At 43.0% G+C, this 144179-nt stretch overlaps 1 protein-coding gene across 1 annotated transcript; it reads left to right on the top strand.

Moving 5' to 3' along the window:
- Nucleotides 1-77591: 77591 nt before the first annotated feature.
- EGFL7 (EGF like domain multiple 7) lies at nucleotides 77592-136795 on the top strand. The gene is made up of 10 exons (XM_082264697.1): nucleotides 77592-77787; nucleotides 80712-80769; nucleotides 99218-99389; nucleotides 111680-111802; nucleotides 116127-116239; nucleotides 122035-122130; nucleotides 124617-124799; nucleotides 127212-127279; nucleotides 129545-129704; nucleotides 136402-136795. The coding sequence occupies exons 3-10, from the start codon at nucleotides 99310-99312 to the stop codon at nucleotides 136422-136424; spliced, it is 846 nt and encodes a 281-aa protein (XP_082120823.1). The 5' UTR covers nucleotides 77592-77787; nucleotides 80712-80769; nucleotides 99218-99309; the 3' UTR covers nucleotides 136425-136795.
- Nucleotides 136796-144179: the final 7384 nt, after the last annotated feature.

The raw sequence follows: 144179 nt of genomic DNA, 5'->3' as shown, positions 1-144179 counted from the left end.
TGATGAAGGGGTTAAGCATATCACATGCCTGATGAACGGATTAGGCACATCACACGCCTGACGAAGGGGTCAGGCACATCAGATGCCTGACGAAGGAGTCAGGCACATCACATGCCTAATGAAGGGGTCAGGCACATCACATGCCTAATCATGTGATGGCATGGGTTGTGCCTAACCCCTTCGTCAGGCGTGTGATGTGCCTGAACCCTTCGTCAGGCAAGTGATGTGCCTGACCCCTTCGTCAGGCATGTGATGTGCCTAACCCCTTCGTCGGGCATGTGATGTGCCTAACCCCTTCATCAGGCATGGCATGGGTTGAGCCTAACCCCTTCGTCAGGCGTGTGATGTGCCTGACCCCTTCATCAGGCATGGCATGGGTTGAGCCTAACCCCTTCGTCAGGCGTGTGATGTGCCTGACCCCTTCATCAGGCATGTGATGTGCCTGAAGAAGGAGTCCTGCATGGCTCTGAAACATTGCACTACACTGTTTTGTGATGTGATCGCTTTTAAATAAAAAAACATTTGGAAAAAATGTATGCTCCTTGGTGTGCTGGCGAATATCTACATATCGTTTAGGGTCCAGTATCCAGCTGGTGGTCGCTACCAGTACTCTAAGAGCTAATTCCAGGAACATGTGCGATGGGAAAATCAACTGTGTGTTAAATATTATCAAGGCATTAATATGGTTGTAACCTCAGACATGAAATATAAACAAAGCATATCCCTCTTGTACTTGTCTCAATTAAGAGCACTAAGTGTAATTTCTGTCTGCTGCTTCGTCCCCCTGATATCAGTATGAGTCAATTCTGACAAGTTTTCCTGACACCACAAGAAAACTGGTGACAGGGGAAGGATCTCCAGCTGACTAACAGCCTCATCTCTGTTTCTGTGTGCTATGTGGAGGGGGCGTGTCTCTTCCCTCCAATTAGCTGTCAGAGCTCTCCTAACTGAGCGCTGCAGAGTGTGATTTCAGCTCTCCGCCCCCTTTTTTCTGGACTCTCAGACAAGCTTTAAAAATTCAGCACTTTGAATGGATGTAGAGAAGAGAAGACTGCAGATAGAAAAGTACAACTTATGTAGAAGGATTTGTTTCATCTCTGTGTATCATCTAAGGCCAGTCACTTCACTGGGGACATGTAAGGGTTTACATCCACTTTAAGGTTAAATTATTTGCTTTTTTTCTTTTGCTAAAATATAGAGAGTAAACAGCAGTTGCTTTCATCTAAACTGCACCTCATAAACTGCTTCCTGTCTAGCCTATACAGAAATGATGGCCTGGTGGGAGCTCTGTTATCCTGGGTGGACATCATATGACGTCCTCCCAGGATTGGGCCATGCTGTGACATGATCTGTCACCAGCTGTGTTCAGTGGTCTATAGTCAAATGATGGCCAGGTGGGACATTTATTGGTCTGGGTAGACATAAATGGACATCCACCAAGAACGCGCCTCACGGGCTGCGCTGCACAGGACACAGCAGATGACAAATCAGTGTACATGCTGGTACCATGTGCTGGCTGTGATTAATCACAGCAGATTACATGAAAATTGAACTCAATGGATAGCTTCTATTCATGCCATCCATTGTGTACTATTGTATTGATCTCTGTGGTTGGTCACAGTGATCACTTGGTACAGACAGAGCCAATCACAGCTAATCACAATAGTACACACTCAATTAAAGGATTTAATTAAGAAAAAATAGTTGCTTATAACAGTGATTATCACTGTTATAAACAATCATAGTGTGTATAAAAAAAAATCCCTAATCACTTGATAACACTGTATTGCTCTGGTCACAGCATGTAAAAAATAAATCGTAAAAAATAGATTAAAAAAACAATAAATAACAGAAAATAAACATTTCAAAAATAGAATAAAAATGTAAAAACATTTTTTTTTTACATACTGTTACCAGTCAGTGTCCCTGATCACCGCCACGCCAGTTATATCATAACGTGTTACTACATTGGTGGCAGTATTTAAAAAAAAACTGCAAAAAAAAAACAAAAAACTATTTTTTAAAATTTCTTCATTTTCCAAAAAGTTACAACTTCAAAAAAACTCTCCATGCCTCTTAATAAATACCATGGACTGTCTACTTTCTAGATAGGGATTATATGGGGGTTATTTGTGTCCTGGCATTTTCAGGCCTCAAGAAATGAGATAGGTCATCAATACATCAGTATTGATCAATTTTCAGATATACAGTATATACCACAGTTTGTGGAAACTATAAAGGTTCCTACAGACTGAATAATATACACTGATTTGGGGTATTTTCCCCAAAGAAATGTAGCAGTATACATTTTGGCCTAAATTTCTGAAGAACGGTTATTTATTTGCAAAATTTTATAACAGAAACAACATTTTCAGTCTTTTGTTTTGGTTATTTTGCAAAAAAATAAGAAAACAGAGGTGCTTAAATACCACCAAAAGAAAGCTCTATTTGTGTGAAAAAAATGATAACATTTTAGTTTGGGTACAGTGTAGCATGACCGCGCTATTGTCATTCAAAGTGCAACAGCGCTGAAAGCTGAAAATTGGCCTGGGCAGGAAAGGGGTGAAAGTGTCCGGTATTGAAGTGGTTAAAGGGTAACTCCACTTTCGTGGGGGAAAAAAACAAATGAAGAAAAAACAATATAGCATATACAATTGAGACACAAATCATATTGTAATTGAATGTTGTTAAAATGACTTTTCCTTTTCAATCTGCAGCTGTTGCAATTTTCTGAAAATACAATGCAATATAGCTGCTACTTCTATAGCTAGAATGTGTACTGACCACACCCCAGAAACATCATTTCCTGCTTGTGTGATTGGCTCACCACTTTTCCCAGAAGTCTGCCGAAGACACAATCAGATTTCTGGCATCCCCTGCAACAGAAATGTCATTTTTGGTGAGATATTCCTAATAGGAACACGTCTAAAGGGATGCAGGCCCAGCAGCTTTCCTCATTAATGCTCTGCAGCTGCACAGCTCATAGATAATTATGGAACCACTCCCATTAGACCCACTCAGCACAGAGGCACAGAGGAACAAACAATGATTTCTTCAGAATAAGAAAAGGTAGGAATCTGCAACAAAGTTTGTTATAATCCTTGTAATGTACAGAGATCACCCAGAGGGGAATGTTTTTTCTCAACAAAAGTGGAGTTATGCTTTAGCAGTCAATCTTCTCTGTCATTTTCCTTCTAGGTTGAATAGGAGCCCAATCTTTATAGGACAAGTTCCATGGCATGGTTCTGATCTCTAGAGGACATGGTGCGATCTTTACAGTGCATGATTGATTTCTAATAATACACAGTTTGTTCTCTACCAAACCCAGTCCAATCTAAATAGGACACGGTATGGCTTCTCTAGAACACAGTCCAGTTTCCATAAACCACAATCTAATCTGTATAAGACAATGTACTAGTGGACCACAATCTGATCTCTAGAGGATACGGTCCAATCTTTACAAGACACAGTCCTATCTTTACAGGACATGATCCAATCTCTGATGGATACAGTCCGACCTCCACTGGACACAGTGTAATCTCTATAGGACAAGGTCCAATTGACACAGTTGGCTTTGCATCATAACAAATCGAATCTCTACAGAACAAGGTCCAATCTCTACAAAATATGTGGATCACAGTTTAATCTCCATAGGACACAGTCTGGTTTCTATAGGACACAGGAAGAACCCTGTTGGATATGGTCTGGGCTCTATCTTCGTAAGGCTCCATTCACACCAATGCGTTTTTTCATGCTTTTTGCAGAAACACAGGACATTATTTATAACATGGGTTCCTATGGAACATGTTCACATTAATGCATTTTTGTGCGTTTTTGGAAAGGGTCAGGGACTTTTTTAAATGCAAAACATGTTTTTTTGGTTCAATAGATTTCAATTAAGAAGCTGCTGAAAAGCATGTCCTCTGGATCCACCGTCGGTATGGGATTGTGTATAAAGGATTGGAAAAAACATTTTTTTTCTTTTGTTTTTACCTTTTTGTTGGTTGAACAGGATGGACTTTGTGTCTTTTTTTAATCAGACTAACTATGACTATGTAGTGTTTTTACCGCGTTTTGCGTTTGTTTATCTGCTTAACAGCAAAGTTGCCCAAAAAAAAAAAGTATAAAAAAATGCAAAAAACGTGGCAAAATCGTGGTAAAAAAAAACACAAAAAGCACTGTAGTAACGCTCAAAAGCAAACTGCATAGTGGAGCCTTTTCGAGGACCATTCATACCATAGTGTGTACACAACTTTCGACAACTGATTCCGGGCAAAAATGTCCTTGCCCTAAGGTGGGGTACACAGTATAAGAAAATTGGGTGAATGATCGGCCTGTTTTTCTCGTTGTTTCACAGCAAGTCGGAATCGAGGACAGAAACAATGTATGAAAATTCTCGTATGACAGAGGCTTTTTTTTTTTTTGTTTTCTGATCATGTGCAGTCTTTTGTATCTGTTATTTTTTATACGAAAATGGTTCACATTAAATGAAAATTGTTTGTTCTGTTCACTTATGAGCAACATTTTTGAGTTTGTCCCTTTGAAGATTTTGTTTGCAAAGTTGGAATTGGATGTCAAAAGTTGTGCTCAGCCGTGGCCAAAAGTTCTGAGAATGACACAAATAATAATTTTCCCTAAAGCCCCGTACACACGCACCAATGTCCGATCGGCCGATTATCGGCTTGTTAGTATGATGCTTCCGACAACCGACTGCGACTTTTCGGCCGAACAAAATCTGGTGCGCAGGCTATAAAATTTTTGTTGGCCAACAACAGAACGCCCGATTGTTCGTCAGTCAGTACAGATTTCGGCCGACAAAAATGTGATGATCAAGACTGGGCATGCTCAGAGAAGAAAAAACACACGGAAAGCAAACCAGAACATGACATTACTTCTGAAGTTGGTTGTTGTTGGCCGACAAAATTCGTGTGCAGTCTAGAGAACTTTTCAACCAACACAACAACACTGGACAAAAGACGGCCGATCTTTCGGCCAACAATCGGTGCGTGTGTACGGGGCTAAAGTCTGCTGCCTCGGTTTTTATGATGGCAATTTGCATATACTCCAGAATGTTGTGAAGCTGAAGAGTGATCAGGTGAATTGCAATTAATTGCAAAGTCCTTCTTTGCCATATTAAAGAACTTTATCCCATAAAACACATTTCCACTGCATTTGTGAAGAAGGCTTCAGGGCACCCAAGAAAGTCCAGCAAGCGCCAGGACCATCTCCTACAATTGATTCAGCTGTGGAATCGGGGCACCACCAGTGCAGAGCTTGCTCAGGAATCAGGTAGGTGTGAGTACATCGGCACTCACAGTGAGGAGAAGACTTTTGGAGGATGGCCTGGTGTCAAGAAGGGCAGCAAAAAAGCCACTTCTCTCCAGGAAAAACATCAGAGACAGACTGATATTCTGTAAACGGTACAGGGAGTGGACTGCTGAGGACTGGGGTAGTCATTTTCTCAGATGAATCCCCTTTCTGATTTTTTGGGGCATCCGGAAAAAAGTTGGTCTGGAGAGCGTTACCATCAGTCCTGTGTTATGCCAACAATAAAGCATTCTGAAATCATTCATGTGTGGGGTTGCTTCTCAGCTAAGGGCGTGGGCTCACTCATAATTTTGCCTAAGAACACAACACAGTTATGAATAAATAATAGTACAAAAAACATCACAAGTTCTCCCAACCAGCTTCTCCCAACAGTTTGGTGAGGAACAATGTCTTTTCCAACAAGATGGAGCACCATGCTATAAGACAAAAGTGATAACTAAGTGGCTTGGGGAACAAAACATCGAAATTTTGGGTCCATGGCTAGGAAACCCCCCCAGACCTTAATCCCATTAAAAATTTGTGGTCAATCCTCAAGAAGTGGGTGAACAAAAAAACCCCCCACAAATTCTGAAAAAAATTCCAAGCATTGATTTTGCAAGCATTGACTGCTATCAGCCAGGATGTGGCCCAGAAGTGGATTGACAGCATGCCAGGGGGAATTGCAGAGGTCTTGAAAAAGAAGGGTCAACACGGCAAACATTGACTCTCTGCATAAACCTAATGGAATTGTCAATAAAAGCCTTTGACACTTATGAAATGTTTGTAATTATACTTCAGTATACCATAGTAACATCTGACAAAAAGATCTAAGAACACTGATGGAGCAGACTTTGTAAAAATTAATATTAGTGTCATTCTCAAAACCTTTGGCTACAGCTGTACACACTATACGAAAATTGAACGATCGTGTCTCGTACTGACTGTTTTTTTCCGATCTTCTCATAGTGTGTACAGGGCTTATGGCATGGTCAGAGCTCTTTAGGTGAATTCTATTAAAATGGACGGGTCTGGGTAACCTACTGGACTGACTGGTTCAGTCTGGATTTGCTTGGAATAACGGAAAATTCCTATCATACTTACCGTAATTTTCCTTTCCTGATAGTCTCCATGGCAGCCTACGTGTGGGTTAACCCCGCCTCCACTCCAAGGGTATAGGACCCCCCTCCCATAAATTTCAGCTCTCAGGTACAGCAGGTGTTCCATATCTTAGCCGAATCCAAGACGAGAGGGTGGGTACTCCGGCTGCCATGGAGACTATCAGGAAAGGAAAATTACGGTAAGTATGATAGGAATTTTCCGTTTTCCTGTCTGTCTCCATGGCAGCCTACGTGTGGGAAATAACTAGCTCACTCCACACGGGTGGGAATGCTTTAGCAAAGAAAATTTTAATTCATGCTATTTGCAGACAAAACAGTCAAACCAAAATTAACTGAGGACAGAGAAGCAGGCTCTACACAATAGTGGGTCATAAAAGTATTGACTGATGACCACGAAGCCGCTCTGCAAATCACATCTGGAGCCACGTGCCGCGAAGCCGCCCAGGAAGTAGAGATACTCCTTGTAGAGTGCGCCGTCACCGCCTCCGGAGGAGCCAGCCCCTCAGCTCTATAGGCCTGTTGGATAGCTGCCACTATCCATGAAGCGATAGTCCTAGATGAAGCAGGTTTACCTCTGTTCTTTCCCCAGAACAGGACAAAGAGGTTGTCAGACTGCCTGAATGGTGCAGTTGCTTGAAGATAGGCTTTTAAGGATTCTCCTACATCCAACGGATGAGGATTGGACTCATAAGATGAACGGAAAGTAGGCAGGACAATCTCCTGATTCTGGTGAAACACTGAGGTGACTTTCGGATTTGAATTCAGCCTGGGTATCAGTACTACCCGATCCGGAAAAAAAGTCAAGAATGGTTCTTTACATCCGAGAGAACTTAATTCAGAGACCCTTTTAGCCGAAGTAATGGCTACCAGGAAGACAGTTCGGATGGTCAGGTCCTTGATAGAAGAAGAGGAATCTATGCCCGATTTGGAGAGGGCATTTAGGACAAGAGGTAGATCCCATTTCGGGAACCTAGGTCTTCTCTGAGGATTGAGCCTGATTGCTCCTTTGAAAAATTGTTGGATTAGTGGGTGTTGGGCCCACATGACCCCGGAGAAGGCCGATAAGGCCGAAACTTGAACTCTAAGAGTTGCCACTGAAAGGGGCATATCCAGACCAGCCTGAAGAAAACTTAGTATTTCTTGAATCCCAGGGACTGAGGAAGACATACCTTCAGGATATGCAGACTCCATGAATCTTGCCCAGATTCTACAGTATACTTTATTAGTACTTGGTCGTCTAGCATTCATCAAGGTGGAAATGGCTGTAGATGGGCAGCCGAGCGATTCCAACCTTTCCCTCTCAAGAACCAGACCGTCAACCGGAGAATTGCAGGACAGGGGTGCACTGATGTTCCCTGAAGAAGCAAGTCTGGTCTGAGGGGAAGAGGGACCGGGTCCCGGTAGCTCAGTTGTAGGAGTAGCGGAAACCATGGCCTGTTTCGGCCAGAAAGGCGCCACCATCACTATCTCCACACCTTCCGCTTGAAGTCTTTGCAGGAATTTGAGAATGATGGGTACTGGAGGGAAGGCATAAGCCCTGCTGAACTCCCACCTGTCGGTTAGTGCATCTGTCCCGTAAGCTTGAGGACACTTGCCCCTCGTGACATACTTCTCCAACTTGTGGTAGCAAGGGGAGGCGAACAGATCGACTTCGGGAGATACTCCCAACGACAGAATCCATTTTAACGACTCCACATGGAGCGACCATTCGTTGTGGTTCAACTGGACCCTGGACAGAAAATCCGCTTGAACATTCTGTGAACCTGGGATGTAAACTGCCGAGATGTTTACTAGGTGAGTCTGGGCCCAGGACATGATCGGGTCTAATTCTCGTAGCAGAGAGAGACTCCGTGTCCCACCTTGTCTCTTCACATAAGACACTGCCGTGGTGTTGTCCATCCGAATCATTACAGATTTCCCCTCTAGCAGGTGTTGGAAAGATCGAAGACCCTGGTAGGCTGCTCGGAGTTCCAGTATATTGGAGACTGGAGTGTGTCTCTGAAAAGACCATCTCCCCTGTGTCATCTCTGTCAGACAATGAGCCCCCCAACCTGAGTTGCTGGCGTCTGTTGTGATTATAGTCCATGAGACTGGAACCAGAGAATGACAGTTGAGCAGATTCCTGCGTTGCAGCCACCAAAGAAGACTGTATCTCATGCTGGAGGAGATATGAATGTACTGATCTTTCTCTTCTGTGTTCCATTGTTGTAGGAACCCTTTTTGGAAGGGCCTCATATGCCAGAGAGCCCATTTGACCATTGGAGCCGTGGACACCATGGTGCCAATGATTTTGAGGCACTGAGAGGCTTTCAGCCGAGGAGAGGAAAGAGCCGGAAGGATTCTCTCCCTCACTACCGGTATCTTCTCTAATGGGAGAGAGATTGAATTCTCGACGGTGTCGAATTGCGCCCCAAGATAGACTAGGCGCTGAGTAGGCTCCAGCTGACTCTTTTGTAGGTTTAGCAGCCAGCCAAACTCTTTGAGGGTCGATATGACCTGATCTCTGTGTGCCAATAACTGATCCTTTTCTTGAGACAGAAGCAGAAGATCGTCTAAGTAATGATGTAGACGTATACCTTTCAATCTTATGAAGGCTACCACTGCTAGAAGAACTTTGGTGAATACTCTGGGTGAGGTAGACAGGCCGAAGGGTAGGCAAATGAATTGCAGATGCTGATTCCGAACACAGAAGCGAAGATATTTGTGGAAGTCGGTTGCCACAGGTACATGAAAATACGCATCCTTTAAATCTATTGAGGCGAGCCAATCTCCCGGCAGTACTGCCCTTTGAATAGTTGAGAGTGTTTCCATCTTGAATTTTTCGTTCTTTATGAACTTGTTCAGGTATGTGAGATCTATAACAGGTCTCCAGGCCCCGTTCTTCTTCTGGACTAAGAAGAGGGGTGAGTAAACCCCTTGAAATTTTTCTTGTTCCGGAACCGGAGCTACCGCTCCTTGAGCCACCAAGGCGTCTACATAGGCGAGCAAGACTTCTCTTCTCTCTTCTAGACAGGGTAAATGAGTTGAGATGAATCTTGGAACTGGATCTGCCAGAAATGACCATCTGTGGCCTGTAGAGACCGTCCTGACGGTCCAAAAGTCCGTGATTGAGGCCGCCCAGACATGCTGAAAATGGAGAAGACGTGCCCCCACCTGACATGCCTGGACGGGCCCAATCTCAAAAAGATTTAGTGGAATCTTGTCCAGCAGGCGCTGGATTTTTTGATGACCTCCGAGTAGAGGATTGACCACCTCTCCAGTTTCTTCGGAAATCTCTATTAGGCTTGTAAGAGCGTGCATCTCTTGATCTCTCCATGTATTGCCTCCTAGGTTGAGGCTTCTTCTGACCAAATAGTCGTCTGTCTTGCGGGAGGAAACCTGACTTTCCGCCAGTAGCCTTGGCAATGGCGCTGTCTAGTTTGTTTCCAAAAAGGGAAGTACCCTCAAAAGGGATCTTACACCATGCCTGTTTAGAAGCTGGATCTGCAATCCACGGGCGAAGCCACAAGGCCCTCTTTGCTGTTACTGAGGATAGCATCGATCTGGACAGAAGACGCAGAACATCAATAGATGCTTCTCCTAAAAACACTGAAGCCAGCTTGAGTTCGTGAATAGGGGAACTTTCTACGGCTTCTTCCGAGAGACTTCCAAGTTTGGATTCTATATCGGAAACCCAGACTTCCATGGCTTTAGACATTGTTGCTAATGCCATCACAGGTTTGCAGGCCGCGCCGGCCGTCACAAAGATCCTCTTTAGGTCCAGATCTATCTTCCTATCCAAAGGGTCTTTGAAAGAGACCGCGTCATCTAGTGGCAAAGTGACATGCTTTGCTAATCTTGTAACTGCCGCATCCACAAGAGGAGCAGATTCCAGACGGGCGACATCTTCAGGTTTAAAGGGATATAATTTCCCAAGTTTGGAGGATAAGGAAGACTTACTATCCCCTTTACTCCATTCTTCAGTAATCACCTCTTGTAATTCAGAGAGGGAAGGGAAGTTGATACGCTCCTTACCAAGGTGCTTGAAGAACTTCCGCTGCTTTTTCTGAGGAGACACAGGATCCTCCCATCTGAGAGCTTCTTTAATGGCTCTGATCAGGGGTGAAACTAGGGCGAACTCAAAGCCGCCTACAGCCCCTTCTTCTTCCGAATCACTGTCAGATGACTTTGCAGAAGTAATACTCGGTTGAGAGGGGCCTTGATCTTCCTGCACTTCCCCTGGAGAACTGGATGTGGTGGGACCAAGTGGTGGGACTGTACCCCATTCTTTCAGGGACTGTTGTACTATTCTCTTCACTAGAGATTCCAATCTTTGATCCTTTTGCCCCCTCTCACCGGCTGCATGAGCAAAACATGGCTCACATAGGGACTTGTCCTCCGGGACATGCGCCCCACAACCCCAACAGGCTCTCTGGTGTGTGCGGTGACTCTGGTATCGTGTATGGTGTCTGGGGGAGGAATTGGAGCGTCTCCCTTGTTGCCTACTCCCTGATGGAGATTCACGGCGTTTAGATCTGGAGGATGAACTCCCACGAGGTCTGACAGGGTCTCTTTCTTGTGGTAAATCAGGCCTGGGAGAGCTGATGGAAAAAAGAGAAAATCGGGGAGACACTGGATTTAGCCATGACCTAGGGACCAGCAAGCCCTCCCCGCCCCCCCCTCTGAAAAATGCCAGCACCCACCTGTTGTGAGAGGGCTGGCCACAGGAGGGCGGTGACGCAGGATCCATACTTCAGGCCAAACAACCAGACTGATAAAGAAAGGTAATACATATCAGACACCATGTCAGTGATACATTGTGAGGTGACAACCCTCCGCCCCCCCCCCCCCTCTGCAGTCAAGTCTCCATTGCACATACCTGTAGCAAGGAATCCAGAGACACTGGGAAGCTGCCGCAACGCCCACAGTACATTCCCAAAGTACAGGGGAATCGTCAGCTGTTTAAATCTCCCGCCGGAATGACGTCAGCGGTGATGCGGCCGCGATCGCTAATGCGCATGTGCGAACCAAGCCTCGACTTCGCTCGCGGCGCACTGCGCATGCGCGGGACCACGAAGCGTCTACCGATTGGACGCTAGAAGCAGAGGAGGAAGAGGAAGGGTTTGTTGGAACGCAGGAAGGGTTTGCTGGAACGCAGGAAGCGTTCCAGCGCCATTGGGCCAAACAAACAAATTGTACAGTGATAGAAAAAGAGACAAACAAAGTGTACATAAATAACAAATACTGCTGCCATGAAGGGAAGCAATGCGAATCTTCAGACCCATGTCAGAGAATGCCAATCAAGCTTCAGTCAACCGCAGAGAGCAGGGGATTTTAAATGTCACTCACCCGCCCGTGGCTGGGCTCTGGACATGCAGACACCATCCAAAGTATCCTAAGGTAAGCTGGACGTAGTAAGACATCAGAAGTGTAGGTCCTTTGGAGGAGGACAAAAAATGAACACCTGCTGTACCTGAGAGCTGAAATTTATGGGAGGGGGGTCCTATACCCTTGGAGTGGAGGCGGGGTTAACCCACACGTAGGCTGCCATGGAGACAGACAGGAAAAAGGGTTTTATCAAGGTTAGAAAGGAATAAATACTACAAGGATAATTGTATCATTATTAATTATTTAATAATTAATTCATTGTTATTAATTCAGAGTAGAGATCAGATAAGGGTTGGGTCATGGTCAGTACTGAAAACAGATTAATTTACATGAAACTTTGAAAGAAAATTGCTACAATAACCATTGTATAATACAAGTAATCATGCCTGCTGCAGATAATGTACAATTGTAGAACTGTGAGAAAAACTCAAATGGCAATATAGCAGCCTGGAAATGTTCCATATAATATACCTAGAAGGGAATTGAAGTTATGTTTTAATATTAAACGATGTGATTTGGGAAGTTAGGAAGATTACTTCTATTGAAGTATTACATCTAATTTAGCCAATGTTTCCAGAGTAACAATTAATAGGATTACAGCATAGGGATTTGTAGGTGTTAATCTATAGAGACAGACCCCTCTCGGACAGATTGCTCTTTCCTCTCCAAGCCACATACATGAATCTGTCATCGAGGTGTGTCAGCCGGAAGTCTCTGCTGCTTTAGATTGGCTGGTCAGAGTCTAAACGAGGTTCGGTATCCTGCATGATTCCCGACAAAAACCTGTAACACTTACAGTAAAATATGATGCATTAACATTACCCACAAGTCTTCTCTGCTACTAACATCACTCCAGGCAACTGGTATGAAATCATTTCTGATGCTTTCCAAGAAATATTACAACTGTTCCGGAGTAAGGGCTAGTTCCCCTTCTTATACCTTTAGGCTTCATCCACACCTGAGCGTACCGTAGCATCTTTGAGCTTTTTGCCGATGATTTTTTTTTTGCACATTTTTAGGCACGATTTTGGCACGTTTTTGATCTTTGGTGTTTTTTGGGTTTTTTTAGCCAAAAAGAAAACTATCATCTGTTGCATCGTTTGTTGTTAGGCATTTCAGCTTTTTTAGCTTTTCCATTAGCTTTTGTTTTTATTTTATTATTATTATTTGTTATTCATTTCTTTTTTTTTTTTTTTTTTTTGTCGTTAGGGTAAGGGGTTAGAGTTATGGTTAGGTTAGGGTCAAGATTAGGAGTTGGGGTTAGGGTTATTTATAATTCATATATTTTTTTGTGAGGGTGTTAAGAATGCTACTACTACTACTACAACTACTACTGATAATTATAAATGAATAAATAAATGAAAAAAAAAATATGCACAAGTAAATAAAAATAATCATAAATAAATTCAATAAAAAACCAAATAAACAAAATATCCTAACCCTAACACAAAATAAATAAATAACTTATCATTAATAATAATAATAATAATTATATTAATAATAATAAAATTATTATTATTGTTGATAATAATAATTATTTTTATTTAATATTTTTTTAAGGTTAGGGGTTATTTATTATTTATTTATGTATTATTACAGATTATTCATTTTATTTATTATTTATTTATGCTAATTTTTGTTATTTGTTTATTTATTTCACATGTATTTATTCATATATTAAAATACATGGAGCAGCGCTATTTATACAAAAAGCCAAACATCATGTAGACATATGATGACATAAAGTCCATAGTTATATCACAAAAGCGCAATTGGATGATCAGCATCAATCAAAACACAGGAAGTGTGATAGAATGTTCAGCCTGTAGTCACCACACAGTGAATCAGCACACAGCGAAAGTGAAATCCCAGCCACCACACACTGACTCTTACCAGAGGATGGTGGGGATACAGCAGCAAGCGGTTATGGGGCCGCTAAGACCCGCTCAGATCAAATCTCCATGGGAAAAAGTGCAGCCTTACAAAACTCTCCAATCACCAAAATGCACCGATGGTATAGTGCACAGCGGATAGCCAAATACTCTTCAGAAGGTTATTATACCTCATGAATCAGGGAGAGATTAAAAGAAAACAGACCCATAGTGCATTATCCTTTAAAATCAAACCTCTTTTATTCAAGGCTTATAGGGCATGCACCAGATACATAAAAAGGAGCAGATATTATCATCACAGATGCAGTTCCGCAGCGATATGTGGTAGCAATGTTGTAGACAACCAAAAAGATGGCCGACCTCCAGGGTTTCCGGGTGTGACGCAATGACGTTCGGCTAGCTCCTCCTCCTCCTTCATATATTATTACTATTTAATTTTTTACATTTTTTTCATTTGAGCAGAAAATCACGCAAATTGCGCATTTCCATTTGTTTCAATGGAAATAAAAATGCGCCAAAAATGCTTGAATTTGCCCAATTTGAGCTACAAAAAAAAGCCACTAAGGTGAGTACGCATTGCTGCAGCATCACAGTGCGGCTATTCCAATATGACATACCAAGTTTTAGTTTTCTTTCAGAACAGTTACACAATGCAAAATGTTCATTTGACAGTTTGAGAAACAAAGTTAAGTAAAACAAAGGATCGTCTCCCGAATGCCTGCAAACCTCCTCTCACCATGCTGTGAAAGGTGATCAGCAACAGATCACTTTTCAGGGGTTCTTCAGTCACATCAAATCCTACTTTTTCAAATTGTGTGACTTCACTTAAAATCGCAGGGTTTTAACCACTTCTGGACCGGAAGATAAATGACAAGGCCATATTTTGCGATTCGGCACTGCGTTAATTTAATGGACAATTGCGCGGTCGTGCGACGCTGTACCCAAATAAAATTGATGTCCTTTTTTCCCACAAATAGAGCTTTCTTTTGGTGGTATTTGATCACCTGTGTTATTTTTTCTTTTGCGCTATAAACAAAACAATGAGCGACAATTCTGAAAAAAAAAAAAAAAACAATATTTTCACATTCTGCTATATAACATTCTCAAAAAAAAAAAAAAATTAAAAATCAATTTTTTTTAACATTTTAGGCCAACTTGTTTTCTGCTACAAATTTTTGGTAAATAAAATCGCAATACGCGTATTTTGATTGGTTTGCGCAAACGTTATTGCGTCTACTAATGACGGGAAAGATTTATGTCATTTTTATTGTTTTATGTTTTTTACTAGTAATGGCGGCGATCTGTGATTTTTAGCGGGACTGCGAAATTGCAGCGGACAGATCGGACCCCTAACTGACATTTTTGACACTTTTGGGGGTACCAGTGACATTACTACAGTAATCAGTGCTAAAAATATGCACTGTTACTGTAATAATGAAAGTGGCAGGGAAGGGGTTAACACTGTGGGTGATCAAGGGGTTAAATGTGAGCCTAGGGGAGTGATTCTAACTGTATGGGGGATAGGCTTGTGAAATGATCACAGGGAGATGTGATCCTACATAAAAGGATCACAGGGGCTCTGTGATCATTCCAGGGAAAAGAACGGTCAGCTGTGTTTACAACAACCGTCCGTTCTTCTCTCTCAGAGGGGAACGATAGCGGGTGTCAATCAGAGCTGCCTGACCTGTGCATCGGCTGCCCTGCTGCCGAGTAGGGGCGAGAGCGCGCCGCCGCCAGTGCGCGCTCACCCCTAGCTGCAGGCGCGTGACCGACTTAGGTCTACTTCGGTTTGCGCAGGAGGGCTGCACTGCCGCAGTAAAAAGACGGCGGACGGTTGGGAAGAGGTTAAAGCCGCATGTCAGTGTGACCTCAGGTGAGACCTGGCTGCAATTTCATGCACAGATGTCTATGCAATTTGCACCTGAAATCGGCAAAATTAGTGCAGGAACTTATTTTTAACTGCAAAGTCGGCGTCGCACTGATGTGAACAGTTCCATTGCTGACAATAGGGTGCAACTTGTCCTGTTGGACCTGTCAAATTGCATAACAAGTCGCAGCGGTGTGACCGGGGCTTAAGGAATTGACAATCTTTGCTAAAAAAACTGTTTGAATAATAACAAGAGTGATCCAATCCTGTGAAATACATCTGCACATGATTGGGCATCCAATGGGAACATGATAGGATAATTGAAGGTAATATTCACACCATTTTTACTGCATTTTTACAGATTCAGGTCAATTTAGGATAATGACAACCAGAGGGTTTAAACTAAGTGGAAAGCCAGAATTATTATGTGAATGCCAAGGGGAGAGTTGGAATCTCTAGCTGTGCCTTCTGAGACAGTTTAAATTGGTAGTAAACTGCAAAGTAGCCCTCAGGCTTACATGTAAGTATTATTATAACTATACAGGATTTATATAGCGCCATCAGTTTGCTCAGCGCTTTACAACACGAGGGCAGACAGTACAGTTACAATACAATTCCATACAGGAGGAATCAGAGGGCCCGCTACAGTGAATATCTCCTAACTTGCGCAGTTTAGGAGATATTCACAATTCCAGCAGCTGGTCACGTCACAGGCACATGTGCAATGTACTCTGCCTTGGCAGCACACTGAGTATACCATTAATTCAGAGTGCAGAGCCATACTTGCCAACTGTCCCGTTTTTCCCGGGACAGTCCCGGCAAATAGGAGCCTGTCCCGGGTAATTTACATTGTCCCGGCAATGTACTTATTTGCACTTTATTTATATATACAAATTACATTTTTTGTATGGTCACACCTGAGCACAATTGACACTTTAGAATTGCAGGGAATTGTGATGAGAATTTTAAACTTTAGGCAGAAGTAGTGCAGCTGAATGGGAGAATTATTCCAACTCTGCTACTTTGGCCTCAAGTTTAAAATTTCCTTTTCAATTTCCTGTAAGGGCTCTTTCACACGGGCGATCCGATCAGATCCGCCTGTCAGTTTTTTAGATCTGATCGGATCCTCCATGCAGCTCTATGGGGCAGCGGGTGTCAGCGGAGACACCTCTGCTGACACCCGCTGCCATCCGTATCCGATCCTGTCCGTGAAATCTGGACGGATGGAAACCCTATTTTTCCATCCGTTCAGTAATCGGATCGGATCGGATGAGAGCGGACAGGCGGTCCGCTCTCATCCGATCCCCCATAGAGGGCAGCGGGGGCTGAGACACCTCCCTCTCCGCTCTGCAAGCGGAGATGGAGCTGTCATCCGCCGGCTCAACGGGGATCGCGGATCGATCCCCGCTGAGCAACACGTATCCGCCTACGGAGGCGGACCGTGTGAAAGAGGCCTTATTCTCTCTTTATTGAGTAGACACTATAATCTAATAAGTAGGCGGAGATTAATTATGTGGAGTGGGTGGAGCTTCAGGGAAGTGGGTGTGGCAAGTAGTTGATAGCTGTGCTGCAAAGTGTCCCTGAAATTTTTTTTCAAATGTTGGCAACTATGCAGTGACAATGTGCTGCTGGAGGGCTTTGTTTGACAGTTTAAGTAGAACTATGGGTAAACCTTTTTTTTTCATTTTAGATAGAGCAAGAGAGGGTTATAACCCCTGTGGGATTTTTTTTACCATCTTTGTCCCTTTACTTCCTGTTCCATAGCTAAACAGGAAGTGAGAAGTAATCCCTGCAAATAAAGGGAATCTCTTGGGGGCCACCAGAACTAGTGTCCCCTTTGGAAGATTCCCCCTATTACTTTTCTGGGGACAACCCAAAGTTTGGGGTTTTCTTTTACTTTTACTTTCAATGATAATGGTAAATGGAAGAAATATACAGGATGAATCTCCCTAACAGGAGCACAGACCACAATAAAAACTGACAGGGGTTCTAATCCTTTTCTGTTCTGTCCTAAACTAAAAAATAAAAAGGTTTGCCTTCAGTTATACTTTAACTACTTAAGGATTGTCCCACGCAGATATACTGTGGCAGGGCAGCCCTCCTGTGCGAACCGACATACCTGTGCTTCGGCTCGTACTCTGGGGCGCATGCGCACTCTGCTGGCAACCCGATCCCGCTATAAACGGCCACGGCAGGAGCCAATCAGCGAGTCCAGTGGACCCGATCTCCGCCGAGACCCACCGATCATTTGCAGGAGAGGCAGAACAGCAGTCTACCTATGTAAACAAGACAGACCTCCATTCTGTCAGAGAGGATGATGGAGATCTTGTGTTTCTGCTAAGCAGGAATACAGATCTCTGTCTTCCTCCAGCTAAGCCATGCTCCACTCAGTTAGAAAGCACTCCCTAGGAGCACATTTATCCCTTTGATCGCCCCTGATGTTAACCCCTTCCCTGCCAGTGTCGATAGTACAGTGACAGTGCACTTTTTTAGCACTGATCACTGAATTGGTGTCACTGATCCCCAAAAAGTGTCATTTATTTGTCCACCGCAATGTTGCAGTCCCGCTAAAAATTGCTGATCGCCGCCATTACTAGTAAAAAAAATAAAAATTCTATAAATCTATCCCATAGCTTGTAGACGTGATAACTTTTGTGCAAACCAATCAATATACACAAAAATATGTAGCAGAATACATATTGCCCTAAATTGATGAATAAATTAGACTTTTTACATTTTTTTTATTGGAAATGTTTTATAGTATAAAGTAAAAATATATATTTTTTTTTTTTTAGCGCAAAAAATAAAAAACGCAGAGGTGATCAAATACTACCAAAAGAAAGCCCTATTTGTGGGAAAAAAAGGACATACATTTTATTTGGGTACAGCGTCACATGTCCACACAATTGTCAAAGCAACGCAGTGATGTATCGCAAAAAATGGCCTGTTTATTAAGGGGGTAAAACCTTCCAGGGCTGAAGTGGTTAGGTCAATTCTGTCAAAATGTGCTAGTACGAAGTGGGTGCCTGGTTTTGACAGGTACCCGCGCCAACTTCCTGGTAAGATTGCTGCACGGCAATTTACGCCATGTCCGGTTCCTCCTTCTCTCCCCCCCCCCCTGCCTTCTGGGACCTGTGAAAGCGCAGCCCAACTCGCATATATGCAGTAGAAAACTGGCTGTGAAGCCTGAAGGCTTCACTGCCGGTTTCCCTTACTTGCAATGCCAGTGCCTGCACTCGAAGCCAATGGACAAATCGGCTTGGGGTGCTGACATCGTGAGATTACTGGACAGGTAAGTGTCCTTATATAAAGTTTACAAAGACAGGAAAGCAGGAACTCTGCTTTAACCTGCAGAAGGACCTTTTCAGAAAGGGTTGAATAATGACAGCTCCGGTATTTCTCTTACAACAGCTTTACTTTAAACCTAGATCCCAGGCTCAAACAAATTGTGAACCTGCAGGAATAGCTTGAGAAGCCTGCTGAATCTGAAATGGGGCCATTGTATGATAGCCATGGCACACCAACTATCGCTATTCATATCAGTGTCCATGTGTTGTCCCCTCCTTCAAGAAAGACGTGTCTTCTAGGGGCTTCACCATGGGTGCTCAGAGGGTAGATAGTAGGGCTGCTGAATATAATCGCCGAATCGATGCATCGCGATGTGACCCTTCGCGATTCCGCATCGATTCGGGGTGGTTGAATAATCGATTACCTAATGACGTCACTTCTGGGGGCGGGGACAGAAGTGACATGGCGGCGCTGGCCGGGCTTGTGGGATACGGAGCTCCTCCTCGCGGCGCGAGAGAGGAGAGGAGGAGAGCGGAGCTATCAGTGCTCTCTCTGGCCCCGGGATACACACGGCACGCCCACTTAGCACGCTGCTGCCCGGCCGCCCGAAGTCGCGGCCTTCCCAGCTCGGTACACTTCTGGTAGCGGTGCAGTTCTCGGCAGACAGCCTGAGTTGACCGCAAGGGAGCGAGGAGGCCCTGCTTTCCGCCTGTACCGTGCACTGCACTAGTCCGAGCTCCATATTCCCGACATGAGGCTCATCACCCAGGACCTGTCCGAGCCCTACTCCTTACACCTACCGCTACTTCATCCACAACTGGCTGCAGCTCTGCTTCCTGGTAAGTCGGGGCACTACAGGGCCCAGCATTCCTCCTTACCAGGGCCTGCTATAAAACAACTAGGGGCACTACAGAGCCCAGCATTCCTCCTTACCAGGGCCTGTTATACTACAACTAGGGGGACTACAGAGCCCAGCATTCCTCCTTACCAGAGCCTGCTATACTACAACTAGGGGGACTACAGAGCCCAGCATTCCTCCTTACCAGGGCCTACGGTACTACAACTAGCATCAGGTAACACTTCTAACCTGATGTGGCCTGCTCTAAAGGGGGATCTATGAGGGGACCTGCTCTACTAAAGGGGGATCTATGGGGGGACCTGCTCTACTAAAGGGGGATCTCTGGGGATGCTGGCCTGCTCTAAAGGGGGATCTATGGTGACCCTGCACTAAAGGGGATCTATTCCATAGATCTCCCTTTAGAGCAGGGTCCCCATAGATCCCCCTTTAGAGCTCAGTTCCCCTGGATCCCCTTTAGGACAGGCCCAGGCTCCCCATAGATCTCCTTTAGAGCAGGGTCCCCATAGATCCCTCTTTAGAGAAGGGTCCCCATAGATCCTCCTTTTGAGCAGGGTCACCATAGATCCCCCTTTAGAAAAGGGTCCCCATAGTAATCGTGATGCATCCTGATGCATCGCGGAATCGAATCGTATCGAAACGCGACCCTAATAATCGTAATCGCATCGAATCGTGAGGTAAGTGAAGATGCGCAGCCCTAGTAGATAGGAACTCACCAAAGATGTTTGACCCCTGTTTACAGAAGGTCAAAATGCACTTTGGAAAACCAGATTGGTTCCTTAGCTTACTCCCTTCCACTCCCTCAGGATGATCCCTCAGGAAAAGGCCAAGATTTGCCTTCACCGTGGTAAAGGCACTAGAAGACACGTCTGTCTAGAAGCACTTCCTAATTTTGGTTCCAGAGACACAGAGAAGGACTTATAGTGTAGTAAATTTTATTTGATGTTTAAAAGCAAGTCTATAAAAGTTGCACTCACATGTATCCATGCCTAAGCCTGGCACTAGGTGTCTACAAGAAAACAACAAGAGAAGGGCACACCAACCTTGTGCATTACCACTTAAAAGTTTAGTAAAATCAAAGAAGGGTAGCGTACAATATACTCACAAACATAGCATATGAACAAGCATATAGGAAATGGACACCGCTCGCTTCCAGGACACTTCTCTACTGCTGGATAGCGTGATGGCGTCCTCAAAACCTGATGTGGCTTACGCATTTCGAGGGAGGACCCTCTTCCTCATAGCCAAAATCGTGCGGATGGGGCCTGTCAGTCAGGCACCGGCGTGCGATCCATGCCTTGGTCTCAATAATTGGCCTTAGTGGGTAGTTACATAGGGACCCAGAAGTGATGATTCCCCGCTCCTTTGCATTTCTTAGCTGTTGTCACCAGGTGAGTTGTCACTGGATTAGGGCTCAGCGGAGAGGACCCCCTGATGTCCCCACAAAGCATTAGCAACTGGCCGATAGATATCTGAAACCTGGAATTGCACTGTAAGCAATAGTTGTCTTTTGTTTGCAGCTAAAAATGAAATTACGTAGCAGAAAATAACACAGAGACTGTGACAGCTCAGCACAGAGCTGTAATAAGCCCCGAATAAATACATTCCATTTAATTCCTTGGCTCACGGCCTGACGTGCTATATTTACACACAGACTTTCATTTTGGCTCTTTGCCGTTTGTCATTAATGTTGATATTTATGGACTATATAAAATGTATCAGCAGGAATCAAGCAGAGTTCACAGTTCATAAAGTGGTAATTATAAGTAATGAAGAAACAGAAAAGCAACAAGAAAAAACACAGAGCTGTGTAAACGTGTCCCTGTAAGGCATTCATTATCACTGCTGAGGTTTATGGGTAACAACTTTCCTAAAGAGAGGATAGCGTTTCTGCATAGCTGATGTTTAGGGTCTCCCTGCTTTAGATGTGATTGATGGAGAAACACATTTAAATCCCAGCTACTTAGTTTAACATTAGCATGAGCATTCTTCTGCTGTATCCCCAATCAAAACTGACTATGACACTATAAGATGAATTCAGATAACAGAGGCAGGGCATCAAATTCTTCCTACCCGTGTCCACAACGTGATGGCTACCATGCCAAACTCAGAAAGTCAGCATTCGGTCAGGGTAAGGCGCTTAGATCCCCCCACACACAAACACCCAAATCTATAAATTGCAATGTGTATATCCTGTGTAGTATCTGCTTTGTATGTGCAATAAACCAGTGGTTCTAGATAGACAGGTGGATTTATAGCTCTACTGTATATATAGGCCATATCTGGGCTATGATCCAGGTGCTCTGGAGGGGCAGTTGGATAAATAATTCTATATTTAGGCTGTATCTGAGCTATAAACTAATTGTTCTAGATTGACATTTGACTAAATAGCTCCATATTTAGGCTGCATCTGGTCTATGAACCAACAGTTCTGGTTGGATAGTTGAATAAATGGCTTTATATTTTGGCTATATCTGAGCTATAATTCAGTGGTTTTGGATTGAACTTTGGATGAATGGTTCTGTATCAAGGCTGTATCTGGGGTATAAACCAATAGTTCTGGGTAGATAGTTGGATAATTGGCTCTATATTTAGGATGTATCTGTGCTATAAAGGAAGGAAAACACAGGCGCCACTCTAAGTGCAGTAACTTAAAATTTATTGTATAGAACCAAAGAAGGGGGTACTCACAAAGGTAAAGGTATATAAAGCTTTATATACCTTTACCTTTGTGAGTACCCCCTTCTTTGGTTCTATACAATACATTTCAAGTTACTGCACTTAGAGTGGCGTCTGTGTTTTCCTTCCAGTTGGCTCCAAGCATCTTCTACCTTGTCACTAGAGCTGCCTTAGAAGTGCATCTTGGGATTTTGTATGGATCTTTTATGGACCTATATGGACCTTTTTATATATGGACTTATGTATTGTCCTTTTACTTGACAACAATTTCTCCCTGTTTGTTGCTTTTTCTTAGTGACACTGGGGAAGTCCCTGGTGATACTTATCCTTCCTTGTTGTGTGCCAGCTGTATATATTTTTTAATCTGTGCTATAAACCAGGGGCTCTAGATTGACACTTGGATACATGGCTCCATATTTAGGTTGTATCTGTGCTATAAACCAGTGGTTCTACATTGACACTTAATTAAATGGCTCCATGATTAGGTTGTGTGCTAGAAACCAGGTGTTCCAGATGGACAGATGGATAAATGATTCTTTTTTTAGATTGTATCTCTGCTATAATTCTTGATGGGCAGTTGGATAAATAGCTCCATATTTAGGCTCTATCTGGTCTATGAACCAGCAGTTCTAGTTGGATAGTTGGTTAAATGGCTCTATATTTTGGCTACATCTGAGCTATAATTCCGTGGTTCTGGATTATCCTCTGGATAAATGGTTCTATAGTAAGGCTGTATCATAGATATAAACCAGCAGTTCTGGGTAGATAGTTGGATAAATGGCTCTATATCTAGGTTGAATCTGTGCTATAAACCAGTGGTTCTAGATTGACACATGAATAAATGACCCAATGATTAGGTTGTATCTGTGCTAGAAACCATGTGTTCTAGATGGACAGTTGGATAAATTATTCTATTTTTAGGTTGCATCTCTGCTATAAACCAGCTGTTCCAAATAGATAGTTGGATACATGGTTGTATATTTAGTTTGCATCTCTTCTATAAACCAGTGGTGCTAGATGGACAGTTGGAAAAATGATTCTATGTTTGGGTTGTGGCAGTGGTGCTAGATGGACAGTTGGATAGATGGTTTTATATATAGTCGGCATCTCTGCTATAAACCAGCTGTTCCAAATAGATAGTTGGATACATGGTTGTGTGTTTTGTATGTTTAGGCTGTATCTGTGCTATAATCCAGTGGTTCTAGATGAACAAATGGATAACTGTTTCTATATTTGGGCTGTATCTGTGCTATAATCCCACAGCTCTGAATAGACAGTTGAACAACAAGCTTTAACTTTTATATCCTTCTTGCTTATAAACAGGTGATTTTGGATGAAAAGTAAGCAATCATTTTCTAAAATGTGAGATAAATCTCTTATTTTTTTGTAATGGAAATTATGATATAAAATGACCTTCTGTTTAAAAAAGGAAATACTATATTTCACAGAAAATGACCGATACAATTCTATTTGTTTTTCTGGTCACAGAACAGGCAAAAATCACCTTCTGCCAGGCTAAGAAATGACCTCTTGTGATCCCAGTTTGGATTTAGTTGTGGCGTCTTTATTTCTAAATATTTTAAGCAAGCAGTGGCTAGTATTTTTTGCCTTGTTGGGGTTAATGGTTTTATTTTTGTACAAGCAAACCGACAATTCCTTAATAGTAGCAGTGGGTCCTCTCAGGAAGGACCCCTCGTATTCAGGGACAAAGGCAGGAAGTGATGGTTGTGATATGTGCAGTTATCTTTGCTCTGCACTGGGACTGTGATGACGGCTGCTCATTTCATGCTATGGCGACCAGGAAACAGTTGCCTCCGTTGTCCCTCTTCCTGAGAGCGCCCTATTACTGCTGAGTGCAGCTACAAAGTAACTCAGCAAGAGGCAGAGAATGCAGAGATTATGTGATGTGCAATGCAGCTTGACTCCCCAAATTCCTAATGACTGGTACTTGTTGAGCCTACTAATAATGTGTCAGCAGGTTAGCATACCAAAACCTCCAGCCAATGACAACCAGTTAGGTTCCTTGTTTCTGTGAGAGATGAAACATATTTTTTAGTCTAAAACTTCATTCCTTCCAACATAATGGCTAAAAAAGAGGGATATTTTGGATATTCATTAGAACCATTTTGACCATCTTACCAACTTGGTCACATACACAGATCCTGAAGAGACACATATGATGTCCATGCCTCCTTTATCATCTCACCTCACACCCAACAATTAGTAATTTGCCTCTAATGTTCCTTCTTGCACTCTGGCCATTGCCACAACATCCCTGTGGATGCTTGTCCTTAATTCATATAAAAAGTTATCTGGGTTCGTCAAGTGCTGTATTTCCATTGATGAAGCCTGTAGATGCATAAACTTTATCACCCAAAGCATCCCCCCTCTGCTAGGATCATCTCTAAATAGAACATTTTCTTCTGCTACTGGCCACTGACAGCATTCTTGACCCCTAACAGTATGGCAATTGCCGGCCATACTCCTAACTACCCTGCTAAAGCTCACTAAAGACTTACTAACTGCTGAAACCAATGGATCCTACTCCACTGTCTGGATAAAAGCTTATATGACACAAATACATTTCTGCTTGTACATGGAATTCGGAATGGAGATTGAGCCACTGCTGCAATGACTCATTGTTTAGAGGGCATTGGTGAAGTGCAAGGGGGAAATGATCGCATACATTTATCCCAACATATCTTATTCTTCCTCTTCACTCATTAGTTGTCAGTATGTCTGAAGCCCACACGGGTAACCTAAAGTTAGATATTGACCACATTGACCCCTACCTAGTGCTTAACTGATTCCTGGTGAGGGGTTTAAGAAAAAGCCCTAACCTCATTCAGCATGCATGTTAATGTTAACACTTCAGCTACATCTCAAGTTCTTGACTTAACCTTATCTTTTGCCCTAACACAATGGACACACACTCCACCTCACTCTGAAGGCAACAGCCTTGATGTTTTTTTCTCCCCACTCTGCAACACCCCTTTTCCTCTCTTGGATCAAACCTTATCAGTTCCATTCTGACCCTGTCCTCATCCTCCTCTTCCTCCAACCAGCAAACAGTTACCCATAGAAACCTTTTCACTATAACCCTTCTCTTCTCTATTTCGCTAATGATTCTACAACAGAATCTCATCCCTTTTATGCCTTGACCTGGCCACTTCTGCCTACATCAGCTCAGTCTCATCTTCACTGAATGCACTACACCGATTTAGGCCCTGGCTGCTACCACCCAGGCAAACGAATGACCCTAGACATCTCAAAAGACACAGCTGTGTTCTCGAACAGTTGTGACTTCAAATTTAGTCCCTCCCAGACTTCACCTGGTATAAATTGGCCCTCTAAAACTATAATTCCACCGTTCATACTGCCAAATAGACCTGGTTCAACATTGTCATTAACACCCTCCCATCCAGTTCTCACTAACTCTTTTCAGCCTTTACCTGTCAACTTTATCTCCCACTAACTCCATCAACCAATTTATTCACTGCACAGGACATTGACAGCCATTTCAAAAACAAGATAGACACAATTTACAATGAAATCTGCACTGTCTGGATATTCCCCTACCTAACGTAAAAGGTTACCATCACATGTTGACCCTCAAATGTACAGAGGAAGATACCAAACTCTCCTCAGGTGCCTAGCTAACCACCTGCCCCTTGTACCCCTTTACCTCATGAATACCTTTTTTTACTTTTATACTCTACGTTCTTTAACTCACATCAATAATCTTTCCCTGTCTATTGGTATCTTTAGCCCCCCTGTAAAAGATGCACGGGTCACTCCTGTACCTAAAAAGCACTGGCTAGACCCTGACAGACTCAACAACTTAAGACCCATCTCCTTCCTCCAATTTTCCTCTAAAATTCTAGAACATCTTTTCTACAACTCTCAGAGCCACTACTTCACTGACAACATCCTTTTTGACCCCTTATAGTCTGGCTTTCATCCACAACACTCCACAGAAGGTGCCCTACTAAAACTGACTAATAAGTGAAGTCAGGTACATATGTACTGAAAGTTGGCCGGTTCAGCAGGAAACAGCCGGCTTTTGGCACTTGATAACCTCCCCTGGCTTCCCATACCACCTTTTTGCCGATGATAGCCAAATATTTCTCTCTACTCATCACCCCTTCAGCCTAATCTTGCGTTAATGACTTACTCACTAACATATCAGTATGGATGTCACACCACTTCCTAAAGCAAAATCTTTATAAAATGGGGCTGTAACACCTAAACCCAGAAGAAGGACTGGCCAGATCTTTGCAATTGATAGAAACTGAGCTCTATCTCTGAGTCTTTGGTTATAACCAAATATTTCAATCATAGGCAGAGGGAGAGAGCAAATTATTGGACAATCAACAGTGAATTGGAGCCTTGCAGTTTTCTCTGTTCCAGTTCTCAAAGACTGAGACTTGATCAGGATTGATCACACTTACCTACAACTGACCTTCATGAGCAATCTCATCTTTTTCGATATCAGTCATAGTAGCGGCCTGCTCTATCTAGCACCAGAATAAAAGGGATTTCATTTTAAATATATATATAGAAAATAAGGTATTTTTTCAACATGAAAGCACTCACCCCCCCCCCCTTTTATTTTTTATTTTTTGAAGCCTCTTGCTCAAATCTTCTATTTGGGTTACAGAATTGTTAGGATGTCAGTGGATTGGTAAGCATGATACTGACTCGATTGCCCTGAAGTTGTCTTTTTCTGTAAAAAAAGACATTACAAACTACTATTTACCTTTCATTAATAGATTCCTCATAAGTTTTGCTCCAATCAAGTTATATCATGTTATTAGGTCATTGCCATCCTAGCCCTCAATTTAGAGAGGATTATCTGTTCACTGTGTATTGAAGCCTTTTTGTCACCATTTTGTCTATGTACTGCTTCTAGAATAAAAAGCAAATAAATCAGCGCACACAACCCCTAATATTCCAAGCTGCTGAACACCAAGGGTCAATAAATCAAAATTCCCACAGATCAAACCTAAACAAAAAAAGTGCAGCGCTCAATTGACAATATAAAATAGCTAAAATAAATATAGTCCCAATGTGACAATGATCGTGAACATGCACATATACAAGGTGATCCGCTCAGTGAATCCTCCACCCAGTTACTCTATCTTCTCACCTCAGTATAAGCCCCTGTATTACCAGCCGGGCTAACACAGCAGGAGATAAGTGAAGATGTTTCCGAAGGGTTTGAAGAGAGACACTGCAGATCCACCTCTTAAACACTCCACTAAGCTCCGGACATAAAAACGCTCACTTCCCAAAGATATCCGCACAGCAGAGCATGGAAAGAAATCCGGACATAGCGTTTTATCCTAATAAACTCAATTTATTGCACATATAAGAATTAAAATTACTTGGGAAGGCACTGTAAAAAACAGTGCACCAAATGCGCTTGTGTGTAACATAAGGATCCTTCCTGGTATCGATGAATGATGAATAGCGAAGTTTCGCTGACAAAGTCCCACCCTGGGACGTAACGCGTACGGAGGGGGAGGGGCCAGTGACATCACCCGCCATTCATCGATACCAGGAAGGATCCTTATGTTACACACAAGCGCATTTGGTTTCACAGTGCCTTCCCAGGTAATTTTAATTCATATATATGTGCAATAAATTGAGTTTATTAGGATAAAACGCTATGTCCGGATTTCTTTCCATGCTCTGCTGTGTGGATATCTTTGGGAAGTGAACGTTTTTATGTAAGGAGCTTAGTGGAGTGTTTAAGAGGTGGATCTGCAGTGTCTCTCTTCAAACCCTTCAGAAACATCTTCACTTATCTCCTGCTGTGTTAGCCCAGCTGGTAATACAGGGGCTTATACTGAGGTGAGAAGATAGAGTAACCAGGTGAAGGATTCACAGAGCGGATCACCTTGTATATGTGCATGTTCACGATCATTGTCACATTGGGAGTATATTTATTTTAGCTATTTTATATTGTCAATTGAGCGCTACACTTTTATTGTTTATGTATGTACTGCTTCTTCTTTTCTTATTATTGTAAAATTTAATACATTTCAGTAAAAGAAAATACGTTTTTTTTCCAACATGATAGTAAATCCCAGGTTTGTAAAAGGCTATTGAAACAATGTAAATATATTTTCCTGTTTCCATCAGAGTGACCAGCAGTTGAAAATCTGCAGTTTTTGACAAATTACAAGTGTCATGAAGTTGGTATTTCTAGGCACAGCTCAGTGAAGAGTAACTCTAGTATTAGATGAATGAAATAAGCTAGACATTGACAAACACAGAGTTAGTTGTTGAACTGCTACATGTCAAAGTGCTTTTTAGTTGCGGGACAGATTTCTGCAGAAACAATTGAATTGCACAGATTTGGGGCACTGGGCTCCTGTTCTTTATGTATAGATGTGGTGACTGTATTCCTGGGGCCTCAGTGGTGTTGGTCAACCGTTCTGTTTGCTGTCTCAATGACGGAACTTTGCTGATGACACTTCAAACTGCAATTTTTCAGTGAAAAGCTGTGATTTGGTCAGCTCTTATCTCAGAGAACTTTTTTCCTGTTTCTTTTGGTAAAAGGGGATGAGGAGGAAGGGGGGGGGGGGGGTCACTCATCTGAGACCTGCAGTCTATATTAGTAAGAGAGAGGAAGCTCTCGCTGACAACGCCTTGGTGTTTTCACCACTCAGACCATATAGCCCTCCGTACTAAGACAAGTCTCATCACAGATATCACATTAGACTCGCTGCGTATATTCTCTCCGGGCTTTAGATCATGACTTGAACACTAAAAGTGATGATGTTTAAAGTGAATCTAACAGAAGAAAAATGGGAGCTGCTATTGCTGTCCTGGGTTTTAATGGTGCACACGCTAGTTTGACTATTAGGACTTGAACACACTTTCAGCTGGGGAGAGGGAGTAATAAAAATAAGAAGCTTTACGATGGATTTACCGCCACCCTTAACTTACCACAGTGACTAGAAGGAGTTGTACCCATGCCCCCGCAAAAATGTTACCTCCTGCTACATTGAGCGGAATATACTGCAATGACCGTGGTTGTGGTACGATGATGCAGGCTTTTCAATGTTACCACAGGCAGTGAGGTGGCAACCTATCGCCTCCGAGCTGCCTGTAAACTGCTGCCTGAAAAGCAATCCATCATGGATCAGTTTTAGAAGGGTGGCATGGTCTGCGGCCAATGTAAACTAACCCTTTAGTGCAGGGGTCTTCAAACTATGGCCCTCCAGTTTTTCAGGAACTATAATTCCCATCATGCCTAGTCATGTCTGTGAATGTCAGAGTTTTACAATACCTCATGAGATGTGTGCTGCCAGCCCAAAACTAGCCTGCCCAGCGCCCTGCAGGACACTGTGGCAGGCTAGACAGGAGAGAGGCCGATGCACTAGCCTGCCCAGTGTCTACTGGTCTGTCCTTCTCCTGCTGTCACAGTAAAGTTTAACGTTTAAATAAACATAGTTCTTTAAAAGTTTAAACTTTGAGTTCTATTCTTTTCCTATGATATTGTTATTCAAATTTGTTAGTTGCTTGATAGTTGTTAACGGCACTTGTATTTCCATTTTATAGTGTTATATGGGAACAAAAATTATTAGGTGGGGGTGACACCATGTTTTACTGCACTGGGTAATACCAACTAGGGATAGACCAATTATCGGCAAGGCCGATATATAGGGGGCCGATGTGCATTTTCCCCGATATATCGGTATTGGCCCTGGAACTGGCTGATATTTTTGTGACGTCATTCTGCCTTCTTAGGCCACCTCCCTCGCCTTGGACAGCCTCGACTGGAGTCGGGACTAATCTTGCGGGAGTGTATCACAGCCATACACCCACCCACAGCAGCCCGGTGCCAGCCACCCACATCCACAGGCTCTGTTCCAGCTAGCCACAGGCACTGTAAAAGCGAGCCAGCCAGCCACCCACAGGCCCTGTACCAGCCAGCAACCCACAGGCCCTGTACCAGGCAGCCACAGGCACTGTACCAGCCAGCCATCCACAGCCCCTGTGCCAGCCACCCACCCATCACAGGGTGCCAGCCAGCCACCCACCACAGGGTGCCAGCCAGCCACCCACCACAGGGTGCTAGCCAGCCACCCACCACAGGGTGCCAGCCAGCCAGCTATCCACCACAGGGTGCCAGCCACCCACCACAGGGTGCCAGCAAGCTACCCACCACAGGATGCCAGCAAGCCAGCCAATAAGCATTAAACAAAAATTAACATGTTCAGCACCAGATTTGTGTCAAAAATTGTCTTTATTTTTCAAAACTTTAAATGTACAAAATATCGGTCCATATCGACCAATACTGATATGTTTTGACCAAAATATCAGTATCGGCCCTGAAAAAAACATATCGGTCTATCCCTAATACCATAAAAGGATATATTGCTGCGCTAATAAATAGTAAAAACTAATAATAAATGGAAGCAGCCACACAGAATCTGGAATAGTAACAGATCAATGGAAATATAGTGAACAATGTAGCGCTAATCCTAAAAACAATTAAAAGTGGTTGAACTGGAAAAAGTCTGTATAATGTTCCAGGTTGCCAAATAGGTCACACTGTGATTCCGAGAACCCACCACCAGGCACCTTGTTCACACTGCCTCTTACCGGATAAGGATGATCCCCATAACAGAGATCCAAAAGCACCCGAACCAATAAAGAGCCCAAGGCATTGGCAATCCTCCTCAAATGTAGCGATATCCAGACAGGTAATCATAGGTGAGTATAAAACAGAGAACAGGGCACCATCATAGCGCAGACCGTTTATTTAATTTCAAAGATATATGGATTAAGAACACTTACATGGGTGAGGATAAAACGAGCATCACAACAATCCCAGATATTTCTCCCAGCATGTTCCGCCTATCTCCCGCAGTGAACCGCCCAAAAGATCGCCGCCGCGTCTCCTCCGTATAGGCACACGTGACCGCAAGTACCGCCCGACGTACGTTTCGTCTTACACAGACGTCTTCCAAGGGCGGTACTTGCGGTCACGTGTGCGCTATGATGGTGCCCTGTTCTCTGTTTTATACTCACCTATGATTACCTGTCTGGATATCGCTACATTTGAGGAGGATTGCCTTGGGCTCTTTATTGGTTCGGGTGCTTTTGGATCTCTGTTATGGGGATCATCCTTATCCGGTAAGAGGCAGTGTGAACAAGGTGTCTAGTGGTGGGTTCTCGGAATCACAGTGTGACCTATTTGGCAACCTGGAACATTATCCCTAATACCAACCCTAGTGACGACACTGTTGAGGAGACCTCAACAATTAAACCTGTCCTTGATTGAAACACATCAGAGCAGGGAGGTCCCAGATGGGGCTTCCAGGTACATGTTTTCTTGAACAATAAAATGTTATCAAATACTGAAATCATCGGTGTGTGGCAGATTCTTTGTTGTGGATACCAAAGAAGTCTGAAGCCCCATGATACATACATGTAGATAGAGACTGACACACCGGCTTGAGAGTCAGAGGTTAGAGGTCACCTATAATATAAGAGCTCTGTTAATTGATTGCCTGTCCTCACACACTGTCTCCCAGCTATTGCTTCTGCTTAACAGTGACAAATAACAGAGCTGTTACCCACCCCAGAGCTGGGAGACTGTGATTCGTTTATAGCCAATCTGAGGCAGGTATAAAGATAAATGGCAGGTTATACAAACAAGGACATTAGTCTAAAATATTAAATTGCAGTGTGATTAATACGCAGCAGATTTAGACTAAAGCTGGATATACACTGAATTAATTTTGGCCAGTTCCCAATGAACCAGGCAACATTTGCTTAGTGGGTGGTCCTACTGCCCCCCCTCCTTTCAATAAAAGTCAAAGGCGCCTGCTGGAAATTTTTCTGCAGAACAGCAGCTGGTTGGGTATTCTGACAGCTGCCTCCGGTGGCTGTCAGGACACAAAATCCCAGCAGTCGAATTTGTCCATAAATCTAAAAGTGTATTGCCAATTGTACCTTAAAGCGGAGTTCCGGCCTCAAATACCTTTTTTAACTAAAAATACCCCTATAATACTAATCCATCGCCCTTTACAGAACCGCTATTCTCATACTTACAAGGTGTACGGTATTGGATTTTAGTCAAAATCTTACTTTTAAAAACGCTGTCTGGGCACGGCCATCTTGGATGTGGACATCTGAAGCCACAGTGTAATCTGCTGTGTCCTTCTTCCTGATTCCAGGGAGTGTTCTGGGAGTTCTTCCTGATTCCAGCCTCCTGGGAGTGATGACAAACAGCTCCCAGGATGCAATGCAAAGGCGGAAGTGATGTCGGTGGCCGCGGCCACAGAGGGGGGAGAAGGAGGAAGTACAATCAAAAATGCCCTGAAACTAAGGTAAGGGACTCCCGAAAAAAATTGAAAATGCCCAATTGTTGATCAGCATAGTGAGCACTCCAGGAATCACTAAAGTTGCAAAATAGGCCGGTGTAACGTGAGAAAACCACACCTCGTGAAAATTCCATACCCACGTCACTTCCTGTCAGAACCAGCTGAGCAGCGTAGCAGTGCGCATGCTCACAGCTCCGGTTACGTCATTGAACAGCTGATGAGCTTAGCATTGCGCATGCTCGGAGGGTATGGAATGTTCACGGTAGTGTGCTATAACGTTACACCGCCTCAGCTGTTGCGGCGGTTACATTAAAACAGCTCAGCTGCAACATGAATCATCTCCGCTCCTACCACTGTCACTTCCCTGATCTCGGCTAGTAAATGTAAAAGCGGCGGCGGTGCGTGTATGTAATCTAAATCACGGCGATGTCGGCTCCGTGATCCGCTTTTACATTTAGTAGCCAAGATCAGGGAAGTGACACTGGTAGGAGCGGAGATGACTCATGTTGCAGCGGAGATGTTTTAATGTGGTGATGCGGTGTAACGTTATAACACACTACCGTGAACATTCCATACCCTCCGAGCATGCGCACTAGTAAGCTCCTCAGCTGTTCACTGACGTAGGTGCACCGGAAGTGACGAGGGTATGGAATTTTTATGGGTATGATTTTTTCACGGAACACCGGAACTCCACTTTAAGCACAGCAGGTTTCCATATGTAGTCTATAGCATATTAATGTTATTGTCAATGATTTGCAAGTGTAAAAAGACAAACTTTTGAAAGCGACCTATACCAATGAATGTTACATTTGCTGCACTTAATATGGGACAAATATTATAAAGACCAGAATTTCCCTTTGGAGAATACAAAATCCAGATGGTGGATGGAAAACAGCAAATATAATTTGAATGGGAAAGCTGAGCAGGAATGAGAGTGTAAATGCAGCCACAAATAGTTTTATCATCTCCCTGTCTGTGTGTCTAATTCTGCTGAATCTTCTTCCTCTGATTTATCTCCTATACACAGCTCTCCTATACCTCGCTATCTTTTTCTGCAAAAACAGGATTTTTGGACCCAGTGTCACAGGCCCCTTCCAGGAAAGGCAGAACAACAGGCCGCCATGACCCAGGAAGCCCTCCTGACCTGCAAAGCTCGGGGCTGTAGAAGGGGTTGCACAGATATCCAAAAATACCTGGAAATGTCACTCATATATTACTCTTCAATCTGCTGTGTTATCACAGAACATTGTTCATTAGTGAACATTATGTCACATTGAAAAAATAGACTCTGTCCCTATAATACTATCCAGGAACCTCTGCAACTGCAGCCAAATCAATTGGAACTTATATAATGAACAACAGAGAAATTCAGCAAGCTTTTCACAGTGCCTCTGATTGGGGTTGAAAGAAGTATCAATCTTGTGCCATTGTGTTTAAATTCTAGTGCTGAGGTGACTCATCCAAGAACAGTCTGTCTCTCTCTGTCCACCAGCCTGCAGGTCCTGGAGAGATCTTTGCCCACCTAGTAGCTTTGAACCGTTTCTTCTATCCCATGATGATATTTCTGAGCTCAGTTTCCTGGTTTGTACATTTTCAGTGGTTGTTATGTGGGGCTCCCACCATGCCTGCAAGATTTTTATTTTATATTATTAAAACTGATGGTTAGGTATGGCAAAATTTACATGGTCCAGTTTGGACCAATGTAAGAATATATGTGTCATACCTGTGGGATGCATATACAAGGTGGAAATCACTGTAGCAGGCACCAATACTACAACGATCTCCACTTGCTTCCAGGTTCCATTCCAAAAGGCTGCCCTACTGCTTTCTGAACCCAGGAGGTTGCTCGCTTGGCACAGTCTCCATTCAGAGAACACTTATCTCACTTTTCAATTTCTCAATGAATGCAAAGTGTTCTCTGATTGGTTGAGGTGAAGAGGCAGGGAGGTGATGTTGTGATCTCCACTTGGTCCAATCAGAGAATGCTATGCATTCATTAAGAAAGTGCAAAATGTTCTGTGAATGGCGTCCATGGCCAGCGAGTGACCTCCAATGTTCACTAAGCAGCAGGACAGCCAATCGGCATGGACCCAGAACATAGTTGCAATCACTGTAATAGTGGTGCCTACTTCAGGGATTTCCAGCCTCCGTGAGGATCCCAGAGGTATGGCACATGCATACTGTACTTATACTGGTCTCACCCAGGCCAATGTAACTACTGTATGTATACATTGTCAAAACTAAACTCCAGCTTTAGGAATGTAACCAGAGGTGCTGGAGCAAACAAAGGTGTGGGAGAGGTAGACATGAGAGATAAGCCAGGGAATGACTCAGTCCATCAGTCTCCACCTATACCTAAAATCTTGCTTTTGTCTGGACTGGGGATACTGTATTATTATGCATATTACATATGTATGTATATATATTATAATATGTAGATATTAGTATGCATATTAGTGAGAAAATATGAGGGATGAAATTAATGCACTCTCCCTTGGAAAATGCATTTTTAAAAGTATTCTTAAAAGAAAAGTATGGGGTTTCGTTTTTTTTTGTAGAAGCATATTTACCTAGGTAGAGGCAGAATGGTACGATGCTGCATCTGCCCCCCGCCAGCTCTGACACTGAGAACCGAGCAATTGAAAACAGCTGATCACTCAGTTCTGACTGTCAGTCACTAGCTCTCTGCTCTGCCCGCTCACTGGGGGGGGGGGGGGGGGAGTGGCAGGTTTAGGCTTTCAGCTGGGTGCCGGGCCAGGCTTTTGCCCACTGTCTGCTAAAAAAAGGTTACAGGAGTGCAGAACCCATAGGTGTCAGAACCCATAGTGTCAAGCGGGTTGGAGGTGCCTCAGGGTCAAGGAAGTGAGGAGGATGTCCCAGGAGCATCTCTGGGGCTTGTAGTCCCTCTTAAACACACCAACTATGGACTTTGCCAGAGATCGACTCTTTCCTATGCAGGTGTGCTGGGGCAGTCACAAGCCTAATGGGCCATACACACTATAAGATTTTCTGAAGACTTTTTCCTTTAGATTTACCAAAACCATATAATATGAGGTCAAACCTAAACACTTTCAATTTGTATGCAATCTGGCAGGCCCTTACACTACATAGAAAAGGTAAATCTGAAGGAAAAAGTCTTCAGAAAATCTCATAGTGTGTATGGCCCTTAACCTCCCTGGCGGTATGATTATGTCAGGAATTACATACCAAAAGCGGTACAATTCTTTTCATGGAAATTTGGCGTTATGTATTATAGGCCTACAATTCTTAGTAATTACTGACTTAAACCTGACCAAAATAAGACTCTAGTAGACATCCCAGATGTGATAAATTTGAAACACAAACGCATGAATTATAATCGAATCAATAATATTATTTTATTATTTAATATATAATATATAATAAAATTATATTGATTAGATTATAATTCATGCATTATATATTATATATAGATATATGTGTGTGTGCATATATATATATATATATACACATATATATATATATATGCATATATACATATATATGCATATATACATATATATGCATATATATATATATATATATATATACCGGTATATATATATATATATATATGCATATATATATATATATATATATATATATATTTACAATATAAAATGTGTTTTGTGTTTTGTGCAACGTTTTTTTTTTTTTTTGAATTTCCCTCCCTAGTTCCGCTCCCATGCAGCATTGCTGCTGCAGGGAACGGAACTAGGAAGTGATCAGACCGACGGAGGGACGGAGGAGCGGCGGGACTCTCGGCTGGCGATCTCAGCAATGAGAGATCATCGCTGGATCGCCAGGATAAGGTAAGAGAACACCGCTGCGCTCTCTGCAATCCACCCCGAGCGTGACTCGGGGTTACCGATCCTGATATGAAAAATCAACCCCGAGTCACGCTCGGGATTACCGCTAAGGAGCTTAAGTCAGGGACTAGGGATGTTAGTGAAATGTTTACACTTTGTTCCAGGCTGTTGTCTGTATTTGTCATCATGTTCATTTATTTAAAGTGGTTGTAAAGGCAGAAGGTTTTTTATCTTATGCATTAGGATAAAAAGCCTTCTGTGTGCAATAGCCCTCCTCAGCCCCTCTAATAAAGTAAAATATGTTTGTTATATTAATAGAAAAAAAAATGAGAGTTTACAATCACTTTAAGTAAAACTTTTGAAACTTTGCCCTTGCCTGGTCTAAAGGGGTGCATGGCAAGTTACTGGCATATATGCAGTATCTCACAAAAGTGAGTACACCCCTCACATTTTTGTAAATATTTTATTATATCTTTTCATGTGACAACACTGAAGAAATGACACTTTGCTTTTGTAAAGAACTGAGTGTACAGCTTGTATAACAGTGTAAATTTGCTGTCCCCTCAAAATAACTCAACACACAGCCTGTAATGTCTAAACCGATGGCAAAAAAAGTGCGTACACCCCTAAGTGACAATGTCCAAAATGGGCCCAATTAGCTATTTTCCCTCCCCGGTGTCATGTGACTCGTTAGTGTACAAGGTCTCAGGTGTGAATGGGGAGCAGGTGTGTTAAATTTGGTGTTATCGCTCTCACTCTCTCATAGTGGTCCCTGGAAGTTCAACATGGCACCCCATGGCGAAGAACTCTCTGAGGATCTGAAAAAAAGAATTGTTGCTCTACATAAAAATGGCCTAGGCTATAAGAAGATTGCCGAGACCCTGAAAATGAGCTGCCGCACGGTCGCCAAGACCATAGAGCGGTTAAACAGGTTCCACTCAGAACAGGCCTCGCCATGGTCAACCAAAGAAGTTGAGTGCATGTGTTCAGTGTCATAGCCAGAGGTTGTCTATGGGAAATTGACGTACAGTATGAGTGCCACCAGCATTGCTGCAGAAGTTGAACAGGTGTGGGGGTCAGCCTGTCAGTGCTCAGAGCATACGCTGCACACTGCATCAAATTGGTCTGCATGGCTGTCATCCCAGAAGGAAGCCTCTTCTAAAGATGATGCACAAGAAAGCCCGCAAACAGTTTGCTGAAGACAAGCAGACTAAGGACATGGATTACTGGAATCATGTCCTGTTGTCTGATGAGACCAAGATAAACTTATTTGGTTTAGATGGTGTCAAGCGTGTGTGGCGGCAACCTGGTGGGGAGTACAAAGACAAGTGTGTCTTGCCTACAGTCAAGCATGGTGGTGGGAGTGTCATGGTCTGGGACTGCATGAGTGCTTCCGGCACTGGGCAGCTACAGTTCATTGAGGGAACCATGAATGCCAACATGTACTGTGACTTACTGAAGTAGAACCTGATCACTTCCCTTCAGGGCCGCAGGGCAGTATTCCAACATGATAATGATCCCAAACACACCTCCAAGACGACCACTACCTTGCTTAAGTAGCTTAGGGTAAAGGTGATGGACTGGCCAAGCATGTCTCCAGACCTAAACATTATTGAGCATCTGTGGGGCATCCTCAAACCGAAGGTGAAGGAGCACAAGGTCTCTAACATCCACCAGCTCTGTGATGTCCTCATGGAGGAGTGGAAGAGGACTCCAGTGGCAACCTGTGATGTTCTAGTGAACTCTATGCCCAAAAGGGTTAAGGGAGGGCTGGAAAATAATGGTGGCTACACAAAATGTTGAAACTTTGGGCCCAATTTGCACATTTTCATTTAGGGGTGTACTCACTTTTGTTGCCAGCAGTTTAGACATTATTGGCTGTGTGTTGAGTTATTTTGAGGGAACAGCACATTTACACTGTTATACAAGCTGTACACTCACTACTTTACATTGTAGCAAAGTGTCTTCAGTGTTGTCACATGAAAAGATATAAAATAAAATTTACAAAAATGTGAGGGATGTACTCACTTTTGTGAGATACTGTGTATACAGTATGTACATTGCTTTTATTCTTGACCCCCCTAATTTTGCATGATCAGAACTGCTTTTTAGGGTTCGTCCAGGGCCAGGACAAGGGGTAAGAGGGAGGGAGTTGCCCTGGGCACAATGGTTTACTATAGGAGTTGGGGGCACCTACCTTCAATTACCCAGCTGACAGGAGAAGTGACAGCAGCAGTGATTTTAGTTACAGCTCAGGAAACACATCGGGGTATGAAGATAATGGTAAAAGAGTTCATACAATGGGAACAGAAGATACAAGTGGTTATCATGGGTAACGAAGGTCTCTCTAGCAGCCTGTCGTAAGCTGCTAGTGTACATGTGGCAGGTGAGATAGCCTCTTGCAGCGAGGGAGATGTTGTCTGCACTATTTCAGCAGCGATCCATCTTCCATAGCAACAGGAGCAGATCTGCACCGCCGGGGCCCTCATCCTGTACACACAGGTATGGAAGAGTTTAGTGAAGTGCATGCATGGAGTCCACGCTAGGTGCACAGTGGGGCTCGCTGGATAGGTGGAGAGGGCATTGGCTCTGCATGTCCTTCCTTATAGCACAAGTGACCGTGGTGATGTACAGTAACATTGAGAGAGTTTATTAGGGTTCAGTTGGCTGGTACTCAATGCGTAAGATGGTGACCCCAATGCCTAGGGTAGCCCAGAAGAACCCACCCCGGTGTAGGCCTCTCATGTGTCCCTTGCTTGGCACCCAATGAGGAGGGGAATAGGGAGGATGTGACGACCACCCCATCTCCCTACCTAATTTCTGCAATGGAGGACGTCCTACATAATTTAACCTACTTCTCCCCAGCTTAACTGTCCCAGGCCTGCCCCTTCATTCACTGTATTTCTGTATTGTATTTTTGTCAATCATGGAGGTTTAGTCCCGGTTCACACTACCGCAACTTGTCAGGCGACTTGTCAGCCTGACATGTCGCAGTCCATTCTGTGCTACGGGAACCGTTCTAATAGGAGCGACTCAAGTCGCTCCGACTTAGAAAATAGTTCCTGTACTACTTCGGGGCGATATCGGAGCGACTTGCATTGACTTCAATTATGTGAAGTCCGTGCAAGTCGCGCCAAAGTCGCGGTGCACGCAACTTCACAGGTCGCCCCCGAAGTCGTGCCGCGGTAGTGTGAACGGAGTCTTAGCATCACATGCAGACTTTACCTAGGGTGGTCTGCTGTTGTCAGGAAGCTATGTGCAGCTTCTCCCACCTGCCATGATCTGCCTGCTTTGCATAGAAAGCACAAAGACTCAGTGATGACATCACTTGGTCTAAACTAAGGCATGTAATGAAAACAGAAAGGTTTCATGTAAACATTTAGGTTAAGGCTCCGTTTCCACTGTTGCGACTTGCTGTGTGACTTGACACATGTCAAGTCGCACAGCAAGTCAAAAGTCATTAATTTCCATTTGGCCCGTTCTCACTGCCGCGACTTGAGTTGCGGCGACTTGAAAAGTAGTTTGTGCACTACTTTTGGGCCGACTTCAGTGCGACTTCCTTCTATAATGAGGGACAAGTCTCATCGAAAGCCGCAAACAAGTAACACTACAGAGTCGCGCTAGAAGTAGCACGACTCTGTAGCCGCAGCAGTGGAAACGGAACCTAAATATATATTTTTTTATCTTATTTCTATATATAAATCAAAGCATATGCGGGTATAGAATAAAAGAAAGGGAGGGGAATGAAGTGTAAAATCGTCAAAAGTATACAAAAAGGGCCCTTCAGAGGCCACAAGTTACAATAAACTACATCATGTAAGCTTTTTACAAGTTGTTTCATTTAAAAATGTAATTAGCATGTTGATGAAGAGGAAATGAACCAAGAAAGGCAAATTATAAGCTGATTAAACTTAGCCTTGAAGTCCATACAAAAATTGGAGCTCTAAACTCACTCAAGCTCAATCTCACATGTGCTATAAGACATCTTGTAAACCATTAAAATTGAAATCTGGGCCTCATGAATAATACAAATAACCCTCTGCTCCCTTTTTCCTACAGCATGTTACACGGGTAAATGATAAACCTGACAAAGCTGATTTTTTCTTTTACTTTTCAGATGGAAAAAAACAAAAATTTTGTTTCTGTTGAGTTTATCTTCTGTGATGTCATCAGTGTTGTGACGTAGGACACATAATTAGAAGGTAAGTCACAGTAATTGCAATCCATGTGTGGTGCGTTCGGGAGATGACTACACAGTCACCAAGGCTTGGCCGTTTATGAGAGCCAAAACATTTCAAAAAGGATTTTTCACGGCTAGGGTGAGCTCACAGTTTGCTGTTAGTGTTGTCAGCAGGGGCAGACTGGCAACTTTCAGCCCAGGGGGCAAGTAAAAGCAGAGGCCCATGATGCAGTGACTCGGCCCTGCTTCCACTCTCCCTTTACCTGTCCTCCTCCTGAACCTCATTCCGGTCTGAAGCTCTGCCCCCGGTACTTTCTACTCACTGGCTGAATCCCGGTTCGTGACCTGGCCAGCAGGGGGCAGTTGGGGGAAGCTGGGACATCTTGGTTGGGGCTGGCCGGGGGGAGGAGAGTCTTCAGAGGGGCATTAAACTGGTCTCTGCTCAGACACAGTTTACACCATCCTTGCTGGGGGTGGTGGAGGCCTGCGCTCTGTCCTTGTCTTCAACCTGCACTCAGGTCAGCGGCAGGGAGTGTTTACTTCTCTTCACCAGGAATCCTTTATGCATGTCTGTAGCAGAAGCAGTGCAGCCTTTTTACGGGGCATAAAAGTGGCCCAGGGGGCAATTGCCCCCCTGCCCCCTGGCCCAGTCCTCCCCTGGTTGTCAGTAATCTGGGTTGCTTAAATATGAACTCTTTCACTGCGGATCCACAAATTAATTGCATCACCCTTCCTTTTGTATTTGGAAAGATCCAACATTGTTAGAAAGTCCACTTTTTACCCACAACAGCACGGGAGCACATTATTAACATTTAAAAATGAACTTGACCCCAAACTGGTATTTAGGTTTTTGGAGGTTTCAGTTGAGTTGAATTGAGCCACATAAGGACTTCAGCGATAACATCTTACCAGCATAGCCTTCAATTATGTTCCCTATCTAGAGTAAAATGTTCTGCTTTCTGCCGCTGATTTTGGACAAAACCTCATTATAATTTTCTAAAGACAATTGATTCTGTTCCTTGGCACCCTGGAGTTTTGGGGTGTCTCCTCACCCTGACTTGGGGACGGGGTTTAGCTTACTGACCCTTAATTCTTTTGGTATTTGAAGTAGTGTGAATTTTGAGAAGGTTGGTTCTTCTGTTTTTGAAAATGGTTTTTAGAGATTACCTCTGAAATTCAGCATGACGTCATTGTAAGGATATGTGATGGCCTTTTGAACAGTAGGATTTGCCACCACTAACTGTATAAGGGTAGAATATGCAACATGTGCTGTACATCTTCCATGCTTTCACCAGCTTGTCTCTTGGCACCTACAAAACTCCTTGTTCACTTTTCATGTAACTCCTCTTTGCTATTTCAAAACCTTGTCCTGTATTGTGTTTCAAAGCTCCCCCACCCCAGCCCCAACCTCATCCATTAGGACTTAAAGGAATTCGAGCCCAAAGGTCATTCTCTCATCCCTTCCAAAAATGTGAGTTTCCGTTTGACGCACATCCGTTTTCCTGAAAGAAAGAGATTTGTATTGTTCTATAAAGCAGGGAGAGAAATCTTGCTTGTGCACTCACTTCCTGTTTCCTGATCCAGAGGAAGTCCAGATTTATGGCCCATGTGAACCTGATTCCAGCTAGGAACGCAGTGGTGCTCTGCAGTTTTATTCCTTTACAGAGAGGCAAAGCCATATCTCAGCAGACTAAAATTGCCGCGCAGGTTCCTCGAAGTGCAGTCAATTTTTAGGAAGGGGAATCGCTGATCGAAACATTAAAGTTTATCAGGGGACACTGGACAAGTCACTGCCATAAACTATTTTGGGTTGAGTTCTTATGAACAAAAGGTCTTTAGCTTGTTTCCTTTTCCTGAAAAGAGGGACAAAAAGGAGTCAGCTGTGGAATGCAGAAGTGGATTCCAGAAACCACCACCGTTTTTATTTTGTGAGAATTTTTCCACCGTGAACAATGAAACTAAACTTTGCAGATTGAAGTTAAAGTGTCTGTAAACCCAGTTACTAAACTTTCATCATATACTCCAAAATCCTACTTGGCAAAAATAAAGTACTTCAATAAAGAATGTAGAGGGGCAGTTTTTTCAATTCGTTCCCTTAGAGGCAGACCACGTGCTGTGATGGCTCCTTTCGTTTATGGCCCTGTACATTCTTATTTGTATTCTGCTGCTGACCTCCTTAGGATTTATACTGTATTTTGAATATATGGACAGTGTAGCACTTGCTCCAGGTGTATTTCTCAGTATCTGCTTTTATTCTGTATGTATGGACACTGCACAGTACGTATTCCTTTTTTTTCTTAATGCAAAGCTGACCATAGATGGATTAAAATGTGTCCAGTTCAGCAGTATCGGCTGAATTTCGATCAGCTTGCGGCCATCCTTACTCGACAGTAGATGATCATTTGATTGACTTCTGTTGAAGGGACATGCTGGAAAACTTGTTCAGATCAGCGACTGCAGCCATTCAGCTTCAGCTGCTGATCAGTGTATCAGCCACTGTCAGAATACAATGTCCCGGCGGGGAAGGATTCCTCCATGACTAGCCTAAGGCTGGGTTCACACTTGATTTGCATGCGGCTCACATGCGGTGCGTCCCTGTTCTCCATTTCAGGGACGAATCAGTCCTGAATTTTTGCCTGAATTCTGACCTATATTGGAGCCAAAGACACACAGGACCCTGTGCAATTCACTCCGCAGCCGCCCTGATGCTGTGTGAACCGGCTCCGTTGAGAGTCAGTCTCCTGTCATGCGAATTCGCAGGAGACGGAAGCCGGGGCACAGAGAGCATCGGGAGGAAGATCCGCTGTCGCACACTGCCCGCATACATCGCTGGATCCCGGTGACAAGGTAAGTAACCCCACTACCAGGATCCAGCGATGCTTCTGGTGGTACCCGAGTGTGGCTCGGGGTTACCGCTTTTGGCACTGAAATTTAACCCCGAGCCACACTCGAGAATACCGCTAGGAAAGTTAAAGCGGTATTAAAGCGGAGTTCCACCCAAAAGTGGAACTTCCGCTTTAGGTATTCTAACCCCCTGACATGCCACATTTTGGGGGGGGAGCGGGTACCTAGTTTTGACAAGTACCCGCTCCCACTTCCGCTCGGAGCGCCGCGGCGCCCTGAGCGGAAGTTCTCCTCTCCCCCTCCCTCCCTGCAATCTTCTGGGACATGTCAGAGGTCCCAGAAGATTGCCGGCCAATCAAGACGCGCAGCGCGACTCGCGCATGCACGGTGGGTACCCGGCTGTGAAGCCGCAAACTGTCATAGCCGGGTGTCCACAGCAGTGATGCCGGCGCCGAGGGAGAGGATCGAGGCTTCGGGCGGCCACATCGCTGGACCGTTGGACAGGTGAGTGAAATGGCTGGAACTCCGCTTTAAATTTAAAAAACAAACACTGACAGGCAGGGTTTTTATGACAGAGGAAACCCAGTCGGTTAGGTCAGGCTAGTTTCCTGTACTAGGATTATCTATAGTTTTGTACTTCGGAGGTGTCCATACTTTGTAACCGACTGAGAAGCTAAAACTACGCCTGTAGAAAAAATTTCTGATTTTGTTAACAGCACAAGGCAGGTCCTCTTGCTCACTTGTGTACCATAAATGTCTGAATTCTTCAGATCCAGAACTCTGCTTTGTGGAGCAAACAAGACTTGTCACTCGGCAGAGATTGTCACCAACTCAGCAGGCCTGTAACCCAGTGCTGTATTAGGAAACACTGCTGAACATACAATGTGTGTTAACATGTAGCATATGCTGATGGACGCTTCCTGATAAAACTCTGTGTGCATCCATTATCAGAGCTCACACAAGTAAAACACCTTCTGACCCCGGGCTAAATTAGGCTGGTGTTAAACTGGTGATGGGACCGATCTGGGCATTGCAAGTAACAGTTAGGCAGAGCATAGAACCTATCAAAGTGGAACTGCACTGCATCTGAGCACCACAAACCAAAAGCGCTATTTAATTCATTTTTAATAATCAAGTCAAACTCACCCATCCATGTTTCGTCTCCATGTCCTATTTTGCTGAGACATCACTTTGAAATACATTCCATAGCATTTCTAGACATGGCCATCTTGAGTAACGGCAGATAATTCATGTAGCATTGACTTCCTTGAATCCATTTGCCCTTAGCTCAGGCATGCAGGCAGGAGGGAGTGTTCAGCTGAGAAAACCTCTCCTCTCCCTCCCCTCCTGAAGACTACTGGGATGTATGACATCATTTGCCTAGGCCTGGAAACCAGGAAGTAACTGAAGAAATGTAAAAAAAAAAAATGTTAAAAAAAGCAAATATGATCTGTCTGTCTGTCTGTCTGTCTGTCTGTCTGTCTATAGCAGCATAATTATTAAAAATAGTCAATGTTGGTGAAGAGAGCGAAGTTCCGCTTTAAGTTTCTAGCTATATGAAAAATTGCCAAAGGCATTATAATTATTTTTAATCCCACTGGATCTTTTCAGTGAAATAAAATACATTTTCTGCACTCACCATTTCACAAATGTTCAACTGAGGATTTGAATTCCCTTTTGTAAAGGTATCCTGGTTTAGGAGGCAGGATGGGAATACCCATCAGCAAATTACCAACATCCAGGTGCTACAGCCTTATGATGGCAATACACTATACAAAAAATTGGTCTGAAATTTGCTCATTTGGACAGTTTGCTTGTTTCTCGGCCAGTTAATGGGCACAAATCGTTAATCGGTTGTGTAGTTTTTGAGCCAAAAAGTTTGGAGATTTTCTGCTGAACGAACAATAAATTGAAAGGTTAATGTGTTTCTCATCCAAACTGATTGCATTAGATATATGTGAAAAAACTATCAAAAAACTGACTCCTTGATGTCCATTGAACGATTTATTGGTCATTACATGATGGCACTATCGTTTGCTCTCACGGTCGAGTGTTCCTTTTTCGAAAATGAGTTTGAACGATTTTTCGTCTAGTGTATGGCCAGCATTAGTGCAAAGAAAAATAACCATCATCAACCCCAGCCATTATTGTTTTAGCTTAACCTGAATAGCAATAGATTAGACAGGGTCCTCTGGTGCCTAAAGTAATGATACCCAATGATAGCACATCCACAAGTACGGTGACTGGGCCGACATAGGGTGCAGAAATAAAAGTCACTGTCCAGTCCTAGGGTTACCACCTGTTGGTCAATGGAAAACTGAATGATATAGGGGAGGTGTAGCAGCGTATTTAAACGAGTGTGATTTAAAGCATAATTTAAAAGTTTTTTTACTCAAATGCTAGAAATTTTTATTCTTTTTTACTATTTTTCTTCTTTTTGTGCTGCGTGTGTGCACAGATGAGCCACCAGTCTGTACCAGCTCCCACATGCACACAGGCCTTTTTCTAAAAAATGGTGGCATGGAACGGGGCGGGGGAAAGTAATTTAGGAATTGCCTTTTGCGAGCACTGTGAAACAGCCAGGCTTTCATGATACATCAGTGAGCAAAAGTTGAATTTCCATTTGGAAACTAAAATATCCTACAACTCATGAAAAGTCCTCATTTTATTGTGAGATTATTACCTTTTTCTAAGGCACTAAAGTGTTTTTTTAATGCAGTGCAGAAAAATTAAGCTTATTTTAGAAGTTATTTTTAGAAGTTAAGCTAAAGAAAGAAGAGAATAGAGGAGTTTTTACACAGTTTTTACTGCATCATGTAGCAGATGAATGGAGAGTAAAGCTGGATACACACTATCCAACTTTGTGGTTAGATTTCCTTCATATTTACCTTTTCTATGTAGTGTAAGGGCCTGCCAGATTGCATAAAAATTGAAAGTGTTTAGGTTTGACCTCATATTATATGGTTTTGGTAAGTCTAAAGGAAAAAGTCTTCAGAAAATCTTATAGTGTGTATGGCCCATAAGACTCAAATGTCATTATGCACAGCCCAGCCCTGTAGATAAAACTGGGAGAGCGTCTCTTCAAGTCTTCTGTTAATGCTCCTAAAGCTGGCCAACGATTGTGTGTTAATGCCATCATTGTATCAAATTATTTTCCACATATTATCGATCGTTAACGGCATAAATGGTACATTATTTTTGCCGATCAATGATCAATGCACATGCGCTGTACATTTTTTCAAACTATTTACGATCGATTTCCCTACTAATGTTTAGAAAATAGTTTGATTATGTAACAAAATTCCAACATGATGGATCTTTTTTTTGGCATAAAACTTTGCATTTCAAGAATCAAAATGTTCCAACTAATGTTTCTGGCCTATCGAACGCTTTTCGAGCGATTTTCTATCCATGTATGGTCAGCTTCACACAGAGCTTGGCAAACTGTCACACTGACATCGGGATGTCCCTGATTACTCTAGGACAGCCACGGTCCACAGAGGTAAGTTTGACAGAATTTTTCTGCAAAGCGTGGGACACAGCAGGGGCAAGGCACAGGCAAGAGAGGCTCCTGCCTCCGCTTTGCTCTCCTACCACCAGCACAGCACCCAAATAATGAGCCGCTTGTATCTCTGCCCCAGCCAGATACTGCAGGTATTTGAAATCCATCTTTATGTTCAAATGAAAATTGGAAAAAAGCTTCCAGTGGCTTCCAGTTGCCTCTGAAAATGCATTTGGGAGACAGTATGTGCTGGGCATCACCAAGTTGGTGCTGCCTCGTGTCTAGTAGGGATCCAATGAAGAGATTGAAGGAGAGGTAGGGGCATGGAGTCTGTAGGTAGGAAGGGTTTGCAAAGCAACATGGGAAGGTTTTCTTCAAGTCAGATAATTTTTAAAGGAAATTTCACCTAACTAGCACTGCAAGGTAAAATTAGAGACATATTTTCACCAAAATTTGGCAAATATGTAATTGCTAGATTTACTGAAATATCATTTTAAAAATCACTTTAATCATCCCCACACACAAATGGTGGTATAAAAGGCAATGGAACATATGGAAAATATAACCCATCTGGGTTATATCTGCATGTACAAGGGCCCCAATGTGCCATTTTTATTTTAATTGAGCAGATGAGGTGGATATGGTAATTGATTTTCCAGTTTGCCACAGTTTTTTCCCAATCTACCAGACAAGAACTTCCTAGATGTCCCTGGGCTTTATCCACCAAGAGATCATTGCTAGATATAACCAGATGACCCCAAAAAAGGGCATTTGCTTCAGTGTGAACCAATCTAGTTATAGCTAACGGCAGCCTTTTGGAGGATTGTGGTCCCAGCTCAGCTGCAAATTTGGTGCCCTGCAGATGATGGGAACGTATAACCAGATAGGCTCAGGTAAGGTTAACCAAAAACATCCACTAAACCAGCGTGAAGCCCAGTGCAGCCTTCTTACAACAGAAGGTACCTACATGTCTTACCTCCATAATACATCCAAATAGTAAGAGTTGCATTCTTCATTTTATAGTATTCTGCGGAATTATGCAAATACTTTATTTTCCCTCCTGTAATAACCGTGCACAAATACTGCACAAATACTGGCTAATATTATAAAGCTATTTATTCCAACTTGCAGAAAGCTGGCTTGTTCGCAATTATCAGTGCAGTGTATGGAAACCATGGCATCTGTGGAGGGTGCTTGAGGAGCAATGAGAAAGTATAACCTGATAAGTTATGGTGAAGTAAAACTCAAGCTCTTCTTTTTGGAAGCCATGATTTCAATACACTACACTGTGTGGCCAGCCTTCCAGAATACAGCACGTTCCACTTCCGAGCTGATTCAGCATGCCTGAAGCATTGAGTAGAAACCTGCTAAGTCAATTTGTGAGAGGAGTGTTTTGTGTTGCGGGTCTGGACCTCATCACCGACAAGTCATGATATATGTACATCTGCAAGGCACGAGGGCTAATGGAGCATCTAGGACTGCAATATAATAATAATGGGGGTCATGTCAGCCCAATAAAACAACCATGAATGTTCTCTTTGGATTTTAAGAATGAAGAGGAGTACACAATGAGGACCTGGTTGTCCACCATATTCTTCAGGTTAAAATAAAGGCTAATGGAAATGGAAAGAGATGTCATATATTATATTTTGCCAGGCACAGCATGGCATCCATCACCATAATGCCAGAGGTAATCCAGAAATGAATATCGTTATTAACACTTCTGTTGTCCTTGGTTTTACTCCATTGTTAAATATATAAAATCTGTCTGATATATACAGTCGAGACTGCCCCCCCAAAAAACAGTGCTAAATATTTAATGGTTCACTGATTTAATAAAGTATCATGTATATACCGAGTCTGTCAGTGTCCTGATCTTATTATAATATAATAAAAGTGCCTCTGAAAAATAATCTGCATTTGTTCAAAGCTCCTGACAGCATAGGTGGGGATGTTAAATCAACACCTCTTTAGTTCTTCTTTCTTCTGTGCATTTTACTGGTGATGTGCTACGTAGGCTACCAATGTTTCATAAGGATTAAAACATGAAATAGAAGTCTGCACGCCTGTATTAGCTTCTTCAATAAAATGGTATTGAAATGTAAAGAAGTCCCTTTTTCATTCCTTACTTTCCAGCTTTTCTGCTCCTCTGCTTAATAAGATGCCCCCTGCTGCCTAGTGTCCTTCTGTGCTAGGATGAAGGTGGCCCCTGCTACCGCCTAGCCTCATTGGTTGCTGAAACATAAGCAGCTCCTGCCACGTAACATACTTGGCTGCTAGGACGTAGACATCCCCTAAACACATGGCATACTTGGTTGCTATGACTCATCTGAGCTACAGATGACGCTGTGATTGACAGCGCAACGCGTCTAGCAATTGGCTGAGCGGGCTGCCACATCATATCCGGCCGGTGGAGCGCACGCTGCGGGAGCAGCGAACCACCGAGCCGTGACTTACATGCTTTCATTTCTACTATGTTTGTGAGTATATTTCTTGTCTTTAATAAAATTGTTTAAAACGTTCTTCACCATGGATGGTTTTTCTTTTCCATGAGGGAACTATGGGATATCTTATAATTACCATCAAGGATCTCCCCAACGTTAATACGGATTCCAGGCTAAAGAATATGAGGATCATATTGCAAACCATCATTACATGCTTCCTACCAAGCGCAGTGTGGTGAGTAGAAAACCACAGGGGGATCATCCCCATCCATGCACATAGAAAGCACAGGAGCACCTTATCTGCACTTTGATGGACCTTACATGGACTATATGATTGATATGAACTTTGTTGTATGAATTTAAATTATTTAATACGTGATTTTGCGGAATTTGCACATTTTATACATAAGTTTACATATATATAGCACTATTTTTTACGTATTGTTTAAGCAGTGCTGCAACATTGAGTTTACATTATTTAAAGAGCACTAGCACTTTATTTGCAGCAAGCAGCTTTTTATTGCACAGTCACTTTTTTGAAACGTATTTATTTATTTGCATATTACCATAAGTGCGAGGCTATATCGCTACATATGACTCAGGTGGCCTCTACCACCTAGCATCCTTGGTTGCTAGGAAGCAGGTGGCCTTTGCTGCCTAGTGTCTGCAGTTACGTGGATGCAGGCTGCCGAGCCACACAGTGTTATTTGTTGTGTTGGTGCAGGTGGCCACCTGCATACTAGCATTGAAGGACATTGTGTGGTAGGGGCCGTCTGCATCCTAGGGACCAATAAAAAGACAGAGGGGGTTGAACGGGGGAACTCGTACGCTCATTCCCCCTGTATACCTAGTGACTGCACTTGCCTTGGGGGAGCACTGTCAATCATATTTAATTAAATATTTGTCTCCTTGCTGAATGTGTGGCTGCAAAGTGATGGGGGAAGGTGGAGCGCTGTTGACCATATCTCAGCAATTACTCCTGACATATCCAGCATGCAGACAGCCATAATAGCAGTTTGCTTTATGTGAAATTTGTAGCTGTGGGTAATCTGAAGCTACCTAAAAACAGATGCTGTAAACTGTTCTCCTTACTAATCCCTATACTGTCCTATTTTCACCAATCCGGCAGAACAGCATCGCTCCCTCTCCATGGCCCGGCCACACGCAAGAGTGCATGCCTAATTAAATCCATTGCTGATTGGTTAAAATTCCAGAGATTCTTATGCGTTTAATGCTAGGAATTAGTTACACAATAACTTCACAATGCTCGTCCTACGATGTACCTCTGTACCTGGCATTGGAGCCTCTAGTAAAAATAGCTTAGCAAGGGGTAAATCTAAAAGGGAGGTCAAGAATGGGCGACTGATCCAGGCGGAACTAACAGGGTGATCGGAATGCATTTAATGTATAGAAAAGGATTACTCTGCATTGTAGGGAAAGGGACTCTGTAATCTTGTATGTTTCCATACTTCTGGCTAATCTGCTATTGTTAGAAAGGGCAGCAAAATCATCAACTTTGCAAATGTTTATTATCTGCCTTGTTCCATTTTTTTTGCCCAGGCTCCTGTTTTATCCATGAAGTCATTTGGGAACCTTTTAGTTTTCTTTTTGTTGCAGCGAGGGCGTGCTGTACACCACTTCCTTACAGTAACCAGCAAAAGCTGAACCTTTCCTATTGGGCACAGTGGATACTTCAGTTTATGCCTTCCCGACAAGAAGTGTCCCGTTAAATGGGCAAAGTTACAGTGTTTCAGTGTGTACCTCATTCAGATGTTCTGAACGTACCTTGATTTGGTTCAAGCAGAGTTTGAGAGTGCTAAAGTTTGGGTGCCGAATCTAAAACTTTCATAATAGTCAAGGGGTTATCAAACAAACGGCATGGGGAGGGTTGTGGTGCGGGGAAGGGGCTGGGCACTGCACTAGGGGACATTTACACCACAGAGAAAAAATAAATAAATGAGAAATTCAGTTTGGCAAGGAGCATCGGTTTTTGTAATGCTTAAAGGGAAACATTAACAATGCAAAACTAAACTGACTACTTGTCAGCTGGGCAAATTTGAAATTTCTTCACATATATTGTAAAATTAGCATTATTTTTCTAGAAAATTACTTAGAACCCTCAATGATTATATCATTTTTACTGAAGGCAGGGACCCTGGAGGAAAAAAATGGTGGTTGTAATTTTTTTATGTCACACATTATTTTCACAGCCGTTTGTCAAAGGAAATTTTTAAGTAAAAAATACTTACTACTTAATACCTTATATGTTTTATTTAACACAATATAAAATCAGTTTTTTTGTATAATATAAAAGATGATGTTATGCTGAGTAAATAGATACCAAACATGTCAAGATTTAAACATTTTCATGTCCATGAAATGGCAAACAATGGTGCATGCCCATAAAATGGCAAACTAAGGTACCCAAAAATCTCTGTGGGCAACACTTTAAAAGCATTTAGAGCATGGGTGTCAAACCTTTTGGCTTCTCTGGGCCACATTGAGTGTAGAGAAATTTTCTCGGGCTGCATATAAAATATATACTATTAGTTAAGGTATATAAGTAATAAAACGCTGCCGCACCCTTCCCGTGCTGCCGACCCCCCCCCCCCCCCCCAGCAGTAATTTAACACAACTAGTGGATGATACCCTCAGAGGCTGCCTCTGTGGCCGTTCCCCCCGACTCAACTTCCTTCCTCCACAGCAAAAAAAAAATAAAAAATTGTCAGGGGGCAGTGGGCCGCATTGACTAAGGTTCTGGGCCACCATGCCTGATTTAGAGTTTACCAGTTTAGAGTTAAACAGTTCTGGTGCTAGAGTTATTGCTCTCACTTTCCCATTCGTGGCGATACCTCACCTATGAGGTGCAATTACTGTTCAAATATGCGTGCAGGATCTACATGCATGGTTTGTACATGAGCAAGGGGGGATGGAGGTGCTTTACTTTTTTTTTTTATTATTTTATTTAAAAGTTTTTTTTTTAACATTTGTTTTCATTCAACTTTATTGCTAACACAAGAGTTGATAGAGCCCCTTGAATCCCTTTTACCTGAAAGCTGGTTGCCTGCTCTAAAAAATGACACCAAGATCATGATCCTGGTATAACCACTTCTCATCCAGGATTTATATATACCTAGGATAGATGGGAAAATAGCATGCCAGGGGGATAACCTGACCCTGCCTGTGAAGTGGTACATCTGTGTGATGTATACAACCTACTACAGCAACATTGACTGGACTACAGAGCATGTGGCCCGGTATGGTTCAGGAGGGTGCACACTTGTCCCACCCTTTGACCATTGTAGAACAGATGTCCCCAACCTTACTCATTGGCTGAAAGGCCATACTCAGATCACCCTCTAACCATTTCACCTTATCTCAATAACAGAGACCACACAATGGAGTGAAAAGGACATAGCAGCCTTTTATTAACATAAAGGAGAGAAACATTCCTTAAAAAAGAAACAGATCAGTTGCTAAGCCTGTTGGTCTTTGAAGCACCCCAAAAATATGTTCCATTGAACACTCTGGGACCTTTATTATAATAGGCCTCCAGCCACAACACACTGGCTTGGAGACAATACACTACCTGCAGTGCAATCACATCCATATTCCAGGTAAACTGTAACTAACTAGAATGCACCAGAGGGACACATATCATAAATGGGTCCCAAACCATTCACTTATCCTAAATTTTTCCCCCGCTAGCAAAGACCAACAAAAACGCCCAGCTGCCATGAAATCCAGTAATACAACCATCATAGCTATGAAACATAAACAAGAACAGTGAGAGCGGGTGTTAAGCTGCTTTCTGTGTCCGTCGATCTTCCACTGGATGCCAGGACTGAATCCATCCCTACTAAAGTTGTCCAAACCCCACCCAGCCACCACATACCTCTAATCTGGTAAGCCCCGGTATTCTCCTGCAAAAACTTCTACCTCTTAACCCTTCCCTAACTTGTCTCCCCTCTTCACCTGGTCATGTTTGCCCTGCGCCATTTTTTTTTTATTTTTCTTTCGCTCTGGGCCTTGCTTTTCTTGCCTGCCATGCTGCATGCTTGGATAAGGGTCTGGTATAGATTTTCTGGGAAAGGGAGAGGCTCACATTTTATTTTTTCCTTAATTTTTGTAAAATTTCCTCCTAAAATCTATACCACACCCAAAGGTGGAACACCATGCGAATGTTTAACTATTTCAGCTCATTTACTTACATGGCCAGTGATTATTGGCCATATAAGTGAATAGAGACTGGCACTCGTTGGTGTGTGCACCCGCCAGCATCCTTAACAACCACTGACAGTGAGAAGCTGCCATGTATAATAGCATGTATACATGCTGTTCAACTCCCACTTAGCAGGTAAATGTTGGAGTGTTCATCTGATCTCCCAAAAAGCCAAGGTTCAGTCCAAACTTGTGTTCAGCCCAAACCTAAGGCTCATCCCTTTAAGACCGCATTCACACTGAAGCTGCACGACTTCGGGGGCGACTTCATATTATGAATGTCTATGCAAGTCGCTCCGAGGTCGCCCCGAAGTAGTACAGGACCCTTTTTTTAAGTCGGAGCGACTTGTGTCGCTCCTATTAGAACGTGTCCTGTAGCACTGCATGGACCGCGACGGACCGCGACTTGTCAGGCTGACAAGTCGCCTGACAAGTCGCGGTAGTGTGAATGGAGACCTAATGGCTCTGGGAGAGGCAGTGAGGCAATTACAAAAGTGTGTGTGTGTGTGTGTGTGTGTTATGGGTTAAAATTTTTTTTCAAAATGCTGCCTACATATGAAAAATAAAAAGAAAAATAACATTAGATTCCTAAATGGTTTATAGTCAATCAGTTTTATGGTGTATCAATTCTTACTTTATTCTTTAAATCTAAGTGCTGGGTCTCCAAGGGGACAATTAAAAGGCTGTTTATTATTCTGTCATTACAGGACTATAAGAGTAACCACAAACGGTGTGGATTGTCCAGTTCCCGAAATGGCAGTTATTACTCTGTGTAATCAAAGCTGTATATTAAAGACACATGTCCAACGTTCCACAAGGACATGATAGTCCAATCCTCATCAGTGGCTTATTCTGGTAATCTGACCACCATCTAATCTGCTGTTCTCTTAATTCAATTTTGTTAAATCAAAAAATGCATATTGCAGTTTTTAGATAAAAGCATTACAAACCCTTTCCCATTATCCTAATGCAATTTTAAAGCAAAACCTCTAAGTGTTGCTTGGTAAATGGTCACATGACATAACGTCATTAGGATTACAGAAACCCAAGAATGGATTGGGGATCCTATGCTGTGCCCCTTTTCCCTGCTAATATGGAGCTGTCGGAAGCCATGCACGTACCAGAACATGCAGAGAACTATGCTACTGTAGACCTAACAAAATTGATACAACTGGCTTTGATGAAAGAATTTCAGCATCGATCTAAATCATTCTTATTGTGAATGGTTGATCCCTCCTGTTGGGAAATACAATTAAATCGATCTGGATGTAAAGAATTCTTGCTTTCCAGTGAAAGACCACTTCAAATACCTGACTCTTTGACTGATTATTTGTTACATTTGAAGAAGGTTATGAGAAATGGCCCTCCTCAAGCAGGATATTGCTCTAAACCTGTAGGTAAATAAGGGCATTTGTGAGCAGATGTGCTTTCCATCCTGGAAAATAACCAGTAATCTAATCAAAGTAATTGGAAGCAGAAGAACTACTGCAACCAGCATGTACTATTAACCATAAATATATAGATGCACACCAGTATGGGAATGATGCAAGCTTAATATAATAAAATATTATTAACCTCCTTGGCGGTATGATTCTTTCGGATTTTAGGTGCTGAAAGCGGTACCATTATTTTGCATGTATTTCTTAAGAATGGGCAGCCCAAACCAACTATTTACATATAAAACGGAAAATTCCTATCATACTTACCGTAATTTTCCTTTCCTGGTGGTCTCCATGGCAGCCTACGTGTGGGTTAACCCCGCCTCCTCTCCAATGGTATAGGACCCCCCTCTATAAATTTCAGCTTGCAGGCACAGCCAGTGTTCCATATCTTAGCCGAATCCAAGACCAGAGGGTGGGAACTCCGGCTGCCATGGAGACCACCAGGAAAGGAAAATTACGGTAAGTATGATAGGAATTTTCCGTTTTCCTGGCAGTCTCCATGGCAGCCTACGTGTGGGAAATAACTAGCCCAAACCACACGGGTGGGAATGTTTTAAATCAAATTTTACTTCAAATTATTAGCAGACAAAACAGTCAAGCCAAAATTAACTGAAGATAAGGAGGCTGGCTCCACACAATAATGTGTCATAAACGTATTTACAGAAGACCAGGAAGCTGCTCTGCAGACTACTTCTGGTGCAACATGATGTGAAGCCGCCCAGGACGTTGAGATGCTTCTCGTCGAGTGGGCTGTCACCGCCTCCGGAGGAGCCAAACCCTCTACACAGTAAGCTCGCTGAATGGCAGACACAATCCAGGCCGCAATGGACCTTGACGAGGCCCGTTTCCCTCTATTCTTGCCTGAGAAAAGGACGAAGAGATTATCCGATTGTCTGAAAGAAGACGTTGACTGGAGATATTCCATAAGAGTTTTCCCTACATCCAAGGGATGAGGTTCATTATCCTCTGAAGAACGAAAGGTAGGAAGTACAATCTCCTGGTTCTCATGAAAAACCGATGATACCTTCGGATTGGAATTGAGCATCGGAATTAGGACTACTCGGTCCGGGAAGAACGTGAGAAAAGGTTCTTTATGACCAAGAGAACTGATCTCAGAAACTCTTTTAGCTGAAGTGATTGCTACTAAAAAGGCTGTTTTAATGGTAAGATCTCTAATGGAGTCCGACAAACTAGATCTTGAAAGGACGTTAAGGACAAGGGGAAGGTCCCATTTTGGGAACCTTGGCTTCCTCTGAGGTCTGAGTCTGACCGCACCTTTGAAGAATTGTTGTATGAGTATATGCTTGGCCCAGGAGAACCCTGAGAACACAGATAAGGCTGATATTTGCACCCTGAGACTCCCAACTGATAGGGACTTATCCAGACCTGCTTGAAGGAACTTCAGGACTTCTTGAACTCCGAAATTCAGGGAAGGATTTCCCTCCGGGTACGTGAATTCCAAGAATCTAGACCAGACTCTACAGTAAACTCTGTTCGTGCTAGGTCTCCTAGAGTTCATTAAAGTAGGGATTGCCCCAGGAGGGCATCCGAGTGACTCCAACCTCTCCCTCTCAAGAACCAGACCGTTAACCTGAGCAAGGCGGGGCAGGGGTGTAATGTTGTTCCCTGCGAGAGAAGGTCTGGTTTGATGGGCAGGGGAATCGGGCTCCGATAGCTGAGTTGCAGGAGAAGTGGGAACCAGGGCCTGTTCGGCCAGTGAGGGGCTACCATGACGATCTCCACATCTTCTGCTTGGAGTCTCTGAAGAAATCTGAGGATGATGGGAAATGGGGGAAAAGCATATGCCCTGCTGAATTCCCATCTGTCGGTCAGAGCATCCGTTCCGCATGCTTGGTGACACTTGCTGCGTGTGAAGTACCGGACTAGCTTGTGGTTGCATGGAGATGCAAACAGGTCTACTTCTGGTGAGACCCCTAGAGACAGAATCCACTTGAATGAGTCTATGTGGAGAGACCACTCGTTGTGATTCAACTGAACTCTGGAAAGGAAATCTGCCTGAACATTCTGTGGCCCCGGAATGTAGGCCGCCGAGATGTTGGACAGATGGGCTTGGGCCCATGTCATGATTGGGTCTACTTCCTGAAGAAGGGAGAGACTCCTGGTACCGCCCTGTCTTTTCACATAAGCCACTGCCGTGGTGTTGTCCATTCGAAGAAGTACGGATTTGCCTTCTATTAGATGATGGAAAGCTTGAAGAGCTAGAAAAGCCGCACGAAGCTCCAGGACGTTGGAAACCAGGGAGTGGGCTTGCGGAGGCCATTTCCCTTGAGCCACCTCTGTCATGCAATGGGCTCCCCAGCCAGAGTTGCTGGCGTCGGTTGTAATGATGACCCATGTGATGGGGACTAGAGAATGGCAATTGAGTAGGTTCTTGCGTTGGAGCCACCATAATAAGCTGCTCCTCATGCTGTGGGAAACAAAGATACGCTGATCGTGATCTTCCGGATTCCACTGCCGAAGGAAGCCCCTCTGAAACGGCCGCATTCGCCACAGTGCCCACTTGACCATAGGGGCCGTCGAGACCATTGTGCCGATGATCTTGAGACACTAAGATGCCGTCAGAAAAGAGGATGAGAGGGCCGGAAGGATCCTCTCCCGAACCACCGGGATTTTCTCTAGAGGCAGAGAAAGTGTATTCTGAACGGTGTTGAATTGAGCCCCTAGATAGAACAGATGTTGAGAGGGCTCCAGATGACTTTTTTGAAGATTCAACAACCACCCGAACTCCATGAGAGTTGTAGTGACCAGGTCCCTGTGGAACAAAAGTTGATCCCGGTCTTGTGACAACAGTAGAAGATCGTCCAAGTAGTGATGTAGACGTACACCCTTTGTTCTGATTAGAGCCACCACAGCTAGAAGGACCTTGGAAAACACCCTTGGGGATGTGGACAGGCCAAAAGGAAGGCAGATGAACTGGAAGTGTTGATGTTCTACCGCGAAACGAAGGTACTTGTGGAAGTTTACTGCTATAGGCACATGGAAATACGCGTCTTTGAGATCTATTGACACTAGCCAGTCTCCTGGAAGTACTGCTTTCTGGATAGTAGATAAGGTTTCCATTTTGAACTTTTCGTTCTTGATGAACCTGTTGAGATAGGTGAGATCTATCACAGGGCGCCAGGATCCATTCTTCTTCTGTACTAGAAAGAGGGGCGAATATACGCCTTGGAATCTTTCCTGCACGGGCACCGGAATTATTGCGCCCTGAGCTACCAAAGTGCTTACATAGTCGAGCAAAACATTTCTTTTCTCGTCCTGAGAAGGCAAGCGAGTGGGAATAAATCTGGACACGGGATCTGTTGAGAAAGTCCATGTGTGTCCTGTGGACACTGTCCTGATGGTCCAGAAGTCTGAGATTGAGGCCGCCCAGACACGCTGAAAGCGGAGCAGGCGTGCCCCCACCTGGCATGTCTGAACGGGCCCAATCTCAAAAGGACTTTGAGGTTTCTTGACCGGAAGGTGCTGAGCCTCTGACCGGCTTACGAGAGGATGCTTGGCTGCTCTTCCAATTTCTCCTGTAATCTCGCCCAGGCCTATATGAGCGGGCATCCTTTGATCGCTCTGCAAACTGCTTTCTTGGTTGCTGCTTCTTAGGGCCAAAGAGGCGCCTATCTTGGGGAAGGAGACCTGACTTTCCACCCGTCACTTTAGTAATTGCATTATCCAATTTGTTTCCAAATAAAGAGGAACCTTCAAAAGAGATTTTGCACCAAGCCTGTTTAGAGGCTGGGTCTGCCAGCCAGGGACGCAACCACAGGGCCCGTTTGGCTGTGACAGAAGCCAACATGGATCTGGATAAGAGACGTAACACATCAATGGATGCTTCTCCAAGAAACACAGAAGCTAACTTCAGTTCCTGAACAGGAGAGTTCTCTACTGCATCTTCAGACACACTTCTTAGTTTTAGTTCAACATCAGAAACCCAGGTTTCCATGGCCTTAGACATGGCTGCTAGTGCTAGCACAGGTTTACAAGCCGCACCGGCTGTGACATAAATTCTTTTTAAATCCAAGTCCATCTTCCTATCCAGAGGGTCTTTAAAGGACACCGCATTATCCAGCGGGAGTGTAACGTGTTTAGCCAGTCTGGAAACTGCAGCATCAACCAGAGGAGCTGATTCCAGGTGACTGACTTCTTCCGATTTAAAAGGATACAACTTGGACAGTTTGGAGGATAAGGAGGTCTTGCTGTCCCCTTTACTCCACTCTTCTAGGATGACATCCTTCAACTCTGACAGGAGCGGAAAGTTTAGCCGCTCTTTCCCCAAATGTTTGAAAAACCTTCTCTGTTTTACTTGTGGGGTACTGGGATCTTCCCATTTCAGAGCCTCTTTGACTGCTCTTATGAGAGGTGCAACAAGGGCAAAATCAAAACCCCCAACTACACCTTCCTCTTCTTCCGAATCGCTCTCTGAGGATTTCCCGGAAGTGAAGCTTGGCTGAGAGGGACCTTGCTCTTCAGGAGCATCAGCAGGAGAGCTGGGAGTAGCAGATCCAGGTGTGGGACTAGCATTCCACTCTTTCATGGATTGTTGGACAATCCGTTTCACCAGGGATTCCAATCTCTGATCTTCAGACTCTCTTTCACCAGCTGCACGAGCGAAACAGGGCTCGCAAAGGGACTTGTCCTCCGGGACATGCGCCCCACAACCCCAACAGGCTCTCTGGGCCGTATGGCTACTGTGGCGGTGTGTGCGGTGTCTGGAGGAGGAATGTGAGCGTCTCCTCTCATGTCTGCTCCCTGATGGAGACTCACGGCGTCTTGACCTTGAAGATGATTCTCTTCGTGGCCTGACAGGGTCTCTTTCTTGACCAGACCTGGAGGAGCTGGGAGAAAGAGAAATCCAGGGAGACACAGGATTTAGCCATGAATCATGAGCCAGCATCCCTCCCTTCATATCCCTCTAAATGTACCAGCACTCACCTGTTGTGAGAGGGCTGGCCACAAGAGGGCGGTGAAGCAGGATCCATGTTTCAGGCAAAACCACAAATTCACTAGGAAGTAGAGCATACAAGGATCACTACAAAGCAATAAGGAACATTCAGGTGTTGTCCTAATATGCATCCAACCACTCTCCCCCCCCCCCCCTGCATACCACAAAAAGGTATGCAGCATCCGGTCCCCACATACCTGGTAAACAAACGGACAAGGTACCGGGAAGACGTCGCTATGCCCACAGTGCATTCCCAAATGCTCTGGAGCTGACAGGCGTTTAAATTTTCGCGCCAGGATGACGTCAGCGATGGCCGGCCGTGATTGCAAGTGCGCGTGCGCGGACCAGGCCTCGCTTCCGATCTCGGCGAAGTGCGCATGTGCAGGCAGCGAGCGGAGCTCCATTACCATACAGCGCATGCGTCCGCCGGACTGAGCGGAGGGGAAGCAGGAAGGAGATGGCTGGAACGCATGGAGCGTTCCAGCCGCCATTGGGCCACCAGGGATAGCAAAGAAAGATAGTTTGGAGACAAACAAACATAACAAAAACACTGCCATGGAGGAGACAAATCTTCAGACCCTGTCAGGATATCCGTCGGCCATCCGAAGCACCGCACAGTTATCAGCCAAAGGGGATTTTGAAATGTCACTCACCCGCCCGTGGCTGGGCCCTGGACATAGACACCGACTTTTCATTCTGAGGTAAGCCGACCAAATTCCAACAGGAAATAATCCAAATAGTTGGTCCTTGGAGGAGGACAAAAAAGGAACACTGGCTGTGCCTGCAAGCTGAAATTTATAGAGGGGGGTCCTATACCATTGGAGAGGAGGCGGGGTTAACCCACACGTAGGCTGCCATGGAGACTGCCAGGAAAGAAGAACGCACAGAAAAAAAAAATCATAACATCTCAGGTATGATAAAGTTTGAAACAAAAAATCATAAATTATAATATAATAAAAAATTATAAATAAGTTAAAGTATGTATGTATACATATATATATATATACACTGTATACATATATATATATATATACTGTATACACATATACATATATATATATATATATATATATATACTGTATATATATATATATATATATATATATATATATATATACGTATATATATATATATACATATATATATATATATATACATATACACATATATACGTATATATGTATACATATATACGTGTGTGTATATATTTATATATAAAGTACAGTAAAACTGCAGGAAAGGGCACTGGGGGGCAAACTAATGTGACTATATTTTATTTTGAATGGTATCAGTGTGTTTGGTGTGTTTACATTTGAATTTGCCGCCGGTTCCATTCCCCTGCGAACCTCACGTCGCAGGAGACGGAAGCCGGGGCTCACAGAGGATCGGGAGAAAGATCCGCCGCCACACACCGCCGGGATACATCGCTGGATCCCGGTGACAAGGTAAGTAACCCCTCTACCAGGATCCAGTGATCTTCCTAGCGGTACGCCGAGTGTGGCTCGGGGTTACCGCTTTTGGCACTGAAATGGCGCTGCTCTAACTGAACAGGAGAAGGTGCTAAGGGGGGGGGGGGATTTGTACTGGGAGGGGGGAGAAGGAGGCACGGGTTTGAGATGGGGGAGGATTTTTGCTGAGAGCCAGGATTTATGTTGGGAGGGGGGAGATGGGAGAGGATTTGTGCTGAGAGGGGTTTTTTGCTGGGAGAGGGAGGATTTGTGTTGAGAGGGGGAATTTATGCTGAGAGGGGGAGATGGAGGAGGGTTTTTGCTGAGAGGGAGGATTTTTGCTGGGACAGGGGGATGGGGAGCATTTGTGCTGAGAGGGGGGATTTATGCTGGGAGGGGGTAATGGGGGAGGATATGTGCTAAGAGGGGGAGATAGGAGAGAATTTGTGCTGAGAGGGGGATTTGTACTGGAAACGATTATATAAGGGTCAGGATTTGTGCTGGAAGGCGGAATTTTTGCTGGTAAGGGGGAGATGGAGGGGGGGGGGGTCTGTGCTAAGATGGGGGATTGGGGGTAAGAGAATTTGTGAATGGAGAGGTTTTGGGGGAATAATGTTGTAAGGGTGATATGAGGAGTGAGGATTTATGCTGAGAGAGGGGATCTGTGCTAGAGGGGTGTATATAGGGGTTAGGAATCTCGAAAGCACTGGATGACCTTGTCCCGGCGCATTGCCGCACTCTATAAACTGCCAGGGCGGAGCTGTGAAGAGAGAAAGCTGGATGCCGAGTCCGACGTGAGGACTGGATTGGAAGCTGCTCCAGCCTGGTCTGATGCGGCGACTGTGGTGGCCGGGAACGGCAGACTCGTGGGTACTTGGTGACCCTGTTGAGTGGAGTAGCACACACACATGTTTCTTTGATAAGAGAGCCCCCATGAGCTAGCCCAGATGTATAGAGTGGCAGTGGGAGTACCTGGGTCTTGGCCCACCTATACACCTGGGCTGGGAGGGGTCTCTCTTACCAAAGAAACATGTGTGCCACTCCACTCTGCAGGGCCAGGACCCAGGTACTCCCTCAGCTTCTTTAGCAAGGCAGTGGTCGTCTTGGAGGTGTGTTTGGGGTCGTTATCATGTTGGAATACTGTCTTGCGTCCCAGTCTCTGAAGGGAGGGGATCATGCTCTGCTTCAGTATGTCACAATACATGTTTGCATTCATGGTTCCCTCAATGAACTGTAGCTCCCCAGTGCCGGCAGCACTCATGCAGCTCCAAACCACGACACTCCCACCACCATGCCTGACTGTAGGCAAGACACACTTGTCTTTGTACTCCTCACCTGGTTGCCGCCACACACGCTTGACACCATCTGAACCAAATAACTTTATCTTGGTCTTATCAGAGCACAGGACAAGGTTCCAGTAATCCATGTCCTTAGTCTGCTTGTCTTCAGCAAACTGTTTGTGGGCTTTCTTGTGCATCATCTTTAGAAGAGTCTTTCTTCTGGGACGACAGCCATGCAGACCAATTTGATGCAGTGTGAGGCGTATGGTCTGAGCACTGACAGGCTGACCCCTCCACTTCTTCAACCTCTGCAGCAATGCTGGCAGTACTCATATGTCTATTTCCCAAAGACAACCTCCGGATATGACACTGAGCAGGTGCACTCAACTTCCTTGGTCGACCATGGGGAGGCCTGTTCTGAGAGGAACCTGTACTGTGCCACTCAGACCAAACCGCTGTATAGTCTTAGCCACTGTGCTGCAGCTCAGTTTCAGGGTCTTGGCAATCTTCCTATAGCCTAGGCCATCTTAAGGTAGAGCAACAATTCTTTTTTTCAGATCCTCAGAGAGTTCTTTGTCATGAGGTATGAACTTCCAGTGACCGGTATGAGAGTGAGAGTGATAACACCAAATTTAACACACCTGTTCCCCATTCACACCTGAGACCTTGTAACACTAACGAGTCACATGACCCCGGGGAGGGAAAATGGCTAATTGGGCCCAATTTGGACATTTTCACTTAGAGGTGTACTCACTTTTGTTGCCACCGACTAAGACATTAATGGCTTTATGTAGAATTATTTTGAGGGGACAGCAAATTTACACTGTTATACAAGCTGTACACTCACTACTTTATAATGTAGTAGCAAAGTGCAATTTCTTCAGTTTTGTCACATGAAAAGATATAATAAAATATTTACAAAAATGTGAGGGATGTACTCACTTTTGTGAGATACTGTATGTCATCTTTGAAACAGCATCCCAGTCTAGGAAGTAGAAGCTGACCACGGATGATACCTGATGGTGCCATCATTCTACAGAAAAAAGCAGATAAGGGTATTGTCAGGGGGTATTGGGATCTTTGTGAAAGGATATACATACCTGGTAGTATTACATCTACACATAAAGGCCTGGCTAGCATGCATGTTCTTAGCTAAATATATCTAATGCTGAGTCCACTTTGCCCAAAGTTACATTTTTTTGTCCAACTAGAGCAGGGTTTCTCAACCAGGTTTCCGTGGAACTCTAGGGTTCCTCCTGAGGTTGCTAGGGGTTCCTTGAGCAATGGGCAATTTCTGCCTCTCAGGTAAGTTCCCAATGACACCATTGTTCCTTTTAGCTATCTGTAAGGGGGTAATTCTTCCCAATGATGACAAGAGTAAGGAGCATTCTCCCCACTAATGTGTCATGAGTTGTAGATTTTACATTTTTAGCAGGGGTTCCCCGAGACCAAAAATTTATTTCAAGGGTTCCTCTGTGTTGAAAAGGTTGAGAAAGGCTAAACTAGAGAATAACTTTAAAAAATATTCCCTCCATTTAGAAAAAAAACCCTACAAATGTAGAAAATGGTGGTTATTTATCATGGAGAACAGCGATTCTCAGCAACTTCCCCGGTCGTCCAGGACAATATTAGTCTTAGGCTTCCGTGAAAAAAAAAATAATTGCTTTCAAGAATCTTATTTGAGAAGAATGTAAACTGTTTAGCACTTGGCAGGCCCAACAAAAACAATCTCTAGTTTTCATATTTAGCTTTTCATCCGAACTAAAGCGGAGCTCTCCGAGGAATAAGAATCAGCGCAATTCTTGTGGAAAGGATTGCTGAGAAATTTAATAGCGTTTCCCCGAAATCCCACTCAATTAACATTGCAGAGAACGCAGTGTATAATGCTGCATGACCAATCAAATTACAGCACTGCTCAGTTTGGAGTTGGCATGGCAGTAAAATATGATGCAGGCTTTTGAAGTGTCCATTTTGCTTGTCTATGAAGATGTGGGTTACTAGCAGAGGTATGGCCATTTATTGAAAGATAAAAATAAAGAAGAAAAACAAATAAATCGGATTTACTAAAGGAAATAAATAAGATCAGGGATAAAGGACTTTGGCACGCTTGCACTGTGGGCTAGCTTGTACATGCAGATGTCTGCGGACATAGTAACTGCAATTCCTGAAATTATTAATGTTCAATTCATACAGTCCAGACATAGTTTTTCCATAGCTCCCAACTCTCCCAACTCTCCCTGATTTTGAGGGACTGTCCCTCATTTGGAACAAAGCCCCTCTGTCCCTCGTTCCTTCTCATTTGTCCCTCATTTTGGTCTGATATGTACAGTTGTATAAAAAATGCACTATTTATCTATCAAAAAGTGTTTCCCACTGCTAAACCTTTCGTCCAATTTCTAAATTGCTGCATTTATAAATTTCAAAAGCCCAAAGTAATAGTAGTGGGTAAAAAGCACTTCACGGTCCTTTTTTTTTGTATAATTCTCTTTTAAGGTAAGCGTGACAGGGGTGTGCCCTATGCCTACATAAACTATATTGTCAAAAGTATTGGGAAGTCTGCCTTTATACGCACATGAACTTTAATAGCATCCCAGTCTTAGTCCGTGGGGTTCAATATTGAGTTGGCCCACCCTTTGCAGCTAAAACAGCTTCAACTCCTCTGGGAAAGCTGTCTACGCGGTTTAGGAGTGTGTCTATGGGAATGTTTGTCCATTCTTCTAGAAGTATATTTGTGAGGTCAGGCACTGATTTTGGACGAGAAGGCCTGGGTCGCAGTCTCTGGTCTAATTCATCCCAAAGGTATTCTATCAGGTTGAGGTCAGGACTCTGTGCAGGCCAGTCAAGTCCTTTTCCTCAAACTTGCTCATACATGTCTTTATGGACCTTGCTTTGTCCATTGGTGTGCAGTCATGTTGGAACAGGAAGGGGCCAACCCCAAAATGTTTCCACGAAGTTGGGAGCATGAAATTGTCCAAAATATCTTGGTTTGCTGACGCCTTAAGTCTCCATTCACACTAGTACGACTTGTCAGGCGACTTGGTCAGCCTGACAAGTCACGCACCGTTGCGGTCCATTGACTGCTACAGGATCCGTTCTAATAGGAGCGACACAAGTCACTCCGTCTTAGAAAAAAGGTCCTGTACTACTTCGGGGCGACCTGGAGCGACTTGCATAGACATTCATTTTATGAAGTCCGTGCAAGTCGTGCCGAAGTCGTGCTGCACGCGACTTCACAGGTCGCCCCCGAAGTCGTGCCGCTTCAGTGTGAACCGGCACTAAGAGTTCCCTTCATTGGAATGAAGGGGCCAAGCCCAACCCGATTCAAAGTGGAGTTCCACCCTAAATTTATACTTACCTCCATCTTCTCGCTCCGGGTCACCTGAAAAACAAATGGATAATTGCAATTTTTTTTTTTTTTTTTTTTTTTACTTACCTCGTATAGAAGAAAATATACTTACCTTACTTCCTTCTTCCTCCCCTCGGCGGCCACGGCGATTCGTCACTTCCTGGCTTTGCAATGATTCCTGGGAGCTGAACGTCATCGCTCCCAGGAATCAATGTGCCTGCGCCGGCCTCGACGTCAGTTCCGGTGTGCGCGCGTCATTCCCTTCTAAACAGCTTCTGGGCATGCCCAGAAGCTGTGGAGGGATGACGCGCGCGCATCGGAAGTGACGGCGGGGCCGGTGCAGTGCATCGTGGGACCGAAGAAGACGGAAGAGGATGCAGAAGAGGATCGCGCTGGCTTCAAGCTGCCACCTGAGATGGCAGTGCTGGACAATACTTTTTCAAGGTAAGTATTTCTCCTAAAAGGTAAGTGCAACCCGGGACAGATCAGAGGCTAGCCATTGTGGAATGTACTAGCCCTGACTGTCCCGGGGGTATTTTTATTAAAAAAAGTATTCCCAGGGTGGAACTCCGCTTTAACTTTTTAAAGCAATGATTACAAAAAAAAAAAAAAAGAAACAATGTTTCCTATATATAGACAGTCAGGCAATTAGCATTTTTAGTAGCAGAGGTCAGCAATGCCAACCTAAGTGTTTCAATCACAGTGCATTTTTAATCTAATGCTCGTTTTTTTTTTTTTTTTCTTTGAACTTGGTCTTTGCTTCAATCCAAGCAATTCCCGCCATGCTATATGGCTGCTTTTTAAGAAATCCCAAGACTCCCATTTTCTGAGGCTACAGCCATTAATCCAATTTAGCCTTTTTCAACCTTTTTAACATGGAGCAGCCCTTGAAATAACTTTCAGATCTCAATGAGCCCCTGCTACTATTATATCCTAAACTCACAAGACAGTAGTGCGAACAGAAAGCTATAGATATAAGAATAGGTAAAAAAAACTTAGGAATGTGTTAAATTGAAAGTATTTTACACCCAAAGGATGTTTTTATGTAAAAACATTATTTTCAGTAATAATATTGAACTGAAATTAATAAAAATAATATCAATAATAATGACCACAAAAAAACACACAGACTGTGAAAACTGCAGTGCTTTCTTCCTGGTGGTCAGTAATAAAGTCCCCCCTTACATTGGTGGTCAGTGATAAAGCATCCCCTTACAATGGTGGTCAGTGATAAAGTATCCCCTTACATTGGTTGTCAGTGATAAAGTATCCCCTTACATTGGTGGTCAGTGATAAAGTGTCCCCTTACAATGGTGGTCAGTGATAAAGTGTCCCCTTACATTGGTGGTCAGTGATAAAGTGTCCCCTTACAATGGTGGTCAGTGATAAAGTGTCCCCTTACAATGGTGGTCAGTGATAAAGTGTCCCCTTACATTGGTGATCAGTGATAAAGTGTCCCCTTACAATGGTGGTCAGTGATAAAGTGTCCCCTTACAATGGTGGTCAGTGATAAACTCCTGCCTAACAATGGTGGTCAGTGATAAAGCATCCCCTTACGTTGGTGGTCAGTGATAAAGTGTCCCCTTACATTGGTGGTCAGTGATAAACTCCCGCCTTACCATGGTGGTCAGTGATAAAGCATCCCCTTACGTTGGTGGTCAGTGATAAAGTGTCCTCTTACATTGGTGGTCAGTGATAAAGTGTTCCCTTACATTGATGATCAGTGATAAAGTGTCCCCTTACAATGGAGGTCAGTGATAAAGTTCCCCCCATACAATGGTGGTCACTGATAAAGTGTCCCCTTACATTGGTGGTCAGTGATAAAGTGTCCCCTTACATTGGAGGTTAGTGATAAAGTGTCTCCTTACATTGTTGGTCAGTGATAAAGTGTCCCCTTACATTGAGGGTCAGTGATAAAGTGTCCCCTTACAATGGAGGTCAGCGATAAAGTTCCCCCCTTACAATGGTGGTCACTGATAAAGTGTCTCCTTACATTGGTGGTCAGTGATAAAGTGTCCCCTTACAATGGTGGTCACTGATAAAGTGTCCCCTTACAATGGAGGGCAGTGATAAAGTCCCCCTTACAATGGTGGTCACTCATAAAGTGTCCCCTTACAATGGTGATCAGTGATAACATTCCCCCTTACAATGGTGGTCAGTGATAAAGTCCACCCGTACAATAGTGGTCAGTGATAACATTCCCCCTTACAATGGTGGTCTGTGGTAAAGTCCCCCCTCACAATGGTGGTCAGTGATAAAGTCCTCCCTTATAATGGTGGTCACTGATAAAGTGTCCCTTTACAATAGTGATCAGTGGTAAAGTGCCCCCCCCCCTTAAAATAGTGGTCTGTGATAAAGTGTCAACTTACAATGGGGGTCAGTGATAGAGTACCTCCTTGACAATGGTGGTCAGTGATAAATTTCCCCCCTAAAATGGTGGTCACTGATAAAGTGTCCCCTTACAATGGCGATCAGTGATAACATTCCCCCTTACAATGGTGGTCAGTGATAAAGTCCACCCGTACAATAGTGGTCAGTGATAACATTCCCCCTTACAATGGTGGTCTGTGGTAAAGTCCCCCCTCACAATGGTGGTCAGTGAAAAAAAGTCCCCCCTTACAATGGTGGTCAGTAATAAAGTGACCCCTTACAATGGTGGTCAGTGAAGTGCCCATTTACACTACTAGTCAATGCAGTGCTTCTAACATTGATATAGACTTTGGTACCCCCCTTACATGTGTTTAGTGGAGAAGGACCCCATTAGATTGGTGGTCAGTGCGAGAAGGCTCCCCTTACCGTAACAATTATTTCAGGTAGTAAGCATTCTGCCCCTGAAAAGCAATTTATGGGAATTCTTTTGATGCCTTTTTTTTTTTTTTTTTTTTTAATTGGGGGTGGAGGTTTTTACATTGCGGGACCACAACATAGCTGTTTTGCAGTTGTGGTGTGGCTCCATTGATCCCAGTCGGTGAGTTTGTCAGGTGGTGTCACCTGTCAAACTCTGCAACCCAAGTTTAAAATGCCACAGCCCCAAAGCAAAGCATAATGGCCAGGGCATATATACAGCCTTATTGGACTGTAATGCTAGGATTTAGGTGGGCAGCCATGAGGTTGCAGTATAACCACAGCTCAGTAAACTGTTTTTAGCTCCCCCTGAATGAAAAGCTCTAATGGTCATAGAGAAGATTTTCCCTTATATTTGTGGTCAATGACAATAACACCCCCTTACAGAGAGCTGAAAAGGTTGTTGGTGTCAATGGGAAATGATCTGAAAGAAAAGATTTGCTCACTGCTAAAGGCATTCCTAGCATTCATTGGAAGAACCCTGGTTGAGAAAAGGTGATGTTGGAGTGCAGAGGCATAACTAGAACCTTCAGGGCCCTGGTACAAGAAACCATGAAGGGCCCCCCTGACCTCTGGCCTCGGCCCTTCCCTCTAAGCCCAGAGCCCTTCCCACTGGTCCCAGGATCCTTTACGGTCCTGCAGCGGATCACTTTCACATGTTGCACAGCGAACCCACTTCCTGCAGTCTTGGGCCCCACCATGGTGGTGGAAGGCTAGGGCCCATTCGCAAGTGTGACCTTTGCAAACCTGGCAGTTCCACCAATGGTGTCAGTGTGGACTGTGAATAGTGTCAGTCAGTAGAGCAGTTGACGTGGTCAGTAGAGCAGTGGACATGGTCAGTAGAGCAGTGAACATGGTCAGTATGGCAGTGGACATGGTCAGTAAGGCAGTGGACATGGCCAGTATGGATGTAGACGTAGTCAGTAGAGCAGAGAACATGGTCAGTATGACAGTGGACGTGGTTAGTATGGCAGGAAGCCTGGTCAGAAGAGCAGTGGACATGGTCAGTAAGGCAGTAGACGGGGTCAGTATGGCAGTAAACATAGTCAGTAGAGCAGAGAACATGGTCAGTATGGCAGTGGACGTGGTCAGTATGGCAGTAGAGGTGGTCAGAAGAGCAGTGGACATGGTCAGTAAGGCAGTTGACATGGTCAGTAAGGCAGTGGACGTGGTCAGTAAGGCAGTAGATGTGGTCAGTAAGGCAGTGGACGTGGTCAGTATGACAGGAGACATGGTCAGTAGGGTAGTGGACATGCTCAGTAGGGCTGTGGACATGGTTAGTATGGTAGTTGTCAGGGCCGGCATTTTTACATTTTTGGTATTTTGGTTTTTTTTTTAATATTTTTTACCATTTTATTTTATTTTACAATTTATTTCTACAATTTTATTTTTTAATGTGTTTACAGTGTTTTAGGAGCCCTGTTGGGGGGGCTTTGCTGAGATATCAGTGGGAGAGGGGAGGGTAGATGCTGCTAGCGCTGCAGGGGAGGTGGGGACAAGGGAACACACAGGAAACAAGTAACCAGGATATAGAACCAATACGCACTGGGCAGTGTATTCCTTTACACTCTGCTGTGGCAGAGATTATGGTTGTGTCTTACCAGGCAGGAGCGGCCTTGGGGCAGGGAACATTTCTCCTACAGTGCCCAGTGGCAGGAACAGCTTTGAAGCAAGAAGTGGGACCCAAACCGGCAGTCAGGGTGTGGAGCTGGGAGGCGGTCCTAGGTACAGATGACTGCTTGTCACGACTTGTCAACATCGTGGATACAGCTAGCACTGGGGTATATAGGAGGTCCGGTGGGACGACATATAGTAGAACCAATTCCACTCCTGCAGCTACTGAAAGCCCTGCAGGATCCAGGAGGAGAATATAGAGGATCGGTTCTCCTATATGCTGCCCCACCTACACACCCTGGTGCTTGCTATATCCATGAAGTGACAAGCAGTCATCCGTACCTAGGACCGCCCCCTGACTCCGACACAGGTGTAGACAAACATGACAGGGGAGCTACACGGCCCCCTAGAGCATGGGGCCGGGTCACAGTAGCGACCCTTGCAACCCCTATAATTACGCCCCTGTTGGAGTGTAAATTCTGTGTGACCTTTTCAAACTTCTCCGACTCCCATCTTCACTTCTGCTCTCTTATGGTATCTTTTATCTTACTGTGAAGTTTTCCATACAGGCTCTGAGGGCTCTCTGGAGTTTGCTGTTTCTGGTGAGCCAGGGCAAAAGATGACACTGGAACTGGTGTGACGATAGCTCTCTTAACCATACACTTTACTGGTCGATCTTAGTAACGTGTACACAGAAGGGAGAATAGTTTATGAAAGTTAATGTGGCACACCACCATGCTGCATCTACAGGGGGCTTCTCTGTGCCATGCTGTTGTTCCTGGAAATATCCATGAAATTCAATTGTTACATTAAAGTGTTACTAAACCCACAACAGTAAAAGCAGTGTGTATATGCAGTAAAGCATGCTTGTTATACTTACTGTGGAACCTAAGGGGTTAATCCTCCACATTGTGTAAAAAAACCTGTTTGATCCTGTCTTCTCTGATCCTCCCTTTGTCCCCAAAACATCAAAGATAGAGTTAGTGGAGCCAGTCTGCACATGCTCAGTTTGGTGTGTAATGCTAGAGAGCTTTTTTTCTTGGGAGAGTGCATGTGATCAGAACTGGGCCAATCATGGGTCCTGCATCCTTATAGGACAATCAGGGGAGAAGGAAAACTCCTCCTACAAGCTTTATCTGGGCACTGATAGAAGTCACAAGACTGCTATATACTGCTGATGAGAAAATATATTTATTAGTTTATATGTACTAAAATAATAGCATTTCCATGTTCGGTGTACTGTGGGGACACCAGATATAGTGAATGCAGGGTCCTGGGTTTAGTAACACTTTGAGCAGCTCTTTCCTCGTGGGAATAGCAGTATATACCATAGTTGTGTTCCATTTGGTTTCATTTGCCCTATATACACCCTATAGAAGTGATAAATAAATAAAATGGCAGTCAATGTTTCTAGAAAAGTTTGCCAGCACAATGCAATTCATGGTGGAGAATGAAGCCTTGGTCTGTACACTATACACTAAGTCTCAGATATAAAGTTATACAGGGCCAGCATATAAACAACCAGGGAGAGGCTGCCCATACTTCAAGCCACTGCAGATCAGATGGCAGCTTAGTAGGAGTCAGCGGAAGTGATGGAGCCACACCTAGTACATCACTGTGTAGTGATTTTGTTTTTTCTGCATGCGGGAGGAGGGGGTGGCAGGCGGTGTTGGCAAATCACTGTTCCTTCTAAACTGAAAAACTTACAGTACAGACATTTCATTGATGCTGAATCTGTAAAGCCAGATATAGTGTTTCTAAAGCAATCAAAAATGCTCCCATTGGATCCTAGGAGACCAGTGAAAAAGCATAGGCCTATATTTATCAGAAGCAGTACAAGAAAAGAGGCTGTTTGTGATAAGGAGGCTCACACCTTGAAATACATAGAGAGGGAATGGCTGGCCTGCTCAGAGCTTCCATTCTTCATCCAGAAATTGCTGTAGTGCACCCATCCAGCCCAGTTCTATGGTCAGTAATCTGGAGGTCTGGGAACACCAGCTTGTGATACAAAAGAAGAATTCACACAAACACCAATGCAGCCTCCTTGCTGTCTCTTATGTTTTGAGTCCATGTATAAAAGTTTCAGTACTAAGAACTTTCTCACAGTCATACCTGCTTGAAAATCTGAATTAGCAATACAGAAAAAAATGAGAGAGAAGATTAATAACCCACCACCTTACGTAAGAAGCTCTCTGAAATGTGGCTCCCCCTTCACGGTAAAACATGGTGTCTCCATCCATTGGTATTAGTGGAAGCAATAATGCCCCATCATTGGTATAAGTGGAAGAAAAAGTGCTCCATCATTGGTATCAGTGGGAGGAATAGTGCCCCATCATTGGTATCAGTGGGAGGAATAGTGCCCCATCATTGGTATCAGTGGGAGGAATAGTGCCCCATCATTGGTATCAGTGGGAGGAATAGTGCCCCATCATTGGTATAAGTTGAAGGAAAAGTACTCCATCATTGGTATCAGTGGGAGGAATAGTGCTCCATCATTGGCATTAGTGGGAGGAAAAGTGCTCCATCATTGGTATCAGTGGGAGGAATAGTGCCCCATCATTGGTATAAGTGGAAGGAAAAGTGCTCCATCATTGGTATTAGTGGGAGGAAGAGTGCCCCATCATTGGTATAAGTGGAAGGAATAGTGCTCCATCATTGGTATCAGTGGGAGGAATAGTGCCCCATCATTGGTATAAGTGGAAGGAATAGTGCTCCATCATTGGTATCAGTGGGAGGAATAGTGCTCCATCATTGGTATTAGTGGAAGGAAAAGTGCTCCATCATTGGTATCAGTGGGAGGAATAGTGCCCTATCATTGGTATCAGTGGGAGGAATAGTGCTCCATCATTGGTATCAGTGGGAGGAATAGTGCTCCATCATTGGTATTAGTGGAAGGAAAAGTGCTCCATCATTGGTGTCAGTGAAAGGAATAGTGCCCTATCATTGGTATAAGTTGAAGGAATAGTGCCCCATCATTGGTATCAGTGGGAGGAATGGTGCTCCATCATTGGTATCAGTGGGAGGAATAGTGCTCCATCATTGGTATCAGTGGGAGGAATGGTGCTCCATCATTGGTATCAGTGGGAGGAATAGTGCTCCGCCATTGGTATCAGTAGGAGGAATAATGCCACATCATTGGTATCAGTGGGAGGAATGGTGCTCCATCATTGGTATCAGTGGGAGGAATAGTGCTCCATCATTGGTATCAGTGGGAGGAATAATGCCACATCATTGGTATCAGTGAGAGGAATGGTGCTCCATTATTGGTATCAGTGGGAGGAATAGTGCTCCATCATTGGTATCAGTGGGAGGAATAGTGCTCCGCCATTGGTATTAGTGGAAGTAAAAGTGCTCCATCATTGGTATCAAGTGAAGGAATAGTGCTCCATCATTGGTATTAGTGGGAGGAATAGTGCTCCATCATTGGTATTAGTGGGAGGAATAGTGCTCCATCATTGGTATTAGTGGGAAGAAAAGTGCTCCATCATTGGTGTCAGTGAAAGGAATAGTACCCTATCATTGGTATCAAGTGAAGGAATAGTGCTCCATCATTGGTATCAGTGGGAGGAATAGTGTCCAAAGGCCTGGATAAAGTCAACTAAAGGAGACCCCTGCTCTAGAGTATTACACAGAATTTGTGAGCTGGTTAATTTTGGCACAGCTGTGGTGTTCCCTGGATAGCATTCATTGATTGGTTTCACATGTCGCCTATACTTTAAATGTTAAGAGGTTGAATAAAATTAATGGATGGAGTAGAAAACTGTTTTCCATCTCGGTACTTTGCAGAAAAGTCAAACATTGAACAGAGTGATCCTTATTACTGCAGCGATGGTGAAGGTTCCTACATAAGGTCATCCCTCTGTAAAAATATATGAGATTCCATTCAGGGAGACTGTTAGCAGATGATGAATATAGGAGGTAAAGAGGTAATACATACTCACAATGATGGGTTTATAGGCCCCAACCTCGGATTGCCTGTGTACAAAGATATAGTCACCAAAGGGCCCCTATGCAAGACCACTTTTTGGGCCATCCATTCTACTACTGTAAAATGATGTATTCAGTTTGTATTAGTTTACCACAAGATAAAAGTGATCCATGTCAAAGAGTACTTGACAGTGGGAAGGGTCCAATCTAATGCTCATCTAGTATAAATTGACCCCTAAATTCTAAAGGGCCACTGTGCATTAGCTAATCTGAAGAAATGGTATGTCAGGCCCTGAGTGGGTACCATGTATTCTCCACAAAAGCCATCACATCACTGCCAATACCTACCAGCTTTTACTGCACCTTTCATTTCAGGCCAGGTCCCCCCACCCCATCTAGTATGTAGAAAGACATCTCTCAGAAAAGAAGGGGAGAGATTGTGGAATGCATGTATGTGCAACTGCATTGCTGATGATGGTCAGTGAATAGAGATAAAAAGGCTAAGGAGGAATTCCAAAAAGTAGAAAATAAGACAAGTCCAGAAATCAAGAAAAAATCTGACCTTGCAGTACCTCCCTACACTGCAAGGGTTAAATGTTCATTGTTTTTAGGGGGTTTAAAAAAGGAGTAATATTTACCTTATTCTACACTCCAACAGGGTCCCTCCAGTGTGACAGTCAGTCATTGGGGGCACTCAGGGGCAGACTGGCAACTTATGGCCCAGGGGGCAAGTAAAAACCAGAGGTGCAGTTACTCAGCCCCCCTCCCGTTTTCCCTCACACCCCTCCCACTCTCCCAATCCTCCTCCTGACCCCCATTCCAAGCTGAAGCCCTGCTCCAGATAATCTCTACTTAACGGCTGAATCCAGGTTCCCGACCTGGCCAGCAGGGGGAGGTTGGGGGGAGCTGGGACAGCTCAGTTGGGACTGGCCAGGGCAGAAGAGTCTCAAGTGGGGCATGTCCATGCCCAGACACAGTTTACACCATCCATGCTAAGGGGGGGGGGGGGGCTGCGCTTTGTCCTTGTCTTCAATCCGCACTCAGTAGGTCAGTGGAATGGACTTATTACTTCTCTTCGCCAGGAAACCTTTAGGCATGTCTGTGGCAGAAGTGGTGCAGACTTTTTGCGGGGTATCATAGTGGCCTAGGGGGCAATTGCCCCCCTGCCCCCTGGCCCAGCCCTCCCCTGGGGGCACTGCAAAGTTAAATTTTTTATTTTTGAAGTTGGACTTTTATGAAAGCTCCCCTATCTTGTGTGGTAATTACATGTGTTGCCTAAATCTTTCATAACTATCTAACCACATATGGAATTCCATTATTAAATTTCAGATTCCCAGTTCACAAAAGTGTACATGGGAAAAACTAATTTCCATGAGCGGACCCACACTCCTCCCCAGTGGTATTGGCTCACAGAATAAGATGATCGGAATTTTAGGAGAGATACTGAAGATTATTCTGGCGGAAGACCATAGTTTATTAAAGTGGCTGTAAACCCTTACATATACCCAGTGAAGTGGCTGGCTTGAGTGATACACAAAGATGAAACAAATCCTCCTACATATGTTGTACCTGTCTATCCGCAGTCCTCCACATCCGTTCAAAGTGCTGAATTATAAAGCTTATCTGAGAGTTCAGATAAAAGAGGTTGGAGAGCGGAAGTTACACTCTGCAGAGCTCAGTGAGGAGAGCTCTGAGAGCTGATTGGAGGGAAGGGACACACCCCCTTGCACATAGCTCACAGGAACAGAGCTAAAGGTGTCAATAAGCTTTCTCTCCTGTCACCATTTTTCTCTTGGTGTCTGGAAAACTTGTCAGAAGTGATTTATGCTGATAGCAGAGGAATGAATAAGCAGAACAAAGTGACACTTACCACTCTTCATTGAGACAAGTACACACTATAGAGCAGGGATCCTCAAACTACGGCCCTCTAGCTGTTGCAGAAATACACATCCCATGAGGCATTGTAAAACTCTGATATTCACAGACATGACTAGGCATGATGGGAATTGTAGTTCCTGAACAACTGGAGGGCCATGGTTTGAAGACCCCTGCTATAGAGGGATATGATTTGTTCATATTTTTCTGAGGTTTAGCATGGAGGAGAGCATATTTAAAAGAAGAAAAACTACCACAAGAGGACACAGTTTTAAATTAGAGGGGCAAAGGTTTAAAAGTAATATGAGGAAGTATTACTTTACTGAGAGAGTAGTGGATGCATGGAATAGCCTTCCTGCAGAAGTGGTAGCTGCAAATACAGTGAAGGAGTTTAAGCATGCATGGGATAGGCATAAGGCTATCCTTCATACAAGATAGGGCCAGGGACTATTCATAGGATTCAGATATATTGGGCAGACTGGATGGGCCAAATGGTTCTTATCTGCCGACACATTCTATGTTTCTATGTTTCCAACCATTTTAAATGATAAACTACTGATGCATTTTGAATGCTATCACCAGACTTCAGTACCTATCAGCATGTTAAACCTCAATAAAGAATGAATATTGTTAAATAGGCCTGGTCATCTTGTATGGTATAACAGCTCTCTTATAGATAGGCCTGCCAACATCTGTCCTAGGAGGTCAGTTTAGGTAGTCATTATAGAAAGTAGCTGGACATAATACCCGTCTACAGCTAAACCTGATACTCAGGAAGTTCCCCTACTTCTAGGAAGGTGAGTGACACATCATAGCCAAGTGACATGCCAGCCTTGCCTGGCCCAGCTGCCATTTCCTTCTCCTTGACATCCAAGGCCTTAAACAAACATGGAAGTGGTGTGGAGGAAAAATGATCTATCTCTTCCCCTTCTCAGCTTTCTACAGCCTTCCAGTGCTGAGTGTCTTCTCATCAGGCTCCCCAGACCTATGTTTTAAGGCTTAAGTGTTTGTTCTGCTCGAAAATTTTATCAGCCTCAAACACACACAGGATTTCCTCTCCTGGATTGTCCAACCCAGTCCTGATTTACACAGGAAGAGCTGCATAAAAAGATCCCTTTCGGACATTTAGAGTAACACTGCAGAGGCTTAAAAGCAGATATGGGTTGGGGCAGGAGAACAACACTATCTACCATCCATGGGCACCATGAGGAGTCAGCGGCGGGCACAGCCATGGGTCCTACAAGCCAAGGCAGGCAACCTCCAGGCATCATGGAAACTGAATGGTCAAAAGAGCACCGGTCCCTCTCCTCTCTCAGCAGGTAATATCCTATTTCTCAATTTTTTTTTTCCACATTAGACATTCAAATTCATTTCTGCTTTTAACGACTCTTCTTTCTTCAAATGTAACTATTTTTTCTGTCTACTATTTACTAAAGACACTTTGGCTGCAGCACTTAGTCACCAGGCAGCTTAGAATCAATAATTTAATTATAGTCCTTCCAGGAAGAGTTTTAGAATTTTATATTTAATTATATTTCATTGTCTGCAAACATTATGATGCTGGCTTTGTCTCTTTTGTTGTACATTTTAATTTTTTTTTTTTTAATTATTGACGAATGCACTCGCTGGTTAATTACTGTGCTTTCATTTTTTTTCTTCATGTTTTTCCCTATTGTGTCTCTCTGCAGTACATAATGCAAAACAGAATTATTTTATCATTTTATACAATATATAAAGTTAGTTTATGTCCTCTCTTCATTTTAATCTCTGTGTTTTTTTTTTTTCTAATCTTTTTTACTTTCATGATCTTTTTTCAAATAAGCATAATGGATTTACTCCTACGATCTAATATCCACCCACTTCAGTTATTGAGCATCTTTAAAAGTTGTTATAGTGATGGACTGTGCTACAGACAACGTACAATATTTTATATTCATGTTTGGATCTATAATTCCCTCTAGATACAATTTAAAAAAAAAAAAATTGTTTTAAGTATTTTTAGAATTCATTTTTAAAGCCACGGTCTGATTGCTTAGAAAGATAATGTATGTACATGTATGATCTGTTCACTTGTGTTGCATCTGTTTATTTATCTTTTGTATATCTATTTTGCCTGGTGCCCTGAAGCTATTTTAATGCCGGTAATGCCATGCTTGTTGATTCTTTAATGACTTTGAATCTGACCGCAGAAGTCAAAGGATAGTCAGGTTGGGCAGTCATGGCTTGATCATCTGAAAATGTCTTTTGGTCCATCTTCAGGCATAAATATGTGGATGATCCAAGCACTAACTGCACACATTTTCTATCCTGTCCTTTCGTTGTTGTACCCGAGATGCATAGGCGTGCGCACAGGGTGTGCCAGGTGTGCCTGGGCACACTCTAATCACCCCGTGTGGTGCAGATTCCCTGATGTTTCCCTAAAGTCCCCTAGCGGGGATCCTAAAGGAATTTTATTAAAATGTAAAATGTAAATATAAAATGTAAAAAAATAAAATAAGATTGTAAAAAATAATAATAAAAAAATAATAAAAAGAAAAATTATTGACACCATCTTCTGCCCTACTGACACCAATCTCTGCCCTACTGACACCATCTTCTGCCCTACTGACACCAATCTCTGCCCTACTGACACTGTCCATTGCTCTACTGACACCGTCAGTATACAGTAAACCCCCCTCCATTGCGGGGGTTACGTTCCGGACCCAGCCGCGAAAAGTGAAATTCCGCGAAATAGAAAAACCCTATTAAAATGCATTGTAGGCATGTTTTTTTACTGTCACTGTACGTGTAGAAGCATTTTAAGGTCTTTAAACACACTTTTAAAACAATAGAAACTCATTTAAACACATAAAAGATACTAAGAGACATAGCAAGAGCTATGGAAAACACAAAAATATTTCATTTTTAATGATTTATATAGTAAAATAACATTACAAAAAAAAACGCGAATTACCGGGACCGCAAATACTGAACCGCGATGTAGCGGGGGATTACTGTATATACATATGCACGCACACGCATATGTGTTCGAGCTTTGGGGTGCACATCCTAATGCAATAGGCTGTGTATACCTATGCTGAGATGTGTCTGCAGGTAGCCATTGATGTGACCTGTTATTTCTGTAGCCATAGTCATGTAAGCAAATCCCTGATTGGCTGCTAAAAATTACAAACTTTTTTTTTATTTTTTAGCCTGTCCATAGTTGTGTTTCTACAACACTCAAACAAAATGAAATGTATATGAGAGGAGGGGGAGCTTTAATACCTTTTTTATTAGGTGAAAATCCTACATTTTTTTTAGGTATGATGCTCATGTTGACTTTCCCATGGTCTCCCTGGAGAATCCAATACTGCTATAATGTGCTTTACATTGGGTTATCTGGCAAAGGGTCCCCATAATTGATTCCATACTTTGAGGAGTGTGTTGAAAATTCTGCCTGAGAGTATCTGTCAAAGTAAAACTTCTTCATTCGCAGCCATCAAGCTTTGATGGAGTAAATGCCTCACTTAACAACCAACCTCCGCTCCATTTTAAAGTAATTGTTACAAACTGGGATATGCAAAACCGTCAGAGGAACAGATTGATGTTGAAGTGTGTGTTTGCTGGATTCTTTAAAAAATAGGGACATTTTCATAGGTCATGTCCTATTCCCTGGGATTGTTCTACCTACACATAAAAAAAAACAAAAAGTGTTGACAGATTAAAAAAAATATATGTATAACTCCCCTCCCTCTTGCTTGTGAGCTCTCACCGGCGAGTTAGTCGAGGACAGTTGAAAGCTTTGTCGCTGCCAAGACTTGACCATGGGAAAGGACTTTTGAGGCTTACTCATCGAGAATATAGTAAACTTTTAAATCAATGGAATTACAAACACGCCGAGTTATTAGATTCTCATATGTACATATATTTTTCACTTTCCACACCCATCCTAAAGGCACTGTAGGCTTTTTTCTGTTACCAAATATACTTTTTATGTTACTTCCCTTTAAACTGTATAAACTTTATTTTATAAAGTCCAGAAAAAGCTTATAAACTGAACTTCATGTCAAAGGAGACACATCTCCTCCTTGTATTTTGGCAAGATTTATGATAAATCCTATTTCTACCTTCAACTTTCTGGAACTCTCTCAATATGTACTTAAATGTGGTTCTAAAAATACCCAATTAAACTAAGAATATTATATTTCCCACAAAAGTTTGGCTATTGACGTGGTAATTTTTTTTTTTTCTTATTCCCATGCAGTGACATGAGAAGGAACGGGGCTGGCGGGATGCTGGGAAAGGTGGTGGTAAAATAAAAGGTGAGCTTTAATTTGTTCTAAAACTGAACTCTGATTGTGCTAATTATGATACTTCATTTATGCCCTTTTTATAGAGGTATTATGATGTAAATGTTGCTTAGTAATAGCTTGTAAAGTGCTGTAATGTAATGTAATGGGTAGCATACTAAAATACCCATATTTTATCTCACGGACTTATTTATCTTAATGCATTGCAGTCAGATTCAGCAAAATTTTCACAGTGCAATCTCTTTTTACATGACCCTGCTCTGCCAGGGTTCTCTATACTGACCAGCTTAAAGAAGGTCCATGCACACTGGCTTAAAAATCGCTGCTTCTGCAGGAGTTTTGTGTTTTGCCTGTAGAAGCAGCTCAATGTTATTCTATGGGGTTGGTTTACTAAAGACAAAAAGACTGTGCACTTTGCAGGTGCAGTTGCTCTAGAGCAGGGATCCTCAAACTACGGCCCTCCAGCTGTTACAGAATTACACACCCCATTAGGCATTGTAAATCTCTGACATTCACAGACATGACTAGGCATGATGGGAATTGTAGTTCACGAATAGCTAGAGGGCCATAGTTTGAAGACCCCTGCTCTAGAGCTTAGTAAATGAGCAGAGGCTCTGCTGACTTCCATCATCCAATCATGTGCAAGCAAAAAATGCTGTTTTTTTTTTTTTTTAACTTTCCTTGCATGTGATTGGGTATTCTTTGTAAAGTGAAACTTCACCTCATTTACTAAGCTCTAGAGCAACTGCACTAGCAGAGTGCCCAGTCTCTTTGCCTTTAGTAAATTATCCCTATGTGTCCATGCATATTAGGACGATTAGAGGCATATTTGAATCTCAACTTTTAGACCTCGTTCAGACAGGGGCGACGCGACTTGCTGGGGCGACCTGTGAAGTCCCCAGCACGACATGAACTGACTTCATATCATTGAAGTCAATGCAAGTCGCCTCCAGGTCGCCCCAAAGTAGTACAGGACCCTTTTTCTAAGTCGGAGCGACTTGCGTCGCTCCTATTAGAACGGGTCCTGTGCTAATCAATAGCAGGCGACCCACCGTGACTTGTCAGGCGACCAAGTCGCCTGACAAGTCGCGCTAGTGTGAATGGAGACTTAGAGGCAGGAAAAAAAAAACTCTTCTGGTTTGCGTTTCTTATTGGACTTTTCAGGCAGAAAAAAACGCTAAACTCGCCTAAACTATGTACAAAACGCTCAATATGAGCGTTTATTTTCTGCCATTTTTTATTAAGCATGGAGTCTAACTTTTCTAAGTTAGTATCTTGGAATTTATATTCACTATTCTGAAAACCAGCCAATAGAAGCACTTTAATTGTATTGCTACACTTGGTTGGGGGGGGGGGGGGGGGTTTAGCAGCTGTTAAGAGCTCTGCATAGATTGGGCATTGGGGTGATTTGCACAGTATTACAGGGCCGCTGATAGGGGAGGACCACCAGCCCTCTTGTAGGGGGCCCGAGCACACAGGGGGGCCCACACAGAGAGGGGGATTAGTGATGGACAACAAATACAGAAATCTTGCTCCAGCACCTGAACCTGATCTGTCCCTCTCCCTGCTATCAGCTTTTATCTGTTGAGAAAGAAATACAGTCACCCTCAGTGGAGCTAGATCCAAGGTCATCCAGTACATTCTGTAGTTTGTGATAGATATGGAACACCCAATTTCAGTGCAATTTAGACAATGATGTTACCGGCAACTATAGGTTTTAATTTAGGAGAGGCTGTACCCCAGACAGTTTTCATGTAAAATGTCAAGCTATGTACACACACATACACATATATTATATATACAAGTTAACACACATTGATAAGACGGTACATTTATCACAATAACCTGTGTGACCAGGTCTTCTGGTTAATCGTTCACTGTTAAAGAAAAAATCTAAAGATGGTGGCCAGCACATCTAATCATTCTATCATGTGTATAGCCAGCTTAAAGGAAACATTTTATTGGGAAATCAAAGAAGATACCATTGCAGACCTTCTAAAAAACATTACCTGGCTGTCTAAAAACTTAGGCTGTCCATACATGATACAATTTTCTTTCAGTTTTCTGTCAGATTTTCTTGAAATTTACCTTCAAGTATGTAGTACGAAGGCCTGCCTAATTAGATACAGGTGAAAGTGTTGTTTAGCTTTGAACTCACATTATGTGGTTTGTGGTAGATGTGACAGAAAATTGTACAACAAAAGTTGAACATGTATGACCAGCCATAGTGTCCTATGAGTCTCTGACCTGAAACCAGTGACAGAAGAAGTCATCTTTTGTACTTATTTCTAGTCAGTGAGAGAATACTGAATAGGTAAGCTTGCCAGCCAGGGAACTAGTATTTTCAGAAACAGGTCAGCAATAGCAGTCTGTCTCAGCACAATATCCTGTTAGGTGTTATTGCTTGATTCTGTATGACCACAGCGGCAGAACAGGGGCACTGTTCTCAATGCACCAGGCTTCTAAGCCCCCGTTCACACTGGGGCGACCTGGTCGCCTGACAGGTCGCCTGCCATAGAGAAGCTGTGGACCCGTTCTAATAGGAGCGACACAAGTCGCTCCGACTTAGAAAAAGGGTCCGGAGCTTCTTTGGGGCGACCTGGAGCGGCCTGCATAGACTTCAATGTTATGAAGTCCGTGCCGGCCGCTCCGGGGTCGCGGTGCGAGCAGCGCGCCGCGACCTATGAGGTCGCCCGGCAAAGTAGCGTCGCCCCAGTGTGAACGGGGCCTCATACACTCAGTAATACATTGGACCAGCCTTTCTCAACCTTTTTTTTTTTTACCCCAGATGAATACTGGGAAAAAAACAGAAGGTCTCTGTATCTAGAACTCCTGCTAATAAGGTTTATGTGTGGTCAGTGGGGAAAATGCCCCTTACATTGGTGGTTAAGGGGAAGAAAGCCCTCCATTACAGTGGTTGTCAGAATGGCACCCTTAGAGATAGCTAAAAAGATCATTGGGGTCATGCCGCTGGCTCTCCAAAGTGGGATTGGCCCTAGAACTTTGCAGGCACCATTAAACAGGAGGTCACTTAGCCACACCTCAAGGAACAGTGACACAATTGGCGGAATCATGTGGCTAATTCTAATTAGTGAATTTAACCCACTGCAGTGGGTTAAATGGAAAAAAAAAAAACTCACAAATTCCCACATTTACACAAGTAACATGGATGCAGGAATATCCCCCGCCATGTTATTGTATTCTGAGATCCTCCTGTCATTGGCTGCAGCGGCTGATATAATGCTAGTTTTCCAGTAGGACCCTTCAACAGAAGCTGGTCTAATGACAGGCTTCTATGTAACAAAGAGGGGTACACACGGATGAAAATTTGGCCATTCCTGCTGAACTGGCCACATTTCGATATGTGTACACCCAGCTTTAGTAACAGTGTCCCTTTAAATTCTGAAGATGTGCCACCTATTGCTGGACAGTGGCATCTCATGTATAATCTCAATGGAAACACTCAGAGAGACATATTATTTATAAGACAGTAACTTTATTTCTTTATTGTAACAAAAATTCCATTTACCTTTTATGTATGTAATATATTTTATGTCCACACAGAATCAAAATAAAATGTACACAGGGGCATCTAACTGCTGTTTGTCCTTCCCGCATTTTGGTGCGCTTGGATGGACAGGTGCAGTGCCCAGCCCTGCTGTCTGCAAAGTCTATGGCAGACTGTGGCTTGAGGGCCCTATGGGTTCAGGGAAGAATGCCCTAGATGTCAGTCTTCTTTCATTCCCTAACACATAGGCCCCTAAATACGAGTACCAATTTTGTATCATGTTCAGTCCCGTCCACCTGCAGCATGCCATAGACTTTAACAGGTTGCAGGCAGCAGGGCTGGAAGCTGCACCTGTCCATCCCAGGCGCACTAAAGCTCCATGAGGGACACACAGCAACAAGATGCCCCCATGTGCAAGTGGCCTAAGAGGATAAAAGTCCCAGGCCATTATAAGATGTAGCGCCACATGGAATACAACAATTTTTTTTTTATTCCCTGCCCTCCTGCACATTTCTTCCCTCCTGCTCATCCCCTACCTTCCTGTGCAATCCTTGCCTTCCCACTCATTTTTTGCCTTCCTGCCCATCCCTTGCCCTCCTGCACATACCTTGTATTCTTGCCCATTTCCTCCTGCACATTCCCTGATGTAATGATTATCCCATACCCAACTGGCCTTCCCCTGCCCTTCTCCATATTCCCTCCCCTATTGGATATCCTTACCCTCCTACTAATCCATTGCCCTCCTGGTCAACCCATACTGTGCTCCCCTTCCTCTGACTTCCTGCACATCTACTATCCTCCTGCTCATCCACTGCATTCCTGCCCATCTTCAATTATCCTGTCTATCCTCTACCTCCTGCCCATTCCCTTCCACTCTGCACATTTCCTATCCTCCAAGCTATTCATTGCCTTCCTACCCATCCAATGCCTCCCTGCCTAACTTTACTGCCCATGTTATGCCCTTCTTATCATCTCCTGCTCTCATTACTTTCTCCTCTTTCCACCCATCCCCTTCCCTTGCTCTGTCCTCATGGTTATCACATGCTTCTCTGCCCATCTTCTATCCTTTTGCTGATCCCCTTCCCCCCTGTTCACCCTATGCCTTTAGCTTATTTGCTGCCCATTATGTACTCTCCTGCCCATCCCAGCCCTTCCATTTCCTGCCTTTCTGCATTTAACCTGCCCTACAAGTAATTGTATGCCCTCTAAATTATGCACTCCTTCCCATCGCTTATCCTTCTTTCTATCCCATTTCTTTCCTGTCCATTCTATGCATCCCTGCCCATATTTTACCACCCTCTCCCCCTGTCCATACCCTTGCCCTCCATATAATCCTGGTGGTATAGCTGGAATGTATCTACTCTGGGAGGAAGAGGACTGTTGCTCTTCTAAGTGATGCTGTGTGGCAGACAGATTTGCCTGATTATGTAAATAACTCCAATATTGATCTTAATGGTAATTTAAATACCGCTCCTAAAGAGCATGAATCTTTGATGAATATTCCCCACAAGGTCCCCAAGCGGATGCAAATGAATTGTGGTTGATTTGATTTTCTATTCAGGCTGTTGCCCGACAAACATCGTAGAATGATAAACTCCCAGCTACTCCACTGCTGCAGGACATTACTCTATCTTCACCAAAACTGATCCATGCTGATATATATATATATATATATATATATATATATATATATATATATATATATATATATATATACACACATACACACACATATATATATATATACACACATATTGATATACTGTGTTCTGCAGATTATTTCATTATGGTCCTATCTATGTGGATCCTTAGAACATTTCTCTGTTCCATTCACCACCTGACAAATACATATTGAGACATTCTACTGATTATTTCATTATTTCCCTATGAATATAGATCCTCAGACCACTTTCTGTCCTATCTACCCCTGGAAAATACATATTGATACATTCTACTGATTATTCTATTATGGTCCTATCTATGTGGATCCTTAGAACATTTCTCTGTCCCATTCACCACCTGACAGATACATATTGATACATTCTACTGAGAATTCCAATATATTCCTATCTTTGTAGATCCATAGAACATGTCTCTGTCCCATTCATCACCTGACAGATACATACTGATACATTCTACTGATAATTCCAATATATTCCTATCTTTGTAGATCCATAGAACATGTCTCTGTCCCATTCATCACCTGACAGATACATATTGATACATTCTACTGATTATTCCATTATGGTCCTATCTATGTGCATCCTTAGAACATTTCTCTGTCCCATTCACCACCTGACCGATACATTCTACGGAAAATTCCAATATATTTGTAGATCCATAGAACATTTCTCTGTCCCATTCATCACATGACAGATACATACTGATACATTCTACAGATTATTCTATTATTTTTTAATTCTTTATTTTAGGAGGGTCACATCACATCCAACAAATATACAATGTCCCTCTCCCGGGGAGTAATACTATTTTCTATTATGACCTTCCTAGAGAACTGCAAACCTCACACTGACCCATCTACTAACATATCTGTATTGATGTACATGGCATATTATTCCATAAATGTCCTTGATAGAAAACCGCTGTGCACCATCCAATATACCTCCTGACAGATACATATTAATATAGTCTCCATCTCATTCAATAACTGACCTCCCTAAAGTTCTGCAGAACATTGCACTGTTCATCTAGCCATGCCCACATATCAATATATAGATTCTCATAAACCATTCAACTCCCCAACTCTGAACCACATTTTCAGGAATTCTATATGTGCCGCTTCCTTATCAATGTCTGTTATATACAATCAGTACCCCCTGCTGTGTTTTATTGCCAGCCTACTGTAGCTTTTTGCAAGATTAAAGAGCCAGTCTTGAATTAGCTTCTCAGAGTTCATGGAATCCACATCACAGAGAAAGTCTGTAGAAGTTTAATCTTCAGGTCTGTCTGTTCTCTGTTCCCATAGAATGCCACCAAGAAGGGAGCCTGGGAGCATCCCAGAGGCTGTGGGAGGCTGAGGTCCTCCTAGGCAGGGAGCCTCCTGGTCAGCATCACCGGTGTCAAGTGGTCAATGAATGCAGGGTGCAGGGAGGAGGTCAGGTGAAAACTCTCTTCTGTGATGTCACATAATTCTGCCCCCTGTCCAATGGGAAAAAGGGAGGGGGTTTCCATGGTATGTGGGGGGGGGGGAGGGAGCCCCCCCTGGACTCCTGTCACTTTCCCATTACACATCAATGTAGGTCTCAGCTCTATGGAATAAGTACAAGCTACAGCCACAAAACCTATCCCAGCCAGCTTGAGCTCTAAACCTCCACTACTACAGTAGTCTGTTTCCCTTGGGCCAGGAAAGAAAAGCTTCCAATTTCCCCCTGTCACTTGGAATCAAAGTGAGTACCCAAAATATGAATACTTTCCTGAATGCACTAAGAGATTCATTTGTATTCTGTATGTGATCAGCCTTGTAAGTTCCCAGCAACTAGGGGGTTAAATGGGTAGAAGTCCCTCACCACTAAAACTGAGATATGTGACATTTGTGGAACTCAGGCCTGCTCTATGTTAGCTGCCATTCCAGACAACAGGCAGCACCACATTGACATGCCCCAGTTGTGGGGGGATCACTGGACAGGAAGTCATCTGTGTGTTGGGAAATGTCAACTTCATCTTAATTTCCTCCTGTAACCTTTACAAAATGTTATTTTACATGAAACTGTTTTATATAGCTCCATAAAGGGAAACTGCTGTGCAGCTGAGAGAGAAAGAATGCTGGGACTTGTAGTTCCACTGCTGCTGCTAGTGGAGGTTTCCCTTTAAGGAGCCTTCCCTTTGTTTTCTCTGCCAAATCTGTCCTACTGGTATAGGTCTCCACCTAGTGGGCAGGCAAGGCATGACCTATCAGTCATGGTTTATATTTATTGGTACATTGTATTATAATGTTATTGTTTATATAGATAAGGGAAATCCTAATTCTTTGAAAAGTTAGATGACTGTTTAATTGTAACCCGAGGAACTTTATAACTGCAAGGATATTTGACACTGAAAATATATATATATATTTTTACCTGAAAATTTATTACTGTATACAGTTATAAAGCTTTGACATATTCCACAATGCTGTACAAAGAACAAACATTCACTTCAGTCTCTACACCAGAGAAGCTTACACTCTAATGCCCCACCACAATCACACACTATTATTACACAACTATTTACAGTAGCTCTGGCATATTCTGTAGTGCTGTACAGCTAGCATAGTGGCATTTACATCAGTCTCTGTACCAGAGGAGCTTACACTCTAATGTCCCACCACAGTCACACACTATTATTATATTATTATTTACTATTATTATTTATTTAAATACGGTAGCTCTGCTATATACTGCAGCATTGTAAATAGTCTATTGTGCCATTCACATCAATTTGTACCAGAGGAGCTTACACTCCAATATTCTACCTAAGTGGAATACTATTATTATAATTTATTTATAAACAGTAGCTCTGACATAGATATACTGCAGTGCTGTACAGAGAACATTGTGCCATTCACATGAGTCTCTACATTGGAGGAGCTTACACTCTAATATCCCACCACAGTCACACACCATGTGTTAATACATTTGTATACAGTAGCTCTAACATATACCACAGTACTGTACAGAGAACATTGTGCCATTCACATACGTCTCTGCACCAGAGGAGCTTACATTCTAATGCCCCCACCACAGTCACAATTTCTTATTTTAATACATTTATACAGTATACAGTAGCTCTAACATATACTGCCGTGCTGTACAGAGAACATTGTGCCATTCTTATCAGCCTCTGCACCAGAGGAGCTTACACTCTAATGACCCAACCACACTCACACACGATTAGTATTAATTTATAAAGCTCTGACGTATTTTAAAGTATGGCACAGAGAACGCTGAACCATTCACATTGCTTTTTGCACCATAGAAGCTTACACTCTAATATTCCCACCACAGTCACATACTAGGAAATATTTGTATAGCTCTGCCATACTTCACAGTGCTGTACAGAGAATGTTGTATTAGCCACACCAGAGAAGCTTGCACTCTAATCTCCCCACCACAGTCACACACTATTAGAATTATACATTTGTATTACTCTGCCATACCAGATATCACAGAGGTCATTCTCTAGTACCTCCATCCTGGACACCCTCTCTGTTACCAGTAGTAGTAGTATCATTTAGTAGTAGTAGTAGTGTCACTTAGTAGTAGTAATATCAATTAGTAGTAGTAGTAATAATAGTATCACTTAGTAGTAGTAGTAGTATCATTTAGTAGTAGTAGTAATAAAATCATTTAGTGGTAGTAGTAGTATGATTTAGTAGTAGTAGTAGTAGTAATAATTTGATTTAGTAGTAGTAATAGTATAATTTAGTAGAATTAGTAGTATAGTAGTAGTAATAGTATCATTTAGTAGTAGTAGTATAATTTAGTAGTAGTAATAGTATCATTTAGTAGTAGTAGTATAATTTAGTAGTAGTAGTATCATGTAGTAGTAGAATCATTTAGTAGTAGTAGTAGTAGTAGTAATAGTATAATTTAGTAGTAGTATAATTTAGTAGTAGTAGTATCATGTAGTAGTAGAATCATTTAGTAGTAGTAGTAATAGTATAATTTAGTAGTAGTATAATTTAGTAGTAGTAGTATAATTTAGTAGTAGTAGTATCATGTAGTAGTAGAATCATTTAGTAGTAGTAGTAGTAGTAATAGTATAATTTAGTAGTAGTATAATTTAGTAGTAGTAGTATCATGTAGTAGTAGAATCATTTAGTAGTAGTAGTAATAGTATAATTTAGTAGTAGTATCATGTAGTAGTAGAATCATTTAGTAGTAGTAGTAGTAGTAATAATTTAGTAGTAGTAGTATCATTTAGTAGTAGTAGTATCATGTAGTAGTAGAATGATTTAGTAGTACTAGTAGTGGTGGTAGTAGTAATAGTATAATTTAGTAGTAGTAGTAGTATAATTTAGTAGTAGTAGTATCATGTAGTAGTAGAATAATTTAGTAGTACTAGTAGTGGTGGTAGTAGTAATAGTATAATTTAGAAATAGTAGTAATAATTGAGTAGTAGTAGTATAATTTAGTAGTAGTAGTATCATGTAGTAGTAGTAGTAATAATTTAGTAGTAGTAGTAGTATAATTAAGTAGTAGTAGTATCATGTAGTAGTAGAATCATTTAGTAGTAGTAGTAGTATAATTTAGTAGTAGAATTAGTAGTAGTAGTAGTAGTAGTAGTATCATTCAGTAGTAGTAGTATGATTTTTGGTTTTAGTAGAAAACCTCCACCAATACTGGAAAACAGAAACCCCGATCCAGACAGAACCCTGATGGGAAGTGATCTCAGATCCCCAGCTCTGTAAGGTGCTACTCACATACTTTTCCGCTGTAATTGAATGATCACCTTCCAAACTGTGCAACCCAATCCCTCCCTGAGTGTCCCCATCCCTCCGAATCATTCCCAAGGAACTTGTAATAAATGTGGAGCCTGTCTCCTTCCAGATCCCTGTTCAGTAAACTAGTGATGTCAGGGGGAAGGCCTTTGTCTCCAGTGCTGCAGTCAGCAATTATTGTGTGAAAAGCTCTAACAAGCAGTGTCACATTGCACTTGTGTGTTTGGGGACTCCACTGACCTTTTGCAGCAGATGGAAAAAAAAGGGGGGGTTAACTCTTTCACTTCCTGCCCTGGTTGATCACACTCAGGTTAATCAGAGTCAGCTGTATTGAATGTTGTGGTTAGGATTTTTTTCCTACAGCACAGTAATGAAAAGCAGACAGAAGGATTTATCACGAAGGTTAGACAGTGGGATATATTTAGAGCTTTAGATAAAATTCAGATTTCTGCAAGAAATTCTGGTACTGTGGGGGCTGGGGGCCTGTAAAAGTTTCTTACAGAGTGTGTATATTGCGTTAATGTTAAAACACAATTTTTTTTGTCACATAATATAATGTTTATGTGCAATTATTAAAGTTTTGTTTAATGATTTGTAGAATAGACCTCATTATAATCACTAAAAATTTGCTAAGGCAATATTATTTTTATTGGAAATTGTGCATGCTGCCACATAGTGGCCATAAGGGAGCAATACACCATCGCTTTAATCATCAGTTTTTTTGGTAAAACATTTTTTTTTAATAAACCTCAAAACAATATTATAATATATTGCAGCTTAACAGTTCTTAGATGTTATGGCTGCATTCCTTTTCTATTTTAGTGCCGGTTCACACTGGTGCGATGTGGGAACCCTGCAAATCCACTGTGGGTTCCCACATCGCACCCAACTTGCAGGCAGTTCACACTGCTATATGCAAACTGCAGGGAGTGTCAATACAAAGTTTTTGACACCCCCAGATTAATTTTCATATCGCAGTGCAAACTGTCAACTTGAAACCGCACAGATATGAACGGTACTCATTGGCAATCATGGAGTATGACTTGTCATACGACTTTGCAGTCCCAAATCGCAGGACAAGTCGCACAAGTGTGAAAGGGGCCTTAATCATAATTTGTTAGCACTAATGATGTGAACAAGTGCTGAACAAGCTCGCGCTATACAAATGCATTTACTAAATGTTCAAATCACCATAAACACATGTAAAGAAAACATAACAGTAAAAACATGGTACAAATATGTAAAATAAACAAATAATTACAGACATAGCAAAACTACTTGTATACAAAACACCCTACTGTGTGACAGGTGGAATATTCAATATTGAGTTTTGCAGCTATAACAGCTTCAACCTTTCTGGGAAGGCTGTCCACAAGGTTTAGGAGTGTGTCTATGGGAATGTTTGTGTCTCCGCTCTAATTCATCCCAAAGGTGTTCTATCGGATTATAGGTCAGGACTCTGTGCAGGTCAGTCAAGTTCCTCCACCCCAAACTCGATCATCCGCGTCTTTAGGGACCTTGCTTTGTGCACTGGTGCACAGTTATATTAGAACAGGAAGGGGACATTCCCAAACTATTACCACAAAGTTGGGAGCATGAAATTGTCCAAAATGACTTGGTATGCTGATGCCTTAAGAGTTCCCTTCACTGGAACTAAGGAGCCAACCCCTGAAAAACAACCCCACACTATAATCCCCCCTCCACCAAATGATTTAGATCAGTGCACAAAGCAAGTTCCATAAAGACATGGATGAGCGAGTTTGGGGTGAAGGAACTTAACTGGCCTGCACAGAGTCCTGACCTACACCCAATGCACTTCTGGAAGAATGGTCAAACATTTTCCATAAATGCATTCCTAAACCTTGTAGACAGCCTTCCCAGAAGAGTTGAAGCTGTTATAGCTGCAAAGGGTGGGCCAACTCAATATTGAACCTTACGGAATAAGACTGGGATGCCATTAAAGTTCATGTGCGTGTAAAGACAGGCGTCCCAATACTTTTGACAATATAGTGTATATAGCAGTGCATCTATATGTATATAAAACATATGTGAAATAAGTTATAGTTTATTTGTAGGTTTGAATTTCATGTGGGTTTGGATCTATTGGGATATATGTAACCTTCTGTTCTATGTTAACTGTCATGTCAGTCATAAGGAGGCTGACAAGGGATGTTTGGCGCTATTCTTTAAAGTAAAACTATAGGCAAAACTTTTTTTTTTAAATTTTGGATAAAGTAAGGGAGGGTTATAGCCCCTGTGAGATTTTTTTTCGCCATCTGTGTCCCATTGCGGAGATTTCCCTTCCCTTCCTGTCCCATAGCCAAACAGGAAGTGAGAGGAAATCGCTGCAAAATTAAGGGAATTCCTTGGGGACCCCCAAGTCACCAAATCTAGTGCCCCCATTGGAAGATTATTTTTCTTTTACTTTCACTTTCAATGATAATGGTAAACAGGACTAACAGAGAGGGTGAATCTCCTTAAAGGGGGCACAGACAGCAATAAAAATGGACACGTTTTCTATTCCATCTCCATTTTATGCGAAACTAAAAAAAAAAGTTTTTAAAAAGCCTTTAGTTCTACTTTATTGGTAATACAGGACGGAAAATGAGCTTTGCGTAACAAGAGTCTTCCCGCCACCATCACAGGCCTAATACATTTCTGATACATTCCTGGAACTTTTCTACATCTATCTAGGTGTGTAATAAAAGAAATATTTAGCATCAATCAGTTTATGGTGAATGATGCGCCGTGTTGTCGGTCTGTTAGGACTTAGCGAATTGTTCTTGAATGCGGCTGTTAATCTGTGTTCCAGCTGTCACTTCCTGTATTAGCGGCGGCGCGCGGCGTTCTCCTGTGACTACATTATAAGGTAAAGCGGTTTGACCCCTGACAAAATCACTTGTGACAGAGCTTTGTGGAGAACGGTGAACCATTCACATCGTTCCTCAGACAAGGCCGGCTTCAAAGACACGTTGCAATTATGGAGGCCCATCTAGCATTGCTCCTAGTGAGACCTAATTGCCTCTATTGATCTGCAAGTGCATTTAACTTGTACCCGTCACTCGGCATGGAAAACTCTCCCGCTTATTGCTGAAAGGCTGAAATGTAATTTATACGTGCGCACCTTTCATTAGAAATGTCAGCTGTAAAAGTTCCCTTCCTTGTGTATGGATTGCTGAAGCATTATACAATTAGATAATCATCCAGGGAAGAGCAGTCACCCTAAATTACCTATGACCGGTCTCAGCCAATCACTATGCACTGCATGCTGGGAATTGGAATGATTCTTCTAGAATATAAGATTTCTCTTCTCTGGCTCGCTTCTATAAGTAGCAAAAACTGTATAAACACATTGTCACAGTAAGTTTGTCATGAAGGCTGAATTTTCCCTTTAAAAATGCTGGTTTCCTGGCTTGGCCAGTGGCTTCCATATATATATATATATATATATATATATATATGAGTTTAGTTCCACTTTAGGCTGGTGTGTCTCTAGTTATTTTTAGCCCTGATTCACACTGGTGCCATACAGGATATGCACAAGATTTGCTGCATTTCCCCACATTGCATTGCATAGCAATCGCACGGCGTCTATGCAATCTGCTACGGGTATCAATATTAACGCCCCCCCCCGAAACAGATAACTAAAAGCATTGTAATTACCAGAATCATATTGTATGGGTGTGAACACCCATGCAATGGAATTTCAGTGCAGAAAACAAAATGTATGTCACAAATCGCACTGCACGGACATTGCATGTGATGTGCACAGGATTGCGCTGGGATTCCAGTGCAAATAACATGCTGTGTTCGGTATGCACTAGAGTGAACCCAGGCGCAGTGTTTTTGCAGCTAGGCAGTAGCCTGCCTGAGCTTTGTTCATGTTTTCTATGCTCGATTGGTTTCTCTTAAACTTGGACATTGATTATTTCTGCCTGCTGCTGTTGAATTTTCGTCAGTAGTTAGTGATTGGTTAAGGCAGATAAATATTCATAACTCACACTAAGTCATATCTCCCAACTTTTTGAGACGGGAATGAGGAACACCTATTAGCAAAAGTATGTAGGCATAGGGCACACCCCCTGCCATGCCCCCCTTAAAGGACAATTATACAACATTTGATTAGTTAAGCCCACAAGTGCTGTTTTTCCCCACAACTATTCCTTTATACTGACTTTGGAAATTTACAAATGCACCAATTTAGAAATGAGATGAAACTGGGAAACACTTTTTGAAGGCAAAAAGGTGCATTTTATATACAATTATATAGATCAGACCAAAATGAGGGACAAATGAGGAGGAAAGAGGGACTTTGTTCCAAATCAGGGATAGTCCCTGGAAATCAGGGATAGTTGGGAGCTATGCATTTGGTCCAGTGATGAAAGCTGAGGGAAAATTATAATTATTTGGTTATTTGGTGCAGGAAGGATCATTATTTTTTCTTTCCTGGGCTTCCCGCTGGTGAGGATGCCATTGTGAGGATGCCATCTTTCTCTCCTTGGGTCTTCTTACCCCAGCCTGTCCTTAAGGCCTAAGAAGTTTCAGCTGCCCTGTTGCAGGGTATTTCCAGAGGAGAAAGATGGCTACTTGTATTGAGGATCTTAGAAGGAGTCATCTGTGCTGAAGAGTGTCCTAGGAAGCTTGGTAGACTCTGTGGGTGGACATAGGTAGATGTTCTCACTGCTCATTATCTAATGTACCTGTGATTGCTCACATAGGGTCAAGGGCCTGAAATCTACATAAGGAAGACCCATATAACCTTTAACAACAAACAGTGATGGCTCTCACAGAGTCATAGCAATCTCTTTGGATACTTCTATAACTACTAGAAGATCTGCCCTATCTTGCTATATGTGGACAGCCTGTGCCTCTAACCCTCTCTCTAGGGTTTATTGAGCCAATAAATTCAATAACAGACTAAAAGGACAGGGGCTTAACTTTTCTTTCCACCCCACATTAAGCCAAGGATTCCACGCATAAATGGTAAATGTTAGCATGCCACACCATCTAGGGCAGTGATGGCGAACCTTGGCACCCCAGATGTTTTGGAACTACATTTCCCATGATGTTTATGCACTCTACAATGTAGTTGAGCATCATGGGAAATGTCGTTCCAAAATATCTGGGGTGCCAAGATTCACCTTCACTGATCTAGGGCATGGGTGCTCAATCTGTGGCCCTCCAGTTGTTGCAGAACTACAAGTCCCATCATGTCTTTGCCTTTGGGAGTCATGCTGTCAGCCTTGCAATGCGTCATGGGACTTGTAGTTCTGCAACAGTTGGAGGGCTACTGGTTGAGCACCCCTGATGTAGGGGGTTATCCTCAACTGCCCAGGGAGGAACTAGCCTGCATTTCAATCAGTGTGTGACTGTTCCTGCTTCCTGCAAAATTTGATCTTTTTTGGAATGCACAAGTTGGAAAACTTTGTTGATCAGCTGCAGTGCAGTGCATTCTGACAGCACTGCAGGGGCGTAACTATAGGGTTCGCAAGGGTCGCTACCGTCACTCTGCCCCGTGCTGCAGGGGGCCCGTGCAGCTCCTCTGTCACGTTTGTCTACACCTGTGCCGTTGCTTGTCACTTGTCAACATCGTGGATATAGCTAGCACCAGGATGTATAGGTGGGGTGGCATATAGGAGAACTTGCACTAGCCCTATATCCAGGTTACTTGTTTTCTGTGTGTTCCCTTGTCCCTGCCACCCCCACAGCGCTAGCGGCATCCACCCTCCCCTCTCTCCCTGATATCTCAGCAAAGCCCCCCAACAGGGCTCCTAAAAAATTGTAAAAACACTAAAAAATAAAATTGTAAAATAAAATACAATGGTAAAAAATATTAAAAAGAACAAAATACCAAAAATCAAAAACTTCTGGCCCCGACCACTGTCATACTGACCATGTCCACCACCCTACAGACCATGTCCACTGCCCTACTGACCTTGTCTCTTGTAATACTGACCATGTCCATCACCCTACTGACCATGGCCACTGCTCTACTCCCCATGTCCACTGCCATACTGACCATATCCACTGCCTTACTGACCATGTCCATTGCCCTACTGACCATGTCCACTGCGCTACTCCCTATGTCCACTGACCTACTAACCATATCAACTGCTCTACCGACCATGTCCACTGTCTTACTCCCCATGTCCACTGCCCTACTGACCATATCAACTGCTCTACCGACCATGTCCACTGTCTTACTCACCATGTCCACTGCCCTTCTGACCATGTCCACTGCTCTACTGACTATGTGTACTACTACCATATTGACCACGTCCACTGCCATACTGACCACGTCCACTGCCATACTGACCACGTCCACTGCCATACTGACCATGTCCACTGCTCTACTGACCATGTCTACTGCCATGCTAACCATGTCTACTGCTCCACTGACCATGTTCACTGCCTTACTGACCATGTCCACTGCCTTACTGACCATGTCTACTGCCTTACTGACCATGTCTACTGCCATACTGACCATGTCCACTGCCTTACTGACCATGTCCACTGCCTTACTGACCATGTCCACTGCCTTACTGACCATGTCAACTGCTCTACTGACCATGTCCACTGCTCTACTGACTGACACTATTGACAGTCCACACTGACACCATTGGCGGAACTACCAGGGTTGCAAAGGACACACTTGTGACTGGGCCCTGGCCTTCCGCCACCATGGCGGTTCCCAAGACTGCAGGAAGTGGGTCCGCTGCACAACATGTGAAAGGGATCCGCTGTGGGACCGTAAAGGGTCCTGGGACCAGTGGAAAGAGCTCTGGGAACAGAGGGAAGGGCTGAGGCCACAGGTCAGGGGGCCCTTCATGGTTTCTTGCACCAGGGTCCTGAAGGTTCTAGTTATGTCTCTGCAGCACCGAATCCTGCTGTCAGAATACAACGCCTAGCAGGGGGGATTTCTGCATTCACCTCCTTTGTGTGGATGGAGGAGTCTGTTAGCTTTTACATAACACCTCAAAACTTCTCCACTAATATATATGTCTCTATTTTACAATCTATTTTCCCTTTTTTCATGCTTGTCACACTTCATTGCACAATTTGTCCCTTTTGGTTTTGTTAGATACGACATCTAATAAACCCAGAAAAAAAAGCTGTACTGATTCAATTTCTGTTAATTACTTCAAGATTGCCTTTACTTGCTGCTTGGTCAAACACAATTCTTCATATGTGTGTAGCTGTTTTTCTGTTTTTAATTACGCCTGCTAAGCCAGAACAATGCTCTGACTGCCGGAGGCCAGAGAACCACAAATCCCAGCGGTGTGGTGCCCTTTCCTGCAAGCTTATTGCATCTGTTAGGATTCAGCGGGGCATACTGAGAGTTGTAGTTCTCCATTCATCACAGTGTTACAGCATACCTTCCAACTTTTTGAAATGGCAATGAGGGACACCTATTAGCAAAAGTATGTAGGCATAGGACACGCCCCCTGCCACGCCCCCTTAAAGGAGAATTATCCCAAAAAATGTATTAGTTAAACCTACAAGTGCTTTATTTTATCACTACTATTCCTTTATATTGGCTTTTGAAATTTACAAATTCAGCTATTTAGAAATTGGATAAAAGGTTTAGCACTGGGAAACATTTTTTGAATAAAAGTTCATTTTCTATAAAACTATATAGATCAGACAAAAATGAGGGACAAATGAGGAGGAAAGAGGGACTTTGTTCTAAATTAGGGACAGTCCCTTGAAATCAGTGACAGTTGGAAGCTATGTTATAGACTGACCAGAGCAGAAAGCTTGTTGTGCCAGTTCAGAGTATGCTGAGCATGCTGGGAGTTTTCTGACTGCTAAGAAGTGGCATGATGTACATAGCTGGAAATGTTCTGCAAAAGTATGGAGCTTTTCGGGCATGCTGGAGATTGTAGTTTCTACTACGCTGAAACTTGCCTTTATCTGGGAATTTTATGCACACTTTTACGATTTCTTGGACATGATAGGATAGAATTTGGTCGGCATTCTGGGAGTTGTAGTTCCTAAGTCAGTCGAGGTCTTTTATATTGCCCGTAGCCGCACAAGCACCAGTGACTCTGCAGTGCATGCTGGGAGCATTAGACTTTGTTCCAACCAAAGCGTTGTGGAAACGCTTGCAATATTGCGTATTTTTCCGTAATACACTAAAACCTGCTGCCCCATTGCATCACTAATGGCACCCCCTTACAATTTGCAAATGCACGCGCACTCACACGTCAAAACGCAAGTTACGGCAGTGCCATGCAATTTGATGTGACCTGATTTTGAAAATGTCAAATGTTACATCCAACCAGTAACTTGGAAAGGTTAGAAAGGTGCTAAAATAAAAGGAAAAAAATAAGGCTGAATTTTAACCTGCTTTTATAAATATGCCATTAAAGCTCAGGACACATGCTGGGACTTGTAGTTCTCCCTCTGCTGTATGCCCATGCTGGGCTTGCTCGTTGCTTTGCTCTGCAGCACGCCACAATTCTGCTGAGTTAAAGTGAATTAAAGCGGCTGTCTGGTGTGCTTTGTTGCAGGAATTCCTTTGCAGCGTCCCGTGGAAGCAGCTGAGAATAGAGAACGGTGAATTCATTCTTCATCCACAATAATTCCCAGCGGGGGACACAGAATGTGGGCGATCGGCTGCTTGCTGACGACAAGTATGATAATCCTGGGAGCGACGGGCACAGATCACTTCTACCGCTCAGGGTAAGCCTGTCTTTGTACTTGAAATAACTCAACTAGAAAAGGGAGATCTGGTGCTGTGGTAGGAGAGCGAGGAGCGAGGGGGTCCCGTGTCACTCTCCATCCTCCGAGATTTATCCCCTGCATACAAACTTTATTAGGAGTGACACTTAATGAGGACACCCTGTAACCCTGCAAAAACCTACAACTTTTCCTCTCACTGACAACCGTCCTGTACAACAGACAATCCCAACCAATCAGAAAAAAATGCTGATACCGCTAACGCTGGCCACATGTTACAACAAGCGTTGAAGAATCATGTCACTAATCTGGTGAATTGTGATTTAAATTTATTGGAATTCAGGGAAAGGGTAATTTAGTGCCCAGAGTAAGGATCCAGAATTGTGCCCCCTTCCCCCACTGTTAATACAGTGTGTACCACACTGCGTCCATTTTTTTGCCCCTTTGCTTCACTGCTCCCAGGCCAGTTTCCCCTCCTGCCCACCCCTTGTCCAGTCCCTGCTTCCAGGCAGCACAGTAGTCTGACTTGTAGCACTGGGGTCCTCAGTTCAGGTTTGCATGTGCTTGCATTGGTTACTTCTCTATATACTCTATACAGCCTTCTGTTCTCTGCTTTCACACGGTGTTATCGGTCCCAGGACATATTCACTAAAAGGTGACATGTTTGACACGCTCATAAAGTAAAGGCTTCAGTCTACCACTGGTCCCAGTATGCATGTGAAGAAGGAACCTTAAAGCGGATCTTTTCTCAAAAGTGAAAGTACCGCTCCTTCCCCCCTCTAACACATTTGCTAATTTTCTTTTTTTTTTTTTTTGGGGGGGTGCGGGTATCTTTTTGTAACAGGTACCCAATTCCGCTTCCTCAATGTTCACCTAGGTCAGAATTACGCCAACTTGACTCCACCCACTCTCTGCCTGCAGCCTCTTGGGACACGTGACACATCCCAGAACACTGCAGGACCAGTCTCATAGGGCTGCCATGCTCCATGCATGCACAGTGGAGAGACTCTCCCCCCAATCCTTCCTCTCCCTGCGACAGCAGGCAGAGGATCTTCTCCCCACACCAGCTGTCACAATTTAAAAAAAACAGAGTTCTGTGAATGAATGAACTACAAGTACTGTTGGCCACTGCAGCTGATGGCTTGTAGTTCATTGATTCTTGTTGCAATTCAGTAACTGCCTGCCTTTATCAGAGGTACGGGCAGACAGTGTGCTGAGAGTCTGAAGGATCCTGGCATTGCACCTGCGATCTGCTGATATCTGGTGCAATGAGTCCAGTGTAAAAAAAAAATAATACATTTCTATACCTGAAAAAAGGTGTGCATTTTTTTTATTTTTATTTTTTTATTAAGGTGAAGTTATCCTTTAAGCAGGTCATACGCTGTGCTAATTTCGTATGGTTTCTGATTAAATTTGCTTAGCAGGTGGCCCCAGTGGCACCCTTCTGCCTGATGTGCTTCCATTGAAAAATCAAAGTAGCCAGGTGGAAAACTGTCGGCGGCTGTCACAACACAAAGCCCTTTCAGGGGTGATCCATCCATCCACGCTATTAGCAAGGATAGAGGAATCTGAAATCTATCAGTGTATGGCCAGCCCTAGATTGTAAACTCCTTGTGATCAGGGACTGATGTGAATATAAAGTGCTATATACATTTCTGTAATAATCTGAATATCTGTTTATGGATTGGCCATACATGAATCTTATGATTTATGAACAAGGATTTGCCTACAATTCTGAATTGCATGATTCTTCACAGATGAGACAGAGCTAAACTTACATATTTAAATAAAAAATGAGTACATCTCCTGGTTCATCACTAGGTATGGCCATGTTCCCTTCCAATATTTCACACACATTACAAGTCGATTGGTTAGAATTAAAAACTGTTTGCTCATGTGATCGGTATTTCATTTCTTCTACTGAGTGGAATAATTACAGACGCCGTCCTCGGGTAAAATATTGTGACAATTGTAGTTGCACCAGGCTGGCAGGTGGACTGTGACATGTGGCTGGCCATATGGCGCACAGTAATGGCACAGCCATGGGACATCGAGCAGCACAGATATTAATCCATGTATGGCCAGCTTGGAACGCTCTTATTGTTAGGATTTTAAAGTTGATATGATAGGACTCTATAGGCTTGAACACCAAATCCTATCTGTCTGCCTTGTGGCAATGAAAGAATCATTCAAGGTTCAATCACAAAATATGTGACCTCCTGAAAATGCTTGTTGCCTGGCCATCTTTGCCTTCAATATTCCTGAGTCACTGACCCAGAACAAGCTTGTACCAAATGAAGTCCGATCTCTTGTTCTGCATGCTTCTACATGCTTGCTCCATGTCAGTGAAACTGGAAACACTAAAGCCAATGGATCAGTATGACAGCCAAACAAATTGCATTTTTAAAGGAGAGGTTAGCAATGATTGGCAACATCCTTGTGCTGATTTTAATCAATAGGCAATTACTGACACTTTTGTGAGCTATGGGTTTGCACTCATATCTTCCACCTCATTATGCTGATTGCATAGATGATGCAGGAGCAGCACCAGGAATGCAGTTCTGTCAAGCAAGGGATGCTGATATTTGTGATAACGGCAGAATGTCTTGTTGCCCCATTACAATCAAATAGCGCCTAGCGGAGTGCTGCTTTAATGAGTGCAATTACCAGGAACTGCCATTTAATTGGTGATAAGTATTCGGTTATCAGATCTCCACTAATTATCAGCGGATAATTGACTGCGACAAGTTTAAAAGGATCATTATAATTAGTTTTTTTTTTTTATCTGATGACAAATAAAATAATTAATAGTGTAGTGACATCATGTTATCAGACAAGTCTGCAGACTGTTAAAGTGAACCTGTACTTCAATGTAGACTTTGGAAAGTCAATTTCCTATTTACTACAAGATGACTCTGATAACTTTTGCCTCTGATGTGTGCCTCTCTGATTTAAGCCTCATACACACGCGTCGAAAATTGGCAGGGAATTTTCGGCCAACGTCCGATCTGCCGATTTTCGGCTTGTTAGTATGGTGCTTCCGACAACCGACTCCGACTTTTCGGCCGAAAAAAATCTGGTGTGCAGGCTATAAAATTTTTGTTGGCCGTCAAAAAACGTCCGATTTTCGTGCAGTCAGTACAGATTTCGACAGGGAAAAATCTGATGAGCAAGACTAGGCATGCTCAGAGAAGAAAAAACACAAAGAAAGTAAACCAACACATGACATCACTTCTGAAGTAGATTTTTGTTGGGCGAGAAAATTCGTGTGCAGTCTAGGCACATTCCAACCAACATAAAAACACTCTGGACAAAAGACGGACGATCGGTTGGCCGATAATCGTTGCGTGTGTACGGGGCTTAATGCCCCATACACACGTGCAGATTATCTGCAGACTTTTGTCTGCAGACTTACCTTTTCTATGTAGTGCAAGGGCCTGCCGGATTGCATACAAATTGAAAATGTTTAGGTTTGACCTCATATTATATGGTTTTGGTAAGTCTGCAGACAAAAGTCTGCAGATAATCTGCACGTGTGTATGGGGCATAAGTTTCTCCTTGTACCTCTGGCCTGACTTTCCCGACATTGAAGGCTAATCCTTCCTAGTTTCCCTTGGTCATTGAGATTGTGTATTGTGCGTTGTCAGCTCTACTGACCAGTGGAATGGCAGTAGTCAGGGCTTAATCATAAAGCCCCTGGTAACATCGGAGTGATTTTACATGTCAAATCGCATGCCAAATCGCAGCCTTTTGGCGGCAACCGCACTGCTTTCCAAAAGTAGTTCCTGCACTACTTTTGGGGACTTCAGGGGCGATTTCAATAGACATCTGTGCATGAACCCATATGGATTTCTCTCAAATTGCCCCTGAACTCGCACTGAAATGCGGGTTTGAACTTGCACAATAAGAAACCCGCATTAAATGTGAACGAGGGCAAAGTCAGACCCACTGTTAAAGTGAAACTCTATCAGAGAGGGGCACAGAGGAGGCTTTTTTTGGCTAATAAATGAAAGTTTAATATGGACTTCATGTTCACTTTACAAAACAACTTAAGTCAAATTTAGGACAACTGCTGATGCTTTCCAGGATGCACTGCAGCAGTGCTAAAGTCAATGCACCTCAACAAAGAATCCTCTAGAGCCAGATTTAGCCGGATTTTCATAGTGCACCCGCAGGCTCTTGTCACATGACCCAGTGCTGAACAACCTCTGGTGTGGGTGAGGCGGCAGTGAGCTCATACAAGCCATGCATGTGGCATTTTATAGAAGTTTTTGAAGCCTCTATCACTACTAATATTATTGGCTACTTATGGGATTAGGGCAGGCAGGTGCAGAAGATAAATGGCAGGATGAAAATAACAATGGCCCAGCAGACAGGCTCTGTCCAGTTTAGGCACAACATTTTTTACTTTGCTGAATGCAATGTAGCTTTATTAGCCGAACAACTGTGACAAGGTGGGGGCACTAAGGCCTGCTGCTCTCACATCTGTTCCCCTTGTTCTGCCACCATCAAACACTTCTCATCCTCGGGCTGTCAGGAGGCATTAACATGTGCCGGGTAAGGCCCTCCGAATTGATTGACGTTGCGCCACTCAGACATGAGCGCTGTCCAAGGACCCTGCCAGACGCTTGTGAGTGCTTACAGATGTCTGCACCGCCAAGTGGGAAAGTGGGGTTAATTGTATGGAAGGCTGTAGAGAAGAGGAATCCCACTTTCATTAGATTGGTTTAAAGGACAACTCCAAAGAACTGAAAATAGAGAACAAAATGAGTCTAAAATGTTTCACAGATGCCACCGAAAAAATACTACTGATCAAAATGCGCTTCTCATATAACAATACCTGCCAGTTTTTACTATCTTCCCCTCTGAATCCTACAAGTAGTGGTGTCTGAGCACGCCTACCGCGGGAAAGGCTATTGGCTCCACCCATTTTATCACAATCTAATAGCCACAAGCCATTACATTTTCCTAAACCGATTTGTTTAAAAGAACGTCAGACACGAGTCAATATGTAGAGTGTTCATGTGAATGGAAGATGCCTAAAAAAATATTTAGACGTTTAACGCAACTGCCATTGTTGTCTTTCTGAAAGTTCCAGTTGCCTGACTGTCATGCTGATCCTCGGCTTCAACACTTTGAGCCACTGATGTGGTGCTAATATGCAGCCCTCCCTGGGTGTTTATTCCAGAAAAGTGACACAGAAATATAGTGTATCAGCATGGAAGCCAGACGAACAGCATTTTCAGAAGGTCAAAAATGGCAGCACCTGGATAGCATCCCCCAGCACGGGTTCCCTGTAGCGCCCGTTCACACTGTCTGCATGCTAAACTCTGCGTTTTAATGTACTGGCATCTGTCAGTTTTCATCTGCTGTGGCTGCGGTGAGAGAGCGGTGTGATGTGCGTTTCGGTGCAGTTTTCTTTTCCTATTTTTTTATACTTTATAAGTAATGCACAGGCAGACACTTCATGTTTCCACACAGCAGCATACTGTGTTGCATTGCTGTCAGGCAACACGCGGTGCCTACCGGTGCACTGCGGTAAAATGCATTAATGTCTGCATTTTACAGGCCTGCTTTGCAGTACGAATGGGGTATATAGAGCACAATTGCTTTCTAAGTGCCATAGTGATGACTGGCATTTATCTAATGAGTAAAAATGCCATTCACTGCACTATGTGTGAGCGAGCCCTTAAGACAGGGGTCTCCAAACCAGTTTACTGTCCTTCAGATCTTAGTGGGGCCGGACTGTGACCATTGGGAGTAGAAACGTTGCTGAAGTCAGTGGGAAAAAACAATGCCCCATTGTTGGTGTCAGTGGGAGGAATTTTTCCCCATCATTGGTGTCAGTGGGAAAAATTGTGCCTCATCATTTACACTACCAAACTATTGGGGCGCCTGCCTGTACGCACACATGAACTTTAATGGCATCCCAGTCTTAGTTCGTAGGGTTCAATATTGAGTTGGCCCACCCTTTGCAGCTATAACAGCTTCAGCTCTTCTGGGAAGGCTGTCCCCATGGTTTAGGAGTGTCTATAGGAATGTTTGACCATTCTTCCAGAAGCGCATTTGTGAGGTCAGGCACTGATGTTGGACAAAAAAGCCTGGCTCACAGTCTCCATTCTAATTTATCCCAAAGGTGTTCTATCGGGTTGAGGTCAGGACTGTGCAGGCCGGTTAAGTTCCTCCACCCAAAACTCGCTTCATCCATGTATTTATGGACCTTGTTTGTGCACTGGTGTGCAGTCATGTTTGAACAGAATGGAGCCATCCCCAAACTGTTACCACAAAGCTGGGAGCATGAAATTGTACAAAATGTCTTGGAATGCTGACACCTTAAGAGTTCTCTTTACTGGAACTAAGGGGCCAAGCCAAATCCCCACAAACAATAATCCCCCTCCACCAAATGATTTGGACCAGTGCACAAAGCAAGGTCCATAAAGACATGAATGAGCGAGTTTGGGGTGGAGGAACTTGACTGGCCTGACTTCAACCCGATAGAAAACCTTTGGGATGAATTAGAGTGGAGACTGCGAGCCAGGCCTGTTCATCCACATAAGTGTCTGACTTCACAAATGCACTTATGGAAGAATGGTCAAACATTCCCATAGACACACTTCTAAACCTTGTGGAAGCCTTCCCAGAAGAGTTGAAACTGTTATCGCTGCAAAGGGTGGGCCAACTCAATATTGAACCCTACAGACTAAGACTTAAATGCCAAGTTCATGTGCGTGTAAAGGCAAGCGTCAACACTTTTGATAATATAGTGTATGTCAGTGGGAGGAAGGGTGCCACATTGTTAGTGTCATTGGGCCTCATTGTTGATATCATTGGTAAAAATTCTGCCCCCTCATCTTGTGTCATTGGGAGGAATTGTGTCCCATCATTGGTGCGATTGGGCCCCATTGTTGGTGTTATTGGAAGGAATTTTGCCCCTTCGTTGGTGTCAGTTGGGAAAATCATGCCTCATTGTTGTCATCAGTGGATGAAATAGTGTCCCAAGGGCCGGATAAAAGCAAGAAATGGGCTACATGTGGCCCCCGGGTCACAGCTTGGAGACCACTGCCTTAAAGTGATTGTAAAGTCTCATTAATAAAAAAACAACATGTTAAACTTACCTGCTCTGTGCAGTTGGTTTTGCCCAGAGCAGCCCAGATCCTCCTCTTCTTGGGTCCCTCTTCTGTGCTCCTGCCCCCTCCCTCCTGTTGGGTGCCCCCACAGTAAGCAGCTTGCTATAGGGGCACCTGAGCCGAGTCACAGCTCCCTGTGTCCATTCAGACACGGAGCTGCGACCCAGGCTCTGCCCCCTCTAGCTTCTGATTGGCTGAATAATTTTGATTGACAGCAGTGGGAACCAATCGCACCTTGCTGCTGTCTCAGCTAATGAGGAGGGGAGTCCCAGGCAGCTGAGACACTCCTGCCATGTCGCTGGATAAAGATGGGGTTTAGGTAAGTATTGGGGGGCCGAGGGGGGGGCGCTGCACACAGAAGGTTTTTTTATCTTAATGCATAGAATGCATTAGGACAAGAAAACCTTCTGCCTTTACAATCCCTTTAAGAGTTAAACTTCAGACACATAACTAAAATATAGTCTTATCATTTTATCGTAGCACATTACATGACACCGCATTTCACCACATCGCTTTACAACGCACCACTGTGCTGAAACTTGAATGAAGTGTTATTTTAGGACATTTCAAATACCAATGCATTGCCCCACCACGTTTCCTGCACAGCACACACCAGCAGCCAGACCTTGTAGTGCAGCACTGGGATGAACCATCCATGGTCAATGAGATATTTCCCAGCACTGGCTGTCGGTCTCTTTTCTCTACAATACAGAGCAAGGCACTGCTTAACACATTTATATGAAGGAGGCAATAAATGGCATTTGCTAGTTTCCTTCTTTGGGGGGTCACCCAACAGGAAGTCAGTCGTGTGTTAACAAATATATTCCCCTCCCAAATGCTGAGTGTATTCTGTGCCTGTCTGCACACCCAGCGCTGCTGTATAAACCCTTCTATAATAAATGTAGGCAGCCCTTTAAACATCTGCTTTGTATTGTAAGTGAACTCACCCAGAAATGCCCCCCACCGTCACTGCACCCCGCCAGCACTGTCAGGATAAGGGACTTCTCTACCGTCACTCTACATTTAATCTCATTCAGTAAAATTTATTACTATTTGTGTGGCTGTAAATCTGATCTGAATTTTTATCATGTCATGGGACCCCCCTGGCAGCCTGCTTGGCGTCACTATAGGCAATAACAGCCATCGGCGGCATATCGACTTAGCTGAATATATATTACACAGAGAGTTATTACACATTCCATACACTACAAGCCAATGACAAGACTGATGGGGTCTCTAATGAGAGAGTGAGATCTGATCTTGGGGCGATCGGACAGAGTTTTAAAGAGAACCATACGTCTCCTTGTCAGCGAAACGGCCTGTGGTTCAGGCACACAGCGAGGTCAGTTCATGTCCTCGTTGGAAATATTTGCGGTCATGATGGCTCATGGCCAGCCCGCAGACATTTATGCAAACACTTCCATTAAATTCCCTTTAGAATGCATAGAAACGGGTCAGATTTCCAGGTGTTGACGCGGCTGCCAACGATGTCAGGTCAGAGGTCGATTTATTTGTCCCTTCTACTTTAAGATCAATGTCAGTTTAGCTATAAAATAGGAATTGTTAATGACTTTGGATCAGTCAACATAAAATAGAACCAGTCAACACTTCCACCCCCTCGCCTCCAAGTGCAGCTCACATTGAAACCCAATACCTGTCCCCCTCACAAATTTCGAGGGACATTGATTGATGACACAGGGTCATTTGTGACCTTTTTTATCCTCTGTTGCAACTCTGTAGCGCTGATCTCCTCCAGCCTCTTTCAGCCATTTCATATCCACAAGAGTATCAGCTGCACACCATTGCCAGGGTCCGGCTTCCTGATAATGACAATGGTGGACCATGCTTGTGCAATGTGTATTGGCACTGCCATTAGTGATCTCTACCAGGGACACATGTGACAGGATGACAATGCAGGAGCACAACTGGGAGACAGAAACAAAGCATTCCAGGAAGAAATATTTAAGGCTGAATTCCAGGTATGGATTTCATTGCATGATTACAATGGCTCAGCTTGGACTAATGTAAGTATGCATGTTCCATACCTGTGGGACTGCTGGGGAAGCGGAGAGATACTTTAGTAGGGTCTGCTACAACAGTGATTGCTACTGTCTTGCGATTCCCGTTCTGAGCTGTTGATATGCTGCATATTAGGGGCACTTACAATTCACAGAATTTCTTGGATTCTTCTCAATAAATGCAAAGCCTTATCTGATTGGACAAGGTGAAGGGACAGGATGGCGATGCCACACTCTTCACCTGTCCAATCAGAGAACTCTTTGCATTCATTGAGAAAAATGCAAGTCATTCTTTAAATGGCACCCATGCCCAACCAGCAGGTCTCGCTCAACGGGTGCCAGAAAATGACTCGAAATGTAAACATACATAAATGGACATCAAACTACAATGCCAACGCATGTCAGAGGCATCAACACTCCCTCTTCATCTGGATTTGGGGAAAAAAGGATGAAGATTTGAATCGATATCAGGCTACTTTCAATCTGTCACATTTAGGTCTGCAAAAGTTGAAAAGGACACAATCTTTTTCAGTTTTTTTTTTTTTTTTTTTATCAGACCTGGACAGACTAGGATGTAGATAGACACAAGTTCCTTTACATCCGGCTGTTCATAGGGGTTGCATGGAGCTTTCGATCAGGTCTGCCGGAAAAACTGACAGGTGGACCTGATCAAAAAGCCTGTGTAAAAGGGCCCTATTGATGAGGTTACATTCTGATTACTATGATGAAAATGATCCTGAAAGCGCCCCTGCGTGAGAACTATGTGGTTCAAAACACACCAGACAAATCTCCTGCGCTTAGAAGGTGAGTCTAAGCTGAAAGGTCTCTGTCTGGGCTTGACTCAGATAAATGCCACCTTGCTGCCCTCACAAGACTGGGGGAGTCCAAATAACTGAAAACAAAAAACAAACAAAGGGCGCACCGGCCTAGCGCATTATCCTTAAAACCATGAATTTTAATAGGGTAAAAGAAAGATACTCACAAATGATTGTTTGGTACAGGCATATCACATAAAAGGACTAACATGTCCATAGTGTCTCGTCAGGGATGAATAAAACATCCAAAGATTGGCTGACACGTTTCGAAGGTCCTGCCTCTTCCTCAGGGCCACTGGGAACTATGTGATACTCCTGTTCATTTTGATATGTTCTCCTATTTTATCAATAAAAATGATTGTTCCAGAAAATGATCCTGAAAGTGGTATAGAGCACCCTAAAACCTGGTTTGTTCCCGGAGAGGATGAAATTCTCTAGTAGCCATTCTACAAAGAAAAATTGATGTCGGTTTCTCATTCTTAATGTACATTGATTTTTTTTTCTAACAAATAACTTTAAGAAAAGAGAACAAATTAATTACGGAGAAGAGAAGCTCTCCTGCGGGCTAATCACTGCGTCCAAGTCAAACCTGCAGCGTGTAATGGCTGATGCATTGTTCCGGTGTAATCACTAACTGAGTATCGCAGCGTATTAGTGTATTAGCAAAAGGATAATTGAAATTGTAGGGCTTTGCTGGAAACCACAATCAGGTTTTAGTAACCTGGCAGATTTATTTTTCTCAAAGTCCCTAGTTTTAAATTTAGTCATAAATAGTGAAAACGTATAAGGTTTTTATTTTTGTCTTTAACCTCATTGGGGAGATATCCCTGTGACATCAGCATGAGGAATGGAGGTGCCATTGTCACCAGGATAAGAGGGCATGGACAGCAGTAGAAAACATTGTCAAGTCTACTAAAAATTAATTTTTGTCTAACTTTTGTCCCTTTTGAACAGATTTTCCATCACTCACTGAAAGGGGTGGGTGCTGGGCGTTGTAGTAAATGGACATCCGAAAAAATATGTATAAAAAGATGAATCATATATTACTAATGGTATTATGGTGATTGACAGTTTAGCCCCCAGATGGTCCAACAACAACTCTCCTCCCTAAATATCTGTGAAATTATGGAAGACAACACATGTTTTAATGCAGCGGGGTCCCTCCTACCCCCACTGTGCCCATCACTCATCAAATGCCAACTGTTGCCCTTTGTGCACAGGCCGCTGCTGATGAAACACACCTTACGTGAAGGTCACTTCTCATGGGTTTTTCACAGGCCACCAGACATCTGCACTCACCATTATACTGCCAGCTAGGATCCATCAAAGAAGTGTAAGGAAAAACAAGGGTGGAGTATTGGTGGTGAAGAATAAAAGTATCACCATTATCACTTGGCTTTCCTTGCTTTTATCCTCTGCTCCACTACCATGATGGCCTTTTCACTCATCACATGAATGACCCCAAATCTGACGCTGTGAAAACGAGGCGTTTCAGTGTTCCCTGGTTCTAGTCCTGCCCATTGCAACATAACAATGATATAATTAAATTATATGATATCCCCTCTAAGATGAAGCCAAAATGTAAGAAAGTGTGTGGAAAAGGCTGACAAGTAACAGAGGATCGACCTCTACCTCTGTATTTGTATTTATACTGTTGGGAAGTAGACATAGGGGTTGCTTTACTAAAGGCAAATAGACTGTGCGCTTTGCAATGTGCACTTGCATTCTGAAAGGGCAGTTGCTCCAGAGCTTAGTAAATGAGGGAGAGCTCTGCTGACTTCCCTCATCCAATCATGTGCAAGCAAAAATGCTGTTTTTTTTCCCCTTACATGTGATTGGGTACTCAAGCTGCAAAATGCAGCTTTACCTCCTTTACTAAGCTCGGAAGGAACCACACTTGTAGAGTACAAGTGCACTTTGCAAAGTGATCAGTCTGTCTTTAGTAAATCAAAGGCAAATAGACTGTGGCTGTGCACTTTGCAAAGTGCATTTGCAGCACTCTCAACAAGTGAAGTAGCTCCATAGCTTAGTAAACGAAGTTCAATTTGCAAAGAATACCCAAACACATGCAAGGAAAATGAAAAAACAAAATGTATGCTTGCACATGATTGGATGATGGAAGTCAGCAGAGCTTCTGCTACTTTAGTAAGTTCTGGAGCAACTGCATTTTGCAAAGTGCACAGTCTATTTGTATTTATTAAATCAACCCCATATTTTCAGCCATGTGACTGTGATTTTCAGCTTTTATTAGGGCAAATAACAATCATTATGACTTAGTGGATTAAATTAATTTTACTTAAGTCTGGTCCTAACTTCTCTTTCTTGTATTTCAGACGCAGAATATGTTCGTCCGACGCTCAGACGGGAGTCATATTTGCGACACAATCTTTCGTCCAGCCGGTTTACCATCCACTGATCACACTCTGCGAGGGACAACGCGTCTGTAGCACCTACAGGTAAGAATGTTCTTAATGAGGGGCAAACCTGCAGCCACTAGTGTTGTGCAGGAACAAGTGCCAGCATGCTCTGCCACACATCGAATAAAATGTTACCTTTATAGCAGCATCAGTTTACCAGCTACTTCTTTATATGTCCTAACACTTCTTATCCCCCTCCAATCTGTACAGATATTACCAAAATTGACTATATTTTTCATTAAACTGACCTAACTACAGTTGTGTGAAAAACTCCTGATGGAAGCTGCTGTACTTGTTCTTGATCAGTGTCTTATATAAATATATACTGCCAGAACCACACAGAAAGACACCAACATCCCTGCAACTTTAAATGGGACTTTATAGGTGCCTAGCACTATACATATAATAACATACACCACTATCAAAATGATTAAGTTGTAATCAGAAAGTATTAAAAATCGCATTAGTGCCATGCATGGCCTTTTTACAGATCCACAGTGCATTGACATTAAAAAGTACTTGTTTCACAGTATAACACTGGCTTTCCCACCCTACTCTGAGAATATATACTGTACATCCTGTGCTGTAGTCACATCATCTGATTTAAAGGGTAATTCCACTTTCGTGGGGAAAAAAAAATAGCAAAGAAAAAATAATATAGCACAGAGCTCAAAATTTCAAGTCCTGAGCTACTAGCCAGGCCTTAAGGGTTACTCACCACCAGTTGCCCCACCCAACCCTTACCATGCCCCGCCCCGCCCCTAATTCCGCCCCTAAACACGACCTCATAAGTTATCTCATAAAATGATACTGTTAAATGTTTTTGCATTAATGCAGAAGTTACAAAAATAAATATTAATAAAAACTTTATCAGTGCCCATAAGTGCAGCCTCATCAGTGCCCATCAATGCAGCCTATCAGTGCCCATCAGTGCAGCATTATCAGAGAAGCTTATCAGTGCCGCCTCATCAGTAAAACCTCACCAGTGCCCATCAGCGCAGCCTCATTAGTACCCATTAGCGCAGCCTCACCAGTGACCATGAATGCAGCCTCACCATTGCCCATCAATGCAACCTTACCTGTGCCCATTAATGCAGGCTCATCAGTGCAAATCAATGCCCCCCTCACTAGTGCTCATAAATGCAGCCTCACCAGTGCCCATCAATGCAACCTCACCTGTGCCCAATAATGCAGCCTGATCAGTGCCCATGAATTCCCATCAATGCAGCCTCCCCTGTGCCCATCAATGCAGCATTACCTGTGCCAATCAATGTAGCCTCACCTGTGACCATCAATGCAACCTCACCTGTGCCCATCAATGCAACCTCACCTGTGCTCATCAATGCAGCCTTACCTCTGCCCATCAATGCAGCCTCACCTGTGTCCATCAATGCCCCCTCTCCAGTGCCCATGAATACAGCCTCACCTGTGCCCATCAATGCAGCCTTAACAGTGCCCATTAATGCAGCCTCACCTGTGCCCATAGATGCAGCCTGACGTGTGCCCCTCAATGCAGTCTCACCTGTGCCCATCAATGCAACCTCACCTGTGCTATTCAATGCAGTCTCACCTTTGCCCGTCAATGCAGCCTCACCAGTGCAGGGGAAGACAGAGGAGAGGAAGAGGAAAGCTGGCTGGATAATCACAGAGCAGGGATCGCCCCGCTGTAACAGCTTTCATTTGAATTGCCGGGCGATCGCCATCACACACAGTCCCACCTCTTGGATCGGCTCCTATGTTAGACGTCACACATCCTGGCATTGGACCGGTGTTCTGTCTATCAAAGGAGCCGGGCCAGGAGGCGGTGCTGTGTGTGATGGCAAGCGCCCGGCAATTCAAATGAGAGCTGGGGCGATCCCCGCTCTGTGATTATCCGGCTGGCTTTCCTCTTCCTCTCCTCTCTCTTCCCCTGGGCGATCACCCCACACTTGCCATTAATCATTTTCCACTCTCAAAATGCAAGCAGGCGAGTGGAAAATTTGAGAGCTGATATAGCGTATACAATTGCGACACAAGTCGTATTGTAATTGAATGCTATTAAAAATTACCTTTCCTTTTCGAACTGCAGCCACTGTAATTTTCTGAAAATGCAATATGGCTACCTGGAGGTGTTCTGTACACCGAATGTATACTGACAAACGCCCAGAAACATCATTTCTTGCTTGTGTGAAGTGGAAATGTCCAAATTGGGCCAAAAGTGTCAATTTTTTTGTGTGGCCACCATTACTTTCCAGCACTGTCTTAACCCTCTTGGGCATGGAGTTCACCAGAGCTTCACAAGTTGCCACTGGAGTCCCCTTCCACTCCTCCATGACGACATCACGGAGCTGGTGGATGTTAGAGACCTTGCGCTCCTCCACCTTCTGTTTGAGGATGCCCCACATATGCTTAATAGGGTTTAGTTCTGGAGACATGCTTGGCCAGTCCATCACCTTTACCCTCAGCTTCTTTAGCAAGGCAGTGGTTGTCTTGGAGGTGTGTTTGGGGTCGTTATCATGTTGGAATACTGCCCGCCGGCCCAGTATCCAAAGGGAGGGGATCATGCTCTGCTTCAGTATGTCACAGTACATGTTGGCATTCATGGTTCCCTCAATGAACTGTAGCTCCCCAGTGCTGGCAGCACTAATGCAGCCCCAGAATTTGACACTCCCACCACCATCAACATTGTCTTTGTACTCCTCACCTGGTTGCTGCCACAAACGCTTGACACCATCTGAACCAATTACGTTTATCTTGGTCTCATCAGACCACAGGACATGGTTCCAGTAATCCATGTCCTTAGTCTGCTTGTCTTCAGCAAACTGTTTTCGGGCTTTCTTGTGCATCATCTTTAGAAGAGGCTAACCTTCTGGGACGACAGCCATGTAGACCAATTTGATACAGTGTGTGGCGTATGGTCTGAGCACTGACAGACTGACCCCCACCCTTTCAACCTCTGCAGCAATGCTGGCAGCACTCATACGTCTATTTTCCAAAGACAACCTCTGGATATGACGCTGAGCACGTGCACTTAACTTCTTTGGTCGACCATGGCGAGGCCTGTTCGGAGGGGAACCTGTCCTGTTAAACAGTTGTTTGGTCTTGGCCACTGTGCTGCAGCTCAGTTTCAGGGTCTTGGCAATCTTCTTATAGCCTAGGCCATGTTTATGTAGAGCAACAATTCTTTTTTTCATATCCTCAGAGAGTTATTTGCCATGAGGTGCCATGTTGAACTTCCAGTGACCAGTATGAGAGAGTGAGAGCGATAACACAAAATTTAACACACCTGCTCCACATTTACACCTGAGACCTTGTAACACTAACAAGTCACATGACACCGGGGAGGGAAAATGGCTAATTGGGCCCACTTTGGTCATTTTCACTTAGGGGTGTACTCACTTTTGTTGCCAGCGGTTTAGACATCAATGGCTGTGTGTTGAGTTAGTTTGAGGGGACAGCAAATTTACACTGTTATACAATCTGTACACTCACTACTTTACATTGTAGCAAACTGTCATTTCTTCAGTGTTGTCACATGAAAATATATAATAAAATATCTACTAAAATGTAAGGGGTGTACTCACTTTTGTGAGATACTGTATATATTCTCAGAGTAGGGTGGGAAGGCCATCATTATACTGTGAAACAAGTGCTTTTTAATGTTGATACATTGTGGATCTGTACTAAGACCATGTGTTGTACTATTGCATTGTACTTTTAATACTTTGTGAATACATTTGTATAATTTTAATAGTAGTGTACATTACTATACAGCATGTATATTGTTAGGGACCTATAAAGTCCTATTTCTAGTGTATTCTTTTGTTCATGGTCAGAGTCTTGAGGAATAGGTTTACCATATGTGAAGGAACCTGGGGGATGGTGGCTTCCATCAGAGCCTAATCACCCAGCACGCAGGTCTGCCCAAAAGGGATAAATATAGATTGAGATTGGTGAGTCAGTCAATAGTCCCTTATATGTCTTTGATACTTCATCAGTTAGATCTCCCTGCCATAATTCCCAAACCTGTTCCTCCCAACCTGGAAGTATTGGATGCCCCCCTCCGTCTTTGTATGTTATAACTCCTCCTGTTACATTCTCCATAATATAAAATAAATCATAAAATCCACAGGGATGGTGGGAACCCCTTATAATGACCAGAGAACTAGTATCCACCAAACACTGAAATATCAGTTCTTTCTAGCTAAAGAGGCAAAAAAACCCTTCTAATTTCACCACTAGAAATGTACTGAACATAGAGAGAACAAATACTACAGGCAGCAGATAAACATGGACATCCTGAAGACATGCCCTGTTAATGACATCATGGTGGAGCTACAACCTGCAGACTGACAGTGAATTCTGTTTTGCATGTTTCTGCCAGGACCACATACAAGATTGCCTACAGACAGGTGACAAAGAAGGCACCTCTTCCACTGTACACATGCTGCCCAGGCTGGAAACGGATGGACAACCACATGCAGGGGTGTAACAAAGGTAATACAGTAATGGCGGCCTGTGTGAAATGACCGCTATACCTATATGATGTTTATACAGAATAGAGGTTAACAGCACTTCCACATATTTGACAGCTGCACCTGACTTCCTGTCCATTGATTCCAATGAATGACCGGTCACCTATAGTGTCAGTAAACCCACATCATAAAAAACTATCAAAGAGTGTATTACATGCTGATCATACTCACTCAGTCACTATAAGATTTGTTTTCTGTATTCCGCAAAAAAAAAAAAAACTGGTTGATCCTGCTGTTCTCTATCTTTCCCTTCTGTCCATGTCCCCAAAGCAGTTTGGGATTTTGCAGAGCAGTGTTGACAGCTAGTGCACATGCTCAGTTTCAGTGAGTTTCTCCCCATCACATCTGAGCAGCCCATGTGACTATAGAGTCACACATGTGGGTGTATACACAGTGGCAAATGACAGCTCACTCCCTCTCTCCTCCTCCTAACCAGCTAAACACAATGGGGGTGGAATATTACATGTAGCTTAATGGAGGCATCACCTCCCTCTTATTCAAAGAAACTGACTAGAAGGGAGTGACACAGCCTGTGACTGCCCACACCATGTTATTGCCAAAAAATAATTAAGATTTAATTTCAAATATATATTTATATGACAATTCAAAACAGTTTATTGGTTTTAAATATTTATTTTTACTTTGTATGCCAAAGGCTGTTTTTTTTATCTTTAACGTGTGACCAGCAGCAGAGTGAAACTTTATATACAGTACAAGTGAAAAATGGTCACCTGAATATCTAGGCATTCTCCCCCACCTCCGTCACACACAATTACAGGCAGACGTGCGGAAATAGCTCCATGTAATTTTTAAAGGGTCTCAGCTGTGGGAAACTTTGATGTTCCTGCAGACACAAGTGGCTGATTATAGAGCAGAACATTCTCTCCCTTCCCCCAAGAAATCTGGGATGAGGTGCGGACAGATCCCGGGGATTCCTACAAGGATTAGCCTGGGGCTCAAGGGGGACATCTGGGTGGGCTCCTCTCTCTCAACTATTTCCATAATTTATTACTGTTATATTAAAATCTCAGGTGTCAATAACACTTCCTATGGAAGTCCCACTGAGACAAGTACAAAGAAAGACCAACATTGACAGGTGATGACTGAAGGCTTTTCCGTACCTTGGGAGAATGAGATATACTGTAATTATCCCACCCTGACCACAGATTGCAAGATCATAGGGGCTTCTGAGGGTTGCAAGTAAAACCCAACTCCGGCCAACATTTTTTTGGGTTTTTGCACAACGTAGGGAAGGGTTAGATCCTTAGTCAGTTCTTTACTACTGTATTCACCATGGAGAGAGCCACCAGCACAGGGAGTAATGGGACCGAGACCTGGCAGATTGTCCAACCCTTCCCCACACGATTCCCCTCCAGTTACATTGTACATTCACAGAAAAGGATATATTATTATTATTATTATTATTATTATAATACAGGATTTATATAGCGCCAACAGTTTGCTCAGCACTTTACAATGTGAGGGCAGATTACAAGAAAAAAGCAGCTCTGTATAAATAATAGCAATACTTTTCAACAAGTATACAAATGTGCATTAAAAAAACTGATATTTAAATCAAATAAAAAAGATCACAATAATGTGAATAAAAGTCCATAAGTGCAAATGAAATAGTTCCAGTGTTATTACTCCACAATCTCAGTGAATCACCATCTCTGTGCTGCATGTGTACTATCAGAATATCGCTACCTATCAGATTCTGCAACCGGAAGTGACGTACGGACTAGAACAACTTACTGCGCATGCGCCATGCGTTCCAACATGGCCGCTATGCGTTCCAATAGGCTTCCTAATGTGACAGAACACGAAGCAGCGACAGACATCTTCTTACACCCACGGAAGTCCTGAATTTTACATTTATTTTAGCAGGAAACTCACCTTATATACTGAAATGGACTATTTCACTGCGGCCAAGTGAAAAAGTCTATTTCACTATATAATCAGTTTGGCGCTGAGCAGTGCAGGGTGTACCAAGATGGCCATCGCCACCTTCTACATGCAGGTTTCTCGCAGTAAGTTGTTCTAGGCTGAACGTCACTTTCGGTTGCAAAATCTGATAGGTAGTGATCTGATAGAACAACTCCACCAAATAAAGGAAGTGCACACTCACCAAAACCAGTAGCTGTCTGTCTGAGGACAGCAAAAGCTCTTCAGTATTCAATGGTCTTCCTTATGAAGATACATCTGATACGCTATGGGTCCTTTCACATGGGCTTTCCACCCGGCGGACTCAGTTTTTCTCATCAGGGGATCGATCCGCTGATTCCTGATAAGCAGGTGGATGACAGCTCCGTCTCCGCTCACTGTGCAGAGACAGACCTGTCAGATCCCCGCTGTCCTCTATGGGAGATCAGATGAAAATGGACCGCCTGTCCGTTTTCATCCAATCCCATCAAATCTGATCCTCCAGGCGGATGGAAAATAGGGTTACCATCCGTCTGGATTTCACAGACAGTATCGGATAGGATAGCAGCAGGTGTCAGCGGAGATGTAACTGCTGACATCCGCTGCTCCATAGGGATGCATGGAGCGTCCAATCAGGTCCGCCTGAAAAACTTAAGCCCCGTACACATGTGCAGATTATCTGAAGACTTTTGTCTGTAGACTTCCCAAAACCATATAATATGAGGTCAAACCTAAACACTTTCAATTTGTATGCAATCCGGAAGGCCCTTGCACTACATAGAAAAGGTAAATCTGCAGACAAAAGTCTTCAGATAATCTGCACGTGTGTACGGGGCATTACAGACAGGACTGATCAGAAAGCCCGTGTGAAAGGGGCCTATGGATGTGATAGATCTTCCAGTCTCACAGGTGAAGTCAGCAGGGAAAATGTTCAGTCTCATCAAGCCAAACAGAAGGATCACCGACACCAGAAAAAATTGCTCATAGTCTAGTATTTATTAAACTATGATGAATACTACACTATGAGTCATTTTTTCTAGAATCAATGAACCTTCTGTCTGGCTTGATGAGATCGAACATTTTCCCTGATGACTTCACCTGTGAGGTTGGAAGATCTACCACATCCATAGAGTACAGAGATGTATAGTAACGAAGTAGAACTACTTAAGTACTGTACTTAAGTACCGAAATGCGGTATCTGTACTTTCCTGGAGTAGAATTTTTTTCTCCTACTTCTACTTTACTACATTTTTTCGATTATTTCGATACTTCTACTCCGATATTTTTTTTTTGTGCTGCATAGTTACTCGTTACTTTTAAAAAAATTACCACTGCCAGAACAGTAGATGGCAGGTTGCATAAAGCTCAAAAAAATATGTATAATGTCATTTGTAAATCAGTGCATATGAAAATAAAGGCTGTGTATAATAGCTGCTATACCATATCTTTCCAATAAAAAGAAAATATGAAACAAACAAATAAATGGTGCTACAGCGCTTAAAGTGCATCAAGAAACTACTAACAAACACAGGTTAATCATTTGAATAAATCATTTGAAATAATAAAAAACAATATGATGTTCAAACTTTTGACTTCTTTCTTTAATAACTACATAACACAGTACTTGTACTTCTACTTTCAGTACTTGAGTAGAAATTTTTTTCAAAACTACTGGTACTTTTTACTTTTAGTACTTAAGTAGCAAATTTTTTGAAAAAACTACTTGCAATACTTAAGTAAAAAAAATGTTGAATACTTTAGTACTTCTACTTAAGTAACTTTTTCTGCGAGCACTTCCACTTCTACTCAAGTCACTTTTTGATCGAGCACTTGTACTTTTACTCAAGTAGAAATTTCGAGTACTTTATACAAGTCTGATAGAGTATCAGATGTATCTTTATAAGGAAGACCATTAAATACGGAATGCACATTTGCTATCCTATAACTTAGACAGCACCTGGTTCTGGTGAGTGTGCACATCTTATATTTGGTGGAGGCAGCACACAGATAATAATTCACTGAGATTGTGGAGTAATAACACTGGAACCATTTCATTATCACTTATGGATTTTTATTCACATTATTGCAATCTATTTTATTTGATTTAAAACTCAGTTTTGTTTATGCACATTTGTATTCTTGTTGAAGAGTATCACTATATTTCATACAGCGCTGATCTTTTATTTTTTTATGTACTTTTTGTGTTTGTATATTTACAGGTTGCATGCTGCTTTTTCCAGACCAATAAGGCGCTGACAGCTGACTTTTTAGAGTACAATTACAATACAATTCAATGCAGGAGGAATCAGAGGGCTCTATATATATATATGTAATTATACACTGTTACAGTGTACAGTGATCCTTTGGCATCCTTATTAATTACACCTTTTCTATGGAACAATCTAACCAGCTGCAGGGGTTGCTGAAAGTAATTTACATAAAGAAAAACCCTATTGATATACATTTTTAGTGCATTAATCTGCAGATGCCAGGGTGGGTATACAAATATCCAAATGTAGTATAATTCTATACTGCCAGTAAGTAGAAGGTGATGTCCTTGTGGCTATTTGCTAATTACATTTCAAGTACATCAAAACAAAAGATGTGCAAAGTCATATGGTACCATTTCTTTAGAACAGAGCCACAGCCTGAGTAGAAATGCCTGTCCTCTGCCAGCATGCTGCAGATACGTTCTTTCTGTGGGGAAGCAGTGGTCTCCCTGCTGAAGTCCAATATGTTCCCCTGTTCTGTATTAAAATGCTGCTTTACCAAATGACATACTTTGTTAGATCTTAGTCTGTTTGAATAGTATAGCCACTGGCGGACTCAAATCAGACATTTTACCTCTTCACTAAACCTCAGAAGTTAAATCTAACATAGTCTAACAAAGGTCTTTTGAAGTGTAAGAAGACATTGACTTTCCTGAGCCCTGTCTGTGCTATAAACTGGGAAGGAGGCTTGAGAGACCAGGGATGGATTAGCTAAAGACTGTAATAACTAGCACTAAACAGGGTGAAGGGAACATACCACTAAACAGGGTGAAGGGGGGAGGGAACATACCAAGAGTACAAATAACTTATAAGTAGATAGCAGCACACCCCCCACTTTTTGTCAGTAGATACCAATTTCATGCAATACATTGCAGTGACACTAAATATATATTATGTGAGAATGAACAACTCTTATGAGTGAGAGCTAGAGCATTACAATATAAAGAGAGCAGAATCTTTGCTGATTGGAGTTTCCAGCTCTGACTCACCGGGGGGGGGGGGGGGGGGGGGCAAACCTTCCCAGAGCAACCGCTGCTTCCACACAGAGCGCAAGGGTGTTCTATTCAGCATTCTGGCAGTGAACAGGCTTTTCTACCAAAGTTGTTGCTGCTTTCTAAGGAAAAAGACCTGCAAGAGCTTGCACCTCTATTGTTTGATGCAACTGGAATGTATTGAGCTGTTTTAAACAGAAAGTTCTACTAGGCTTTAAGCTATGCTCTCTATGTGTCATTAAATTGTAAGTGTACATATACAGCATATAAAGTTCCATATAGTCAAAACACATTTCATATGATGACTTTTGTTTTCAAACATGTATTCAAAAATGTATATTTAGACAGGTTCTCTTTTATCCTCACCCTGGCTGAGCATGTGTGCAGTTAGGAGCCCAGCCGCATTTCTCATTACACGCTTTATCTGGTCTCTTCCGGATGTTGATGATGGTCATGACAGATTGAGAAATAGGATTATGACCCCCCCATTACATTGAGGAATGTGCCCCCATATGGCTTTAATAGGCGTTACAGATGAAGTCTCATTTTCCATCTCTTGTTCTGTCTCCTAGTGTCATGTCCATCACCCTGCCACAACGAAGGAATGTGTATCGGCTACAACAAGTGCAAATGTCCCACAGGCTGGAGGGGGGACCTCTGCCAGACAGGTACACATTACCAGCCAATGCTCTGACATGTCATAGAGGGACATCTATTATTATTTATATAGTGCCATCAATTTACACAGTGCTTTACATACCGTATATTCACATCAGTCATCCTTTAGCATGTAGGAAAAGCAAAAAACACTCTGCCACACCTAAAGGCCTGTTTCTTTCGAATTTTCCTGGTGAATGTTTTTTTGAGGTAGGTTGCCAGATTTTTCAAGTCAGACAGGTAAAGAAGCTGCTCTCTCTCTCTCTCTCTCTCTTTAAATCCTGCTAAAACAGTCCCTCCTTTCCTTCCTTACAAGTGGTGGCAGTGCCCTCCAGTACAGTCTTTATAATCCAAAGGGGCACTGGATTGTAAAGGTGAGTTAGGGCATCCCCAACAGAGCAGAACTCTTCCATGGAATCGGGAAACAAGAAAAGCCAACAGGCCTCTCACCACAGTAGGCACTCTCCGAACCCCAGGGATTTCCACTTAGGTTTGTGAAAGGGTCCTCCCTCGCAAGCTTGCACCCAACAGTAGTAGCCAGTGGTCCTCTCTTGATGGTCAGGGGTCTGCTTATGGCTACAGTCATTTGCTGTGTCCAGCATGTGAAATACTGATACCCAGTGCGGGCTCTCAGGATCCAGTTCCCTGACATGTACAGTGCGCCCGGTATGATGACAGTAACAGTCTCTGATCACCACTCTTCTCCTGGAGAGCACAGTATTAGATAGCTCCAGTAAACTCCGGCCACGCTCTACTGTTCCCTCTTTACTGCAGCCTTGTGGTACTCTCTCTCATATCCCATTCTGTTTAGCTACTCCCCTTCTTTTTTCCTTTCCCCACTTCATTGCCCTTACAGATTCATCCAGACTCAGCCAAAATGGCTGCCCCCTTGCACTGGAGACATTTCATAGATGAGCATTGCAAAGTAGTCTCCTGAAAGATGGCTGCTGCATTTCTGCATTAATGAATATTCAGTTTAACCCTGTCCACAATGCAGAAGGATAATACAGCAGCAACAGAGGATGAAGTTCAACTACAGTTATTGGCTACAGTCCAGGTTGCATATGTACATACATATGTACATATGCCAATTTGTACACACATACTAGCACTAATTTAGACTTACCAGCTTGTCCTTGGTGTGTGGGAGGAAACCCATACAAATACAAAAAGCAAACCAAAAAGTTCCAGGCGCTCTCTAGTGTGACCCCTATGCGGAAGGGTGAACACAGATGAACTCCATTGTGCAAGGTCACTGTCAATGTGCTGCCAGTCAGAAGCATAGGAATTGATGCAACCAGAAAGCACAACGGAACTGGAACAGGAACTGACAAACATGAAAACCAGAAGAGGATCCAAAGTCAACAATCAATGAACAATAAATAGTTTATTTAAATAAAACCAGGAACATAGAGGCACGTTACCACACTGAGTCTCGGAGAGGGCAAGAGCACTGATGGAAATAAGAGTGCCAGATGGAAGAATCCCAGGAACGCCAGATGCTGAGGCTCACGGAGTGGTGGTTGGAGGTGAACCAAGCCTCCACAAGTGCATGGATAAGCCATCAATGCGGCGCACAAGGCAAACATGCAGTATCCGGAAGGAAGGCCACTCATCCGAAAGAGAACCAATGTGGAGCGCAAGCGTCCCCATTGCCGTGACTATGCGTTTCGTGCACATGCGCTTTATCAAGTTAATTTTAGGGATTCTTCCATCTGGCACCCTTACTTCCATCAGTGCTTTTACCCTCTCCGAGACCCGGTGTGGTAACGTGCCTCTATGTTCCTGGTTTTATTGAAATAAACTATTTGTTGTTCATTGATTGTTGACTTTGGATCCTCCTCTGGTTTTCATGTTTGTCAGTTCCTGTGCAATGTCAACTATCGTTGTCCATACAAATACAAGAACATGCAAACTCCATGCAGATGGTGTCCTGGCAGAGATTCAAAACTGAGGACACCTAACATCTAAAGGCACTGTGCCACCCCGTTTTAATATGAAGCTAGATATATTTTGAATGGGTGTAGTCAGAGCTGGCACAGTCATGAGAACTTCCCATGGCGTCCCAGCCAAACATTTTGTTTGAATTATGGATAAAATGAAGATTTAGGTTTATAATTGCAGTCTGTGTCCCCAATGGGGAGATTTTCTCTCACTTCCTGTCAGATACAACAGAAAAGAAAAGGAAATCTCTAAAGGAGAATTCCCCACATTCCCACTTCCAACACATTTTGGATCTCCACTTACTTTCTAGTGGACATCAGGACAGAAAGTGAGCATGAACCTCTCCAACAAGGACACAAATGGAAATAAAAAATATTCAGAGGTTCCCACCATCTCCCATGCCACAGAAAATAAAAGAAAAGGTTTTGGCCAGAGTTGCACTTAAACAGACACTTTGTTTTTGGTGATTCTAAATCAATTGTTTCAGGAACATGTGGAACATTCTCCTTCCAGAACATGAACTGTCCTGATAAATAATATTTTCTATTGTCAGATGTGGATGAGTGCGCAATGGGAAGCCATGGCTGTGCACAAACCTGCGTCAACACTGCCGGCAGCTTCCATTGTGGGTGCCAAGATGGATTCCGTCTGTCGGAGGGTGGAAGATCATGTGACAAAGTGGAAAAGCCAGCAGCCACACAGCCACCTCCGCTGCCTCCTGTAGCAAATGGAACAGGTTAGTCTATTAGATTGTAAGCTTTTCTGAGCAGGGCCCTCTTAATCCTCTTGTATTTTATTGTATTGTAACTGTATTGTCTCCCTCTAACATTGTAAAGCGCAGCGTAAACTGCTGGCGCTATAGAAATCCTGAATAATAATAGTCCAGCACCATATTGTGGAAGAAGAGAGCGTAAGCTGTAGCTCTGTGTCCTCCTATTTACCTAGTCACAAGCTCTCCAAACCTGTATCCTGCTTTTCTGTTCCATATTTACAGTTCTCTATTTGCCATTCTATTGAAGACCCTACGAAGTGACACCACCACCCTGAGACCTGACAGGTTAGTGACTGCCCATTATTACTTTTGGTACGCGCTGTGACACATCAAACTCGTACCGTGAGTAATAATGCGCAGCTGCTGACGCCACCAGCATGGAAGCCGGGCAGGTTGGTCATTTTTCTGCATGGAGCTCCTATTGTATTTTTCTCTATTGTAATATTTTGTCTTTTTTTTAAAATAAGGAGAAGTTAGAACATTTGTCAGGAACTGTGTCTCCTACTGATTATCCCTCCCTCATGTCTTATCATGTTGTCACGAGGACGGGAAGTGAGGTGAAATCTCCTCAAAGGGGTCACAAACCGCAAATAAAACTTGACAGAAGTACTTATTCTTACCAAAACTATTTAAAAAAAATGATGCCTAAAATACATATTGTTCCTGTGTATAGCGGTTATACGTTATATTGCCAAAAGTATTGGGACGCCTGCCTTTACATGCACATTTTAATGGCATCCCAGTCATAGTCTGTAGGGTTCAATATTGAGTTGCCCCCCCCCCCCCCTTTGCAGCTATAACAGCTTCATCTCTTCTGGGAAGGCTGTACACAAGGTTTAGGAGTGTGTCTATGGGAATATTTGACCATTCTTCCAGAAGCACATTTGTACTGATGTTGGGTTGAGAAGGCCAGTCTCCGCTCTAATTCACCCCAAAGGTATTCTATTGGGTTGAGGTCAGGACTCTGTACAGACCAGTCAAGTTCCTCCACCCCAAGCTCACTCAAGTTGGGAGCATAAAATTGTTCAAAATGTCTTGGTATGCTGATGTCTTAAGAGTTCCCTAATTGGAACTAAGGGGCCAAGCCCAACCCCTGAAAAGCAACCCCACTCCATAATCCCCCCTCCACCAAATGATTTGGACCACCAGTGCACAAAGCAATGCCCATAAAGACATGGATGAGCGAGTTTGGGGTGGAGAAACTTGACTGGACTGCATAGAGTCCTGATCTCAACCCGATAGAACACCTTTGGGATGAATTAGAGCAGAGACTGCGAGCCAGGCCTTCTCTCCAACATCAGTGCCTGACCTCACAAATGCGCTTCTGGAAGAATGGTCAAACATTCCCATAGACACACTCCTAAACCTTGTGGACAGCTTTCCCAGAAGAGTTGAAGCTGTTATAGCTGCAAAGGGTGGGCCAACTCAATATTGAACCCTACGGAGTAAGACTGGGATGCCATTAAAGTTCATGTGCGTGTAAAGACAGGCGTCCCAATACCTTTGACAATATAGGGTATCTCTACATTGGCATGGTTGTATTTGTATATGGTGGGCTCTGTTTCCAGGATTGCATTGTAGCACAGTGAATATTTCTTAATGCTTCTGTCTATCAAAGCAAGTCTATGGGTCAGGTCTGACATACTGCAAATAATACACTGTCCATAGGCTGCAATCATCATTGTGTTACCTTCTTACCAAGATTTGGAGATACTTCCCCCCTCAGCCACCAATCGCATTTAAACATGCCCTAAAAACTTGGATCTGATAAAAAAATGTGATTTCTTACTAAGACCCCATTGATACCCCAAACCCTATATGGATAAGAATTGATTTGGCCTCCAAGGCTAAGTTATTTTAGTGAAATACAGAATAGATAACCATTAGAAGGGGAATCCACAATTTATATTCCGTGCCACACTTGTTTATGCCATAGCAAATGGAAATATGATACAGCAAGTGCATACCAATGTATATAGAAATATCAGGAGACACTTTAGAGCAGGGTTCTCAACTAGGGTTCCTCCTGAGGTTGCTAGGGGTTCCTTGAGCAATGGGCAATTTCTGCCTCTCGGATAAATTTCCAATGACACCATTGTTCCTTTTAGCTATCTGTAAGGGGGTAATTCTTCCCAATGATGACCAGAGTAAGGAGCATTCTTCCCACTGACTGTCACACTAATGTGTCATGAGTTGTAGATTTTTAATTTTTAGCAGGGGTTCCCCGAGACCAGAAATGTATTTCAAGGGTTCCTCTGTGTTGAAAAGGTTGAAAAAGGCTACTTTAGAGTAACGACTCAGAATTCTTGCTTACTGAAGGCTGACCATAGTTTCCTTACAAAGCAAAGTGCATACTGATCCTTCTCTCCTTTGCAGTAGGAATCCCAGAGTCTGTCAAGGAAGAAATACAAGAACTGAGGAACAAAATCGAAGTTCTAGAGCAGGTGAGAGGCTTCATTAGCTTTTGCAGATGTTGGACTAATTAAAGATTAAACTAATGATCATTTCTCACAGATTTATGCGCCATATTTTTTAGTGAACATCTCAGCTTGCTAACTAAAAACTCCTATTACAGGGACTGCTTGTAATCTGACTACCAGCTCTGTGCAGACATTTGGAAAAAAACATAATCTGATCGCATAAGTAGGAAGTAAAGCCCCGTACATACGCGTCGAAAATTGGCAGGGAATTTTCGGCCAACGTCCGATCTGCCGATTTTCGGCTTGTTAGTATGATGCTTCCGACAACCAACTCCGACTTTTCGGCCGAAAAAAATCTGGTGTGCAGACTATAACATTTTTGTTGGCCGTCAACATAACGGCCGATTTTCGTGCAGTCAGTACAGATTTTGACAGGGAAAAATCTGATGAGCAAGTCTGGTCATGCTCAGTGAAGAAAAAACACAATGAAAACAAACCAACACATGACATCACTTCTGAAGTAGAATTTTGTTGGCCGAGAAAATTAGTATGCAGTCTAGGCACATTCCAACCAACAAAACACAGCTTGGACAAAAGTCGGACGATCGGTCGGGCCGATAATCGTTGCGTGCATAAGATTACTTTCCCTTCCCAAGCAGCATGAAGGCTGGCAGAAGTTTTATAAAGTTGCAGCAGAATCAGAAATATAAGTGTTGGTTCACACCAGTACGCAGTGTGGGAAAGATGCGTTCGGTGCGCAATAACTGCACCGCATTCAAAATACACTGCCTTTACGATATGCTGTGTTTGCCAATACATTGATAATGGCACCCTAAACGCAATGCGCTTTTGAGCACCATATTGCATGGTACCGCAGTTCCATGCGACTTAGTGCAGAGTCTTTTCATTACCTTATGTGCATTCCAGTGCAATTGACAACCTTTTCAAATAAAAGGGCTGACAAATCACACTGTAGGGCAGGGGTCAGCAACCCATAGATCACGATCTACCAGTAGAATGCGGCCAGGTGACTGGTAGAATTTCGGTCTGGACTTTCTGACCCTCAATCGCAGGCAATCAAAAAGAGTGCTATCCAGAGGGACTACCTGTAAAGTTGGAGCTGTAGTAGGGAGCAAGAGCCACATAAGCCTATGCCTCCTCTGTAGTGCTGGCTCCTGTCCCATACAGAGTGATACCAAATGCACCTCTTATCCCAGATAGTGGTCTCCAGAGTGGTGCCAGCAGCAGGAAAGAAGAGATCTTCAGGTCAGTGTGAAGCAGTACACTGGGCATTATAGTATAGGGCTGCTTTCACACTGATGTGCTACGGCTTACCCACACCATGGGTGCAGTGCAGTGTACCTGAAGCTTTTCTGTAGGATAGCTGCACTTTGCCATAGACTTCTATTATATCCTGTAGGTGTGGTGCACTTTCTGAAAGCGCACCAAAACCCCCAAATACAGGAGTCTTGGTGCGCTTTCAGAAAGTGCGCCACACCTGCAGGATATAATAGAATTCTATGGCAAAGGGCAGCTAACCCAGGAAAGTCGCAGATGCACGGAGCTACACCCGTGGTGAAGGTTAACTGCAGCACATCAATGTAAAAGCAGCCTTATAGGGGCAGGGTTTTACCACCCCCCCCCCCCTCAGCATTTTGTGTGAATGAGATCTAAGGATGCCGCTAACAAATGCAACTTAGGGCTTATGCACAAGTGCAGCAGGCACTGCTTCTCCTCTGAAAAGGGATCAGAGTGTGTTTAACAGGTGGTGAGGAGGTGATATGTTGCCTCCTTACCACCTGATTTGAACCCATGGGGTGTCGCACGCAACTGAGACATGGTAGCTTGGCAAATTGAGGTTTAAATCGGGTGTGAGGAGACGACACTGTGCCCAGTGATCTTAGACTTCGCCCATGTTGTTCAGGTAGATCTCCACCTCTTCAAGGTTGCCCCCCCCCCTGGGGTAGGGGAATGCACAGAAATTGCACATTCTGGTGTGAACCAGCCCTAAACCAGACCATCTTGAATTATGGCATGTTATAAAACATCTTGTGTAACAATATATACTGTACAATTTTTGTAGCAAAAGCAGAAAGGAGAATCTATTTCTACAAATGTTCTCGTGACCATTGTATGAGATTAGGTTACAAGTCATCTATTCTCCATATTATTTGTGATGATCTGTAAGCATGACGATGTCCATACTCGGCCCTCCACAATGAGACATAGTGGTTTCTTTATCGGTATTCTGTGTTGGTACTCAGACCCTCGATTTTGCTTTCTCTGCAGAAACTTCAGCTGGTTTTGGCTCCATTTCACAGCCTATCAACCTCGTCCCCAGAGGACATCCTTGGCCCCATCACACTTCTGACGCACTCCTTCCAGCAGCTGGACAGGATAGACTCGCTGAGCGAACAGATCTCATTCTTGGAGGAGCGGCTGGAGACGTGTAAGTACATCACAGGTGACCTGATAAGAGTGCCAGGAAATGAAAGAGAAAATCTCTACTTTTCTAGGGCTTCCATGGAAATTCTGATATGGAAAATAATGAAAAAGAAAATAGTAGGTATAGCTTTGTGGGGCTTTATCATTTATAAGTAATAAAATGTATGTGTTATATATCTAGCTGCATAAGAGTCAGATATTTTTCTTTTTCATTATTTTTTTCTTAAAATCGATATAAAAATGTCCACGGAAGCTCTATAAAAGTAGATATTCCTATGGAAGTTGTCTCAAGGTTTTCTGCTGTGAGCTCCGGTTTTCTTAGGCCCCGTTCCCACTGACGGATCTCTATGCTAAGCAGGCAGATAACAGGTCTGTGCAGAGCAGACACAGACACAGCCCACTCTCCTCTATGGGCGGTCGGATGTAAACAGACGGCCTGGTTGTCGCCAAGCAACCGTCATCCGATCCGCTAGATGGATGGGGGACGGATCCCCATCGTCTGGTTTTCAGATCAGATGTTGGCGGGTATCAACAAAGAAAAGACATGCCCATTGACATCCACAGCTCCAAAGAGGGCAATGGATGGTCCGATTGGGTCCACCTGAAAATCTGGAAGGCGGACCCGATTCGTCCTCCCGTGTGAATGAGGCCTTATTCATTTTTAGTGACTGCAAGGTGTGGGCTTTGAGGTCTGTTTTCAGATTGTTGTTCTAAGAACTGAAACATGGAATTATTTTTATTTTCTGATCTCTCTATACCCTCAACGCACATGAAAACACAAAAATACACTATTGTTGATGCGCGTTGACATCATTTTTAATGCATTGCACTGTGTTTTACTACACAAGGAATTATGTTTTTACATGTTGGTTTTTTTCCATGTGTGGCTACATCAAGGGGCCAAAATGTACTTTTTTTTTTTTCCTTCTTCCTTTTTTACCTTAATGTGCATTGATAAGCGTTTTTGTGCATTGTGTTGCATACAAATTCATACATGCTGCACTTTTATGCAACGTTCCTGTATAGTGGGAATGGGGAACATACAGAACAATTGTTTTCAATGGAGATGATATCAACAAGCCTAGACAAGCTAATGCCCCATACACACGTGCAGATTATCTGCAGACTTTTGTCTGCAGACTTACCAAAACCATATAATATGAGGTCAAACCTAAACATTTTCACTTTGTATGCAATCCGGCAGGCCCTTGTACTACATAGAAAAGGTAAGTCTGCAGACAAAAGTCTGCAGATAATCTGCACGTGTGTATGGGGCATTAGTCATATTGTAAATATGAGAATATGTAACAAATTATAGAATGGGCACTATACCAAACCTCCCAACTTTCTGAGATGGGAACGAGGGACACCTATTAGCAAAAGTAAGTAGGCATAAGACATACACCCCCTGCCATGCTCCTTTAAAGGGGACTTAAAAAAGAATGATTAGTTATAGCCACGACCCACGAGTGTATAACAATGTAAAACTATCAGTGCAATAGTGATAAAATAAAATTGTGCGATTAAATAATGTACTCGAAATGCAACAAAGATACCCACGAGTGCTTTTTGTTAGCCACCATTATTCCTTTATATTGGCTTTTGGACTTTAGAAATTGGATGAAAGGCTTCGCACTGGGAAACACTTTTTGAAAGATAAAAAGTGCATTTCATATACAACTGTACAGATCAGACCAAAATGAGGGACAAATGAGGAGGAAAGAGGGACCTTGTTCCAAATCAGGGATGGTCCCTCCAAAACAGGGACAGTTGGGAGCCTTGCTATACAAAGGAAAAAAAAGGTCACTGCCGGCATTCATAAAAGGTGCTGATTGCACTGGCCAACTCTTAAGGCCTCATTCACAGGGGCATACAGATCCGTACACCTGTGCGTGCAAAGGGCCATCTTTGTTCTATGTTGCTGCATGCCGGCATTCAAATCCAGGACTATTCAGAGTGGTTATAAGGACACAGCTGCTGATCCCAATTTGAAAGCCGTACAGGTATGGGTGCATGTCCTCAAACCCAGACAAAAGTCTAAAAATGAACACACAAGTGCGAAAGTCACAATCTTCTAAATTCTCCTAAATTTTTTACAATTTAAAGTGAAACAGTCAGGCTAGGCATGGGAGATGCCAGTGCAGACTTGTTTTGTAAGATGCAGGCTCCAAGGTTGTCATCACAATTCTTTTCTTACTACCTAGTGATCTACTGAGCACTTACCATGCACATGGTTGTTCAGATTCGGGCCTCACTAGGTAGTACAGGCAGAATCAGGATGACAGCCCTGGAATGCACCTACACAAACAAGTCAGCAATGACATCTCCCATACCTGTGATTACCTACATAATATACCTGTAGATTCAATTTAATATGGATGTGACTTTCACACTTCTACTACTTGTTTGCTGTTTTATCTTTTCCTAACTGTGATTCATCTGTTAATTCGAAGTTTCCTTTTTTTTTTGCAATTTCTTTTTCTTTAAGGAATATGAGACATTACAAATTAAGAAAACATATAAGTGGTATTTGTGAAGTATTCCTTTTTAACCACTTGCCGAACAGCTGCCACAGTTATACAGTGGCAGGTCAGCAGGTTCCGCGAACCGTCGTAACTGTACGGCGGTTGGCGGTAGCGATCCACTCGCCAGAGGTAAAGCCGAAGTGCGTGGCTGGCGGCCGCAATTGCCGCCGGGCACCCTTGATCGGCCCCCGTGAAGAGAGAACAGCGGTCTGCTGCTGTAAACACAGCAGGCCAATGTTCTCTCTCAGATCAACACAGAGCTCCTGTGTTCCTGCTATATAGGATCACGGGTCTCTGTGTTGATATTACAAGCCCTTCCCCCCACAGTTAGAAAACACTCCCTAGGCTCACACTTAACCCTTTGATCACCCCTGGGTTAATGCCTTCCCTGCCAGTGTCATTATTAGAGTAACAGTGCATATTTTCATTACTGTAGTAATGTCACTGATCCCCCCAAAAACGTCACAAATGTCAGTTAGGTGTCCGATCTGTCCGCCGCAATGTCGCAGTCCCGGTAAAAATCGCTATAACTATAAAAATCGCGATAACGTTTGTGCAAACCAATCAAAATATGCTTATTGCGATTTTTTTCCCCAAAAATATGTAGCAGAATACAAATTGGTCTAAAAGGATGAAAAAATTGGATTTTTACATTTTTTTTTGGAAATGTTCTATAGCAGAAAGTGAAAACGTTTTTTCTTTTCAGAATTGTCGCTATTTTTTTGTTTATAGCGCAAAAAATTAAAATCGCAGAGGTCATCAAATACCACCAAAAGCTCTATTTTTGGGAAAAAAATGACATTTTATTTGGGTACATTGTCGCACAACTGCGCAATTGTTCGTTAAAGTAACGCAGTGTCGAATCGCAAAAAATGACCTTGTCATTAGGGGCGAAAATCTTCCGGTCCAGAACTGGTTAAAGGCGCTTCAGCAGCAGTTTGGCCACAGCACAGGTGCAGCATAGTGTACTTGCGGTTTTCGTGTGGGTTGTGCTTTCTCGTAGACGATCACACATTTTTGGTGCGTTTTCTGAAACCGCACCAAAAGTTTTGCAAACTTCATCTTTGGTGCACTTTCAGAAAACACATCAAATCTATGGGTAGCCAACACGAAAAGCGCCGGTGCACTGTGCTGCGGCCAAACTGCAGCGCAGCTCTGTGAAAGTTTTATGTCAGGCAGTGCAGTCAGCACTTTTTATGATTACATTTTATTTGTATAACACAATATTATTTTTTTCTGCTAATAAAGTAACATTTGTTCGGCCTAATTGGCTCGATATTAAAAAATTCAAGACTTGGCATGAAAACCTCCAAAAATTTGCGGTGGCGAAACCAACCTGGCAGAACCATCGTTTAGAAAGATAATAAACACATTGCGCTCCGTTCTGGGAACGTTCATTTGCTCAATAATTAGGACTGATTAAATAAACAGTATTTCTGCCCGTGTCCCGATTTTCGCTTCACGGAAGCGCATTTGTTCAAGGCTTATTTGCTGCACATTAGCAGACCAGTCAGGTTTCAGATCTTATTAGGCCTTCGTCCAATAAATCGGAAATCACAATCTGTCCTTGATCTTGGTCCAAATCTTGCCTCGGCTAACGAGCCGCCTGACTGTCGCCCTGTAAAAGGAAGCGGCGTTCACGAATAGGATGAGTTTAAACATCCCATTAGCTGCAACAATTATTGAATAATTCCCTGCACAGAGCCGAGGATGCAAACGACGGGATAACACATTTACAATAAATTTACACCCTCAGGGAGACCTGCAGCCGAGCAAAGCTTAATTACGCAGAAACGGCACTAAGCCGGCTTATATAGAGCCCACATATAGAAAGCTGCACCACACTTATCTTAGAAAATCCTAATAAGGAATCCTTTCACTATATATATATATATATATATATATATATATATATATATACATATACAGTGGGTACGGAAAGTATTCAGACCCCTTTAAAATTTTCACTCTTTGTTATATTGCAGCCATTTGCTAAAATCATTTAAGTTCATTCTTCTTCCTCATGAATGTACACATAGCACCCCATACTGACAGAAAAACACAGAATTGTTGACATTGTTGCAGATTTATTAAAAAAGAAAAACTGAAATATCACATGGTCCTAAGTATTCAGACCCTTTGCTCAGTATTTAGTAGAAGCCCCCTTTTGATCTAATACAGCCAGGAGTCTTTTTGGGAAAGATGCAACAAGTCTTTCACACCTGGATTTGGGGATCCTCTGCCATTCCTCCTTGCAGATCCTCTCCAGTTCTGTCAGGTTGGATGGTAAACGTTGATGGACAGCCATTTTTAGGTCTCTCCAGAGATGCTCAATTGGGTTTAAGTCAGGGCTCTGGCTGGGCCATTCAAGAACAGTCACGGAGTTGTTGTGAAGCCACTCCTTCGTTATTTTAGCTGTGTGCTTAGGGTCATTGTCTTGTTGGAAGGTAAACCTTCAGCCCAGTCTGAGGTCCAGAGCACTCTGGAGAAGGTTTTTGTCCAGGATATCCCTGTACTTGGCCGCATTCATCTTTCCCTCGATTGCAACCAGTCGTCCTGTCCCTGCAGCTGAAAAACACCCCCACAGCATGATGCTGCCACCACCATGCTTCACTGTTGGGACTGTATTGGACAGGTGATGAGCAGTGCCTGGTTTTCTCCACACATACCGCTTAGAATTAAGGCCAAAAAGTTCTATTTTGGTCTCATCAGACCAGAGAATCTTATTTCTCACCATCTTGGAGTCCTTCAGGTGTTTTTTTAGCAAACTCCATGCGGGCTTTTATGTGTCTTACACTGAGGAGAGGCTTCCGTCGGGCCACTCTGCCATAAAGCCCCAACTGGTGGAGGGCTGCAGTGATGGTTGACTTTCTACAACTTTCTCCCATCTCCTGACTGCATCTCTGGAGCTCAGCCACAGTGATCTTTGGGTTCTTCTTTACCTCTCTCACCAAGGCTCATCTCCCCCGATAGCTCAGTTTGGCCGGACGGCCAGCTCTAGGAAGGGTTCTGGTCGTCCCAAACGTCTTCCATTTGAGGATTATGGAGGCCACTGTGCTCTTAGGAACCTTAAGTGCAGCAGAAATCTTTTTGTAACCTTGGCCAGATCTGTGCCTTGCCACAATTCTGTCTCTGAGCTCTTCAGGCAGTTCCTTTGACCTCATGATTCTCATTTGCTCTGACATGCATTGTGATCTGGAAGGTCTTATATAGACAGGTGTGTGGCTTTCCTAATCAAGTCCAATCAGTATAATCAAACACAGCTGGACTCAAATGAAGGTGTAGAACCATCTCAAGGATGATCAGAAGAAATGGAAAGCACCTGAGTTAAATATATGAGTGTCACAGCAAAGGGTCTGAATACTTAGGACCATGTGATATTTCAGTTTTTCTTTTTTAATAAATCTACAACAATGTCAACAATTCTGTGTTTTTCTATCAGTATGGGGTGCTATGTGTACATTCATGAGGAAGAAGAATGAACTTAAATGATTTTAGCAAATGGCTGCAATATAACAAAGAGTGAAAAATTTAAGGGGGTCTGAATACTTTCCGTACCCACTGTATATATACACACACAATATTACCAAAAGTATTGGGACACCTTCCTTTACATGCACATGAACTTAAATAAATTAGAGCAGAGACTGCTAGCCAGGCCTTCTCATCCAACATTAGTGCCTGATCTCACAAATACACTTTTGGAAGAATATAGTGTATGACTATATACAGTTCAGTCCATATATATTTGGACACAGGCACACGTTTAGATTTTTTCAGGTATTTACCAAAACATATTCAAGCTATAGTTCAGACCTTCAGTAGATTGTCTATAGAAGAGAGCAGACTATGAACCCATTTCAGACCTTCAGTAGATTGTCTATAGAGGAGAGCAGAATATGAACCCATTTCAGATGAGAGTTAAGTGCTGGTTCACACTGGTGAGATGCAGGAACCCTGCGAATCCACTGCAGGTTTCCGCATCAATAATATGGAATATATGGGAAATGATTCCTAACAATAGCTAAATATAATTTATGAAAATATTTTCTGCGTTATATATTAATATGAATGAGAACTTTAAACACGGGCTATATTTTTTTGGAAATGAACGAACAAGATTGGTGCTTAGACCAGGCTCATTAAAGTTTAATGACTCTTTATTTTGTCTTTCAGGCTCCTGTAAAAACGAACTTTGACCACCATGGCACACAAAATACGAACACCAACCTGCAAGACTTGTGGCCACTACACGATACAAGAACTGTAATATTGCCTGTTATTTATGATGTCTGCAAGAAGAACTGTCTGTGCTACTCATAGCAATCAGAGGCTTCCCTACATTCTCTTATGCTGCTCTTGTAAACTGAAGGGAGAACTCTGATTGGTCACTAGGTGCAGAACAACCTGTCCTTCCATTTGAACAGTAAGGCTCGGTATATTTTCACTGTGCCGACTGGGGATGTATATTAATTGCCAAGTGCTGGTTCTGATCCAGCCAGGCCAGAACTTCCTGAAAATTCTCTCGATGGGCAGCAAAAGTTTGAAAAACACCAACTAGAGTTTGATTTTTTTTTTACTTCTATGAATTTGAATTTTATGAATAAAAAACTGTCTGGCGACTGGGAGACTCTACCGCCAGTGGCTCGGCTATCTGTATGTAATCAATCTGGTAAATCCTCAGTAATATTTATACATTTCTTGTAAATAGTTTACAAAACTTTCCATATAAACAGTCAGTGGCCGATTATTTCTATCAGTGACAAGCATGAAACGCATTGGTTAAAGAGAACCTGTCATGGCCTACCCAGTAGCAGTAGTACACAGTGTGTTGTATATTGCAGAAGAACACATATATATATATATATATATATATATGTGTATGTATGTGTTTCTATAAGCCCCTTCTATCCAAGGTGTGCAGAAAAGCTGTACACATCAAGACCTTTAGGGAGGGTGCAAAGTCGCCTGTACCAAAATCTTTTATTCCCTGCCCTGGGAAAGTGGAGAGAAGATGGGGCAATGTACAAGGACATCAGCCATAGTGTACAGCATTTATGTAGGATGTGACAGGTTCTCCATAAAGACAATAAGTACCTCATTGCAGACTGAACTGTTCTTCCATATAAAGTGTCACTCACTGAGCTGGTGCAGCCGGTCTGTGCAGCGTAGTGACTGTTTAGGTTTTGTATGTGAGAAGTACATGGTGGCACAAAGTAAAGAGTACTGTATGTACACTAATAAGCTAGATAGACGTGCTGGGTAGGATAGTTAGGCTGTGCGTGGCCCTTAAGCTTGGAGGTTGCATCGGCTCAAGGATCAGAGGTTAGAACTGTTCTTTTTTTAGAATGATAAATCCTGGCGCTGATCATTGCAAGTTCCAGGGAGGCCACAGGTCTGTTCTATTATTTGTTGTACTGACCGGTTCCCTTTAAAAAAAAACAAAAAAAACACTGATCCTGGCCCAGCTTGCTGCTTTTCGCACAGAGATTAGCTGTGATTGGCTGGGACAGGGGTCACATAGCTATTCTGACTTAATGTACTTGGGTGCCTTAAAGTGTTACTAAACCCACAACAGCATTGGTGTGTGCAGACTATTGCATTAGGGTGTGCACCCCAAAGCTCAAACACACGTGTGTATATATATATATATATATATACACATATATACACACACACTTATAAATGTATTAAAACAAGGACGGTGTCAATAGGGCAGTTTTTTTTATTTTAGAAATTATTTTTTACAGTAATATTTTTTTTTACAAATCTTTTACAAGCCCCAATGGGAGCTTTGGTAAGATATCAAGGATCTAAACAGACCCCTGATGTCTCACTTTTGTGACAGAGGAAGGACTGAGGACAGAGATTTCCCAGCCCCTCTCTCTGAAGCTTCAGCTGCACGGGACAGTGAATGGATAGGAAGTGCTCTGTACTGAGCGGCTTCCTGTTCTTTCACAAACTGAAACATAGTAAACACAGTTTACTAGTCTTCAGTTATGAATGAACCCAGTAAATGATCTGTATCAAATCACTCACTGTGCTCATTCAGAAAAGGAATCGGCAGGTAAATGACAGGGGCCCGGCCGCAGGATGACTGTACACTGCATGGGGGTGATTAGGGTGGACCCAGGCACCCCCCCCCCCGCATGCTCAGTTTTTTCTTGGGAGAGTGTATGTGATCAGCACAGGGAAAATCAGCACTGTCCAGACAGAGGATCAGGGAAGAATGAAAACTCTGCCTACAAGCTGTACTATGAACTGATAGAAGTCACAAGGCTGCTATATACTGCTGATGAGAAAAGGTATTTAGCAGTTTATATTTACTAAAATAATTGCATTTCCATGTTCTGTGTACTGTGGGAGACCAGATATAGTGAATGCAGGTTCCTGGGTTTCCACAGAACATGTAAATGCAATAGTTTTAGTAAATATAAACTGATAAATACCTTTTCTCATCAGCAGTTAGAGCAGTCTTGTGACTTCTATCAGTGGCTGCCTAAAGCTTGTAGGAGGAGTTTTCATTCTCCCCTGATCCTCTGTCTGGACAGTGCTGATTGGCCCTGTGCTGATCACATGCACCCTCCCAAGAAAAAAAAAAAACCTCTCTAGCAATACAAACCGAACTGAGCATGTGCAGCCTGACTCCAAATGCTCTGTTCTATCCCGAGATGGGTTGGAGACAGTGAAAGAAGAGGAGGATCAGAGGAGACAGGGTCAAACAGCCTTTTTACACAATGCAGAGGATTAACCCCTTATGTTCCACAGTGAGTATAACAAGCATTTACTGCCTATTCAGACTGATTTTACTGTTGTGGGTTTAGTAACACTTTAAGTAATTCTATTTTTCCGATTCTCAAAACTGAAATCTGGTTTCTGACCTAAAGCAGATACTTCCATTTTTGACAAATGCCAAGTAAATGAATTATTTTTGATCTTTCTGGTGAGCTCCAGCAGTTAGATCACTGTACCTGACTTCTTAGCTCTTGCCCAATTGTTGCACCCATTTCGAGGGGATCACACACATTCTTCAGTGAAATTATTTGTTATTTTACAAAGAATACAACAGGATGAATGAGACTTCAGGGATTAGTGCTGATAATGTCAGTGGGGTGATATCAGCCAAGTCTTCACAAAATGTAAGCTTTGATGTAAGGGTAATTTCAACTGCCAACATTCACCCAAAACTAAACAGTAGATCTAATTTTAAATTCTTACTTGTATGTAATAGTGCCTATACAGAAGGGCAGTCTTGCAGTGACTATGGATGCAATGCCACCTAGGGGCTGAACTTGAAAGTTTGTGTTGTAGCCAACCAGTCCCACCAGCACTCACCCTTGTATTATTTTCTTATGAGATCAGTTGTACATTTTGATTATTTTCCAAGTCACACTGAAAACAATGTTTTCAATTCCCTTTTATATGAATCAATTTTCTATATCTGGCTGCATGTCATGGTCTGGATTGGTGCAGATCATGGGTGTGATGTACACAGAAGATATTTTTCTATCATGCTGCTTAATGTAAAAATTTCTGAAAGTTTCACTTTCCTCTTGATGGTACACTCTTGTTTGTATGCAAGATCTGTATTTTACAATTTTATTGTGTGGTTTGCTTTTTGTATAATAAAAATGATCTCCACCAATGCCATTCCCTCTGTCTGGTATTATTATTTCTCAATCAAAATAATTCTTGGAGTGATTTCTCAGACTGGATAGATCTGTGGAGAGTTGTTGGTGTGTATTAGAAGGAATGAAAAGGAATTTTGCAGAATAGTAATATAAGAGACATCATTGCTAATTCTCCTTTAAAGCGTTATGCTTCAAGGCTGCCAACCTCATTCCTTCTTTACAATTCTAAAATACAGACTTAAGACAGACAAGTTAGTAACGGCTTTGGTGTTCAGAAAGGATAAACATGACAACTAAAGAGCACGCACCTTCAAAAAATAAAAATAAAAATTCAGCCATGGAAGCTCTTATATTCCAAAATAGCTGACCTACCATTTCTGGATGTAGCACCCTCTCCTAAACAGGGACTACTACCTAAATTTAGGTTTGCTAGGTGGGGGTCAGCCCTACAGGAACTTGTAGTTGATTTTTTTTTCACTTGGTCTTCCACTAAACTTCCACAGTATTGGATTCCACAGTAATGCTGAGTCATGAATATTTATATTTCCTTCCTCTAACCAGAAGGAGGTACTTTAGCACTGGGGCATGCTGGGGGGGAGAGTATTGCAATTTGGAGCAGGCCATGTGAGCTCTTTTCCCCCCAGTCGGCCTAGGGAGGTGCTGCTGAACTGAACCCATAGCCTGAGTGGGGCCTAACATGTACCCTGGATGTGGAGATAGGCCTGAAGTGGTCCTACCTGTGGATCTGGGAAGCTGTGCCAAAAATCGAGACCCAGGAGGAGAACCTTGTTTTCTCGCGGAGGCATGGTGCCTCTCTTGGACAGGATTCATGGAAGCATAGGGAATGGTGTTCAGAGTTCACTGAAACTAGCTCAGAGAGAGAAGTCTATTACCAGCTTATCGAAATTACCTACAGGGTTTCCGGTTTGACTAAAAAGTTCTTACACTGTGAAGCTGGACATGGATCCGGAGAAGTCTGTAAGTCTGTGTTACTTTGCGTATCTGGGATCCCGAATCCTTATGTGATGAAAAATAAAACCTTTAAAAAGACAGAAAAGGACTGGCCCCCAGTGCTCTTTCAGTCTAACTTTTAGCCATAGATTCAGCCCACCCATCTCTGGAGGTATCACCATGCTTCTGGGGATGCCACATGGAGAAAGTGCTACTCCTGGCTGCTTCCAGTGCTGGTTGTACCTCTGAAGTTCTGGACACTTGGTCATATAATCGTTCCTAGAGGAGGCTACCAATTCACACTGGCAGATCCCAACCAAGCATCCAGGCCTTCATGTGTGCAACACTGGAGGGAGCTGGGAGAAGCATTTTCTCCTTTGGTTACTATTCTATGATCTTTCCCAACAAGAAAGACTGTTACTGTTCCTTTAAATCAACATTTAAGTGCAGTTCTACTCAGGGAAGTAATTCTAGCCCTCTAACTGCCACACACAGCAATGACAAACATCTTTTCCTTAGCATGGCATAGCTGCCAATGCTGACCAACACAACCTCCCATAGACACCCACAGTGTTTGGGCTGTAGCCTGGCCATTCTTGCAGTCAGTAAGAGATGTGGTGTCCCATTTTACAATGCCTCCGGTCATCAGCTTATCGGAGGATGGTTCTGAAACCTGTGGAAAAAGTGGGTTTTGGAGCTGCTCTGTGAGCAATATGCAACTAATGTGATTTGTCATATCTCCAGCAGTGTCAGTAGTACATGGAAATAGCAAAAGTAAACCTCATAGTGTGAATCTGTATACAAGGTTTTATTGAGAAATCACAGTAGTGTACTTACATTAGATCAAAACAGTCTGCTCGTGTCAAAATCAAAAAGACCGGGACGCGATGCACTCCACAAAATCAAACCGAAAGTGGCACATTGACGCTAGGCCCAGTCCTAGGCGTTTTGTCACTCTGATGTCATCGGGAGCAGAGGATGGTTATGGCAGTTTATTTAAGGGGGAGAAAGTTTGAGAGTGCAAAATGTACCTGGGAAACGTGCTGGGCCCCATATGTGATTTTTCTGGGACTTTGCATGGAGTCTATGCACACACGTTGGGGTATGTCTATTTCCCAGCATGCACATTGTCACATGCTGCACCCAAACATTAAAATTGGTCCTGACCCATCTGCAGATGAAAAACAAAGCACCCACGAGCAATGAACGTGTGAGACTAACCAATTAATACAAGTATTTGCAGAGCCGTCCCAATGCAGTCCAAACCACAAAGGAAGAGCTGTGGTGTGCATATAATGTACTAAGAAAATGTATAGGCTGTCCAAGGGACGAGACGGCTACACTTCAATAACCAGAAGAAACAAGGGTTTTCATTTTATTTATAGCTGTTCAAACATTTACACAACACATTTAGAAACGTACAATGAAAATAATGACAAACATCTTTGGCTTGTTTTATAATAAAGGCACTTTGTCTTTTTATACAAGTAATCTAATACATCTCAAGTAAAATATTAATCTGTAGGAAAATATATTTGACAGCCTGTATGTGCTGATTTCCACCAAACTTGTTTACAGCCAACCCGCTGTGATGTCTTTGGGGGATCTTTTAACATGAACAATTATATGCAACAGTTGTACAATATTGCCACCCAATCAGATTACATTGGGGAAATACAAATAAATACACGTGCAATTAGGCCCCTGATTGAATGCATTGAGGGGAATTGATCAAAACTGGAGTGGCTAGATTCTGAAGAAGCTTTGCATGGCAGCTAATCAGATTCTATCTTTTAACCTTACCTGAACTAGATGAAGTTGGAAGCCAATTGGTTGCCATACACAGCTGCTCCAGATTTTGTCTGCTACAGTTTTAAGAACTTCCCCCTGTTGTTTCCAATGGATATAAACTGGAAGGTGCAGTTTTGACTTTCAGTTGTACTGTTCAAAGAGTTAATGTGGATTTTAAAGCTGACAAACACACATATAGATCACATACACCAGGCGTATCCAAACTATGGCCCTCCAGCTGTTGTGGAACTAAACGTCCCATGAGGCATTATAAATCTCTGATATTCACAGACATAGCAAGGCGTGATGGGAATTGTAGTTCCTGAACAGCTGGAGGGCCATAGTTTGGACACCCCTGATACACATATAGATCCAACTGATTCTTCCATCCACACTACACAGCGCGGAATAATATTGTAATTTGATGGCCAGCCCCACCAAATAACCAAACACTGGGAGAGATTTACTAAAACTGGAGCACTCAGAATTTGGTGCAGCTGTGCATGGTAGCAATCAGCTTCTAACTTAAGCTTGTTAAATTAAACTTTTACAATAAAACCTGGAGGCTGATTTGTTCCTATACAGAGCTGCACCAGATTTTGCATGCTCCAGTTTTAGTAAATCTCCCCACAGTGCCTTCATCTGTAACAATTTTAAACCTGGCTCCTTTAATTTTTTAATTGAGGGATGTTGTCAGGTGGCAGCAGACAAGGTCACCCACTTACATTTCGGTGGGTTCATCAGAGATCAGCCGAAATTCACTCCATGTATGACCAGATTTATTCATAAATTACAACACCATGAGCAAAAGAAGTCACACTCGGGTAAGAACGTCTCATATAATTAGGTTTAGCTTGTGTTTCCTCTATGCTAATGATCAAGAGATCCCCATCATCCAAGTGCCATCCGTCATCACCCCCGTAATCCAAAAAAAAAGGAAATGGATAGTGAAAAGCACTGGAATTTGGGAATAGAGTTATGCAGGACAACCATGCGTTTTACAACTGTTGTGCCATAAGTGCAAGATCCCCCCCATAGTCACGTATGTACACACATGGGAAAAACACACAGAAACAGTTTATACATGTTAACTAACTGTGGAGTTAATTTACTAAAACTGGAGAGTGCAAAATCTGGTGCAGCTGTGCATGGTAGCCAACCAGCTTCTAACTTCAGCTTCTTCAATTAGGCTTTGACAATAAAAACTGGAAGCTGATTGGTTTTTATGCAGAGCTGCACTAGGTTTTGCACTCTCCAGTTTTAGTAAATTGATCCCTCTATGTTTTCACAATCTGCCACAAGGTCGACCACCATGTTTTTCTGGTTTGGCACAACGAACAAAAAAAAACAGTTCTACTTATTAAACTATTACATAAACATAAAAATAAGATAAAAACGCTAAGGAATTTGATTACTTTTAAAGTAAAATATTTTTACCCTCTGAAAATAAAAATAAGAAATATATTATTTGATGGCAGGTTGTAATTAATTACACCTCTAATACTTCTATAGAGTGTCATACACTGGAATTAGCGTCTCATATATTACTTTGGCAACAACAAACATAAAAGCAGCAGTCAT

Source organism: Pelophylax lessonae (assembly GCF_965119305.1).
Source record: "Pelophylax lessonae genome assembly, chromosome: 7".
Lineage (NCBI taxonomy): Eukaryota > Metazoa > Chordata > Amphibia > Anura > Ranidae > Pelophylax > Pelophylax lessonae.
This window is presented reverse-complemented; position numbering and strand designations above follow the sequence as displayed.

Coding starts and splice junctions, on each gene's coding strand:
- EGFL7 (XM_082264697.1), top strand. CDS start 99,310: ATGTGGGCGATCGGCTGCTTGCTGACGACAAGTATGATAATCCTGGGA. Junction 122,131..124,616: donor GGGGGACCTCTGCCAGACAG/GTACACATTACC, acceptor TTCTATTGTCAG/ATGTGGATGAGTGCGCAATG. Junction 129,705..136,401: donor GGAGGAGCGGCTGGAGACGT/GTAAGTACATCA, acceptor TTTGTCTTTCAG/GCTCCTGTAAAAACGAACTT.